Source organism: Ptychodera flava, chromosome 7 (assembly GCF_041260155.1).
Source record: "Ptychodera flava strain L36383 chromosome 7, AS_Pfla_20210202, whole genome shotgun sequence".
Taxonomy (NCBI): domain Eukaryota; kingdom Metazoa; phylum Hemichordata; class Enteropneusta; family Ptychoderidae; genus Ptychodera; species Ptychodera flava.
The window spans coordinates 29,686,246-29,806,771 of NC_091934.1; the positions used below are offsets into that span (position 1 = coordinate 29,686,246).

Consider the following 120,526-nt stretch of genomic DNA (forward strand, 5'->3'; position numbering starts at 1 on the left):
TGTCAAAAATGTTGAACTTTCTAATAATTCTACACTAAAATTATTTAGGCTTTGCTGATTTCCTAATTAATTTAATTATTTAAAATCATATTAATTATTTTTTTCTGGGTGAATTGATAGGGTTTATACAGTACAAGAGTTACATACGATGTAAGTAAATTCAGTTAAATATCAATTACCGTCTAACATTGCATCATTCCTATAATTAACATCTCAGCCTGGAACAGCACAATCATAATCTGCTCATTCACATTGGCAGTACTTGACTTTAAATGAATGACCTACTACATTTCACCTGTGTACCAAATTTGAAAGCATGGCAAAAAGTACCACAAATTTGCTAATTTCGCCTTTAATTCACCGAGTCATCTTCAGGTCACTCCTAGGAACCTGCACACCCAATTAGAAAGTAATGGTATACACAGTTTCAAAGAAGATTTTTTTGACCAAAAATGGCAAAAATTGCCCAAAAATACAAATATGCAAATTTTGCCATAATTTCGATGAGTCTTATTTTGGGTCATCACAAGAAACCTGCAAACCACATTTTAAAGCGAACAGACCATTGGTTTCAGAGGAAACAATTTTCTACTGAAATGGCAAAAAAATAGAGAAAAAAATTCATTAAAAATAGAAAGCAGCCAATATTGACACCAAATCTATATGTTTGAATGAATGGGGCCTAAGGTACCTAAAAACCAAATATGACAATGATCAGACGAGTAGTTCCTGAGTTATTGATTTTTGACCATTTTTGCCCTTTTTTCTACCTCATTTGCATATCCATGAGACTAACAAGTTCATTTTAACAACGGCACATCTAGACCATATATGGCATCACTACACCAAAAATCAGCTTAATACGTGCAGCGGTTTGTGAGTTTTTGCGTTGGACGGACAGACATCCATACATACATACATACATACATACATACATACAGACAGACAGACACCTCACATACAGACTTTTTTCAACCATATAACCTCCCAATTGCCATATATGTGTGGCAAATGGGAGCTAACAAACTGTCTCCCCATAAAAGAGAAATTGTTGTGGAATTGACAAATGCAAGCTGAGCCTGATAATATTATCACTTTCATCGAAGTGGCCTTTCAAAACATTTGTGTTTTCCGCATTGGAATTATGGTGACTTTGGTTGTGTATGTGAGTACATGAACGTATGAAGACTTTCAGTGTCTTGACAGATTCATCAACTTTAAAATTGTGTTGAGGCAAGACTTAAAAAATACCAAACAAGCATTTTCATCAACTATCAGCCAGAGCTCTCACACCTTCCACTTGAAATTTGGAAATACTGAAACCTGGTAGATTCCTGGCTGATTATACTGTCATCTACAAGGCTCAGAACATCTTGATTCTGACCAATGACTTGCTGGAGGTAGAAGTCCCAGAATGGAGCACTGTAATTGGTTGATTGCCTCAGAGTGGATACTGAGTTTGTAATTGCTAGTTATTGTGTAGAAGTCTCTGTTTGAATGGGACTGATGAGATGTAAGAAAGTAAAAATACTACCGGTAGGTCATTATAACACACAATGTAAACAGAATATGGTCAGTTAAGAAAATATTTATTTTAAAGGACAATGGCACAATCGTATATTTACATGATCATGTAGCCCCCGGTCCTTTTCTTTTCTTAGAAAATGAGAAAGCTGTACATCTGCGGTGTTAGAATGTAAATTATTTCAGGCAAATCGGAATCTCAGTATACACCAAAGTTCAAGTATTGCAGCAATTGTACGGCAAGCAGAGAAAATACAGCATCACAATTACTGTAAATTTTGAAGAAAAGGAACAAAAATGAAACATAAAAATGACAAAATAGAAACTGTCCTTCTGTCATAAAATTGCATAAATATTCTGTAAATGACCTCTTTTTAATTTACAGATATTGCAGAGAGTTGTAAAATTACACTTGAAGTTCACTTTCAAAGAAAGCTTTCATTGAACTAATACACCAGTACATGGCTACATGATTCATTATAGCAAATTCTACACTTAAACATTACATTTTCTGAAGATGATACCAGCATGCTACAATGGTGAAAGACATCAAATTTGAACAAAAGTCAATTTATAGGCCACTATTGCACAGACATCATTAAGTCAAAACCAGCTACCAGATTCATGCATCGTCATTTCATTGACTGATGTTTTAGGCAAGATATGAAAATTTCACCAAGCATCCACGGTTTGTTCTCTTGTCATCTTTTAGTTTTTCACATGTGAATGGTCACCTGCATCACAATTACAATGGTGTATTATGGTGCTGGCCTATATGTGAATTAAGGTAGAACGCACCTCGGGGACAGAAATTCGGGCCTTCAAATTTTGTCAATTTTCTTCTGACCTACCACTTGTGGGGGCTCATTTTGAAGCTCTTGGCGAAAGAAAAGTTTTCACCGTCTTAGTTTTTCTAAAATCGGAAATTTTATTTTTTCCCATAGAGTTAACACAGGGGTGGCGGCCATTTTGAATTTCAAATATCGAGAAATCGCAAGTTATTTGTCTCTCTAGTACCAAAGTTTGCACGGTGACCCCTGATTTCATTCTTGCTTTGGTAAGGGAATGGTTGAAAGTTTCGCTGAGGAAAGTTTGAGCAAAAGTTTAAGTCTTTCACTTTCGAGGTGCATATTACCTTAAGAAATGGTGGATGCCACCAATACGCTAATGGACACACCTTCCGAACAACATTCATAATTTTTAGCCTCAAACAATCTATTGGACATATGAAATTCTGCTGTAAAGTAGGTTTTGATTCAGTAATGCCCACAGAAAAATGGTACACTCCCCCTCACTGAGACAGTGGGACGGATGCCCATGATGGGAATTAAAATAGAGTTCCAGCCTACTACTGATAAACAGGAACAGACATTGGAATAACTTACATCTACTATACATCTATCATTCACCAATGGCAGGAATAGAAGTCCAACCTCAAATACATGGGCGAATAAAATTATATGCACAACAGAAACACTACGATATCAAGAAGAATGACAGTTAAACGACAAAACAATCAAATTTTACTGTGAGAATATAAATAAACACGGAAGAGTACAAGCTAGGTATTCACATCCATATATAAGTGTGATATCACTCAGTATATTTTTCTTTGCGTTTGTTTTGTTGGCTTTTTAGACTCTGTAAAGTTAATACTGTATACTGAATGGCACGGAAAATTGTACTCTGTCAATGCAAAGAGTTGTCAAGTGAAAATAGAGTCAGCCTGTGAACATGACTACACTCCTTCCTTATCAGAACTGCAGCATAGAAAATTACAAAAACTTTGTTACATTCTGTAAAAGCAGCATCTAAAACTACTGATACCATACCATGCAAAGGTTACAACAATCCCAGAGAGTCCATTAATGCCAGGGTCAGCATAGCACTTTTGTAAAACTTTAAAATCTTAAAATAATACAAGTCTCTCGTATCAATACCTGAATAAATAGTACCAGTCATTGTACAGTTATATCTTTGTACTGTCTGAGTATACATAATTTGGTAAGGTTCTCAAGTAACATTAACCATTCCTGGACCATTAAAACCCTGTCACTTCTCAAAATGGAAGAGTCAATTCTGTTTTACCCTTGGACTTTCTGATTTTGGTACATGTTACTCTTTTCAATGGCAAGGTAGAACTTCAGTCATGGTAGTGGCCCAAAGGTCGGTCATGAAAACTTGTCAAAATTTGCAAAAAGCTACAGTAATTGAAATCCCGTCCTTTAAATTTATTTCAGTCAGAATACTGATTTTACTTATTCTCTTTGGTTTGGTCTACCCATACAATGATATGTACAGGGAAGATATGGCAAAGGTGAGCCACAAAGTCCATTTGAAAACACAAAGACAGTGAGTTCTGGTCCCTATTTACTGCGTAGGTATAATTATAATGCCACTACACTATGTATGCCACTTGAAGATCAAATTTTCCCTGTGTGAAACAAGAACTTGCATTGTCAGAGTTGTTTACGTTCAAAATACAGACATTGGGATTTTCAATCTATTGGACTGTCACTTTTTGAATGACCTTATCATGGTTATGAAGTCTGTGACTCAAAGCTTGGATCACATGTTACTTTTTAAGTTTCAACAACAACAACTTCATGAAAAAAAGTTTTGCGATTTACATCCTTGCTTCAAAACCAGTCAGAATATTTAGACATCGCCACATGATTAGCCTTCCCTTCTTTCAGTCTCTTGCTGGTCCTTCCGTGTTCTGACTGCTTTGGCTAGATGTAGGCACACACCGTCCAACACCGAGACAAATTTCTGATATGCATCTGGACCTTGGCTTCCCAGAAGGTTTATAAATGTCTTTGAGCACGTTCAGTAGGCGATGACTCAGCGAAGTTCGAAATCTCTTCACCCATGAATATCTACAAACAAATAACATGGAGGGAAGGTATGTCAGAATGTGACTTAGCTGTTTTCAGACATGTAGTGAGGATCTCAGAAGTGTAGATGCATGAATGAACCAACAAAGTTGACAACATCAGAGATACTGACGTTTTGAAAAAAGGCATGTGCTGATGAGACATAAACTTCATTAACTAAAAGGGGATATTTTATTTCACAGCAATTTTATTCATGTGGGTAAATCAACCTATACTTGTATCTGCCAATCTGTATCTTAAAAATATCTCTGATAGAACTATCTTGAGTGTAACCATTTCCTGTTTGGGTTTTCTACTTGTAATGTTGGCAAAGAGTTTTACATAGCAGTTCTTTTCACAATACCATCCCAGTCCTTTCAAACTTTTTTTGCCCATTGCTGAGATCCTAGAAAATGTAGCTATCATATGATCAAACTCTTTTCTAAATTTTTGACATACATCCTCAAAAGCAAATCTCTTTTTTCAACCATTGCCTCAGTCTGTCTACACCATGTGGAATGGTCTGTAAAACTGCAAGGAAAGCATAACATTTTACCTGAAACACTTTACAAGATGTACAGAGCTGCTCCTCTTTAGTTTTGTGATTTCAGCGCTGACGCCAGATGGGGACTGACATCATCCAACACTCCCACAAACTCATCAAATGCATCGGGGCCTTTGGTCATAAGGGTAGATATAAAACAGCCGTCTTGTTCATAATCATCGTGAATTCTGTTGGTGATTTTGGCAACATCTTCATCTGTAAATAACTATGAGAGACATGACACATTAAAGATTATCCAAACTGTGTACATACTGAGATACACTAGATCATTAGATATTGGGAGGAAAGGAGCAGTGTGCAGCATAGCAAGAATGAAGACACAAACATTTTTCCTTCAAACGTTTCATATATTTTTTTTATTTTTGGGATGTATCGGTAGGTAGAGCATTCTCCGTTTCCCACAGTTCTTCATATTTAATTCACTTTCCTGTCACTATTAAATCTGACTTTTAGCACTGAGTATGAACAAAGCCGTTTTTAGGTAAGACTAAAGAATATTCTGCTTACACTTTTCACTGGAACACGCATTCTTTTACCAAGATAAGGACAACCCTCTTGACAATGGTCTACCCATTCATACTATTTGTGCGTTTTGAAAAGTTTGAACACTTCTAATTACATGTCATCTGAGTTGAAAATTCTCCTGCATAAATTAATCATGAAATAAAATTTTATTGATAGTTGATAAAAGTACAACTGTGTAGTAAGACCATCAAAATAAAAGCTAGCTTGTCAGAAAACTACAGACATTTTGTATCCTACAATTCTTTCTGAAGCATCATTCATCATACAGACTTACCGGCATTCTATCCAGTACAGGTGACACTGGAAGATTGTCTACAATATCTCTCTTCAAATTGCGGAGAATGGCTCTATGCCTGTCTGTCATCGAATAACAAGATACAGCACCATCATCCGGGGATGAAGAGTTTAGATCTGGCCTGAAAGTATAAGGAAAACATCTTTTGTTGATTCAACATCCAACAAAGGAGAATGACTGCAAGTTCGATACAACTGAAAACATCATCAGGTTTTGGCATGGCCTCTTGGCAAAAGCAGAGAGCACAAAACTTAATTCGTAATCCTTGTTCTAATTCTACCGGTATATGGTTACAGTAACAGTGAAATGTATATCCAGATAGACAGATATTTGGACTCTAAAACTTTTATAATTGTTTTCTAATCTACCACTTGTGGGGCTCATTTTAAAGCTCTTGGTGTAAGAAAAATTTTCTCTGTCTCTGTTTTTTCAAAAACCGAAAATTCATTTTTTTCTCATGGAGTTAACACAGGGACGGTGGTCATTTTGAGGGGCATACTACCTTAAAATTTTACTCATGAAGTCATTTTTATTCAACAGAACTCTTTCATGGGAGACAATTAATCAGCATGTATATAACCATATACCTTCTATGGAATCTTCTCTGCAGATACCAGACTCAGAGGAGGATCTCTCAGGGTGGCTTTCACCCGACTCTGTGCTGTCAGCTCTTGACACAGTTGATCGAGTAGCGCAGCCTTCATCATCTTCATCTACCGCTGTCTCTGTGGCTTGGTTATTTCTGGAGCTTTCTGGTTGTTCTGTAGTCACCAGGGCGATTTCTTCCCCACCAACATCAGAACCTGGCGGTGCATCTCCTCCACTGGTGGCAATGTTGGTTGCTGTTGTTTGTGGTATGAAATAATACTATACATTAAGCATGTTGCAGTTTTGAATTTTGTTTGGGGAGTAATAACTTTGGCTTTGTTATACAGAAACATCACATGTTCAATGATAGGGATTACATTAAATGCCAACTTACGGGCTGCTGCTGTTCCTAAAGACTGATTATTTCCAGTGCTCCCTAACATTGGAATGTTTTCATCTCCTGCACCATTATTGATTGGCAACGGTCCTTCTCTATTGTTGGCAGTATTGGTTGCTGCTGTTTGTGGTGTAAAACAGAAACATACATTAAACAGGTACACAGATACAGGTTTTCCTTGACAAGTGAAATTTGGGTAAAACCTTCTTGTTTGATTTTCAATCAAAGTGCATGATTGTGTGTATCGACAAATAGAAAATACAAGAACAGGTTACTTAAAAAATTTGAATGTCAGTGGCTTGATAATATAAGATAGCTCATCAAGACATATCATTTCATGATGACATTTCAGGATCAACGCGCCAAGTTAAAGAAACAAATATATGATTTGCTACCTTTCATGATTGGTAGAAGAGTGACAGTATGTACGGTCAGTTTCAAGACCATTTGATATGTTAAAATGTTGATTAATCAAAAAACATGATTACATAATTCAACAGACAAATCTGAGATACTATCTGGAATACCTTTGGTTCTACACTTCTTGAAGCAGTACAGCCCTTTTATACAGCAGACTATAACTATGAGTGCAACCACGACTGCCGTACAGATCACAATAATGATCACTGCAAATAGTATATTGATTTTTTTCTGATTTGATTTTATTTCATCTGTCAAGTCATTATCAGCTGGTTGAAGAGGCAGTACTGTGGAAGTTTCAGCTGAAGGATATGTAGAAGTCTGTCTGTCGGCTGCTGTAGAGTACTCTTGGGTTACTACTGGAGGTAAAACGTGCTGTGAGATCAGAGGCAGTTCTTGAGTTGAGTGCTCCTTTGGAACTGGAGGATAAAAAAAGTTCACCCACGTAAAAAATCAACAACTTACAAATCATTCAACAAACATTTAAGATGAGAGTAATTCTTATCCACACTTCCCTGATTGTAATTTTTCCTCAATGATGGCTGCATCAATTGACAGCTGTCGGAGTGTCATTAGCATTGGTGGCAATTGATGTCATGCAGGCTGAAGGCACCATCTAGGGAAAACTTTTGCATTAAAAGTTACAAGCCATGTCTTCTAAAACTTCGTTCTGTGCTCCAGCAAAACAATGAAAAGATGAAACTGCATAGCCAAATTTCCATTTACTGACAGAACTGTAGAGGTAAAAAAAACCCCATATGTGTGTATAGGTTGATTATCATGTACATACACCTTCAGCGGAAACTTTGTGTGGCTGTTTAAACATACAAGCGTAGTGTCTTAGGGTGTATTAGCGCAACACGCATTGGCAAGCTCTGCCTAGTCCAACTATCACAGCTCAACTTATCATTCTGCTTAAGGGGTAAGATTATCCCTGAAGTCTTGCTCATGGGCCACAACAAGTACTGCAAGTACAAATCGTGAATCATATCACTGTTAAGTGCTGTTAGTGCATTCTTACCTGGATGAGGCATCTGCTGTTCATCTGGTGCTTCAATGCATATCTCCTGTGTGCTAGTATACTTATATCCAACATCGCATGCACACTCATTATTCGTGGTTCTATCAAGTGATGCCAGTTTACTCACATGTTCGAATCTCTTGTCGCATTTGTCAATCACGGTGCAATGTGTATCGCCACTCCAGTGACTTTGAAGTAGCCCTCAGGACACGGCACACAACTACTAGCACTGTTTGACAATGTGCAGTGACTTTCAACTTTATGACCTATGTGGGGAAACAGAGCACGGTACAATGTACCGGGGTATTAACCTCATTGCAATGCAATTGAAGAAATGAAGGCATTACCTATTTGGACACACTACCGGTAGTTTGTTTCCATGACCAAACTATGATACAATTGATGCGTCTAAATGGCAGACATCTCAATTATATTTTTGCCAACATACACACTTCCTCTGGTTTTATATCAAAATGCATCAGCTTCCAAGTACTGTGCACAGTTACTGTGCTTAAATGCATACATACCCATGTTCAAGATCATAATTCAAAGTGATTTTCCCCATCATCTCATGCAGGTTTGTCCTGTCTTTAAAGGAAGTTCTCCAAGCTACCTTTTTCATATATGCCCACTTTGGGGACGCTTATTCCAGAAAAGCCATAAAACGGATAAAAATTGTGGCGGAGGTTGCAGTTTAGGGCTTTATCAACTTAATGTATTTTGAATCATGGGAAAAAGTGCCAAGCTTGTTGCTTTCATCAAGTGATATGGCACGCCTATCTTCCGATGGGTATGACATTGTCATCCACATTCCCACTGAGCTGTGCACATTTGCATAACTATTGTTTATGGTATAATATGCAAATACACAGCCTGTAATGGATGTGACCATATTGTTTTGTTGTGAAAACGTGGTTGGTCATTAACATATGAATAAATTGCTGAAAAAAGGGTTAGCCCACTGCTAAAAATTCCCATTTGGAGAACCTTGATTAAAAGCAGATATGAACTGAAAATGCTCACGTGTTTCATTATATATTGCAGTTGTGTGTAAATTTGAACCTTTGCCACATGTTTGCAACTTCATTGAAAGTGTTATGATCAACATAATGAACAATATTCACCACAGATTAATTCTAAAGGCCATTAAGTATACAAATATGTAATTAGCTGAAACAAAAATTCTTAATTTCTCTGACTGCTGTCATTGTATCACCACTTTATAAAGCAAGTGTAACTGCCTTTGGTCAAGTCCTTCAAGCTATATATGCCAAACTGTAAACACACATTAGATATTCTAATTATAATTTAGCTGACATGAAAATGCGAAATGACTTTCAATATTGTTTCAACCTAGTATCATCAATGTACATAGCATCATGTTTCAGCAGCTTTGGTCGAGTCAATTGAAATTTATATCCCTAATTAGGAAAGTTCATTAAATATGCAAATTAGGAATTGACAGAAGTGAAATGCTATATTATGACTTTCAACACTGTTATATCATGGTATCTTCAATATACATACCATTAAGTTTCGTACACTTTGGTCAAGTCAATCAAGATGTATACCCCTAATTAGGAAAGTTTATTAAATATGCAAATTAGGAATTGGCTGAAGTGAAAATGCTTAATGACTTTCAATAATGTTAAATCATAGTATCTTCAATATACCGGTACATACTAAGTTTCGTAAACTTTGGTCAAGTCAATTCAGATATTTATCCCTTATTAGAAAAAGTTCATTAAACATGCAAATTAGCAATTATCGTTCTTGTCACCCCTTAATATCTTTCATGGCTGATATATCCTGGTGTGATCAATATTTGTAGCAAATCTCATCAAATTGTGTGCATTTGTTCTCAATGCATATGTTTTTTTCTAACATCATTATTTATGCAAATGAGCAAAAAGTATGCAACCCACCCACCAAAACTGATCAGTTCTTGCCATTTGCAAACTGAATCTATGTACCAGATTTGATTCTGATCTGATCAATTGTTTTTGAGATATCGGGCCCACAGACAGACACAGATACACAGATAGACATTGCTGTAACATCAGCTCACGTGTGTGAACACGTGAGCTAATAAAAAATTTAGTCCATCAAAATGAACTGTAATCTCCTTTCGTTAAAAAGGGGTATCAGTTCTAGGACCACAAGATACAAGTAAGACTTTGTAACCTTCCCTCATATCACACATGATGAAGGCTTAAAATCTTGGCAAAAATTCTGGCACAATTGAAAGTGGTCTAAATGTTTCAGCTACAGATATGATGATTTACTCAGTAATGAAAACTTTCACAAATTATCCTGTGGTAACAGCAAAGAGGGCATCCCTTGTAGCCCACATTTAAATATTCTCTCACCTGGTGGACACATCCGGCAGCAGAGGGGGTCAAAGAAATATTTGTGATCTTCTGTACGGCATGAGTTTGTTCCTGTTGGTGCAGTCATTGCAACAGCTATCAGGCTTACAAACTGAAAAGGAATATTCAAAGCGGTCTAAGTAATTAATCCTTGCTCTAAGTTGCATTTTTGTGGTTTGTTTATGGAGCCTGGTCAAAAGAGGATTAATCGCTGCATATTATTTCTCTTTATGTGTGTGTCAGCATATATATATATATATATATATATATATATATATATATATATATATATATATATATATATATATTATATGTGTATATATATGTATATATATACATGTATATATATATGTATATATATATATATATATATATATATATATATATATATATATATATATATATATATTTATATATATATATATATTAAATGCAAAAGAGATGGGCATGGCAAGATAAGGTCAAAGTGGTCAATGAGGAATTTCAATTGCAAAATATATTTGGATTACGATACAGTATGCTGAAGCTTTGCCGTGCAATAATCATAAATGTGAGCAACGTATTGTATAGTTTTTAAAACAATATGAAGAACTCCGATATGAATCAAACTTGTACACAAGGAGACTTGCTGTATCAAAGAGAATTTCCCAAGATTGAAAGAAACTGTGTCATTAATATGAGGGAAAAATACTGAAATCTACCTGTAATGCCTTAATCACCAATATGACTATGGTAGTATTATCCTATGGTTCTCACTCTAGGTTTGACACTTCTGCCTCACGCAAGGTGGTTTACGCCGTTTCATGTCAGGTTGTAAAGACAATCTAAATGCAAAATACAGCTGCACCCATGCAGTGAATGACTATATCCTGAACAACATCATCCACACTCTACAAATGCTTGGTTGTGGTTGGGTTTACAGCCCATGACCCAATTAACATATGCGTGCAACACCAGAAAAGACATAATCTAACCATTAAAACCCACTTTGAAGAGAATGTTTAAACCTCCATCACAACACACATACTTACTTTATCCTTCGTATGGATAGCAAAAAAAAATTTGAGGAAACATGATTAAAATTTAAAATTGCATGTATGGCACTGTAGAGTCAGATCACGATTAATGTTTTAGAAATACATCTACCACAAGGTGTAAGATTGAATTACAATCTGTAATCTATAAAGCTTGACTGAGGAAAAGTGGGGTCACGTTAAGCTTTTCTACACATGCAGGGTATGTTTGCGTTAGTTCACCACAAGGGCACCCAAAAACAAGCAAAGATTTCTACCACAAGGAGAATAGGGCAAAGTATAGGCATGCAATATCTGAAACTGAAAATTTTAACAAATATTTCCACTCAATCAAAGGAAATGTCAGCTAGAGTAAGCATTTTAAATGAAGGAAAACTTGTATCTACTTCAAGTAGAGAACAGAATGGTGCTTTGTTGGAAATATTTCCCAAAGTGGCATGCACTGTACACTGACTCAGCAGTTAGGTCTGGGTCATTGATCTCCAACCGGATATGAATGACGTAACCATCACATGACTGACCAAAATATTATCGTTGTTAAAGACGCACTAATAGATGTTGGGGATGATCAACATGCACTTTTTGTTGATACTGTTTAAGAGATTTTTTCTGCTTTTGCCTCTTTTTTTTTGGGGGGGGGGCTGATTGATATGTCTTTACAGGATTCCCCCGGGGGGGGTGATGACAGTCATGAGAATTTTTTTGTGAAAGCAGTAAGGATAACATTTAGGTAATTGTCCAATTTTCACCATCCCCTCGTAAGGTCTCCTAGTCCTTTACTGTTTACGGGCTGACAAAATAAACAGGCGAAGATGATGACTTGTGGCTAAGTGCAACCGTTATCTGTATGCCATGAAGAAATACAATAACCTAAAAGAGTAATTTGAAAATGATTCTTATTTTCTTAGATGTCAAAATGAGCACACAGAAAAAGATGGCGACAGAGCAAGTAGACTAAAGACAGGAGACAAATACAAACAGCGGGGGCTACATAGCCTAAAAACACTCTAAGATGTTTTAACTTTTGCATACATGCTTTTGTACAGTACTACTATTTTGGAAAGGGGAGAAGCCATTTTTAAAAACCTTGTCCCGGTGGCATTTTTTGGAAATTTTTTTTACCTCCAATGGAAGTTAAGAATTAAATAATTCAGACTTATATACTTAAATTTGTGTCAAGGAAGCCGTCTTTCAGGTTTTTACTCCTTCACTATACCATTAAGTTTGTTGGGTGTGTCTTATTCTTTGTACTCTGACTCAACTCGTCGGCCATCTTGAACTCACTAGTCTGAGATGGTAGGTAACTTATAGTGAGCACAGGCTTCTGGATCGCGAAGCCCTTGTTGTATCATGGGGGACTCGCGAAGCGGCGATCCATGACGGTCCGTGAGTATATCAAGGACCGCGGTATTAACTTTGTCGAAAAATAACATCAAACTTGTCCATACATATCCAACTTATCCACGCACTGCAGCTGCCCTCAAATGAACTTAACGAGGTGCTGTGTTCAAAGCGAGTAAACATGCAGGAGTCGAATAACGGAGCCTGGGGTATTTTTAACCTCCACATTCGAATGTAACACTTACATACTAGTTACTTACCGCTATAATCGTCACAGTTAACAACCGCAGCGGGGTCCCGAGCGGGAAGGTATCCATAAATAAAAAGTTTCGGCACACAGACACGTCAGACACCTTTTTGATGCAGCGGTAGATTCTTACATCGGGAGGTTTTTCTGCTTCTCAAGTTCAAAGTTTGATCGGCTTTCGTACAGCGGTGTGAGAATTTCGATGGTCTTGAATTGTGTCGTACCATGCACAGAAGCTCGAACTAATATGAATGAACAAATTAGTAAGGCAATACTGAGTGAATAAAGTGACAGAAAACCTACATGTCCTGCGAACAATCCAGGCTAGACAAAAATGCCCAACCCTACGAAGACCAGCGCACGAAGGCCAACTAAGTTCGTATTTGATTGGTTCGGTGATTGTGCGCGCGCATCTATTCGGGGGATCCCCGACTTTGGCCCAATCAGGGGGTAGGTCATGACGCAAAGCACGGTCCCGGACCGTGCGCAAAGCAATAAGCTTATGGTGTTTACAGTACATGAATTATTGTCAAGCTTTGGCTTTGAAAAAAATTGGGAAAATCAACAGGTAGACAAAACAGATTTGAAAAAGAACATTTTAGACGCAAAATACATAATGTACCATTTAATGATAATAAACAGGGCAATATGAAAAATAAATTAAGGACATACCGTTTATTCAAAACACACCAACACTGAAACTTATTTAGATATTATGAAAAATCCACGCACAAGGGCTTCTCTAACACAATTTAGATTAAGTGCACATCAACTTAACCACAGAGAAACATATAGACAGAGTGGCAACACTTGCATGCCTTTTGTTCCATGGTCGTCTCGGTAGACTATTGGCTTTTCATATTAAAATGAGCTTCAAAGGTGTTAAACTTTTTGGAGGCTTTGTTTGTGGTTGATAATTACACGAGATTATGCGAAAAATACGACGAGATGGCATCGTACTGCCAGTCGCGTAGCAACCATAGTTACTTTGTGAGCTCTCAGGCCAGAAACACTGCTTCACGCCAATCAAAATATAACACGCCAGCAGTTTCAAAAACATGTCTTTCCTTGACGCACGTGTAAAAGACGGTATGACTGACCGTAAACCATTGAGTAAACCGACAGTATCGATAAAAGACTTTCAAATTTGGTTCAAATACACTCATTATATATTCATAAAATATGAGAGGAATTTTTAAAACGGTAAACTCATTTTCCTGAAGCTCAAAACACTCCCGTTTTCGTCAGCACGTCAATTCCGCTCAGCACCACACGACAACAACAACACAAACTTTGCCGAACATACTTTCGCTTAACAATTGGCGAAAATCCGAAAATTACCGAAGGATTCATGGTCGGCACTCTTCGGAAAAGAGAGGCGAGAGCAACCTGAGGCGAGGCGAACATGGATGGGTTACGTAACCGCTTCACGCCTTAAACAATACCCGTTGCCACTCTATCTATCTTTCTCTAGAAACAGGTAGACATCGTAAAATGGGAGCAGAAAAACATCTCTGCCCATGTTGCAAGAATAACAAAATAGAAGACGAAATACACTTTCTACTCTTATGCCCATTATATAACAAAGAAAGAATACAAAACCCGCGTTTAAAAGACAAGAAACAAAGTTTAACTGAAACATTTATTGAAATAATGACAAACAATAACACAGCGGTTTCTTTGGCAAAATTTATTTATTGTTGTTTTCAAAAGAGAAAGTGTTATATTATTTCTAAATGAATTTTGAGGTTTTTCTTTCTTTCTTTCTGACTTGTGCAACTTGAAGTTTCCTTTTTCAAGGTTCAATATCTTTATTGTATGTGCTAATATGTCAGACTGGCATACGGTTCAATAAAGATCTATCTAATTTTTAGTGCCGTCCACCATTTTCAGTTGTGCAGTCGATGTGTACATCGATGCGGAGCGTAGCTATACGCTCAATTGTATTGTATAGTTTCTTCCTATTTTATTGACTGCAAACAGAGCGAAACTATTGATAAACGTTTAAAATGAAATTACCGTACATGGTGAGTTTCGCAGCTTTGTGCGACAAATGACAGTACATGCCTTTCTGTCAGTAAAATGACGGTGTCCTTTGAGGATTGGCAACTAAAACCGTTTACTTGCAAACCAAACAGATACGACTGCAAGATTTATGTTATCTTTTACTTCACTTTTGTCCGTCAGATATGAAATGGGCATCAAAATTTTATTTAGTGAGCTACATAATGCAACAAGGCCAGTCAGAAATTTACTGGAAAGACCTTTGCAGTTGAGACATCTGTCATATTACACAAAGTTTTAAAGGTTGCTGTAGTTGCAGTAGAGAGTAATATCTATGAACATACCGACAGACAAGTAATGGTGAGGGTGTGCTCAGGGATGTGCTTATGATATGCATAAATTTTATGAATTTGTACTGGATTTATGAATTTCCATAGTTGTTGTAAAGATAGACCGTTTCCTTAAAAATAATATTTTCTTCTTTGAGTTGTTGATGTCAGTACAAAACCTTTCAAACTCGACTCATTACTAAATTCACTACTTTGAACCTCATCATTTTTAACCATTGTCAGTTAACGGGGCAAATATAGCACCAAGCACATTTCTATGGGAGCAAGCAGTAGACTTTGGTATGTAGCCTGTAACTATTATTAGAAACAAAAATTATACTCCTCTCTGTATTATCCACAACCATACAACACACTTGTGTTGTCTGAAACATGTGTAGCAGTTGAGCTGAACTTTTCCTGCAAAGGCTACACGATCAAACTTTGACAGAAATATGTTCTTTGTACGTGTACAGTAATACACTTCACAAAGATGGATTTACAATACATATTCATGCAGGCACTAGCTGTGAAAATACAGAGACCTAACAACTATTAGCCCAAAATCTAGACTTGGTTCAAGTCTGTGATTTGTGAATGTTTGAGTTGGGTGAACCATAGACAGTAGAGTACTGTCTATGGGTGAACGCGATGATCTGCTTTCATGTGAAACGTGTGAGTGGGGTGAACGCGATTAGTGGGGTGAACGCTATACAGGGGAGTTTCTCCCGGAATCCGGCAGAAACTAACTCACTACTGTTCAGACTTTTAATTCGTAAACATCTGCTGCCATAATATACAGTAATGGTGATAAAGAGCACCCTTGTCTCACACCCTTATGAAGCTGTCTACTGCGAGAAAAAAGGCATTGCACTTAATTGTTTTACTGTAGTATTGTTTTAAAAAACTTTTATCCACTGATTAAAAGTTGTCTCACTCTTGTGCCGATCAATGGAAATGGCTCCGTGCGCCCTCACAGTCCAACATCAATTTGCAATGCAGTACTTAGGGACTGGCCAGTTTCTTCAGCCTTGGGCCGGTGGATCCATGGGAGTGGGGGATGGGGTGTCACCCTGTTTTTGACTTTGGTGATAGGGGGATCACCATGTTTTTTAAATGCTCAATAGAGGGGTCAGTGTGTTTTTGAATTAAGACACGGGCTCCTAAATTCCTAAAGTGCATCATACCAGCCAAAAATTGCATCATTTGGATCAGACATATATATCAAATATATCTGGATGTTTACGAATTGAAAGTCTGTTTTGCAAAGCATCATGCCGGCTACGAATTGCATCATTCAGTTACAGTATTTGGCGTTAATATCTCAGAGATATATATGAGATATCTAAATGTTTGCAAACTGAAAGTCTGTTTTGCAAAGTGTACTACTCATAATGAAATATGCAGTTCATATGCAAAGCATTGCAAAATCCTGATCCTTTTCTGTTTTTTCCGTGAGAACTCGGTATGAGAAAGCAACATACACTATTTCACAAAACATTGATATACAGTGACATATTTTAAATACAGAAAATGAAAAATATTTTTCATTCTCATCGCTGCAACGATTTTCCTTTCTGCCAGGGGTTTTCGAATCAAAAGGTGTTTCTTTAATAAGTAAAAATGATAGTTACCAATAGGAATTGTTTTTCATTATTACTGTGCTACCAAAGCCTGGGACCTGAAATTCAGTCAGTACTTGGCATGCCATGTCTGCTGGGTCTGTCACTTTGGGACGAGCTGGCTAAATTCAGTCAAACCCAACTGGACACAGAAATTGTCCATACTATGACTTTGTTATTGAAATTACGAAGACGACCGGCCATTCGATGGAACTTTGCAACAAAGTTTAAATTTCTGAGCCGGAAATGATGGCCAATGAAAATGCATTCTCGTTGCATTTTGATTTAATTGCTGATTACAGAATGAAGTATCTGTTTGAGTGGGACTGATGATGGCCATCACAACAGACAGAGTAAATAGATCTCAAACTGAATATAGTAAAATATAAAAGTTTTTATTTGCAAAAAATAATTGCACAATGGTATGTTTAACATCGCTTTAGCATCCATTTTCTTATGAAATTAGAAATTTTGTACAGAGATGCAATTTTAGAATATAAATTGTTCACAATACATAAAATGTCAGTATAAAATGTACATATTCACATTAGGAAGAGTATGTTAACAAGCAGAGAAAGCTGCAGGGCGTCTCAGCTACTGTAAAATTTTGAAGAAAGAAAAATAAATATGAAAAAGTAGATGTACTTCTGTCATGAAATTGCATTGACGCCCTGTAAATAGACTTATTTTTAAATAACAGAAATTGCAGGCAAGTGCAGGATTACACATGCAGTTCAATTTTAAAGAAAATTTCATTTTTATGCAGCTGCATGATACAATAGTAAAAATGTACAATTCATTCAACAGAGCAGTCGTGAACTTGGTAGTTGCCAATGTGTAAGCATGAGGAAGGCCACAGCGATCTTGGCACTCTCAAAACAACATTTGCACATCAAAAGATCAGTTGGGCATGGGAAATTTATACTGTGTTTGCTTTGCCTCGACAATGCCCATGGAAAGAAAGTGAACTGTAAACCCTCAGAAGGAAAGCGGACTGGAATTAAAGCTGATGTTTCGACTACGACTGATAAATACAAAAAGAAACTTTGACAACTTACATCTAACACATCTTGTGTGCAATAACAAGAATGAAAAGTCAAGATTCAAATATGTGCAGTGATACAATGCTTTGTGCAGAATTTGAGTATTGGGAACAACAAGAGTCAAGCTCCCAAACAATCAGATTTCAGTGTGAGGACAACAACAAAACTTACGAGTACACGAGAAATGATTTCAATGTTAAGATAGCAAGATGAATGTGATTATTCATTATACTTTTGTATGTTTGTCTAGATTGCTGGCTTTTAGAAGTCTAAAAATTAAAACTGAAAACTGACTGGAGTGCAAAATTCCATTCTGTCATTGCAAAGGGAAAATGGAGTTGGCCATATGAAAGTGGGTATTCTTTCCGTTTTTTCATAGCTGCATCTGAGACCTCAACATCAATACATCCCCATTTAACATTCTGTGAGACAAGGTCCCATGACTTAAGTGATGATGGTTAATAATACACGGTAGCTTGACTACTGTTAGGTTCAGCACAGCCTATGACGTGCTCAAAGGGGATGGGAAAGACTATAGCTGTTTAATACAACACTATCATCTACATCCTATAAAATACTAATTATTGAACATAATTATGTCTGAGTACTGAATTTCTAAACTTCATTCGGTACAGATCTCCTGTCACTTTCCAAGGTAGACCTTTGACGACTGCAGTAGCCTGGAGGGTTTCTGTCAAAATTTGTCATGCAGCAATTGCGAACAGGGAAAATGATTGAAATCTCTTCCTTTGACTTTATTTCAGTTGGAACACTGACTTATACCCTTTGTCTATGGGGTTGGTTTGACCATACCTTTATACTGTAATAGTAAGTAATGGCACTATGTACAAGAAAATGTTTGAAAGGATTCAAGACAATAAGTATGTTGAATGTAATGGTGGATTCTACATGAAATCACTCAACAATGAGGGCACACAGATATCTTCACTGGCATCAGATAACATCCATGGATGCATGAGAATGAGCATGAAAGATACATTGGTGTATACCTACCTCCTCCTGACTAGATGAAGGGGTAAATACTTTATCAACTTCATAAGAATTGGTTCGTCCTTTGCTAGTTTACCCCTTCATCTTGTCAGGAGGAGGTAGATATACACCAATGTATCTTTCATGCTCATTCTCATGCATCCATGGATGTTATCTGATGTCAGTGAAGATATCTGTTAGCCCTCATTGTTGAGTGGTTTCATGTAGAGTCCACCATTACATTCAAACTTTGCGACCATTCATACACTGAGGGCTTTAAGATGGTGTACTCCACTTCCAACACTGGTGGCGTTTCAATACTGAGTATACTGGTCTCTTCCTGGTTGAGGCATAACAAACGAAAATTTGACTGACCTTGATATAGTTATGGAGTCTATATATAGACTCACAGTTTGGGTCACATTGCAGTGTTTTTTATTAATTTTCAATAGCATTATTCTGTAAAATTAAAGCGTTCTTTGTTTTACATCTCTGCTACAAAGTGTCAGACACAATTTAGACATCGCCACACGATAATCCTTCAGTTCTCCCTTTCTGTCTCTGTTCCCGGTCCTGCTACGGTAGATGAGGGCACACATCCAACACAGAGACAAATGTTTTGTACGCTTCTGGCCCTTGGGTTATTAGAGTATTAATCAAACATTGTCATTGAGCATGTTCAATAGTTGGTCACACGATGCCCTCAACATCCTAACAATCATGCCTGTAAACAGATAACACAGAGCAAAATGGTATGTAAGCATACAATGTTCGATCTACTGTGCATAGGGGTGTTCTGCCAATCAAGAGATGGCTGCAACTGTTCCTCAAAACAATTATGTATTTTCTCAATTGGCTGCAAAATAATTCCATTGTCCTAGTTCCTATTCATGTAATATATCGTGTGCAGATAAACCTCAATGTTTCCAACAAAACTATTGAAAACCATGAAGTTATCACTCCTTGGCCTTAATAAAATGAATAATAAAAATTAGTTGATTGTGTTTACACTCTTTCAATTATTGAGGTGGTCAATTTATCATTTGGTCATTCGTGATCAGTGGAGCTATCTAATGTGGCAGAATAGAACTATGCCATCCACATCAGATGTAATTGCCACGTTATCTTGGCGTTTCCTAAAATGGTTCAATGGCACTGATTATGATTGCAGATTTGTTATTGAAAAATGTGAACTGTGCTAGAAATCTCCTGTGGCTGACAGAAATTCTGGCAAGAATTCATTTAGCCCCCCCCCCCCCCCCCCCCGAAGTCACTTTAATTGCAGACTTTCCTTGGGAGAAGCACATCAAATACAATGTTTGGAGGGGTTTAGAATAAGGGTTAGGGTGGCTTTAGGGTTGGCATACTTAAAATTGTTGTATATGGTAACAAAGAAAAAATTTTGGGGTGAATTTCTGACAAGTTTTGCCCCTGCGCACCTATCTCGATTATTGCAGCTTAATGATGCGATCAACACACATGTGACTTTTACTGTTCCAATAAAAAATCAAAATTTTTCAATGCAAATTTAAATATTTATCTTCGCATGTTTATGCACAGAAGTCTGATGTCATCGGCAATCGGTAATGTTTCATTAGCTTTGGAGTCATGATGGTGGTACGATGACAATAAAATGAAAGTACATGTATGTGAGTGATGAGAGGAAGTAGGCCAGCAAGAATGAATACCGAGTGTCTGGCTCTGCATAAATCATACCTATCACAAGAAACTCTTATCATATAAGTTTTAATTTATTTTCAAAATAGATATAATTTGAGGTGCCCTATCGATTTGCTGAGTTAAATTCAGCGTCATGTTATGGACACCATCTTTAAACATAGGGCCAAAGTCCCTGAAGCTACTATAGACATGGATACAAAATTAAGTATTTCCTGACTGTATGAAATTATCTCACTAAGGTCATCCTACGGACAAGTAAACTAAATACTAAAGCTGTCTGACCAGCGGTTTTGAAAGAACAAGCAACTCAACAGTTGACAGAGCTCTGTTGTGTTATGTAGAGAATAACCTTTTGTGACACATGTATTGATGAAGAAGGTGGATATCTTTGATTAACATTGAGTTCTGTTTAATAAGTTGAGACTGTACATACTCAGAGAAAGCACACTGAAGAGACAAAGGTTTGAAACTTAAGATTTCAAGGTCATCAAAAGCATTATAAGGAATCATGTTACACTTTCATTGCACTGTTTACACAGATTGCATAATTGCTATAAATAGCACATGAGGAATCTTATACAGCCCAGCTTTACCATAAAAACCCTATCACTTTGACCACTCTTTTAATTGACCACTCTATTTTTTTCCTCAAAAAGTAATTTTATTTTATCCTTACCAAGTCAACCATAAATGGAAATTAGAACTTTTTCTATCTCTATCTCTATCTCTATCTCTATTGACTATTTTGAGCAATTTCTTTTAGATAACATACAGGGCACAATAAATGACGGTTCAGAATATGTCAAAGTTGGGATTCAGGAAAGTTGCCTTTACATGTTTTAATCCTCCAAGATGGTAAGCATTTCACTATGAACTGTCAAAAAAAGTTGAACTTTCTGATAATTCTACACTAAAATTGTTTTGGCTTTGATGATTTCCTAATTAATTCAATTATTTAAAATCATATTAATTATTTTTTTCTGGTGAATTGATAGGGTTTATACAGTACAAGAATTACATACAATGTAAGTCAAATTTGACCAAAAATGACAAAAAAATTCCTTAAAAATACAGATTTGCATATTTCATCACAATTTGAACAAGTCTAAGTCAGGTTACCCCTAGGGACCTGTATACCAAATAACACAGCTGTCTGACCAGCGGTTATGAAGAAGATTTTTTACCAAAAACACCTTTTTTGGCATTAATTTGCCTATTTCAACAATATCAAAAAATTAAAAAAAATAGTTTCTCAAAATCATATTTTTCATCTACACAACTAATATCAAATCAGTAAGTACTGCGGTTCTCAAGATATTTGAGTGGACGGACGCCTCACAAACGGACATACATACATACATACATACATACATACATACAGACTGACGACGGACGCCGGACGGATACCCATCCCAATAGCTTCTATAGACTATAGTCTATAGTAGCTAAAAAACTTACAAATTTATACAAAAATATACATGATTGGCAGCATAAAATGTAAAGGTGGTAAAAATCAAGCAATGCTGCACTAATGGGAAGTTACTGTGGTAGAACTGTACAAGTTTTTTGTGTAAATACTTTTTAAAAAAAATGTAAAATTACAAATTCTAGAGATGTAACAATATAATGTACAAACATGGCCCCTTTTGATCAAGTTAAATTGCACAATTGCTGTTTTACTTTTGAATAGTACGGAAAAGATAAGTTTTACACAGAATCAACAATACAGAAAATCTGCTATGCTAAGCCCATTTTTCTATATGTGACAACAGAAAGCCACACTCACACAGATTTTACTTTGAGAAAGTTGAAAACACCTTCAAAAGGACATGATCACAAAAGAGTAATATCTATTGGGTATAAGTACATGCTTGTTTTACAGACTTACAAAACAATGGTGCACACACTATGTGTATGGTAGAAATTTAATTTTAAAGTTCTGGCCACTACTAGTACCTCTGAAAATGTACAAATGAAGCAAAGCTGCTTACTACTGGGCTGTCATGTATTCACTAAAGGCTGGAATGAACAGTCGACACTTAAAGTCATTCACATGGCAAAACATAAAAAGAGGTGACTTTATAAATATAGCATTTCTTTCCCTTTCAGAGAATTCTTACATTAGAAAAAAAATATACTAGACTTTCAAAAGATTACAACTGTTGACTATAATATGCAACTACCAATGGATTTTGTTGGTCCCACAGAATGTTTTTGATAATTCTCTACAAAGCTAATATTATTGACCAAACAGTATAAGTCTGAACAATATAAGTATTTCAGCTATTGTTCTGCACCTTGCGCAAGGACAAAATTTCATGAGCTCTTGAATGGAAGCACACTGATTGATTTACCAAAGTACTGTACACAGATAACACAGATTTTTACCCAAAAGAATTCAGTGCTTATTAATCCTTGCAATACAAATCTAACTTTAACTTCCATACTTTCAAAGAAACTTCACGAGCCTAACCCTTTTGAGTGCCAAAGTTAGTTTTTTTGTCGCCTTTATAAAATATTTCCAAGTCCGTTTTTTGAGATTTTTGCAAAGATTTTGACAAAAAGCTGTAGCCAAAGAAAGGTGATGTCCATTTGGTACAAAATTATCGACAAAACAAAACAATTCATGACAATTGGTAAAATGTTGCACTAAAATTTTGGTGAATAAATTACAGCACCAATATGGTTGCAGCTGCCCGAGATTTTACTTCAGCAATTTATTTATTTATTTATTTATTTATTTATTTATTCGGAAATCCTGTGGAATCAATTTCCATTTACAGGTTCCTCAAAAAGTCAAAAGAAAACAATGTATGCAATGCAAAATCTGAACAGTGATTGAGTAGTTAGTATACATATCATTTGGTGAAACTCACTTATAGTCAGCATAACCTTACTCATGATAATTGATATAAAGCTGAAGTCTCCCTTAACCCTTTGAACCCGGCTCGGACATAAATGTCCTATGACGTCATAGATTACCACGGGGTCAGGGTGCAAGGGTTAAACAAAATCAGCTAAAAATTTAATATCTCCAGTTGACAATATTTCAGTTGACACACAACTTTTTTTTGCAGGAAACTTAACAAGATTCACTTTTCCTACAGTTTAATAATAATAATAACAATAATGATAATAAGTACACTTGTAATGAGCTGAACCTCTGACTACAGAGCTTGAGGCTCAAAAATGACAAATTACACTATGGAGGAGGAAAAGCTGAAACACAGGCAGTGGAGACTAGGGGAATGAAAAAGCTTGAAACTAAAGTTTAAACAGATATGTCTTTGGAGAACGGTGGAAGGAAAGAGCAGACTTGGAATGACAAAAGTCAGAAGGAACACGATTCAATAATGTAGGGCTGATGTAACAGAAAGACTGCTCACCAAAGAGTCTTTGTGTCATCTCTTGCAATAATGAGAAAACGAGAATCAAGGTATATTTATTAGAATGGGTAGGAACTTGCATAAAATCAATTAAGGATGAACGATTTGAGATTGTACAAGGTAGTAAAAAAGATTCTTGAGAAGTGCTGCTACAGATGCTGTAGAATTCACCTGCATGCAACAATTGAAATGGGATGAAATTTCATTGACGTAACACTGACTTCACCTGCCAGATATTATGAAATTTTTCTGGGTTTTTCTGTGTTGTCATACAGAATTTCATGTACAGAACTCATGTCGCCCAGTATTTATCAGCAAGCAAAGGAATGCCCATTCTCTGAACTATCAAGATTTGACTGCATGGTCTGTAACTTGCAGAAATCATAGACTGAATTCTATCATATTGCAGCTTCTATCATTACATTTGTCATAACTAGATGACTCAATGCTTCATGGTAGATTTACACCTCTGCTGAAAAAAAGACACTGTCAGAATGAATTCACTGTTCCAAAGATGGCAATCCTTCTAAAACTTCATCGAGCTGTTTTCGTTCTTGCGATCTCTCACTGCATCAGCCAAATGAGGGCGCACTTTATCCAGAACGGAGACAAACCTCTGAAAGGCCTCTGGACCTTTCTTGATTAGAGTATATATCAAGCAACGTCTCTGCTGATGCGGCGTTTTGCTTGAAAGTGTGATTTCTTCAACCTCCTCTTCATCAAATACCTACACAAATAAATGAAACACAGCAATGCTAAATTAGCAAATGAAAATTTCACATATGATACATTTATGTGTAAAACTTTGTTATCAAAGAGTTTGTACACCACCAAGTCTGAACTCTTTTCATGACCACGTGTACATGTGTATAAGAATAGTTCAGTTCTGTTCAGTTCAGTTCAGTTCAATAAGGGAATAGATATCCTATCAGATAATGGAACATCCCTCTAAGTTGATGGCAACATTATGAGCTGATGACAATCAAATATTCCATGTAGCAATCATACATGTTCTTGAAGGAATTTACACTACTTGCATTGACCACCCAGTTTGGCAAAACTATTCCACAAGTTGACGATTCGCGGTGCAAATGAGAATTTCCTGATATCCAGTCTTGTAGTTGGATTTATCAGTTTGTAAGCGTGGCCTCTGCTCCTTGACGATGTGTTGAAATTAAGTGATATGTTACAGGAGTCGATGTGGTTCATTATTTTGAAGACCTCAATCATATCGCCTCTCTCTCTGCGACTTTTCAGACTTGGCAATTTCAAAACCTGCAACCGTTGCTCATATAACATGTAATGGAGTTGTGGAATCATTTTTGTTGCTCGGCCAATACTTAGAAGTTCACTGCCCTGGCTGCAGAGACAATGTCTCTTTACTGCCTGTTTTACGATATCAATTTGAATAAACCCTTTGAACCGCCAAAGTCAATTTTTGACACCTTTTGAAATATATCCCCGTCAATTTTTTTCATATTTTTGTCAAAATTTGGATAAACAACTGTAGCAAATGAAATGTGATGTCCATTTGGTCCAAAAAGTATCAAAAAAATTATAGAAATATTCATAAAGATTGGCAACATATTGCATTAAACATTTGGAAGAAAAAAATTACAACGCTCAACGGGTTAACCCACTTGTGTATGTTTGCCTGTTTTAATCAATGTAAAGAAAATAGCAATATTTACATTAAAATATCAGAGACAGTAGATTGAAACTATCATCTTCCTATGCCAAATTTTTCAAGGCACTATATAGCCATTGGCAATATTTTTGTGAGTAATCTTGGTTTATGATTGCTGCAGATCATTGCAAGTGCCAGTATGTGACTATCCATGGACAGGTTCAGACTTTACAGCTAGGTTTATTTAAGCAGGCTTAAAAGGTTCAACGAGGACAGACTGGGATGCAACAAGTTTGTTCTTGGTATGGGAGTGGGTGTCTTTGGCCTAAACATGAGCTACAATCAGGTATGTAGATGCATCACACGATGCCCTTGCCTTCTTTGGCAGTAGACTTGAATGTGGGCTCATTTGAAGTCCAAGGGAAAACAATTTGTTTATTTAGTCTTACATCATACATCCAATCAAGTGTTTGTTGAACTGGTAAATCTGTCCTAAAAGCTGGCATCAAGGAAAGTAGAACTTTCTGATCCTCATGTGTCATCCCATAGCCTTCATTCCCATCAACAACTTCGTTAGCTTCATCAGGATCTACAAAATTACACAATATTTGTTTGTTGAAAATATGAAACAATGAGAAAAAGCAACACACAAACTAAGAGAAATTGCATTTAACCAGCTCCAAACAAACACATTGGCTCACCAAGTACATAAAATGATTGCACAAACATTGAAACTATATAGATGTCTGCAACATGATCAATAAGTTCTGAAAATTGCAAAATAATTGAACCAAGGGTCCTCTGGAAATGGTTTGTTGTGGTATTTACACACCCTATTACTGTAAGATTGGAGGTACCAGTATGTTAGTTATTCATTTGTGCACATTATGTTAATGAGGAGGTATGTAAGAGTGCCTTCAAAAGCATACTCCGAGTTCCAAAACCGAGTCGGACTTACAAGTCCGAGTACACGGACTTGCATACTCTGAGTAAAAACTGCTTTACTTGGACTTCTATACTCCGAGTACATGGCCTACTCGGAGTTGAATACGCCGACTTACACATGCTTATAGAAAAAGCAATGCTGAAAAAAACAAGGAAATATTCGATCTTGTGATAAAAATTTGCAAACAGCATATACACTACAGTTCTTCCAGTCGCTCAGAGAAAGAGTTGTTAACGCGATCTGCCTGACTTCTGATCTGTGCATAGCATGGCTTAGTATCTTGTACAACACGCTCAAGTCATTGTCGTTGTCGAGTGTAGCTACCGTCACGCAAATTATGAGTTTGTGTTGTCTTCCGTTTCACTACCGGATTAGATCCTGATTTGATACATGACTTGAATTGGGCACAACAACATTTCATGATCACCGCGATGCATCACTGCGAGTTATTAACACAGGGACGCCATTATCGAATGACCTGTTGACCTGTGACGTCATGGCCAATTGGTTTGCTAGCGTGGCGAGGCCATGATAGACTTTCCCAAGCATTTTAGGCATATTTATGTCTTGATAAAATAATTGAACTAATAGTTGTTCAAAATAAAATGAGCACAGTGCGCTCGTGTTTGGTATGAACCAAGTGCAAGTGACCACTTGGTTGTAAATAATGACCTGACTTAACCTGTGATGTCATGCATTGATTTCGCTTATGGAGCGATCGGACTGAGTAACTGGCTGGACCTGCTGAAGTTTATTGGTTTTACTGTAAATGTTACGTCTAAGTCATCTTTCAAAAAACTTTGCCACTGGCCGTGGCAGCAGCTTTTTTCTGAGGGTAACCTTGTGGACGGGCCGTGTTTAAATATACATTGCGCAACAGATTACAAGACATCGTGAAAATGAAATTTTTTTTCAAAAGAGCAGATTTTCGATATATCGATTCGCGCTAGCCGTAAACTCTGTGAGTAATAATATACTTTTTTCAACAGATAGTTTCTTGTCCGGCATGGCAAAATATGCATTTCTTGGAACACGTACTACTCGGCGTATTCATGTCCGAGTAGACCATGTACTCGGGTATACAAGTCGAGTAAGCAGTGTTACTCGGAGTATGCAAGTCCGAGTACAGTCCGAGTACTTGGACTTGCAAGTCCGACTTGGTTTTGGAACTCGGAGTGTATGGTTTGAGATACTCCTACATACCTGTAATGAGCATTGTTTCAATATTAGTTATTTTATACTAATGATTCTTTATCGATGTGGAATATTCATGTCCTCACATCTTGCACTCAGTGTATACACACACCTTCTGCATAGGAATAGAGCTGGCAAATTCTGAAAAAACACAGTAGTATCAACAGAAGAATTTGCTTTTCAGCATGTTACCTGTATCTAGCGACAAGAATCTTTAATAGAATTCTGATAATTCTAAAATGGTGGGCTGAGTTCAATTATGACACAGAAAACTATGTAAAAATGGAAAGTTATACGATCAGCAATATCACAGATGATCTGGCCAAATATTTAAGCCCTAACTTTTACCTATACACCTTTTCAACTCTATTTAAACGTTTTCCAAAGTTCTAATGGTAAATCATTTCCATAACATACTGGTATTTGCTATGATCAGCATGGCAGTCATCTGCTGCTGTCATACAGCAAATGCATGTTCTGAACAATCAAAGACAATCAACAGTCAAGGACAAGTAAGAAAAATAAGCCCCTAAGTTTGCATGTACAAATTTCATTACCGTTTCAACAACTACAAGTCTGGTCATCCAGACTGACTTGTAAACCAGTAGGCGCTTTTTCTGAGAAGTGGTTCAAGAGGAGTGCGAAGTTGACAGAGGTCACCGACAGACAATTAACCAATCTACTGAATAATGTCCACATCACTGACAGCAGAGTCAAATAGATGGATAAGCATTGTTCGCTATGATCAATAGTGGTGTTTGCTAGTATTATGTACCCGTCATAAAGTGCAAGTATTACCTGTGTTTTTGCAAAGGTTGGGGAGCACTGATATTTTGGAACATTGGTAAAAAATTTTTTGTTCCAAAATCTGATTGCAGTGATATGCCCAGGAGAACCCTGGTGACATTTATGCACTGCCCTTACCATAAAAACACAGCATGTTTTTCAAGTATGTAAGGTTCTGAACAATCATGGTTCAGAAATTTACTGTATAATACCGAAATAAAATGCTGTTCTGACTTTCCTTTATGAGATTTGACAAATCATAAAGCAGTCTGCACTTCGAATAATCACTAAACCAGTGCAATCACAAACTTATCAGATCTGATACCCGGGTATACATCACCCTGACAACCAGGAGTGGTGAGTGTAATCACTGGAAAATCACAAGAAAAGTTGACCAACTGTACAACATAACTCCACAAAAAGATAATGTTTGTGGCAGGGGTAAATCACATAGGAATCACACTGAAGCTTAATTTGATCATTTTGTCAAGACTTACCATTTAACACCTGGTTGTCAGGTTGTCCTCTTTGGAGATTTTCCTGTGATACTGTCCTTCCAGTTTCTGTAAATAATGTGCCACTTCCCTCAGTATTTTATCAGCATGCTCTTCTGACTCGTGTGTGTGTGGTTGTACACACATTCCTTGTCCGCTGTTTGTAGCTGTGAACAAACGCAGACCAGTTGCTGAATACATATATATATATATATATATATATATATATATATATATATTTGTATGTATATATGTTAGTATATATTTATTAGCATATATAGTGTTCTCACCAGGCCGCGATTCTGCAACATTCTCGCCTACCTTTCTGTTTTGTCATGGAGCTAGCCGTATGGCAGACTGGCTGTATATACAGCCAGCACTTCTCACATATGAAAATTAGATTAGAAGGAAAATACAAGTGAGTACAGACCGTGTCACCATGTTAGCATAGAATAATAGACATGTACTTATTAAATGCACAAGCCAAGAATTCATCATTTTTGCGAAGTAAGAGATTTTTTCCTACACAATTCCGTGTTTAAATTTCTGACTTGTGGAATAATATCAATACGTTTTGGGTAAGTTGTCAATCATTTCTAGTCATCGGTCGCGCTTACAAATTTGTGTATGGAGCAAATGCCTGATTACAACAAGTACGTTCTGCGAAGTTATACACAAATTAAAACATAGCATAGACCTAGAAATTTATCTCAGACAAAGTTACATTAGTTTTCGATGATAAAAATCGACTAAATCTAAATGGCGTGAACACTAACGTCGCACCCTACCATACCCTGGTTGCAATACTTATGGAACCCATGGTATAATGCAACATGCTTTGAGTTGGTACTTTTCTTAAATCATTCACGTAATTCCGTACGGATATACAGTACAAGCGTTACATTCTTGTGTTTTGGTAGTTTGAATTATTATTGTTGTAGTCTATGAAAACATAGATTGCGCCCATGACACCTCCAGCCTCCTTGGACAAGTGCAATGCAAACACGTCCAGTGTGTCAGTACCACAGTCACTTATGGTTCAATTTGCGACAGTCGCTGTGTGATATACAGAATGCATACTACACAGTGTCCATCATATATGGAATCACAAGTGACTGTGGCCAATACGCCTTCTGACGGGTATTGCTTCCAGATTGCCTTGGTTTCTACGACGAAGGGTTACTCGCTTCGATCAATCAGCAAAACTTGTACCTTTGGCTGGTGAAACTGAAATTTCACGTCAAAATCGTGGTCTATTATTTACACACATAAAAGGCATATGTTTCCTAATTTGATTAAGATAGCTGCCATAGTACTGACTGTGAAAGGGGATTAAGTGTGCAAAATGGCATGAAAATTTCATGACAGAAATGGGCTTGGCACTGAATGGCTGGACCACTCTAGCAGCTATTATGGTAGGGGACCCCAAAATGGAAAAGTTCAACTTAATCAGTGCACTTCCACACTGAAAAGAACAAAAGTCCAATAGAATTTCACTAAAAGGCACTAATAAGAAACATCAGCTGATGTGTTTACTGTGTGTGGATGATTTGTTGAGTCCTTTATTTTTCCCATGCATAGAATAAGGTTCGTTTTTGCAGTTTGACTTTTTTACCATATTTATCGTCTCACAAAAATTATTTGTTGTCCTGCTTTTTTGCCCAGCAGGACAATATGTCCCACAATACTTTTTTTCTGGTGAGAACTCTGTACATATGCATATCTGGAAATTCACCGAAGATCAAACAGTATATATATATATATATATATATATATATATATATATATATATATATATATATATATATATATATATATATATATATATATATATATATATATATATATATATATATATATATACATCACACACACACACACACACACACACACACATACACACATATATATATATATATATATATATATATATATATATATATATATATATATATATATATATATATATATATATATATATATATATATATATATATATATACATCACACACACACACACCCACACCACACCCATACACACGTTTTTGAAAATGTCTCCCCAAGAAAACACACCAGCATGATCACCTGTTTAGTTTCTTACTGACACATTGTAGTTATAAGGTTATGATGGAGACAAAATTTGTGCCAACCCGCCACAAAGAAAAGGTCATTTTTGACTGCCAAAAGTTCTGATCTGTGATTGGATTGATTGGAAGAGTTTAAGAGCTAAACATGGCATGACTGCCGCTAAAGAGGCATCACCTATGAATGACATGCATTAACTTCAAATGTCACTGAGCTTTCCAAATATGTGGTGTGAAAAACAGGAGACATATTTTCTAGCATCTAAAAACTTGTGTTTGTCTCAGTGTTTTTCAAAAGGAGTTAATCAAGAGTGCATTATTGTTACAGAACTCTCACCACAACTTTTATGTTGGCAGACTTACCGTTCAACATCTGGTCGTGACTCTCCGACAGATCAGAGTCAGAAGTCTCTCTTTGGAGATTTCCATTGATGCAGCCCTCTCCGTTCCCGGTGTACCTGTAAATGTTCCACTGTCACCGTCTTGCTTGTCCGGCTCATCCCTTCTTTTGGGGGTTCAGTGGCATCATTGTTGCATCTCTTCTCTCTTCCCCTGTTAGAAAACATATACAAAAGTTGCAGATTTAAGGTATAATATGCCTCAGGGACAGACACGAGGTCTCTCGATATTTGGCAATACCATGCTGGTCTAGCACTTGTTTTAAAGCTTTCGATGTGACACAAACTTCCATCATCTTAGTGTTTTAGGCCATAGAGTTAACACACAGGGAGGGCAGCAATTTTAATTTCAAATATCAGTAGTTTAGGTAATTTGTGTCTCTGTTACCAGATTTTGCACATTGACCCGGATTTTTATTGTTGATTTGGTACAAGATGGTTGAAAAATTCATTGGGGAAGTTTCAGCAAAAGTTTACATCACCTGTCGTTTGAATTTGGAGTTTCATTGTTTATGTTCTCCTATCATGCTGATTTTTCTGATTTTTCTGATTTCTGATTTTTTCAAAATACAAAGTTGGTAGCAGAGCTTTTACCTCTCACAAAAGTGAAAGTTTTTTCTGATTCAGGTATATGATTGGCTCACAAATTTGCAGTCTCGGTCAACCCATGGAGGTAGCTCACAGAATGCACTACCTGGGACAGCCTGGATACTTTGTACTCTCAATTTTTTACAATTCTTTTCCAATCTACCACTTGGGGGGGGGGGGGTTATTTTAAAGCTCTTGGAATAAGAAAATGCTCATGTCTTAAGTTTTCAAAAATAGAAAACTTCATTTTCCCCTATTGAGTTAAAGGGGAAGTTCACCAAGGATGATTTTTACATATGTGCTAGCTTTGTGGTCACTTACCCCGGAAAAGCTATTTTCGCCATTTATAACTTGCAAGATTTTTTACAAAAAACGATAAAAATAGTACAGGAAGTTGCCCATGTAATTTGAATCATGGGAAAAGCGCCAAGCTTGGAGCTTGCACACGCCGCCCTGGAAGATATCCCAGAATCCACCACTTCGCCTTCGCTTCAAAAACGACGGCCATCTAGCGATACCGCGGTAAAGACGCTAAATTTTCAAACTAATTTTAAGAGCCACTGTGTATTTTCTAATAAACTCATTTTCACGCCTACGACATTTTAGTGCCTGATGTACAAGGCAGTGGTTTTTTTACAAATTTCATTAGTTCTACGCGTGAATTTTTGATCGAAAAATTGATGCTTTGTAAAGTTTGGTCAAACATCAAATGTATTCACTTTCCCCGGACGTTTTTTGATGAAAGTCATATGGTCAACCCGGTCAATGTAGTATCATTCAACTCTTAATGGTACGAAATGTGTCAAACTGTCATCCGACCCCTATCGACCCTAGCGTTTTCACGTAATGGGTACTTTCTTTCTGCCTACTTTTAGCGATTTTCTAAAAATGTGGACGCCTTATGTAAACATAGCCAGGCCGTCGGCCTGCAGTTGAGGACCAGGGCAGCAGGTCACCTCGACCCCTGTCCGTTTCGACCCAAGTAATTCACACCCTCTTGTCGTTGTTTGTGGTCAAATCAATCCCGGTGCCTTAGTCACTTCGACCTCAGTCAGTTTTCATGTTACATGTACCTGACAACGTTTTACTGAGTACATTATGCAACTTGTTTCTGTGAGAAAACCGCTGGCTTTGCTACAACAATCCACGGGGCTGTGAACACTCTGATACTTGTGGGAGGCCTGGGGTACCCCGGCCCCATTGTCATTTACTGACTGGGGAACGTGTCTCACTGAAGTACCAGGGCTCGAAATTAGCGGTAGTCCCGCGTCCATAGACTACCAACTTTTCCCTGGGGCTACCAAAACCCATGAAATGGTAGCCCACACGGACTACCAAAGTCTGGGGCATGAAATTATTTATGGTCGATATGATGTTGATCGCTGTGAGATGACGGACGCCCATACAGTCAACCCAGGTGGACACAGAAAGGATATCCTATGACTTTGTTGTGCAAATTAAAAGGCGACAGTGCAATCGAATTTGTTGGGAAAAACTTTCAATAAAATATCATTATCTGAACTGATGTACTTGGATGACAGGCTCGGGAAATGATGGCCAATGAAAATTCATTTTATAGTTATTTAATCACAATGTATCAATCACAATTAAACACAAAATTATTCAAACTGCAAAGAAAAAGCTGTTGGGCCATCCACAAATTACTCTTTCCAAAGGGTACCAAATCATCCCATGATAGTGGAGAAATATAGCCAAAATTGCCACGAAAGTGTTAGGAACATGACGGTACCAAGTTGCAATCCTGAAATTCATAGCTAATCCGTATTTAGCCATGTTATGTTTACACGTGCTGAGTAAAAAAAGTCGTTGTCATGGCGAACATAAAACATTGCATATAAGCTCTGCGTATGTGTGAATAGGTCGTCAAACTTTGAGGCGTCACCGTTGTCCACTACACATGCTATACCGTTCTCCTAAGGCTATGATCTGCAGGTATTGATGTTAAATGACTAGAAAATTCACTTCCTGGATAGATACCAATATTGTTAAGGGTAGCACAGTGTCGATCAACAGTTTTACTGCAACATTAGCTTTCGAAGACAGCAGTCTTCCCAGCAAAAACGATCATAGCTTAGAGACAACCTCCGAACCTCAAACAACGCATTGTCACCAGTTGACTACCTACGACCATCCAATCGCATGGAACAACACACTGTAATGAAACCAAATGCAAACTGTACCCTCTCATCAATACTGCCACTACTGTAGTCGGACCCAATCAGAAGACTTTCAACATCAAAGGATCATATGACTGTGACTCCAACAATGTCATCTATGCTATCACCTGTATGTCTAGCCGCTGTATACATTGGCCAAACAGGACAGCCACTGCGGAAACGCATCAACAATCACAAGTTCGACATACAGAGCAACACAATATATAAACCTGTTGCTCAACACTTTTACCTAGCTGGACATTCTATCAATGATTTCCGTGTGGCTGTACTGTGAAAGATCCATAGTAAAAGCACCATCCGAAGAGAGACTGAAGAACTCAAAATCATACAAAATTTCGATTGTGTCAAAGAAGGACTCAATCGAGATTACAGATTTTTAACACATTACAAATAACTATGTTGGCTGTGATTTGCCCCAGTTGTTCCTACCATTGTTCTCACTCAACATACTGTGTTTTCACACCTTTGCTCAAACCCTTTGATTCACTTTGACACTTTCCTTTGGCATTGTCCATTACCCACAATGCATTTGGCCTTGTGCTTCTTTGTCGATTCTGCAAGTATAGTAGTAGTAGTAGTAGTATGTTTATTATAGTGACATGTAATTACCAAAGTATATAACTCAAAGAGAAAAATACAGGATGAATTACCCAGCCCATCGGGCTTATAAGTCACTATGAAATATAATCATTATATAATTCTCTGATGAAGGAGACTGTTGTCTTCCAAAGCCAACACTGTGCTACCCTTGACAATATTGGTATCAGTCAAGATCAACACGGCTCTATTGAAACTTTCCTGGATATAATCATGAAAAATAAATCTTTTATCGTCTAGGTATAAATAAAAATATCCTTTACAAAAAATTCTTCATTCATGCATGGGCTACCAGACCTTGTCACTGGGCTACCAACTTTAGAAAATGGTAGCCCAGTGGACTACCAGTGAAAAAAGTTAATTTCGAGCCCTGAGTACGGATGGATAAGCATGTAATTTACTGATTTTTGGAAATAAGGCATTCGTCATTATCGCAATTGCTTGCTATATGCGGCAAGATTGGATGAGCTAGGCCGTCCGCTCGCCTTGGTGTCTTGACGCCAAATGAGCCTATTTCCGGTTTAGGCGTTGGGCTTGCAGCAATGCATTATAGGATATCTTCCAGGGCGGCGTGGAGCTTGCATAATGTGATATGGAAGGGACCATTTTTCCATGGGTATGGCATTGTCCCCTCACCCATGCTTAAACCAGGCAGTGGGGTATCTACATAATTTTTGTTTATACTATTTATCCTTGCATAAACAATGAATCACTTATAATAAACTTTCCACTGTCAGATTTTGTGTTGCTGTTTACTACTGTGTTACTGTGAGTGGACAATGTGGGGGCCATACCCGTCCGAAGATGGTCCCTTCCATATCACATTATGCAAGCTCCAAGTTTGGATCTTTTTTCCCATGATTCAAATTACATGGGCAACTTCCTGTACTATTTATCGTTTTTTGTAAAAAATCCTGCGAGTTATAAATGGTGAAAATAGTTTTTCCTGGGTAAATGACCACAGAGCTACCACATATGTAAAAATAGTGACAACATCACTGTTCGCTCCCATATAGTTATCAAACAAGTCAACAATTGTACGAAACATGGACATACATATACAGACAGACTGACATACACAGACTGGCACAGAGTGCTGACATTGACCCCAAGTGTACCTTGGCCCATGGAGAGTGATAAAGATATAACAAACAGCTGAATGTAATGATAAAATAGTTAAGTATAGGCCTACACAGGCACTGAGAGTGAATATGTTACAGCAATTTGATTAGTTTCTTTTCCTTTTCTACTTCTGTGATAATATTTAAGACAATCAATCTGCAAGGCAGTTTATGTATTGACAAATATGTTATCTTTTACAAGCACACAGTAAACTGTTCTTGATTTTTCATTTACAATATTTGACATAGACTGAAATACATAACATGCAACCAATGTTTACACTTTCCCCATACACCAGATACATGGAGAAATTTCAACATACAATGATCAACTCAGAAACCCTACGGGGAAAAGTAAACATTGTTTTCTTCCAGAACAGCTGGTACATCCACATCTGGAACAACTTACAAACTTAACCAATTACACAAGGATGATGACACAAGAGATAAAGTTAAACTGTGGTGAACTTGACTATTCCTTTCAAATCCTTACCTAACTTGACATCTTAAACTAAAATACACCGCATGGTTAATTGTGCACAAAAATACATAGGGGTGGACCATTTGATAAGGGATGGTGTCTGGAAGATCGATGAGGTACATTATCTTTTTTATCCGATCCATTGTACATTCTTTTTCCCCATTCTCCCACCTTTTCTTTTTGTCAAACTTTCTCTGGCTGAATTTTATTGGCATTTGTTTGGAATTTTTTCAAAATCTGCCAGGATTTTTTTACCGCATTTCAACACCAAATACAGTTTACCATATCAAATGCTTACTAAATCACCACATTATTACTCTTACTTCCAGTAGGTATAAAATTACAAAAACAAATCTTAAAAATACAAAATGAAAGATATCCCAGTAAAACTGAAAGTTTCGCAAAGTTGCCCCAAAATTCAAAATTCCGGATTTCAACTTAATTTCAATATATCTTATTAACAAAAACCCTAAGGACCGGTTTACTAAATATCAAAGCAATCAGACTGGTAAATTTTGAGAAACAAATTTTTTGACCAAAAAAAGAGAAAAATTGCCCCCAAATACAAAATTGCAGATTTCATCCTAATTTTAAATATATATAATTAACATAAACCCTAGGAATCTGTACACTAGATATCAAAGCTACCAGATCAGAAGTTTTGGGAGAAAAATTTTTGACCAAAAAAGGCAAAAATTGCCCCAAAAATAAAAAAATTGCCAGTTTCAACATACCTTCAATACATTATATTGAGATTAATCTTAGATACCTGTATACCAAATACATGTATCAAAGCTATCAAATCAGCAGTTTTTGGATTGAAAAAATTCTTATCAAAATTGGGAAAATTGCCCCCAAAATTAAAAATATGACAATATCAATACAATTTGTACAAGCATGACTGAGGTCATTCTGAGGAACATGAATATTAAGTTTCATAGCAATCAGACGAGCGATTTCAGAGAACAAGATTTCTTGACTAAAAACGGAAAAAAATACCCTAAAAATCAAACATGCAAATTTCATCCAAATTTTGCACACATAATTTAGAATACCCAAAGAAATCTGCATACCAAGTTTCAACCAAATCTGACCAATGCTTACTGAGTTTTAGCCATTTGCAGGATTTTTCCTTTTTTCCCCCTCATTTGCATATTTTTGGCACTGACATGTTCATTTGAACAAATTCACATCTCCACCCCTAGGTGCACCTGTACCCCTTTTCCTGCCAGACAGTAATAACTGTATCACTTCCCCATCAGCCAAGTCAGTAAGAAGCAGTATTGAGCCAAAACATGACGTATATTCATCCACTTGGCTTGATATGTTATAGCATCTTTTGTCCAAAAGAAATCAACTTTACAGTATTATGTTTCAACAGCCTTCAAATATACAGTATTATGTTAAAATACATCATATGGAATACATTGTGTTTCATTAATTTTAATCATCTTGACCTGTGGTGAAATATGGACTTGGCAGGAAAAGGGGTACACCAAATACTAAGACATAGGTGCTACGGTTTAGGAGTGTTTGATGTGGACGGACTAACAGACATACATACATACTTACATACATACACACAGACGCCATTTTGCCAGCTTATACGAATACCTTCCATTTGCATATATACATATGCATATATGGGAGCGTAAAAATCATCCTTGGTGAACTTCCCCTTTAATAGAGAGTAATTGCCATTTTGAATTGCAAATATCAGTAAATGTTCCGTTATGTGTTTCTCTAGTACCAACGTTTGCACGATGACCCCTGATTTTTATTCTTCATGTGGTGAGAGAAAGGTGGATAGTTTCACTGAGAGCCTGAGTGAAAGTTTTCCCCTTTCACCTTTGAGGTGCATACTACCTAAAACACACTTTAATATATTTACCTTTAAGAGCATTTGCATCCTGAATAAAACACATGTTGCAGTACCTGTAAGCAACTGGAGCAAAGATTTCCTCTTGCAGTTCTAATGCACTTCACCCCTTTGAATTAGAGTACACACTTGGCTGCTTTTCACACAAAGTGTGACCTTTACAAAAAACAGCATCACTTACCATTTTCTGTGGACTGACCAAAGCAGCAGTACTTCCTCCTATAGCAAACACCACTATAACTAGAATGCCAATGATGACTGCAGCTAGAACGATAAGACCAAGGCTAATGCTGAGTGCTGAAATGATGTGATCATGTGATACGTAGGAACCTGAAGCTGTAGGAGACGATGGCACTTTGGTTTGTGTACTTCTGAAGTTAGAGTGGACCCTGAGTTTGCCAGTGTAAATGATGGTGCTAGTGTTGCTTCACTTTCTGAAAAGAAAATAAAACATAAAAGTAGCATCAACGCAATGATACTGGGCTTCCATTTTTTAACACAATCTGCTGATATAAATAATATTAAGGTAGCTTTCCGCCTTTGCGACGACCTATTTTAAACGTAAATTTTGCCATCAAGATGTGTACTTTTACCCAAGTATTATATATCACCTGAAAGCTATTTCTATGAATTTTTTTGTTTTATCGAGAAAATTAGTGTGCGATGAATTTTTTTGAAGATCTTAGTGAAAGTGTAAAGAAAATGGGTGGTCTCACGTAAAAAAGTTTAAGTCTGAGCGGAGAGGGGCTATTGTTTAGGTGTTAACGGGCAATTGGTCTTCAGAATACTGGCTACAAAACCGTGTCTCAGATTTTTGAAAAAGGCCTTAGTTTTTTCACATCGTTGAGTCAAAGTTTATCCACCGATTAGTCTTACAATGCCGCCTAATTAAGCAGCAATAACTCGACTTTAAAAATCTTCATAAAAAACTGAGACACGGTTTTGGAGACAACCTACTTGACAAACGTCTGTGAAAATCTGGTGAACTTCCGTTCACGCGTTCTCGAGTTAAACTCTTTTGAACGTGCTGCAATGTGACAAAATGCCGAACTGAGAAAAAGGCGATTTAGTAAATTGGTTCGGGTTTTTCCTTTTGAATGGCAATAAACAATGTACTCAACCGACAAAACACTAAAACCAGATAGTGAAATCAAAGTGTTCAACTTCAACAGTATATTCACTCATTGAAATCAGTGTCAACGGTCGAAATGAGGCTAAAAAGGGTGAATTTTGGGAGCGTTGTACTCTTTTTAGAGCGCAATCTACACAGTAGCTGATGAGTAAATAAACTTTGGGAGTGCCAGGGAAGGGATTATGCATAATCTGTTGACTGATTAGTTGTAAGGTTTAAATAGAGTATTAACTGTTCGACCTAACTGTCGGAACTGCTACGGCATCTCGATGCCGTCTACACGAGCGCTTGGACTTATTACCTCCATGACAAGCGTACACTACAGTGTAAGTTTATGGCAGCATTCGATTCGACCTCGGAAACGACTCACGGCTGCGGAATGAAAGCGAGCCCGATGAGTGATATAGGGAAAACAGTATTGGCTGACAACAAAAATATCTGCGTTTGTATGTGGATGTACATTTGCGGTGTCTGTGATCATGGAGATAAAAAGAACAGCTCCATGCTGTGATTCATTACGGTTAGAGTAACCGAGGATTCTAGTGAGCAGCCATTTTTTAGATCTTCACGCGCCTTGAAAACCGATTAACACTAATCAAACTACGAACATTTCTGAGACAATAGTTCGTCCTCACTCTGTACAGCATTTCTGTGGGTGAAGACCGTTTCTGGAGTCATTTATGCTAAAATGAGCCAATCGCCTGTCGGCGGCATAAAAGTCAAAGGAGAGAAGTGAGAAAACATGAACATAGAGGAAAGTACGTCATTTCATCAAGCGCAAGTTGCATGCGATAGACCGCTCGTCAAGCGTCATACGTCACAGATAGATAACTCTCTGCTGTCGTTCGTATCCAACATGAGTACCATCGATTCCAGGCGAATATGATATCAGACCCGTCTTCATTACATGTAAATTTCAGGATTAGGATGGTGTTTGCACTGTATTCAAGTAGTTAGCCCGTAAGCGTCTCATTCAATGGTTTACCGACCAATGATGACATGTTGATGAAAACTCAGGGCGATTACGTTATTACGTTGTGACGGTCAAATTCATATTGAAATTTGTCTTCGGTCCTGCAGCATTTTGGCTACTGCCATGATAAGTGATAACAATGTTGTCGTGTCCATTCCCATAAAATCATTTGATTCACATTCGTCGGGTGTACGATGAACATTTGTTAGTCGACGTATGTTTTTACCTTGTCAAGGTCGGTAACGAAATGCGACAAGGAAAAACGGGACCGCGGGATTGAAACGACTTCGACATTATCAGTTCACTGCCATTGTGCCAAAACGTCTGCAAACCAAAGCAGCTATTGTTTTGTGGCGTGTGATTTCTGCATCGCTACGTATTTTGCCTTGGGAAAATTTCCTGTCGATGTCTTGAAGCCCATGCAATTTGTTTCCACCTTGTATTTTCTAATCGCGAGTAGTTCAAGTTCATTTTTATTCATAAATTGTTCAACTCACTCAGTATTCTCATCGAACGGACAATGTCGGGTTTCTAGACCTTTTGGCGCAAAGTCGTTTCGGCCGCACAATTTCCGACCCCAAGACGTTTAGGCAACGCGACCAAAGACGTTTCGGCACTACCTGGTGGGGGAACTCGTGCCAAATGTTACAAATCAAAACACTGAGAAGTATAGTGTCAGCATTCACATGCTTTAAAGTTTGTGAGAACATGGTGAAAAACCGTGAGAAAAAGAGTTTCATATCATTTTCAATAGCAATAGCCGCCGACACTGTCAAAGTTTGAAAAGCGGCACCTAAACGGCACTGTAAAAGTCATACTGGTCAGAACGCAAAGGTCACGCTTATGAATATGACTGGTCTGTCAGTTACTTATAAGTTTGAAGGGAAAAAATAAATCGTAACGGGGGTGTCGAAATGTCTTGGGGCCGAAAGAAGCCGAAACTTCGGCCGAAAGAGGCCGAATGTTGCTTGAATGTTGAAGATGTGAAGGGTGTCTGTTGCGGTATTCAAGTGTTCCCGCTGTCACTGAGGCCGCCAGTGGAACGTACCATTTATGTATACGGGACAGCCTCTTCAAAGATGTTTAACATTACGGATTACGGAACTTATCCACCACTCCTGGTGCTTTTACAAAAGCACAAAAATGTCCCAGATAAAACATTTAGTGTGTGGGCCATTTTTGTAATCTGAAATTGTACCGTCAACAATGTCATAAGTCTGACCTTGTCCGATTGTGTCGATAAATTATGATCTTTTGGGAGCGGCCACCCCTATGAGAAAAACGGTAAGACCCACCTTTCGCCAGGTACACTCTATGGTCTTGACCCACGCAGTGAACGGTAGGTGTTAATGGGATTTTCACAGCGGATGTTGTCCAAGTGCATGCGAATACTGTGACGCTGCTTGCTTAGCGTAATCCCTTGTCAATCAAGACTTAACGGTAGTCTCAAATGCCAAAATGTAAACTGTGCCTCTCATACATTTTTATTCCAGAATTTCACCCAAAAACAGGAACTTCACGACCAAGATATTCTACACACAAGGAAGATCAATATTATAGGAATACTTTTCAGGGATAAAAGAAAAATCGTGTTTTTATCTCAAAATACCAAAACAAAGGCGGAAAGCTACCTTAATCAGCTGGAATGCATCTCGGGGACACAATTTGGACTCTCAAACTTTTACACTCCTCTTCTGATCTACCACGTGTGGGGGGTTCATTTTAAAGGAATACAGTCACCTGTAATCTAAATTATGACCATATATGGTCAAAGGGGCGTTCCTTGGTATTCAAAATGCCCATGTGAGGGCACAGTTTTTAAAAAGCGGCCACCCGCTTAAATCCTGTGATTGGTTAGATTTTATCTTTCCATGGTAACTGTGGCAAGATTGGAACAGGTGACAGTATACCTTTAAAGCTCTTGGTGTAAAAAACTTTTCACCTGCCTAGTTTTTCAAAAAATTAAAAATCTTTATGTTTAACCCATAGAGTTGGAACTGGGATAGTGGCCATTTTGAATTTCAAATATCAGTAAATCATAGACAGTAAATCTTGGGTAATTTATTTCTCTAGTGCCAAAGTTACACAGTGACCCGCCAAATTTATTTTTGATTTTGTAAGCAAATGGTTTTATGTCTTTCATTATCGAGGCACATACTCCCATAATATGAACTATATCTATATCACACACACTCACTATAACTATAACTATGATACTGATCATGTTTTTTTAGGGTTAAGTTAAACTACGTTTGTGGGTAGTTTACCGGTAGTAATAATTTGGAAAAACACACATTAAAACATATTTAGCAACATCAAACTGGTCTTTTCTTAACAGAAAGTTTTTGATCAAGATTCAAAAGATGTTCACAGGAAATATAATGTTGATAATCTTTTTTATATCGAAACACAAGTGACTTTCCTTGTCTCTCACTAGTAAATTTAACAGGCACAACAAAACAATGGCACTTTGAATTGAATTTAAAGCAGTGATGATTGATATGTAGATTCCATACACAGATGGTACGTTCATTTTAGCCAGACACCAAAAAACTGGCACTTCTCAAAAGAACAATTCACAGTTCTCAAAATATTGATATTACTCATTTCATTTATATGTAACAGCACTTGTAAAATTTGCCAAGTATGGAGACTGAATTCCCACAAAAAATGGCCCAATTTATTTCAACAAACCAGCATCGTTGGCTTCTCCTCCATGTCTAGATTCAAATCAGTTGATTAAAGAGGAAAGTCCAGCGCCGTGGGCGCACAATAGGCAACGTCGTAGTGACGTCGGTTGATGGCAAACACTGGGCGGGATGGTTAAACACTTGCTTAGTCGTTGGCTTATCAGAGAAACATAAACTATCTTTTACACCAGGAACTACCGATTATCACCTCTGCCTGAATATTACGGAAGTGTGTAGGGTTCACACAATTCGAGACTACATTATAACTAGGGTGGAGTAGGCCACAGGTTATCGTAAAGTTGCTTGGATAGTCGTTCCGAGGCGGGCGGCCGCAGGTCGCCGTTCTTTTTTTTCCAAGTAAACGGCGACCTGCGGCCGCCCGCCTCGGAACAACTATCCAAGCAACTTTACGATAACCTGTGAGTAGGCCTACTGGTCGAGGGGCTGTGGTCTGGTCGACAGCCTGAGACCTTCCTTTACTGTGATTTCTTCGCTACTAAGGTGACTGTATGCCGTACGTTGTGAGTTCGAATCCAATATAAATTTACTGAATTCAAATCACAGTCGTTTTGCGGTTCGATAGACAGCGATGCGATGACCGCTGTGGTATGCAATAGAAATACATGTATAGGAAGTTATGAAACAGAATGGCCGCTCATGTATCGCCGAGTTCGGAGACGAATTTCCATCATACAATTTACTCAATAAACAGCAACGATGTATGGCTTTCAATACATCTCTGAATTTCTGCTAACTTTTTTGCGTCTATGTAGATGTGTGCACATTCCGTTGCTATTTCAAATGGGACCGGTTTTCAACCCCTGGTTTCAACCCCGGCTTTCATCAACACGGAACGGATACTTTCTCACAACAGCAGCGGGTGATTTGAATGTGAAGGCGCTGTGATTGAAGCCAGTAGTTGAAATGGACAGAGTATTACGAGTTTCGGAAGGAAGATAGAAAACGAAGGTCTTGACTTAGTTCAGGAGAGAATTTCCTCGGGCACTGTATTGAGTTTAAATCTAGCCCTGAACATCTCGTGTTCGGTACAAACGCGCAAACTAGACATATAAAAATAAGGGGAAAGTCTAGCAAATAGATGATAGTCTCTAAGGACGGTAGTAGATTGTGATCGTAAGCAATCGTAAGTTAGAACCTTCTACTGTTTGTAGCTTTATGGCTTTTTTGGTTGGCAGTGATGTAGATAATAGCCGGTCACTGGTACTTCGCACGGCCGGGTTACACGCAGCTTGCAACGGGAAAAAAAAAACTTGTGAATTTGAAAAACAAATCTTCACCCATTCGTAAGCTTATTTTCCGTGTAATTTTGGCATTTCGAACAAATCAGAGGAAAGGGTGAAGAAATTTGAGTAAAACTGATTTAAAACGTTACGACCCCCAGTTTAGAGTTTGGTATGCATGACCCGAAGTATAGTGAGCGCAGATTGCATATCCGGTTACCTCGGATAGGTAACCTCGGAAAACATCGACGACCGTTCGTAATATGCAAATGACATGTGACTGAGACGTTGTGGAAAAGTTGCCGTAGTTTCATAGATGAGCCTGCATATGTGCATACTATACATACGCTGCTTGCTGTTCCGATATGTAAGCCAGAATCTTCAACAAAAGGAAACTACTAGTAATCTGTGACAATGGTCAGCCAAATATTTTGAAATACATTGGTAAAGAAAGTAAATGACGCTGATGAGTCCCCCAGGACAGCTGTGCAGGGCCGTGGTCGTCGTCGATGAGTACTCGAGTATGGATGATCATGGATGATCGATCTACAACGATGTAATCGACACTGAAATTTCAATTCCACTCAGCTCAACTGAATTGAATCAACTGATATAAACATGACCAAGCTTGTCACAATGCTAAAGGTACTTCCTCAAAATGTGAGCCAAAAGATTCAGTTTCGATGCCTGAAGAAAAAAAATGAAATTGTGATTGCCTTCAAAACGACGTGTGAAGACTCTCAATGTTCATAACTTTTTACAGGAACACATACAAAACGTTTTTTTTTCAAGACCACCAATCACTCCAAAAAGAAAATGCCGTTTCTTGCGTGTTCATTACATGTGTCGTATCGTTTACGTTGTATGTGGTTGTGTATGCGTGTGTTTAGGTACGTACATAACGGTGATTTTAGTGATAAGTCAGTACGCTTTGTTTGTTGTGCTCGGCAGGGATCAAGATCGCCTAGGCCGCAATTTGAATTTGAGTAATCATGATTGGCAGCATACATTAACATTTAGAACAGAGGTCAAATGGACATTCTGGACCCACACTTTGTGAAAATATGCGTTCTCTGTATTAAATAACAGTGTTTTTCAACGTTTTTTCGACATAAAGGCAGTCGCTATACATTCACAGGTGTCATGTATGAGATTGGACGGAAATTAACGCCGTTCACCCGTCGAATTTCTGGAAATCTCGGAGCAAATCGAGTGCGTCTTACCCGTAGCGTGGCTTTTTCACATCTGCATAGTCTTACCATAATCCCCCTTTTGTAGGGGACTTTCCTCTTTAAGCCATTGAGTATACAGCATGTGTGGCCTGAAAGTGAGTTGTTTTGTGTTGAAAGCATAGGTCCCCACAGAAATAACACCCAAAATGCACAGGAGATGGATTTTGACGCAAATATACCATGTAATATCAGATATGAATTTAAACATGGCTTTGAAGCCATTGCTGTCGATTTTAATATTGGATAAATTGTGCTTTTTGTGAGGGAAATCAGTCTTCAACCTTGGTAATATGCGCATATGGCAGCCATTTTGTTTTCCAACTTCCAATCTTTCTAATGCTTACATAGGGCCTTTGCCATGTATCGAACAACAACTGCACTCTGATGTAGATGACACATACCAAGTGCTGCTTAGATTATACATTAAATGTTCCATCCACAAGTATACAATTGGCAATGTTATGGTTTGCTACAAAAATTTATCCTGAGTACAACATATTATTACACACCCCCATCTGTAACCTATTGAGTGTCATTGTACAGTAAGTTTCGGTATCAGAGGACGTGGAGTCCAATAACTTTGATGCGGAGGTACAGTAACTTTTGGTGTTATTGGACCCTATTTGACCTTTGACATCAAACACCTTTACGAGAAAGGAAAGGAGAGATGATTTTAAATTTTGAACAAAAATATACTTCTAAACATTCAGTCCTTCACTAAGTTAATAGTGGTCAATCCAAAACCAGTGAATGATAAGTGATATTATGCTGCTGATCTACAATTTCTACCACATGCACTGCGATGCGTGTGTTGAAATTCTATTCTGTACTCTTAGCGGACTCGCCGAACGCATTCCCAATTTGCTCGCGATCGCTCAGTGCAGTGCGCATCGGTCATTCCAAAAATGCTTCAATTTTGACTTTTTCTTGGTAAAGTTGGACTACAAAAAGTGTATAATAATAAGGTAATTCACAAAATACTGGGATTTATGTCCTCGTACATCGTACGCTCTGGTACGCGTCTCTGACAATACCTTTGCTGCACGATGTACTCGGACATAAATTTATGAATAACCTTATATTATCAAATCTTCATTTTCTTGGAGTAGCTCATATAATTGCTGCCATGGCAGTACATAGACCGATGACAGTTCAGTTACAATATTAATTGCATGCTGTATACATATCTGTATATCACACATACTAAAGCTGCAGTTTTATTCCACCGAATAACCTGTTATACTAATTCCTGAAACTTATTCTGTTCCATGGAGTCAAACTTTTTCCAAGTCTCATGTTTGTGAAGGAAAATACTGCATATCAGCAACTTAATTACCCTGAGTAGAGTCTTTCACAGGTGATTCAATACAGAGTTCTCCGGACGCTGTGTATTGAAATCCAGGGTCGCAGGCACATATGTTGTCACTCGTCCCATCGGGTCTTGCATGCACACTGATGTGTTCATGTGATTTGTTGCACAGGTTGATAGGCAAACACTGTGTAGCACCATTCCACTCACTCATGAAGTAGCCCTCTGAACACGGTACGCAAATGCCGTCATCTGGTGTGTGTGTGCAGTGCTTGTGAACTTTATACCCTAAAGGGGCAAGAAAATAAATCAAAAAAGAACACAAATTAAATTAGATGAAAATATTAGAACTGTCCGCATTGTACTGATTTGAAATTCTGGCTAAAGTTGTGCAAATTTTATACATTTATGTAAATTATACCCTTGGGAAAACACTTCAAAAAATCTGGGACATGAGTGATTTTGAACAAAGGTGGTTTTAATTCATCGGGTTGTAATGCAGGATCGCATGAAAATGTCATGCCCCATGACTGTGTGTCATATGAAATATCTCAGATCAGTAATATAGTCTGAACCTAAATGCAGCTCTGTTTCAATTTCTGTTTGAGATTCTTTCAGATTCTTTTCAAATATCACACACAGTACTAGTCATAGATATTCACATGAACTGAGACTGTGCAAAAAAATGGGAACTACATGTGCTGGCAATGAAGCAAGGTACCCTACTGGGTTGCCTGCACTGGGTTAGAATGCAGGCTGACAAGGTACAGCAATAACGGAGACTAGATTTACACAAGCTGGAATGTCAACAGTCCACTAGACTCAAGCAGATCTGCCTCCTTTCCACATTAACTGAGTCAATCTCTGAGAATCGGTTGCAGGTCTCTTTGTAACCAATAGTTTGCACTCTTGTCATACAGCAGGGAAAGGGACCACTATCTTGGACTCACTGGATTGTCACATTTGATCACAGAGTCTTTATTAATAGTTTTCACAGGACCAATAGACTCATGCCAGATTTGTTTTACTGGGTAAATTTGTGCAAATCTTTTACCCGCAAATCGAAGTACAATGTGTGTTGATGTTGCACTGGCTACAAGTATAACACAATGCACAGCTAGTCATACCAGAGAAAAGCCAAGTTTCTGTGTAACTGCAATCATTATAGGATATGTACTAGTATGGCTCACCTGGTTGACACATGTTGCAACACATATCATTAAATGGGTACCTGTGATCTTCTGGGCTACATGTAGTGGTATCTCTCTTCATTGGTGCAGCCTGTATTACAGTGAACAAACAAGTCACCTGAAAAGACGATGTGACAGCTGTCATTGTAATGCATAGGAAGTACTTCAGGAAAAATAAAGAAGAAACTCCTTCATAGGATACTTTTGTCGTTGAGCGATGTCAGTTTGAAATTGTAAATGGGCCAATTGTGTAACCTGTTATGCCCTCTTGCCAACTGGTAAGGATTTCTACTCATCGGCAGTGAGACACTCATAACAATTTGCGGTAGGAAAAATTATATGATTAACCATGGCATGGCATTGGTAGCCATGAAGTCCCATCCCTTGTTGGAGTATGTTGTTGAATATGTTGCATGTGTTGTTCTGTTAATTATTTCAACTCATATTCAATTTAGTGTTTTCCCTTAAATTTGATTTTCATTTATTTATTTGTGTGTTGTGTTTTTTTGTTTGTTTATTTATTCAATTATTACTTGTTTATTGTTGTTTGATTCATTTGTTTAATTTGTTTGTTGATTTGTGTCACTGTTTACTTGTTTACCCTGGCTTCCCTGTCCTTTGAGTACAATTCTTAATTTCCCACAGCATGCAAGTTTTTCTGGTTCAGCAAAAGGTCAACGCCATTGACGTCAAAGCCAAACCGGATGTTGTTGTCATTCACACCACTCACATGTATACTATTTCGTTGCTATAAGTGACGACAGCAGCATAAAGACACACAACAAATTCACCGTTTTTGTACAAGATTCTTAGTAAACCGTTTCAAATTTATGAAGACAATAACTAAATCAATATGTCAACTATTTGAAAAACAGAACTCTAAATCACTTTGAATTCGAAAATTAAGATTTGAATTTAATGTGGGTTTAGTTACTTTCCAGCATCCATTTTTAGCTCTATACTTCAAGTTAACATTCAAATCTGGTTCCCACATATACGGCTGAATTGCCGAAATTAAGCTTGCATATGTGTGAATTCAAAATACAGAGAGAGTGTTGCCTCCCTCGGTTTGACGTTTGGTCATGCCTTGAACGTATAAAGTAACATGTACATTTGACGCCACACCGCCGCACCCACATTACAGTAGTGGTAGTGGCTGACACCGAGAAACTGGTCTGATATGGCAGGTGTGTCTTGCAGTAAAGTTACAGGGTACCCGCACGAAAACAGCTATTAATTTGTTGAATCGTCGTCTTCTTACGATCACATGGCCTATTGACATCCCAAAAAGTATCACATGTAGTCACAATCCACAACCTGTGTCAGGTAATGAGTTAAAAGTTGACCAATAAAGGTTACCGAAAACTCACGTAAGGGATTTGTCCCCTCACAAACACTGAGGGATGAGAAGCCGCTCGTCACTCTCTGCATTGCCTGCCCCTCCTACCTACCGATGGCTTCACCGCCCCTCTTTAATATATCACGGATCTACTTACCGTTATACAGGTGGTCAAGGGCGGAATATTTTCGGATACGACTAAATCGGACATCTTGGACCGGCTTCAGTTACAAAGTATACGATCATGTACGTCATGGATGTACGTCCCGTGACACACAAACCTATCACGTGCCAAAAAGAGCCGGAAGAGAGCGCCGCAAAGCAGTCTGGGTAATGTGTTACCTCCATACTGGCTTTGCTGCGGTAGTTGCTGTGCTGTGCTCATGTTCATAGAGTCATAAGGCGTTAGGGAACGAGCACAATTAACGGCGGGGGGGGGGCTGGAAGAGAAATATGTGGTGCATATATTTTTTACAGGCCCCCCTAACACCACAAAAAATTTACTGCCCCCCCCCCCATCACCAGCAACAAAATTTTTGTGGCCCTCCCCAAAAAAGAAAGATTACATAGGTAAAAAGTTGTACACACATATATAATCCTAATAACTTTTAATATATGCTTTAGTGAAAACAACATTCTTGCATTCTTGAAATAAATAATAAACAAATAAATATATAAATAATAAACAAACAAAATAACATATGTTCAAGCTTTAGGCCTACTACTTGTAACACCTACAGCTACTTTTCAGTATTGTGTTGTGCTATTTTAATCTCATGAAATTACCAAATACCTTATAAACAATCTACAAGTTCATTCAGTGCTGTTATAGTTGTTATAGTTGAAGCACTGATTTAGACATGAATTATTTTAATGATGACAGTGTTCACGGCACATCTCCAAGTTAGTCTAACAAGCTCAATTGTGCATTTCATCATACTCTGAGTAAAATAAGAACTTCAAGTGAAACACACAGAACACAAAATACTAAAAATTAGCCAAATTATGTACAGCTACTGACCCTCAATACCTTTCCAAATTTATTTATTTATTTATTATTTATTTATTCTGACATCCAACAGGCATAGCCCAATAGCTGGATGCAAACAGAGAAAAATTAAAACATGAAAAAGACAAATTACAACATGCAGAGACTGACAAACATCAAAAACTCTCGGTAGTAAAATGACTATCAGCAAGAGATAATAATACAGATGACACTTGGTTTTAAAAGCACTAAGACTGGTAAACAAATCAGTATCAAAACGATAGACACTATTTAAAAGTGACATTGCCCGAGACGAAAAACAATATTTAGACAGGTTAACGCGGTGATTTGGTATCCGGAAAAGGTCAGAAGACCTGAGACGCCTTGGGGGCACAAAGAAAGTGAAGGAGCTATTAATATCTGGACAATCGGTAATGAAATTGACACACTTGTGAATAAAACAAAGATCTAAAACTTGACGACGAATAAAAAGAGGCGAAAGTTTAAAATAAGAACATAATGTAAAATAATTATCAACATTGTACTCCACACCCTCCTTAAAACAAAGAAATTTAATAAATTTCTTCTGAACTCGTTCAATTTTGTCAATGTACGACTTCTGGTGTGGAGACCACACTACCGAACAATACTCAAGGATACTCCTAACAAGTGCAATGTAAATACTTTTGATGGCAGTGGTATTAGTGAAGTCGCAGCAAGTCCGTTTAATAAAACCGACCAATTGATGTGCTCTTTTGATTGTGCAATTGATGTGATGTACAAAGCTTAGATTTTTGGAGAAATAAACACCAAGATCCTTGATGACATCAACACGTGTGATTGATTGCTTATAAAGCTTAAAATTGGAATGAACCGGAATACGCTTGTTGGAGAATGAAATAACAAAACATTTTTTGCACCAATTACTAACAAGAGAGATATCTGATTGCAGTAGCCTGCAATCCGATTCAGTTTTGATGATCCGAGAAAATTTCGAATCATCGGCATACAGAAACATGGTCAAATGATAGATAGACATGGGCAGGTCATTTATATATAAAATAAATAAAAGCGGACCCAGTAGTGAACCTTGAGGAACACCAGAGGGAACACACATCTCCGCAGACTCGTGCCCACCGATAACAACCCTTTGTCTCCTACCCTCCAGGTACGAATAAAACCAAGAGAGTAGGTTACCATGTATGCCGCAATAATTTAATTTGTAAACCAAAAGCTGATGATTAACTGAATCGCTTTTGAAAAATCAGTGTAAATGGTATCTACTTGAAAACCAGTGGAAACAGCCTCAGTAATAATCTTGTTGTATGACAGAAGATTAGTGGCTGTTGATCTGCGCGGAAGAAACCCATGCTGAGAATCGTGAATAGTACTTTTAACGTGATTGTAAATATACTTATGAACTAAACCCTCACAAAATCGTGATAAAAAGTGGCAAAAGAGATATTGGTCTGTCATTTGTGACATTGTTCCTAGCACCAGACTAAAAATCGGAACAACATTCGCGATTTTAAAGGCAGACGGAAAATAGCCAGCACTGAGAGACTTATTAAAAATAATGCAGAGCGGGACACTTAACTCATCTGTGCACTGTAATAAAATTGTGGGCGGATTTTGTCTGGGCCGCATGCCTTACTATAATCGACCGTCTTCAGAACCCTAGAAACCTCGTCAAATGTAAAGTGCAAATTACTAAAAGTATCATTTCTGAAAACCTGACAGGATGGGACATCGATAAGATCAGAATCTGCACAATATGTGCTCAAAAAATAACAACGGAACATATATGTGATATCATCGATGGTCGAACATTGAGAATCGTTGTAGTATAAAGTTGAGGGGAAAGAAGAACATTTACGTTTGCATTTAACGAATGACCAAATGATGCATATTTCAAGGCAGGAGATCAAAATAGAACACACTTCGAACAAAAAGAGCAACAATTGTCACTAAAGCAAATATAAACATGAATGGTCTGGAAGAGGTATAAAGCAGATACCAAGTACAAAGGTCTTTTGTTTTTTCCTGTGTGTCCACTACGTATTCTAGTTCTTCCTATAGCATGATGAAATAATCAGTTTCAACCTAGCCTCTGTATCATTACCAACCATTATTATTGTTGACAAATGAAGTCAATTTTCAATAATAATATTGCTCATTTTACACATAACAACTGCATTGTGAGGTTTAAGACTTGGTATTTCATCATGCTACAAGAAATTTAACAAGGAACTCCAGCTTCAACAAGGAACAAAAATGCTGAAAAATATTCTCTGTCTGTCATGGTGTAAAAAATTTTGGTGGCCCACCCCTTACCTTCCCTGGAATTTTCATGGCCCATCCCAAGAACACTCATTTTTTTTCGTGGCACCCCCCCCCCATTTTCTCTTCACCCCCTGCCGTTAATTGTCCTCGGTCCCTTAGAGTGTAAAAAAAATGAAATTTATGATTATGAAAGTTGCTGATAAAATTCAATATTTCCGTCATTATTGTTTTTGTAAAAAACCTCAATCTCATTATAATCAGATGTAGAGTACGGAGACGTCTATACTTACGTGGTATTCTCTTGCTGTCGCCTCTCACTGGGCAACAACAAGAGAAAATACCGCATACGCGTAAGTAGACGATTTTAATCAGATTGAAGAAAACCTTAATCCCTTATAAGCTTTAAGTGATAATATCACTTCACAAAAATGTAATTCATTACAATAATTCTATCTGATATACCTTTATGGTGAGTATAGCCTATATATGAGTAGTGACGCACAAAATGTAAGCTTATGACGGGTAAGCTTACGTAAACCGATGACCTTATCAGTTTAAAAAACTGATCCTGAATGTCTCAAGAAAAGTGTGATTAAAGGTCTGCTGTCTTTCTAAATATAAAAACCACTGTACCTTTAATCTTCTAATGTTTTGTTAACGGAAACATTCTGAAGATTTTGTGTTCTGACATGTCCTGATAAAACAACGGAACATTAGGCCAAGGCTAATTGAGCTGAAAATAAAAGCCATGATTAACCTATGATTAAATATGTCCGAACAAATACTATATCGTCTCCCATAGAATGGTGGCCTGTTGCTGTTCTCGAGTGTAAAGTGTTCCACTTCAACGCTTTTGTGTGATGTTTGTGATGGAGAACAACTCGCTTAATGTAGGCATATTCCTTTCAATTTTGAAATTAAATTCCACCGAGACTTGGATAGACCTGGACTTGGTTTTCCCTCTACCGCCTACCATACATGCAGCCTTGTATCTGGCAATGTATATTAGGGAGCGTTCAGTTATTATGGCAGGGGGTAGGCCGGCAAATCTTTCCTGTGCATCAGTCAAAATAAGTGAACCCCTGCCCATTGCACCAAAAAATTGATGACCCCCTTTAAAGATGACAAAAATTTCATGACCCCCATCCCCCACATTGCTTGAGTAAAGCTGCACATACAAACACCTCGGGAGGGGGATATAGAATAAAAAAAAATAGATTCTCAGATTTTTTTTCAAATTACCCCCTTGCAAACTCACAAGGTCTTAATGTTCAAATTTCCCCTTCTGACTTGCTATAATTTTGAAATTACCCCTCAAAGAGATTGGACAGAAATTACAGGTGGATTGCAATATTTTTGTGCATGCATGTGTGTACAAAATTCTGGTATTTGGATTTAATTGATAATCAGCTGTTGATAATGTTGATTCACTATACATGGTAGTCTGTGAGAAAACTATGTAATACTTTTCAATACAAAACTATATCTGTGCATTTATAGATATTACAGCTGGTATGTGCACAAAAAATTTGACTTTAGAATTTCACCAAAAATGTTCTCCACTACACATGGGGGTCTATGATAAAATTGTATATATTTTTTTTCCAATGAAAAACTTGCTGTACGAACTTGTGCATATACAGACGTTGAACAATTAACATAATTGTACTTGATTTGAATATAGCATATTATGAGTACAAGAAATCTGATTTTGGAATTTCACTGAAAATGTTTATCCACTATAGGCCTACATGGGAGTCTATGAGGAACTATGAATATTTTTTCCAATACAAAAATGGTAAATCTGTGTATTTATGTACTCCCGAGTATCAATATTAATGTACTTGATTAGACTAGGGTGGTAACAAATGGATGTGTTCCCCGGAAATTTAATTTTGGAATTTTACCGAAATGTAGATTCAGTGTTCATGGGAGTCTATGAGAAAACTGTGAATAATTTTGTTTTGCAGTACAAAACATAGGTAAATCTGTTTATTTATGTACTCTCGATCACTAATATTAAGACTAGGGCGGCTACAAATGGATATGTGTGCATGAAATTGGATTTTAGAATTTCACTGAAATCAGTGTTGATTCACTATACATGGTAGTCTATGAGGAAACTATGAATATTTTTTTCCAATACAAAACTATCTAAATCTGTGTATTTATAGACGTTTGATAATTCATTTTAAAGTACTTAGTTAGACTAGGATGGTTAAAGGTTGATATGTGTGTAAGAAATTGGATTTTGGAATTTCACCGAAATGTTGATTCACTATACATTGGAGTCTATGAGAAAACTATGAATAATTTTTTACAATGCTAAACTAAATTAATTTGTACTTTTATAGGTGTTTGATAATTGATACAAATGTACTTGATTCAAATAGGGTATTTGAAAGTTCAGATGTTGACAACAATTATGATATAGGAATTTCACCTAAAAGTATAATTTCACTTTTCATAGTAGTATTAGTAGTCTACAGGTAACTGATAAATAATTTCCCTGACAAAACTTGCTATATCTCTAATAGGAATTATTCGTTGCCCTCAGTGAGCTCGATTTACAATAAGAAAAGCTACAGAGTTGCTAAGGCAAGATGTTCATGTGACCGTACTTTTGTTCAGATTTACAGTTAAATTACTTCAGAGAATGAAATCAGGCAGCGAATCATTTTCATCTCCCAGAATATTTCTGAACACTGAAACTACTTTTTGACGGGACGGATACTTATGAAAATCAAGGGAACCCCCCGCCCCCGAGATGTTTGAAATATACATGACCCCCTTGCAGTTTTCAAATTTAAGGTGACCCCCGTAGATTTTGCCGGCCGTAATAACTGAACGCTCCCTTACCCTGCCGAGGTCACTCGTCTGACCAGGTCGATATCCCTTCAGTATATGGTCACATGCATGAGCTGCTATTTCGATTCCACTGTAAAAATCAGCAGAAAAAAAATAACCGTGGCTGTTAACAGGTGCATGTCCGAATAGACAGAACATGGTTCCTCCAGGGTCTACAAAGGGACCGTGCCGTGGGCGGACCGTGAACGGAATCCGCCGGCATGTAATGACACAGGAGACTGTCAATACAGTCAATAGACAAAATTGACACGCGGGACGATATTTGTCAAAATTCACCGCGTTTAAGCAAAATAACCCGGCCCATATTCGTTCAAAGGCTTTACAAAGTCTGTTTTTGCACAAAATTTGGACAAAGTCGCCGCAATGCATGCAATGGGGTGTATTGTACTTCATGATCACCGTGTACGAATTTTGTATCAACGCTCGTATGACCATGCCATGATTGCATAACCTGGATCTTGCTACTGACAAGCGCATGTCAATAGGTGAAAGTTGGTAGATATTGACACGCGGAACGTTTTTCACCAAAATTCACCAAATTTTTGCGAAACGAACTGCTTGTGCTTCTCAGAATGCTAGAGCTTTACAAAGCCTTTTTGTGCACAAAATTACGGACGTGTCGTGGACTCTACCTTGTACGACGCCTGCCAACGCCTGTCAAGTAGACAGAATCCGACTATCAACATTTTGCTATTGACATGCTGGGCGTTCTTTCGCTAAACTTTAGGCTATTTTAGCGAAATAAGCTGCCTCCTGCTCAATCTCAGAATATTTCAATCAGCACGAAAAATGGACAACGTCGCCGTAGACTTTACCGTATAAGGATGGGACTGTGGCATCAACCATTAAATGCAGACGTCATTGCTATGCGCTTGCGAAATCGCACTTACGTTCGCCTTAAGGTATTTCGCGCCTCGAAAGTGAAAGACTTAAACTTTTGCTCAAACTTTCCTTGAGGAATGTTTCAACCGTTCTCTTTCAAAATCAAGAATAAAAATAGGGGGGAGGGTTACCGTCCAAATTTTGGTACTAGGGAAAAAATAACTCAAGATTTACCGATATTTAAAATTCAAAATGGCCGCCATCACTGTGTTAACTCTATGGAGAAAATAAAACTAAGCCGGTGAAAAGTTTTCTTACGCCAAGAGCCTTAAAATGAACCCCCACAAGCGGTAGATCAGAAAAGAATTGTAAAAGTTTGAGAGTCCAAATTTGTGTCCCCGAGGCGCGTTTCTACCTTAATTTGTCGCAACTATTTCTCTTTTAGCGATAGAAATAGTATCACTCGAAATATGCAAGATTACCAGGTTGAATTAAGGTTTTATACTGTTCACAACATTAGAGCGCAAACTCTTCAATGTACGAGTAGATAAACTACGTGAACGGCGAACGCGCCGGTGGCACACTGCTATGTTTATTTCGTTTCTTTAAAAGCTTGCAAGGCACATTGCGGAAAGGCATAAACTGGTATTAACCTGGTCACGTGTTCGAAACTTTCTGCCCCGATATAATGAATACAGACTCTTGAGCTAGGGCTTCCTAGCTATAATGGTCTCGTTACGACGGAATAACCTTTGACCGCACCTGATTGTTACAGAGGCAAAGACAGGCAAATGGTGACGTTGTCAATTCATAGGTGAGTTTATCAAGTGAGTTATTATTTTGGTGATAATAAATTCTGAGTGCAAGTACAGCCATCAACTTTCGCTATTTTGCCATTGCTGTTCTATTGCGGGGCCGGGGATAGTATCCAGAAAACAGACGACTGGAAGATTCTGAATGTGAAGATCTACAAATGTTGATATCAGAAATATTGAAAAAATTTGTTTCAGAAAAGACAGGAAAACTGTGACTTCCAAGGACATTTACAATACCACGAACAATCTTGATAACAAAATGTGTAAGCGTAGGTCTGAGGGACAGAAGGTTGTTGACCGATAGACTTCTGAAATTACAACAAGATGCTGCTATTGTTGTTGAAATGTCCTCACAGGGCCTTACAGCCACGACAAGAGTGGGAATTCTGTTAATAAAAACGTAATATTTCTATCATTGTTGTATACTTACAAAAGTTCCCTACTGTACCTGATTCCTGAATAATGATCAGTATTTATGCCAAATTCACGCAGTTGTAGTACAAACTAGCCAATAAGTTATAGCTGTAGCATTACAAAATCGCGGTCTCAGAACTTCCTCGGCAGTCTCTTTGAACAGAACAATGTGTTTCTTATTCAGGTGGGCGACGAGTAGTTCGTTTCGCTAAAATGTGGTGAAGTTTGGCGGAAAACGTTAATAGTCAATTTTTGTCTATGGACAGGCGCCTGTCAATAGCCAGATTCTGTCTATTGACGAACATCTGTCAATTGACATTCCAATAAAAATTATATGCGGTAAATGTTAAAAGCAACTACAATGGATGACTTAAGAAATCCTCTTTTATTATTTGTGTTTCCCAAGTGTGAACAAAAGGGTTTACTACTTTAATAGATCCCCAGTGTACATTTTACTTACAGCTCCAACTAATACATAGATTTTGTCGATTTCAAAATGAATGGTACAGTGTCCATGGGTACAATGTACTTCGGTTCACGAGACGATGAATACACTGCGACGTCTTTCACAGCCAAAGTTCACACCCCCTGCATAGCTTTAATCACAGACAGGGGGAATTTTTCTCCAAGTCTGTGCTTTAATCCATGGGCATACGGTGAAGCATAGCAAGGAAGTGGCCTTCTGCATTTCTTGCCATTGTGTGGTTATCACTCCTATCTCCATGGTGCGTAAATTCAGTTGACCATAGGCGGAAAAATGTTCCATGAGTTATACATAAAAGAATTCTGTATTTTAACACCCAAACACACTGCACAAGCAGTTTTTTGTTTTTTGTTTTGTTTTTCGGTGATTCGAAGGGTTCCGCATATAATTATCGTTGCATGGGGCACCGAGGCGAACTCGACTTTTGCGCGTACTATAGTATACTTGTGTTTTCAACCCTCAAGGCAGTAGGCACCAAGGGGATATTCGGACCCTTTTATCAATTCTTTGCACGAGGTGTAGGGACTCATTTTGAAGCTTATAGAAAAATAATCGCAATCATACCCATCCGTAATCCGATAACACGATAGGTCAAAATCCGTAATACACTAGTTATAAACAAAGACACAAAACAGCACAGAACAGACAGTAAATAAATGATGCTTTCGCAATCTGTTATATTTTGAAAGTCATTACAATTGTTCTTTGCCATAAACAGGGACAAGCTACCATTTTTAATTTCAATTGTCAGTATATTTTCCTGCTTAAGAATTCGTCATTGTGTTCCGTAATTGTCATATTTGTCATATAGAGATGTGCCCCTTTTCAGTAACTTTTCCTATCTTTCACAATGTTGACCAACCCATAAAATCCCTGATACAGTGCATTTCACCTACGTACCGCAGCTCAGCGTATGAGACGGACACATTTCACCTACAACACAAACGATTAGCTTGGTATCACGACACATTTAAAAATCACCGACTCATTGATTAATTACACTTAATCAGCAGGGAACAGCCGCTCTGTCTGGACTGAGAGATATACTCGATCTACAATGTATTAAACTGTTTTTTTGACAATTTCCGCTAAGAGTTGAAGAGCTGAAGGTTTTCTGAACAAAAATGTTTGCTCTCGAAATAAAACTTTAATACGAAACTCTAACTTGAACGGAATGAAATAAACTTGTTTCTTGCGTTGACAACAGACTTTTGAAGTTCATGTGAGATCTCGAAGTCGACATCGTATTCGAGCCCTGTGTATTTCATTTCTTTCAAGGTTAAAGTTTCACCTCTTCAACTCTTAGCTGAAATTGTAAAAACAGTTACATAGTAGATCAAGCGTATCTCTCAGTCCAGACAGAGCGGTTGCCCCATGCTGGTTTACTGTAATTAATCAATGAGTCGGTGATTTTCAAATGTGTCATGATACCCAAGCTAATCGTTTGTGTTGTAGGTGAAATGTGTCCGTCTCATACGCTGAGTCGCGGTACCTAGGTGAAACGCACAGTAAGTCCACGGATTAGCATAATTAGTTGTGTTGACTAATTAATAACCAGATGTGTATTATATGAGAGATAAACGTCCTTGTAATGGGGTGTAAAATGAATAAAGAGTCAAGAGGCTAGGTTAGGTTATATAATCATTTATTTTATTTACTCCGATCAGTCAGAGCATGAAGAAAAGGAGAGCAACTGATAGAAAAAACTGTGAAAAAAAACTCAATACGTCTGGGCCGCCTGTGCTATAAGTTAAGTTTTATCACTTGTTACGTCTTTTATTAGACTGAAAGATACGTCGGATCTTTCAATCTAGTCTATTATCTGATGCGTTTGATTGCCTATAGTGCGTCAAATCATGGAGCTAGAAACGGATTTTCTAGCTCCATGGTCAAATCACGGCCCCCCCTTTTTTGCTCACGTGTTTACACACGTGAGCATATGTCGCAGCGATGTCTGTCTGTCTGTCTGTCTGTCTGTCTGTCCGTCTGTCTGTCTGTCTGTCTGTCTGTCTGTCTGTCTGTCTGTCTGTCTGTCTGTCTGTCTGTTGGTCCGATATCTCAAAAACGGCTTATCAGATCAGAATCAAACCTGGTACATATATTCAGTTAGCAAATGGCAAGAACTGATTAGTTTTTGGTGGGTGTGGCTTGCATACTTTTTGCTCATTTACATAATTAATGATTTTAGAAAAAACGGATATATATTAAAAACGACTGCACACAATTTGATGAGATTTGCTACAAATGTTGATCACACCAAGATATATCATCAGTGGGAACCATTAAGGGGTGACATGAAAGATAAATGCTAATTTGCATATTTAATGAACTTTCCTAACTAGGGATATATGTCTGATTTGACTCGATCAAAATTAACCAAACTTGGTATGTATATTAAAGATACTATGATTTAACATTATTGAAAGTCATTAAGCGTTTTAACTTCAGCCAATTCCTAATTTGCATATTTCATGAACTTTGTTAATTAGGAATATATATTTGAAATGACTGGACCAAAGTTGATGAAACTTGCTACATGTATTGAAGCCACTATGATACAACATTTTTGAAAGTCATTGAGCATTTTTACTTCAGCCAATTCCGAATTTGCATATTTGATGAACTTTCCCAATTAGGGATATATATCTGAATTAACTTGATTGTAGTTGTTGAAACTTGCTATATACATCAAAGATACTGTGATATAACATTATTGAAAGTCAAAAGACATTTTTACTTCAGCCAAAACCTAATTTGAATATTAAATGAATTTTCATAATTAGGGATATTTATCTGAATTGACTTGATCAAAATTGATGAAACTTACTATGTACATTAAAGACACTATAATACAATATTATTGAAAAACATTAAGCATTTTCTCTTCAGCCAATTCCTAATTTGCATATTAGAGATATAATTAGAGATAATTAGAGATAGATGTCTGTATTGACTTGACCAAAGTTGACAAAATTTGCTACACATATTGCAGATACCATGATACAACATTATTGATAATCATTAAGCTTTTCTACTTCAGCCAATTCCTAATTTACATATTTAATGAACTTTGCTTATTAGGGATATACCGGGATTTACTTGATCAAAGTTAGCGAAACATGCTATGTACATTGATGATTATACCAGGTACTAGGTCAAAACAATATCGAAAGTCATTTCACATTTTCATGTCAGCTAATTTATAATTTGCATATCTAATGAGCTTTCACAGCTCGGCATATATGGCTTGAAGGACTTGGCCAACGGTAATTACACTTGCTAGATAAAGTGGTGATACAATAAGAGCAGTCAAATAACTTTAATATTTTTATTTCAGCTAATGACATATTTGTATACTTCATGACCTTTTAGAATTAATCGGCGGTGATTATTGTTCATTATGTTGATCATAATAATTTAACGAAGTTGCAAACATGTGGCAAAGGTTCAAATTTACACATAACTTCAATATATAATGAAACACGTTAGCAGTTTCAGTTCATATCTGGTTTGTGGAGGGAACGCGGTCAAATCAAGCAGGGGTAGGTTACTAATCCGTGGACGCTGTCACCAGAATTATCACCGGATTAACTTTGACAAAGTCAACAACAAACTTACCAGCAAGAATATCTTATCTGTTTGAAAAAATATGCAGTACTTGCTGGTTCGTTCGTTGTTGACTTTGGCAAAACTAGTCCGGTGATAATCAGGTGACTGCGTCTACGGATTATTAACGTACCCTTGCTTGCTTTGGCGCAATGGGCAATCAAACACATCAGATGATAGACGCAGCATAGTGATAAAATCTAGCGTAAGATTATCACAGGATAAATACATGACAAATTGAAGAAAACGAAATATTCAAACTTGACAAAAGAGACAAAAGAAATATTTACAAAACCATTGCCAAGGTTAGAGCATGTAGTAAAAGCCAAGACACCCTAGGTTGGTATAGTACAAATCTCTATCGGGAATATTATAGTCAAAGGTATGAAAATAAATAAACAATAGGGTGCCGAATACAAAACATCCCACACCTGCCCCACCCCATGGGACTGACATTTGGCACCCATGATTTTCAACAGTCGCGCCACACATACATACCACCGGCACGCCCTACAACTTGAACATGCGCATTTTGCAACCCATACACAGTGCTCGTGGAATCTCGATAAAAGGTTTTTGTATTATAAACAGAAGAAATGACACTATTACGTAACACCACCTTTCTCTATTGTCTACGATTGTATGCCTTATTAATGAGTCCTGCGGCTGTCGTCAGACCGCTTTCCCGTGGTGCACTTTTCATGTAAAGTCTATAAGCGGTTTACCTCAAATCATAGATAGTTCTGGGAGTAAAGTCAGAAAATAGTGGTCAAAGCGGAATCCGACGGCCAGAGAAGACACTTTTCAGGCCCAAGGATCGAGTCACCTCGATTCCGTACCAACACTAAAGAGGTAAGAGAACGTACTTACATGTAATTGTACTTTTGGGTTCCAGACGAATCGCTTTGGCCATTGATACGCCATGGAGACATTATAGTACTATTGTGACGTCATTTATGATCTCTCCCTCCCCTCCCGTCTACCTATGCAAGTGTAAAAAAACCGCTCCACATGTTTTATCATGGAGGTAAAAAAACATGGATTTATGGAGTCGATAATCCTCAATGCGGGACTCATGTTCCGAGACGGTAACAGAAAGTCCAATAATTCCATTCCGAACAGATCTTCATACGAAATAGTCAACGGAAAACGTTAAACTGCCCTAGGCCTAGTAGACGACAGATGCCTACCCCATGGTGTAGTATACACAGAAGGCCCCATCTCTCTATGTATACTACACTGGTAACTCCAGGCACCTGTGGTCTTGACACGGTAACATACAGCTCTACCCTACATACAACCTTTCTGCCAACCATCACAAGCAACATTGAAGGTTAATGACCCTGGGCTAATGGGCACAGAAAGTGTTTTGCATAACGATACCTAGCTAGAGACTGATAGAAAAACACAAACCTCAACCATAGGGGATAGCCTATGTGTCTGTCCCCAGGGGTGGGTAGGTGTTTTGTTTTATTGCTAATAAAGGTTCATTCTACCAAATTTTGGTGTTTTGGTCTTGCACTGCCCTTGACAATCTTGCGTAAACGTTTTATCAGCATGCTGCATCTATTATCTGACCAGTTTGATTGCCTAATTCGCCAAAGCAAGCAAGGTGATAATTTAGTCTATTATCTGATGAGTTTGAGTGCCTAAATTTGCCAAAGTAAGCAAGGGTAAATTACTAATCTGTGGACGCTGTCACCAGATTATCACCGGATTAACTTTGACAAAGCCAACAATGAGCGCACCAGCAAGGTATAACCATGGATGTAAAAAATAGGTGCGCTAGTTGTCGACTTTGTCAAAGCATGGAGGTAGTCTCTACTACCTCCATGGTCAAAGTCTTGTAACGACGTGCGCGCAACAACCGCGAATGGTTCATGTCTAGATATTTTTCACATTCTCTATACCCCAGCCAATATTGGTAATTATATCATACCAGTATATTGATGGTGCAAATATATGCGATCTGATTTGTCGAGACGCGAAAAGAACCGTGGTATATTGGCGATATTGACTTTAGGTACCGTTCAGTTTTTACGGCCGGGGGGGGGCGGCAAATCCAGGGGGGGGGTCATCATAATTTTGGAATCCGCAAAGGGGGGGTCATCGCTTTTTCACTGGTAGGAAAGGGGGGGTCACCACATTTTCAAAAACATAATACCAACAATAAAGTTCACTTTATGCCATGGCCATGATCGACCCTCTTTACCGGCGGGCCGCCTTCGGCGGCCCACTACAATAAATATACATTATGTATTACCCATGACCCTCTTAACGGGCAGACGCCTTTGGTGGCCCACTCCAATTAGGTTTACTTCATGCAATGGCCATGATTGACCCTCTTTACTGGCGGGCCGCCTTCGGCGGCCCACTACAATAAATATACATTATGTATTACCCATGACCCTCTTAAGGGCAGACGCCTTTGGCGGCCCACTCCAATTAGGTTTACTTCATGCAATGGCCATGATTGACCCTCTTTACCAGCGGGCCGCCTCCGGCGGCCCACTACAATAAATTGACTTTATGTAATACCCCACGGCAATCTTACCGTAAAATTCCCAATTGAAGCCGCGGCTTGTATTAGAAACATTTTTGAGGGACCCCTGGGATCACGCACTGAATAATGGTAATGGCCGCGCGCCTTCAGCGGCCCTGTCCAGTAAAGTCTACTTATGCAATAGCCATGATCGACCCTCTTTACCGGCGTGCCACCTTTGGTGGCCCACTAGAATAAAGTTGACTTTACGTAATGGCCCATGACCCTCTTAACCGGAGGCTGCCTTTGGCGAACCACTCCGATAAAGTTTACTTTATACAATGTCCATGGACATGAGTTGTCTATGGAAATGAAGTTAAAAATTGCCTTACAGTCGTCCTAATTAACAGACGTCTCAATGGATGTGGCTGAGAAGTTTGTGCACTGGCATCGAATAAAGTGCGCCGCGTACCGGAGTTCAAATTTAAACCATGCGGGTAAATTTGACATATGGGTTTTGGTTATTTTTCAGGGGGGGGGGGTCATCAATTTTTTTCGTCTGACAAAGGGGGGGTCATCATTTTTTCACAAAAAATGCAGGGGGGGTCTATATTTTTTTGAACACCGGCGACAAGATTTTGCCGGCCCCCCCCCAGGCCGTAAAAACTGAACGCTCCCTTATTGACTTCAATGGTGATAACTTGCTCCATGCCTTGACATGTCATCAGTTACGAATTCTACTGGCTTTCAAGACTAAAGACGCAATATTACCAGCGTTGTTCCTGTTCTGAGTGTCTGATATTGAACACGGCAGGAATACCCGTTAAGAAATGGACATCAACATTGAGTTGTCATGACAGCTTTTTGCAATACAAATTTCTGCGAGAGCGTTTGCCAGCTTAATGAGTTAGTGGGTGTGTCTGTCAATGTGTACTGACTGATAACCATGAATTTTAAATTTGACGCCTAAACCAAGCATGGCCAGTGATAGGACAGAAACGCCGTTCCACTTATCACGAACACCCCCACCAAGTGCAACATTTTGTTTATCGGGTCTTAAACGCTATTTTCAGTACAACTTAAGACGTGAGCTGAGCACAATCACCTAAGTTTTCTAGATAAAGCATAAAGAAAATTTCAACTGGCGCTTTACACAGTGTTGCATGACTATGATTTCTCGAAGAAGCAGGTCTTTGATGCTGAACGAATATGACCAGAAAGTCTATTCCATAAGGAAGCAGCGACATTCATCTGTGCAGTCGTAGCTCTCGTTTTTCTCGGACGAATATGGATTGCAAAGGGAAACTCCGAGTCGTGCAACGGAAAGAAAAAGTTTTTCCGTCGCAACGTACGAGAGCTAGCTATGGCTGCTGCTACGGCGACATATGAGAAAGAACGATCATCATAATTTGAGTCTTGTTGGTTGAGTTTTAAGAGAAACTTCGTCACTTGAACGTAGAGATCTGAATTCTGGTTTATGAAATCGAAAACGTTAGTGTATACACAGTTCCTCATATCAAGACTGGTTATTATAGTGTAATACTGTCAGTAAAATTGTCTCGGGTTTATTGGTGGAGAAAGGAAAAAATTGGAGTTAGGTGCGGAATTGTGTCTCTCGCCGTGTTCCTGTTCCAAACTCTGTGTATTGTCAATGGGAGCTAAATAAGCTAAACACGATAAAACACAGCTAAACACAGCTATATTACGATAATTAGCCCCGATCTATAAAGCGTTCTAAACTTTCTAATTTTGCTGGAGTTTAGCTCGGCTCTGAGTAGTACAAACTTTTTTCCTGTGATATATCCGATAATTACGATAATTAGCCCAATCTAAATAGCGTTCTAAACTTTCTAATTTAGCTGGAGTTTAGCTCGGCTCTGAGGAGTCCAAACTTTTTTCCTGTGATATATCCGATAATTACGATATTTAGCCCGATCTAAATAGCGTTCTAAACTTTCTAATTTAGCTGGAGTTTAGCTCGACTCTGAGGAGTCCAAACTTTTTTCCTGTGATATATCCGATATTTACGATATTTAGCCCGATCTAAATAGCGTTCTAAACTTTCTAATTTAGCTGGAGTTTAGCTCGGCTCTGAAGAGTCCAATTTTTTTCCAGCGATATATCCGATAATTACGATATTTAGCCCAATCTAAAAAGCGTTCTAAACATTCTAATTTAGCTGGAGTTTAGCTTAGCCCTGAAGAGTCCAAAATTTTTTTCCAGCGATATATCCGATAATTACGATATTTAGCCCGATCTAGAAAGCGTTCTAAACTTTCTAATTTAGCTGGAGTTTAGCTCGGCCCTGAAGAGGCCAAATTTATTTTCCAGCGATATATCCGATAATTACGATATTTAGCTTGATCTAAATAGCGTTCTAAACTTTCTAGTTTAGCTGGAGTTTAGATTTAGATTTAGACAATTCTAATTTAGCTTTCTAAACTTCTAGCTAAACTTTCTAAAAACGATAAAACACATTTCCGCACCTTACTGGTTCTTTCGGAAATCGCCGTCAGGTTGCGCTATTTACGCCGTACGATCACGAAAATGTACGGATACTTTCCTGAAATTTGACTGACATTAAAACATGTAGAACACAGCAAAAGAGTTAAATTCTTCTGATGTTGGTTTCGCAAGTTGCAACTTTGAATACTCACAGGAAAATGGTCGCCATGGTCTCTCAGATTGGTGAAATATTCTTCATTATCGGGTTTCTTACGATAAGTGATGTCAATTAAAATTATTTGATCGACGTAGATAATGTACCACAAGTTAAGTATTTTTATTTTTTATTTTATTTGATACACAGATCAACGGGCAAACCACTAACAGATCTGCGAAACAAAAAAGTCACACAAACACAAGACAAATATACAAGACAACCATAAAAGTAGCACGATACATTAAATTGAAAAAAAAACATACACGTATCAAAAAGGAGAACTGTTAAAATGACTGGATAAAATAGTTTTAAAACTACACAGCGTAGAAAAAATATCTATATTACATTTAAAAGAGATATCATTAAAAACAGACATGCATCTGGGCACTGTCGAGAATTTTCTGCAATTAACAGAACACAAGTCTGGTTTAAAAAGGGTTTCCTGCGTAAATTTCTACTGGGGGCATAAAAGCAGATTTGATTTAGAATATCTGGAGCATCATAATGTGAATGAATTATTTTGTACAAAAAGCACATGTCAAGGGTTAGTCTTCTATTGTGTAACTTAGGAATGTTCAGTGTCGATCATATTACCTGCCTGCCACAAGTTACTATTTATTTTCTATTTACTATTTATTTTCAAAGGCCGACACAACTTACGCGACGTCCACCGATCGGCCCGTCGCGATGTGTCTTGAAACAGCGGCCACTTTGATTTTGACATGCCCCTGTACCCAATTTGTTTTCGTTTGTGACGTAGAGCATAACACTACTGAATGACGACCATTTGTCGATGTCGGGGCACCAAAAAAAATCACCCATTCTTTGAAGCAATCGCCATATAAAAAAAATGTTTCATGTGAATACTCACAATCGTCTCGTTATTAATTCGACCATTTATTTCGGCGGTGTTAATTTCCTATTAAATTCGATCCGACGATATACACTCAGAATCATTTTTGTGCTCGAAATCATGGGTTTTTACGGTGATATTAAGATCCCGTACACATTGACAACGCTGGGTTTTTACCTACAATTTGACAATTAAGTGAACAACTGAAGTGTGTCCAGCACATGCCCAATTTCAGTCTTGAGACAGGAAGCTGAACAAGCGCACGGTCGGACAAACAAAACTGGTATGAAATGGCTGTGCATGTGGCTTCGAAACCTGCGCCTATACGGATTAGTAACGTACCCTTGCTTGCTTTGGCGCAATAGGCAATCAAACGCATCAGATGATAGACGCAGCATAGTGATAAAATCTAGCGTAAGATTATCAAAGGATAAATACATGACACAATGAAGAAAAAGAAATATTTAAACTTGACAAAAAGAGAAAAAAGAAATATTTACAAAACCATTGCCAAGGTAAGACCATGTAGGTAAAAGCCAAGACACCCTTGGTTGGTATAGTACAAATCTCTATCGGGAATATTGTAGTCAAAGGTATGAAAATAAATAAACAATAGGGTGCCGAATACAAGACATCCCATACCTGCCCCACCCCTTGGGACTGACATTTGGCACCCATGATTTTCAACTAGCGCCACACATACATACCAACGGCACGCCCTACAACTTGAACATGCGCATTTTACAACCCATACACAGTGCTTGTGGAATCTCGTTAAAAGGTTTTTGTATTATAAACAGAAGAAATGACACTATTACGTAACACCACCTTTCTCTATTGTCTACGATTGTATGCCTTATTAATGAGTCCTGCGGCTGTCGTCAGACCGCTTTCACGTGGTGCACTCTTCATGTAAAGTCTATAAGCGTTTTACCTCAAATCATAGATAGTTCTGGGAGTAAAGTCAGAAAGTAGTGGTCAAAGCGGAATCCGACGGCCAGAGAAGACACTTTTCAGGCCCAAGGATCGAGTCACCTCGATTCCAGTACCAACACTAAACAGGTAAGAGAACGTACTTACATGTAATTGTACTTTTTGGTTCCAGACGAATCGCTTTGGCCATTGATAGCCATGGAGACATTATAGTACTATTGTGACGTCATTTATGATCTCTCCCTCCCCTCCCGTCTACCTATGCAAGTGTAAAAAACCGCTCCACATGTTTTATCATGGAGGTAAAAAAACATGGTTTTATGGAGTCGATAATCCTCAATGCGGGACTCATGTTCCGAGACGGTAACAGAAAGTCCAATAATTCCATTCCGAACAGATCTTCATACGAAATAGTCAACGGAAAACGTTAAACTGCCCTAGGCCTAGTAGGACGACAGATGCCTACCCCATGGTGTAGTACTAGTATACATAGAAGGCCCCATCTCTCTATGTATAATACATTGGTAACTCCAGGCACCTGTGGCCTTGACACGGTAACATTCAGCCCTGCCAACCATCACGAGCAACATTGAAGGTTAATGACCCTGGGCTAATGGGCACAGAAAGTGTTTTGCATAACAATACCTAGCTAGAGACTGATAGAAAAACACAAACCTCAACCTGTGACACCTAGTGTCATATCTCGATCATTTTTCTGGTGTCGGTGTGATTCTCATTCCATTCTCACAGATCAAAACAAATGTCTACCACGCAAGAATTTCAGAGTGCTGTTGAAAGCCAGTTGTCTGTTTTATCGTCGGAATTGAAAGAACACGCAGAACACACCAAAGTGAGTCAATACCGCAACCGACACCACTGAGTTTCTCCAACCTTCACATCCAGAACTGTCACAGCCTACTTTTTTTCTGGCGGCCATAACTGCAATGCCAAACAGTGGCTTAATTTCTCACGTACGCCGAATTTTGCGGTTTGGATCAGAAACGAATACATGTATTGGCAGCGTTTCCTTTATACGTCCGCGACAGGGCGCTAGGGTGGTTTTGTTCATTATCAGCCGACGATAAAAACGATGTTTCAAATACCAAGGCGATTTTTATTCTAAGAATGCATACAAACGAACCGAAACTGGATTGTGAAACGCTGTTTGTCAGCCATCAAACAAACACAACATCAATCCGTTGATGACTTCGCTCACAAGCTACTTTCAAAATTCGACGCATGCGGTATTTGAACATTTGCCCTTCTCAATCCCTGGTTCTCGCATTAGCAAATGTGTCAACAGCCCATTAACAGTTTGTCATTCTTTTGTTTTCCATTGAATATGTTATCAAGGAAATATATTTATATTAGATAAATCTGATAATTGAGTGGGGGCTTCTCGGTCGACGTCACAGTCACCTGTGGTCGGTATATTCCGCTTGGCGTCTATGCTCAATAGACGTGTGTACATATGCCTTTTCAGGCATATGTACACACGTCTATGGGAGCATAGACGCCCTGGATAGACGCCAAGCGGAATAGACCGACCACAGGTGACTGCGGTCTACTTCTGGAATTCAGTAGTTTCATGGTAAAATCCCTCTGAGCTAGAACAAGCTATCGCGGCAGCCAAGCGTTTTGAACATACGTTTTACGCCCGGGGGGGGGGGGGTACCTGTTCAGAGAAGTGGTAGGGTGTGCGGCCGCAGGTATAAAACCCAGGGCCCATTTTAGACCTAAAATCCCGTTATTTTAGGACCCCATTTTAGACCTTTATGACCTTTGACCCAGGTCAAAAGTCAAAGCGTCAAAATTTTTAAAACGGAAAAAGCAAGTATTTGCCCCGGCAAAGCCTACCACTGTACCACGTTTAGGACTATGTTGTTGCTGGCCAAACCATGATTTCCAAAAGGAAATACCAAAAAAATTTGATGAAAGAAAATTTTGTCTTTCACCCTCACCGAATTTTGGTCAAGCTTCTACAAATTATCAATTATCTGCAGTTACAGTCTGACCAGTGGGTTTTTTTGAAAATGCAATTCACAACAAACCTCGCTGTTCATCTGTAAAGCAACACTACTTCATGTGGCCATGGTTGACCTGTCTGTCATGATCAATACTAGGAGCCACTTTGTTTGGGTATTTTCTATTGGGCAAAAATCTTCCATATATGGAGTTCCGACCAATCAGTGACAGTGTTTGACAACCAAGTCGATATTTACTTTGGCGTAAGCCAGGGGGTCTCTTTAATGGTTGCCCTGCCACAGAAAAAGATATCGATGCTTATAAGTGCAGCTCAGAACCCTGCGAGCGAGACAGGAACAGACGGTTGAAATTTGTTCTTGTTTGGCACTCAAAAATCAACCCCATTTTAGACCTCGGTTTACAGTGGAATTGATACCCCCATTTTAGACCAAGTTGCTGAAATACCCACCCCATTGGGCGGCACGTATACATATAGGCAAGTAATGGAAGTGACCCCCCCCCCCCCGGGGTTTTACGTTCCACATTGCACACATACATAATCTACACATGCCTACAACATGTGCCATCTCCGCTGACAAGTATACGAACTGGACTCGACTCTCTATACATATCGAGAAAAGACAATTACGCGAGGGCACACTCAACGCGGCAACAGGGGAAGTTATCTCCAAATTACCCCTATCAAAATAGGTTTAGGAATACGAAGTCGGAATTAGATCGTAGCAACTCATATTGTACATATTGTAACATTCATGGACAACCTATCAAAATTCTGTAATAGCAGGGGACATGGTATATCTCAATGAAGAAAAAAACCCAGCGGAGTCAGGGGTCGACACAATGACGGCTCTGTTTCACATGTGGTGATCTAAATTACATCGCAGCTCAGTGTCCTTACGTCAGCAAAAACTACAACCTTCCCGTTCAATGTCAATAAACGCGATTGAACAGCATATATCTTTTAATGATGAAGGGGAAATCTTCATCCATAATGTGATCGAGACCAGTATCTTCAACACCGCCGTGTATTCATTTATAGATACGGGCGCGGAAACTTCGTGTTGTTCATAAATATAGTTACGAAAGATTCATCGCCTGAAATTCACTTAAAAATCACCCTTGTAACGATGTGCGCGCAACAACCGTGGATGGTTCATGTCTAGATATTTTTCATATTATCTATAGCCAATATTGGTAATTATATCATAACAGTATATTGATGGTGCAAATACAGCGATCTGATTTGTCGAGACGCGAAAAGAACCGTGGTATATTGGCGATATACCACGGCTGGCATGCGCGCTAGCTGTCAGCTTGAGGAAATTCCTTCTATGACGTTCCACGCCAGAATTTCAATATACTGTTATGATATAATAGCAATAAATCACACCCAGCGATGGTATACCACTCAATTTTGACCAGTTCACGACATATATGCACTCGCTATCGCTCGTGCATATATGCCGTGAACTGGTCAAAATGTCGTGGTATACCATCGCTGAGTGTGCTTTATTGCTTAAATATCAGGTCAGGATCAAAGTACATGTTATTCCTGGACTCAAGCGTTCTCTCAATTTGGGTCAAGATCTCTTGCGTTGACACAAAGCAATTCTTGATTTCGGTTCAAACACTTTTATAAAATTCACGAGTAATATTCGCGCGTCACGACGCTGGTATGTCGAAATAGGAGAATTATTGAGAATGGAATCGTACCGGTACGAGAGAAATGATCGACATATGACACACCATTGAGCCATTTCCTAATTAAATCACACCATGGAGGTAAATAAAAGATCTCCGTGATCACACGGAAATAAAAACGAGATGGCGAACAGAGGCGCCTGAAACCAGGATAAGTCTCTGATAAAATTTAGCAAAAGAAACTTAGTAATGTGGTCGTTGCTGTCATTGTTATTGTCGTGGTTGCTAACGGAATTGATGAACACCGATTTGGATTTGTTGTTGATTCGACCGAGTGTGCCGGTGTTCCTTTTAATTTATTTCCAACAACAACAACAACTATAAGATTTGAACAATATTGACAACGTATACTATGGTGTACTAGTATGTAAATAAAATAACATCACATCAAGATTACGGCTCTCTCTCTCTCTCTCTCTCTCTCTCTCTCTCTCTCTCTCTCTCTCTCTCTCTCTCTCTCTCTCTCTCTCTCCATTAAAGGAAATATTTCGTATATAAAAATACTTTCAATTTTGTCTCTCATTATTTACATTAGGAGCATATTTTAAATCACTCATCACTGGGCACAGAATTCCAAATCTTCGTAGAACGACATTTTCAAAGTTGCCCTATGTAAAGTCTCTGACCTGACATAGGGCAACTTTCAAAATAGTAAAATCCGTCACGGTCCCTCCACGGATGAACCATTAATCCATATTCTGTATGGAACGTGTTTTGATCTAGTTAATTCTATTCCGGGAAGTTTCCATATCAGACAGGTACCTGAAAGCGTTTCCATCCACACACCTGAAAGAAAAAAAATTGCTAAAAGCGATGAATTCTTTGTCTTATTGACATAACGTTAAATAATGTCAAGTGCCTCTGAGAAGAAACCATACCATGGATGTACAAAAACAGATTAGCAGCTAAAGAGAACCCACGTGAAGCTCTAGTTTGAAGAATAAACGGTTATCAAGATTTTCCACAGATTTCCTGGATTATCCATAAATTTTTGTCGCTTCCCCGATCAGCGAATAGTATATGCCACACGAAATCTTGATTTTGTTATATTTTCAACGTTGAAGCCGTCATTTGGACCGTAAATGCCTCCTTGTGAGTGCTAAAAAATGGTGAACCTCTAAAACCAACGGACACTTGACCTTCACTGTAATTCCTGTTGTTACGTAAATAGCTTCTTTGTGATATGTTGACTGGCCAGAACGTCAGTGTCACGCCTAAGTTTTATGAGTAAACCCGGAGAGATCATCTATTTTGTTGGTGAATTGCAGACAAAAAGAAGTCGAACAATGAGAACAGCAGCCATGCATAATCTGCACCTCTGCACGGCCACTCCACCGTGACCTCTGATGGTGCCCGTTTGTAATTTTACCCCAAGCGTATAAGCATTTTCAGGAGTGGACATGTCTTGAAAGATTTTTGAAGTATTAAATCAAAGCAGGCACCATTGGGAAAATAATAAGTCATTACCCTGTGAGCACCAAAGTCAATACCTGTCGCCGAAATAAAATTTCCCCCAGTCAATTTTTTCAGATTTTTGCCAAAATTTTGATGAAAAACCGTAGCTAATGAAATGTGATGTCTGTTTGGTCCAAAATTATTTAAAAAATTACGTAAAAAGTTCAAAAAAAATTGGTAATTTTGGTGGGAAACATTACATCACTCAAAAGGATATTTCCTCTAAAACAAAACATGGCAAAATTATGCGAAAGAAAAAAGCCACCAGAACCTATTTTATACTTGTAGTTTGGCTTGATAATCGGTAACATATTCTGTTTTTTTAACTACGCAACATCACAAAGGGCAGATTTTCAACATCACAAAGGAAATAGAACAAAAACTCGCAGATGACATACAAAACAAAAAATGGCGAAAAACCATCAAAAGTCACAGCTACCGGCCCCGTCATAATCGGGTAAATTATAAGAACAGATAATGGCGAGAGAGAGCCTTAGTGTTTGTGTCTTTTCCTAACCTCATTATCCCTGATATCGCCAAGAGCTAGACATCTCACAGTAATTGGCACAAGTGTTCAGTCAAATAATTTTGAGAAAATTTGTTGAATGACCTTAAAAAAAATTATTATCGCTGGAAAAGTATATTGAAATTGGAGATCATGTTCAGCGAGAAAATGGAAAGTGAAATGAAGCATACATCAGTACTAGTGTTCCCCACAACGGGATTTTTGAGAGTGGTATACTCCCATGCTTTAAGAGGAATCTATTATTCATATGTTGATAATTGTATAAAAAATTATTTTCAAAACAGAAGACTATATGAATTATGTATTTTTATGTAAATTTATCTGCTTTATTTTCCCCAAAGCTGTAGAGAACACTGTACATACATTTGGCTTTGGTTATGTCAGATTGTGGATGAAATAGTTTAGAAACCAACCAAAGAGGTCATGTATACTTTGACCTTTAGAAGAAGTATTTTCCAGTAACAATGCCATTGCATTCAGCCAAATACGTTAGAGTACTGCGTGGATCCCTTTGAATAGGGGTCTGTCTTTGCACCTCTTAGGTACATGTATTTAAATAATCATGACGAAGGCAGACCCTTTGCTAGTTTGTAGTGAAGGGTAATTCAGAAAATCAAAATGCAATGCATTGTGGTGCTCGTCAATTTTATAACCATATACTTTATAATATTTTCGACAATTTTTTCAATTTTTTCCAGCTCATGGAAGTGTTCTTAGAATTTAGCATGGATATTTATTTGCAACTCAATTTTGTGTTTGGGAAGATATGTTTCCTATCAGATTGGTAGAAGCATAGGCCCTCGTGAAAAACGAGGGTCTACGGCAGAAGTCGCGAAAAAATTCACTTCTTCTGATTTAATGCTTATTTAGTAGTTAAGTCCTTCAAGAGCGTTTCCGTCACCCTTGCTTTAATGTTTGATTTGCAGATGCAAAGCGACATTTTTCAAAGCGCTTTCGAATTTAGGTGATGACTAACTGATATAGTCAATATGCACTATTTTCGCCAATAAGTGTCACTTGAACAGAATCACTGGTCCTATTTTCGATTCTGTATAAAAAGTTGTGAAGCCTAGATGTTGATAGCAACCTTGGTCACTTTTGTTCCTTCGTTGTATGATTGACTGTGTGTTTTTCTCAATTTGCTTAACACAGGAATTTTAGCAGACGTTGAAAGCTGTCAAACGATAAAAATTCAAAATGCAGATGAAATTACAAGGGACTGTAATCTGCAGCATTATCTTTACAAGCTGTCTGATGATGTTTGTCTATAAAATGTCACCATTGGCAACGACCTCCACGACGAGCGAACCTGCAGTGACCATTCAAAGTTTAGATAACCAGGCGGACACGACAACAGGTAATTCTATCCAAATGTGCTCACCGACACATTCATAACACATCGGCTTACTTTCACAAGAATGGGAATAAAAGAATTTCAGTTGCTGTCTTGGCTCGGTTCTGCTATTTTTGTACCACCGCATGCCTCCCAAAGGTTATTTCAAGTTGGCTAGAGAGGTGAACGCTTTTACATCTAGGGTGGGTAATCAAAAAGACACCCTACGCATAATCAAAATATATGCTTGCCTTATATCATCGAAGCTCAGTCTTTAGTATAAAAGAAAAAACACTTCACTTCTGCTGAACAGAAACTATTGCCTGGCAAGATGTATCAACATGGAGTGTGTGGATTGAATATTAATTTGGAGTATTACGATAAGGTTGACCTCGATTACAATTTAACGTCTATCCCTAAAAGTTAGGTCTCGACAGCAACTGTCGTGCATTGATCTATCGGTCCGTAAACTTTCTAAGCTGGCCTGGTTACAGTTATTACGTTAATAAAGAGCTAGAATGATACATCATTACTTGCAGGTGAAATGTTGACGATGCAACCAACCACAAATGAAATTTGCTTAATAAATACCGGAATAAAATTTTACTGTTAGACAAGCTCACAGTTTCTATGTCGACACTGGAATTTCGCCAAAACTTGTCTGGTCTGGGACTTGAATGGAATCATTAGTGGCGGGCGAATGTAAACTCCATGGTCGCCAATAATTAAAGCAAGCTTCGTAACTTAAGATTAATCATACAAGCAAATATTTTCAAAAACAGCCATCACAGTAAAATTAAAAACAAAATGATTTTATGTCTATTGAATCGGCAGGTTAGAGAAGGTTCAATCAAGTACAAATTTTCGTTTGTTTTAGTATGTTTCACAAAGCAGAACGAGATTACGCAACCGATAGCGAACAAATAAGGGCAGAATGATCCAGAATAGGATGCATTTATCTATGTGTTTTACGAGGATGTTTACGGAAGTCTGGATGAAAACTGGAATATATTTGAATTATATTAAGAATCGTGAGGGAACATGAAACTTTCACGTGATGGTTTTGCAACATGTCACAGTGACGTTTGAATATTAATTGTGACACTGATGTTTATGATTGGATGTATCATTTTATCTTTAATTCATGTGTATCGTATGATCAATGCCACGCCTCAAAGATCACGTTTGCACTGTACCTGAGCGTTGTTCATGGCTCGACCTCCATAGGTTCGGGGAGGTGCTCGCCGTTGACCTTCTCTGCGTCGGGCAAATGTCCGCTCACGATCTTCGGCCTTGTTCTTCATATCTTTTATCTCTTTTTCCAGTCCATGCAAATGTCCGATTATCTCTCTCATCCCTCCGCTGATTTCCTCTGGCTCTTTGGGAATGTTAGTAACCACTTCTGCGGTCTTTGCATGTACATAAGCAGCAGCAAAGTCCCTGGTGTTTTCCCTGCTACGAAGGCTTTTATCTCGGGCCGTAACCCGTTGATGAAGAAAGACAAAAGTTCTTCATCCGTCTTTTGGGCCTTCTCAGCCTTTTCATTCAATAATATAGCATACTGTTCAACCGTTTGGTTTGAGAGTTGCTTCAGTTGGAATAGCTTCTGATCATACAACCATAAAGGACCACACTTACCAAATCGATCCATAAAGGCAGTCTCTAAAGCTGTGTAGTCATTCTTTACGGCATCAGACAGGCCCGAGTACCATCGATCAGCTTCACCAGCCAAATACAGACCAGCCCCTTTCGTATTCTCCTCAGCTGGCCAACCTCGGAAGTCGGCGAAGGCGTTGTATCGCTCCCATCATCGTCAAACAAACGGGTAGGCCAAGCAAATTTGTGGTTGATTTATGACAACGAGGAGTGGAAGATCTTACAGAAAAATGGCAGCAGGACAAGCAAATCTCGCAGACGAGGAGTGGTAGAGAGCAGTCGACGCCCAACTTGTTAAGATACAACAAGCCTGCGGACATACGTCGGATGGTTTGGCTCCTGGTATATTCAAAGGCCGGGAAGACGAGAATGTGAGACGATGGTGGCAGCGATAAAACGCCTTCGCTGACTTCCGAGGTCGGCAGCTTAGAAGAATACGAAAGGGGCTGGTCTGTATTTGGCTGGTGAAGCTGATCGATGGTACTAGGGCCTGTCTGATGCCGTAAAGAATGACTACACAGCTTTAGAGACTGCCTTTATGGATCGATTTGGTAAGTGTGATCCTTTATGGTTGTACGATCAGAAGCTATTCCAACTGAAGCAACTCTCAAACCAAACGGTTGAACAGTATGCTATATTATTGAATGAAAAGGCTGAGAAGGCCCAAAAGACGGATAAAGAACTTTTGTCTTTCTTCATCAACGGGTTACGGCCCGAGATAAAAGCCTTCGTAGCAGGGAAAACACCAGGGGACTTTGCTGCTGCTTATGTACACGCAAAGACCGCAGAAGTGGTTACTAACATTCCCAAAGAGCCAGAGGAAATCAGCGGAGGGATGAGAGAGATAATCGGACATTTGCATGGACTGGAAAAAGAGATAAAAGATATGAAGAACAAGGCCGAAGATCGTGAGCGGACATTTTCCCGACGCAGAGAATGTCAACGGCGAGCACCTCACCGAACCTATGGAGGTTGAGCCATGAACAACGCTCATCAGGTACAGTGCAAACGTGATCTTTGAGGCGTGGTTTTGATCATACGATAGACATGAATTAAAGATAAAATGATACATCCAATCATAAACATCAGTGTCACAATTAATATTCAAACGTCACTGTGACACGTTGCAAAACCATCACGTAAAATTCTCATGTTCCCTCACAATTCTTAATATAATTCAAATATATTCCAGTTTTCATCCAGACTTCCGTAAACATCCTCGCAAAACGTTATTAGCGTTATTGAGTGTTTGTCTCAAATAGCATATCGACTTATCATTGTGATCTTGTTGTTTTAATTAACCATTTTACTGGTGTCGATGACCGCTAGGTTCATTAACCTTTGTCCGAGTTAAAATATCTCCGTAACACTCTCCGTCTTTCAAGCAATGCGTGCTGCATTGTGATTCATAAACCATTGAATTTTTTGAAGTGTAAAGAAAGCAAACAGTCGTACATATAAAATAATTTGTAAAGTCCTAAGAAGCGAAAAATTACATATCAAAGATAATTTCTTGTTTACATCGAGTTTTAAATGGCATATACATGGTCATCCTCGCAACTCTGAAGAAAACGTACACTTTTGTTTCATTTTCCTTGAACTTCGTCATCATCACATCGTCTTCCAATTGTTGCAATATCATTGATTCCTTGTATTCAAATCTAAATATTTTCCTACAACCTAATTGCGCATTTTGTCCTTACAAGAGGCAGAGTGGGATAATCGCCGGTTTCTCATATCAGTTTCAGAGATTGACGGCTTAAATATTCCCGTCCTTTTCACCACCTGTGGCTCCCTTCAGGGGGCATAATAATCATGAATTCTCATTTATCCGTTTGTCTTCCTTTTTGTTGACTTCTAAAGAAACAAAGAATAGAACAGTGTCACAAAAGAATTACGTGAGCTTAGTTGTGTAAAAAGAATAGGCAACTTGAATCGCAGCATCGTAATATGCATTCACTTTCTGTATAAATAATGCTCTATTTCAAAATATCTCTGTTTCGTTATACCGATGCTCCAACAAATGCATCGTCACTATAACTTTACATAAAATCACCCCTACCATATGAAGTTTCCCCCATTACTTCATACACAAAGTCACCTTTACTCATTGTGACTGTATAAAATTTCGTAAAACTCTTAAATCTCTTGAAACACTGAAAATGCCTTAAAACTCGTCTTCTTCACATTAAAAATACAACAAGACATTTTCCTCTTCTTCAAGTATTGTTTATATAGGTGCTACGGAGATATTTTATCTCAGACAAAGGTTAATTAACCTAGCGGTCATCCACACCAGTAAAATGGTTAATTAAAACAACAAGATCTCAATGATAAGTCGATATGCATACAAACCAGGCATATTTGCGACAAAATGTACATCTGTCTGAATGATGAAAATAGTCAACACTTCATAAAGGAACTTGATAATTTCATGTGGTGGGTTAGCAACGTGTCATAGTGATGTTTGAATATTGATTGTGACACTGATGTTTATGATTGGATGTATCATTTTATCTTTAATTCATGCAAATCGTATGATCAAAGCCACGCCTTAAAGATAACGTTTAAAATCCCATGCTAAAACAATACAAGGAAGATAGTTAGTTGGAGGACAGTTGCACGAAGATATAGTTGCTCGAGAAGATAGTTGCTTGAGAGAGAGGAACACAGCAGACCCAAGACATTTAGACTATGGAAGAAGCGTATCTTTGGCGATGGCAACCGTCAAACTTGTCTACAGGGAAATAAAGTCTATGTAGTACCAACGAACTCTGAACGTCTCGTGTAGTCAATACACTGAAGATCCCCAGGTACTTCTCAGCAGGCCAAGGCGAGTTCAACAAAACAGATATCCACCTTGAAAAAACGAATAGTAACATGGTGGAGAATCCGGATACAAAGGAAACTGCATGAAGACGGAAAACTGGTAGCCAACAACGGTGACGACAAGAAGCGCTGAATACGACGAACTGATCTTTGGAATTCGACTGACTGAGTAACACTGTAATATGAACCAATGCGATATATTTATGAAGAATCCGACTGCTGATATATCAACTGAACTGAACAACATACACTGAACGACGAAAAACAATGCAACAATCCACATTGCGAAAATCACCGACTTCCGCAGTCAAGCAGCCAGTGAGTATTGCAATGAAGTTCGAAGCATCACGGACTCTGCAAACTCTAGTTACCAATGAACTTTCGATTAACTCAAAATATGATCTAACAATTAACATTCAACTTGGTTCTTATTACGATGTTAAATGTTTTGTTTAATTCTTTTACGATGATATGGTATTTTGACGTCGACGTCAATGTTTTTATTTGGTAAAATATGTTATAGAGATTAATGATATGTAAGATAGGAATTTTTATTTTTGATGTTAAGCTCATTGTAATGGAATAATTATAATTTGATGAAGAATTGTCTTTCTTCTGGTTATATTTTGCAAAATCTTACATCAAATCAAGAAAGAGTCGTTTGGCTATTCACTTCAGACTCCTTATAAACACGCAGCGAGCGAATAGGCAGTGATCATCGACATAACAAATGCGAATTTGTTTGTTAATTTATCATGGCACGGATTCACATGACTGATTCACCGTATTGAAGTCTCCAATGTAGCTGAGTGTTTTTGTGATGTAATCCTACCAGTTGAATTATATTGATACATTTTTATACAAGCCGACTGGTGTCATATGGTATTACACGAAGAAATTAACTTCCGTTTCATGTTAAGTTACCCACTTCTATCATTACCATCGATATTACATATTTATTTGTGAAATTATCTAAGATTTGAATCGCACCTTAGCAATCGATATTTTGCCTGTGTAAACAATACTTGAAAAAATAGAAAAATGTGTTGTTCTAGTTTTATACATGTAAAAGACGAGTTTTCAAGAGATTTAAGAGTTTTACGAGAATTTTATATAGTCACGATGAGTAAAGGTGACTTTTGTGTATGAAGTTATGGAGAAATTTCATATCGTAGAAATATTTATGTAAGTTATAGTAACGATGCATTTGTTGGAGCATCGGTATAACGAAACAGAGATATTTTTGAATTAGAGCATTATTTATACAGAAAGTGAATGCATATTACGATGCTGTGATTCAAATTGCCTATTCTTTTACATAACTAAGCTCACGAAATTATTTTGTGATGTTGTTCTATTCTTTGTTTCTTTAGAAGTTCAACAAAAAAGGAAGAGAAACGGATAAATTCGAATTTTTGATTATTATGCCCCTTAAATAAGTAGCATAAATGGTAAATGATAGAAGTAGTTAACATGAAACGGAGATTAATTTCTGTTCGTAATACCATACGGCATCAGTCGGCTTGTGTAAAAATGTAATCTAAATAATTCAACTGGTAGGATTACATCATACGCTGTGAGTTACACTGCGCCGACTGCAATGCACTCTCAATTAGTCCCGTAAATCCATACAGTGATGAATTAAAATATGAATTTCTCAGTTGTTTTGTCAGTGATCTTTGCTCAGTCGCTAGCTATGTGATCAAAAGGAGTCTGAAATGAACAGTCAACTCTTTCTTGATTGGATGCAAGATTTTGCAAAATATAACCAGAAGAAAGACAATTCTTCTTCGAATTCCAATTATTCCGATACAATTAACTAAATGTCTATAATAATAGTTCTACCTTACATGTCATAAATGATATAGATTTAATCTATACCATATTTCACAAAATGAAAATATTGATGTTGACATCAAAAATACCCTATCACTATAAAATATTTCAACAAAACATTTAGTACGAGCCAAATTGAATGTCCATTGTTAGATCATATTTTGAGTTTATCGAAAGTTCATTGGTAATCAGAGTTCGCAGAGTTCTTGATGCTTCAAACTTCATTACAATACTCACAGGCTGCTTCACTGCGGAAGTCGGTGATTTTCGCTATTCGGATCGCTGCATTGTTTTTCGTTGTTCGGTGTATGTGATCGGTTCAATTGATGTTCAGCAGTCGGATTCTTCATAGATATTTTGCATTGGTTCATATTACAGTGTTACTCAGCCAGTCGAATTCCAAAGATCATTTCGTCGCATTCAGCTCTTCTTGTCGTCACCGTACCGTTGTTGGTAACCAGTTCTCTGTCTTCGTGCAGTTTGCTCTGTACCCGTAGGATTCTTCCATCATGTTACTATTCCTTTTTTCAAAGGGGAGTTCTTTTCTCGCGGACTCGCCTTGGCCTGCTTAGAGGTACCTGGGGATCTTCAGTGTATTGACTACACGAGACGTTCAGAGTTGGTTGGTACCACATAGACTTTATTTCGCTGTAGACAAGCTTGACAGTTGCCATCGCCCAAGATACGCATCTCCCATAGTCTACATGTCTTGGGTCCACTGTGTTACTATCTCTCAAGCAACTATCTTCTCGAGCAACTACATTCGAGTAACTCTATTCGAGCAACTCTATTTCTTGTATTGTATATGAGATTTTACACGTTATCTTTGAGGCATGGCATTGATCATAAGATTCACATGAATTAAAGATAAAATGATACATTCAATCATAAAAATCAGTGTCACAATTAATATTCAAACGTCACTGTTACACGTTGCAGAACCATCACGTGAAATTCTCATATTCCTTCATGATTCTTAATATAATGCAAATATATTCCAGTTTTCATCCAGACGTCCGTAAACATGCTCGTAAAACGTTATTAGGGTATTGTGCGTTTGTCTCAAATATGCATATCGACTTATTATTGTGATCTTGTTGTTTTAATTAATCATTTTACTGGTGTCGATGACCACTAGGTTCATTACCTTTGTCTGAGTAAATATCTCCGTAACACCATCGCGAAGAAAAATTACCATCAGAGACATTTTGTAGTGTCAAAGACACAATTTACAAGTCTCATTCTCCCTCTCATTTAACATTTTCTTTTAGATATCGTTGACGTTCAAGCTGAAGCTTTATACATTGAACCTGAGTCAAACTGCCCCCTTCGCTTGGCCCCGAAAGGAGCATTCCCAATTACAGCACTAGCGTGTCCACCGGTGGTGGGATGTGCATGGCTACGTCATTTGATAGAACAGGCAACAGGCTTCTACACTGGTTCAGAGTATAAAGACCTAACGAAGCCATTAAAGGTATGGCAAGTGCCACATCTATATATCAAAGTGTTATCAAAGTGTTTACATATCACAAACGCCTTGGATCAATCACGCTTTATTTACCGTTCAGCTCACGGACACGAAATATATATATATATATATATATATATATATATATATATATATACATATATATATATATATATATATATATATTATATATATATATATATATATATATATATATATATATATATATATATACAGTGTTCGCGGTGACTTTTTTCTCCTCGCGTACGGCATACGCATTAGTCTGCTAAAATTGCGTAATGGCTGGATTTGAGTGCGTAATTTCACTTCCGCACTCGATTGATGAAAAAACTGACAGCAAAATACAATGTGCCGTTGAATAAACCTACACTACATATTCGGATTGTACGATGTAACATTATTTCAATGAAAACAGTTTAACGAACAACTTGAACAATGTTGAAACGTAACAGCGAAGGGTATACATGCAACCGTCACAACACATCGGGCAACCCAAAAGTTAGAGTTATGGCAGCTTATCCAGACGGTTTCTGGACGTTTCGGCACCAAGTCGTTTCGGCCCAAGACGTTTCGGCCTTCCAATTTCAGGCCCAAGTCCGAGTCGTTCGGCACCGCAACCCAAGACGTTTCGACACCGCTGAAGGCTACCTGTGGGAACTAGTGCTGGAGCGTAATGTTACAAATCAAAGTACTAAAAAGTATAGTGTCAACTAAACATTCACGTACATGCTTAATCTTTGTGAGAACATGGGAAGAGAACGTAAGAAAAAACTTCATATCATTTTCAAATCTGTGACACAAGTTTATCGATATCAATAGCCGCCGACACGGAAAAAGTTTGAAAGCGGTTAGGAAACACCACGGCAAAATTCAAACAAAACACACATAAAGTACTGGTCAGAACACAAAGGTCACGCTTACGAATATGACGGATCAGTCAACTAATTACTAAATAGTTTGAAAAAAAATCGAAACACAGATGCCGAAACGTCTTGGGTCGCGGTGCCGAAGTGACTTGGGACCGGAAATTGAGAGGCCGAAACGACTTGGGCCGAAACGACTTGGTGCCTGAACGACCAGTTACCATCCAGACACTTCTGCAGTGTTCAAAATTTATCGGGATTCCGACGAGCTCTACCAATGAATCATTTTTTTCACGGACTCGTAGAGCAAAGTTGAAAGAAATTAAACAGATTTGTCTGCTTCGACGCCATGCTGCATGTGTGCTTGATCAAAATTTGGGAACTACGCGATGATCGTGCATGGTTGGCATTTATATAATTTGTCGCAACATTTCTGTCAATCACTCACTTTCAGAAACTATCGCTCGCCTGAAAATTAGCAACGTAATTCATTGCACAGCTGACATGATAACGTGCCTAACGTGATAACGTGTGGACTACGATGCCGATTTTTCAGACAACGCCCAGAGAATCCGAAACTTTCCACACAAAATGAGTGTTTGACAGAAATGTGTTGCAACAAATTCGTCTGGCTGTCGCCTAAGCTCAGTCGTGGGGAGTGCTTTCGGTGTTATCCTTTGCGTATAGAAAACGCATAATGATGAAAAAAATGCGTAGAGAGTCAATTTCAATGCGTAAATACGCACGATTTTTGCGTAAACGCGAACTCTGTATATATATATATATATATATATATATATATATATATATATATATATATATATATATATATATATATACCAGAAAGACACTTTATATACTCTGGAACATGTATGTTGTGTATTTTCTGCAGCATTATCGATGTGATCACCCCCTTACACACATTTATAATATAGTAAATATAGCAATTTAATCAAATTACACATTATATATATATATATATATATATATATATATATATATATATATATATATATATATATATATTATTTATATATAATTGATGCTCTGTTTAAATATACATTTATATACACCTACACATACATACATACATACATACATACATACATACATACATACATACATACATACATACATACATACACACATACACACATACACACATACACACATACACACACATACATACATACATACATACATACATACATACATACATACATACATACATACATACATACATACATACATACATACATACATACATACATACATACATACATACATACATACATACATACATACATACATGCATGCATGCATGCATGCACACATACACACATACATACATACATACATACATACATACATACATACATACATACATACATACATACATACATACATACATACATACATACATACATACATACATACATACATACATACATACATACATACATACATACATACATACATACATACATACATACATACATACATACACGCATGCATGCATGCATGCATGCATGCATGCATGCATCCATCCATCCATCCATCCATCCATCCATCCATCCATCCATCCATGCATTATATACTCTGGAACATGTATATTGTGTATTTTCTGCAGCATTATCGATGTGATCACCCCCTTACACACATTTATAATATAGTAAATATAGCAATTTAATCAAATTACACATAATATATATATATATATATATATATATATATATATATATATATATATATAATTGATGCTCTTTAATATACATTTATATACAACTACACATACATACATACATACATACATACATACATACATACATACATACATACATACATACATACATACATACATAAGTACATACATGCATACATACATACATACATACATACATACATACATACATACATACATACATACATACATACATACATACACACACACACACACACACACACACACACACACACACACACACATACATACATACATACATACATACATACATACATACATACATACATACATACATACATACATACATACATACATACATACATACATACATACATACATACATAATGATTTTTATTCATGTTTTTGGATATAACTTAATGTACGTGCGTGTAAGTAAGGTGTGCATTATGTACTTTTTCGCTTCGTTGCATGTTGACAGAGCCTGCTTTAAGGGTCAGTTATGCTAATTTTTTCACTGTTTTTCTTTTATTCTATTTCCAAGGCATGTTTATATACTTAGTATTCAGCTTGTCAACTCAGCTTGTACATGTGTAGACTGTATTGTTATTGTTGACAAGTGAATTCTGATCCTTACCAGAATTCAAATGTAAACAATAACAGTGCATTTTGAACATAGGTTGACAAGCTAAATAGTGGGTGTTGAAACATTCTTTGGGGAGTGAGGTAAGAACGTGCTGTGGACACACAAGATAAAAATAATGCAAAAATCATCAAAAGTTAGCATTACTGGCCCTCTAAATTTTCCAATATTATCATTTTCTCTGTCAGGACATCTTGGAGAACTTGAAATATGGTCCGATGGTACAACCCTGGTGGTGCAGACCCCTCGGGCCGAATTTCGAGCACCAGCCGGGATACGGGAGAAATTCAAAGCTGTGATTTTATTACTTCGCAATCCAAATGACCTGGCAATTGCGGTCCGTAATAAAGCGAAGGTAACACTCTGACGGAATCGGAAGTGTTCAACAGCACTCTGCTATCCAATGACAGTAAGGATGATTCATACGTCTTGCTTACACAATGTACACACGGCAAATTCTAATGAGTCCAGAGATATGTGATCTGTGGTACTCCAATGCAACTGACAATTTCCTTTTGAATGAAAGAATGTCAATTTTAATTGCAAAATATCATAATACATGTTCTAATAGATTTGTAGGGTATCTCGTCGAATGGTGTGGAACATCCACTATAATTCGATCAATATACACTTAAAATTAACAAGTAGAAGGACGAAACATAAAATTGTTTTAAAACTCACAGTATAAAAGCAAAGGAAATAAACAACATGTTATAAAAACTCATCATAAAAAACCACGAAATTTACGAACAAAAAGAGGAAAAGGTGAGTTTTCCGTTTATTTTTAAAACCGTCCAATGTTTGAACCGTTCGAATATAAAAATATGTAATGGCAGAGAATATCATAAGCGAGGTGCAGAAATTGAGAAAGCCCAATAACCGTAATACATTGTGTTTCTAATTGGCTGATACTAAATTTGCAACACTGGAATGACAGCGAAGTGTTCGCCGAGTACATAAAGGTTATTGCATATTTTAGTAAGAGATGGACACCTGATTGACACCCATATTTATTGCTTGTCCCCTTTGTTGATTGACAGCATTTTCAACTGTTGCCACAGTTTTAAAAAACAAAAGTTGCCTCGATTTACCGAAACATGCAATAACCTTTATTCCGAGAACCAGCTCATAGAAATGTACAAGCGAAATAGAAAAAACAGACATCAATGACAAAGACAATAAAAAACTACCTACAAACAAAAACACCTGGATAATACAATACAGTCAAGCCTCTAAACACAAGTAAAACCCTATGAAATAATCAGACAAAGCTGAGCAGACTAAAGTGTTCGTACTTCTGATCAATCTAGAGATAAAAACCAGCCCGAGCTGCACGCTGTTTACTGTCAAAGGTCAAAATGCGATTACGTACAAGTTATGTCGCATGTACATAACTTGTCGTATACAACGTGATGTTTCTTGCTTGCACCGGCAACCCTTGAATCAAATTCTCACTAAGAAGATCATAGAGCTTGATTCGGCATGGCTGATCCATTCTGCCGAGTGCAACAGTGACTACAATGTACGAATTCAATGCATATTGAGTTCGAACACATCGTTGTCTCCGTTTTACAGTTCTCGGGTCACAAGAATTGAAACAATCGGGACGTAGATGTAATGGGAAGACTCCATGTTGTCATATTTAGGTTGTTTTACCGGGACAAACGTGTCATGTCAGTTTTTACTTGTTAGCCGACAAGATTACAAGTCTCTCTGAACATCTCAGAATTATGACAAACGCTAACCTTGACCAAACTTCTGACCGCTGACATTCACTCTACATGTTGAACAGTGGGCATTGCTATTATTCATTATTGATTGACACACACATTTTTTGATAGTCCCCTATGCTGATTGACAGCATTTTCAACTGTAACCACAGTTTTCCAAAGTTGCCTTAATTACTGAAACATGCAATTTTCACCAACCGTCGCAGCAAAGACCCCTGCACAAACACATAATCGATTCTGTTACTCTCAGTGCAAAATGCGATGAGGATTCAAATTTATTTATGATTATTTAAAGGCATAGCGCGTCTCGAAAGCAGACTGAAGCTTTTGCTTCAACTTTCCTCAGTGAAACCTTAATCCTCTCTCACCAAATCAAGAAAAAAAAGGGAGGGATCACAATACAAAGTATGGATCCAGAGAAACAAATTACTAAACACTTCAGTACCGATACTTGAAAAATCAAAATGGCCACCATCCCTCTGTGAACTCTATGGGAGGTAAAATAATACTTTCGGTATTCGAAAAAAATAAAACGGTGAATATGTTTCTTACTCCAAGAGTTTTAGAATGAGCCCTAAAAAGTGATAAATCAGAAGAGAATTGTAAAAATTGAGAATTGGAATATCTGTCCCGAAGGCACTTTCTACCTTAATAATGAACATTGTTGCTTAATCCATTGTTTCGGTATTAGAAATTATGTTTCCACGCATCTTGTATATTGTACATGCTTTTTACGGTCATCACATTTTCGGATATGACGTGTTCCGAGCTTCTTTACTGGCGTAGCTTTACTCTCTTCTGTCTTTTATTTTTTACAGAGTGGATTCAGGAAGTAAGATGGCGGGGGAGCTTGTATGAGAAATTTGTCAACTCATGGTTTGGTTTGAATGTGCCGATACTCGTCATTCATTATGAAAATGTTCGAGAAGATCCCATCAGAGAGGTGACACGTGCAGTCAAGTTCCTTAATCTAACAGTTGACGAAAACAGAATAGCTTGTGCCAAGGAGAGTGTAGAAGGATACTATCATCACGACTACTCGGACAAGACAAAAATATACGAGCAAGTTTTATCGCCAGAGATGAAAACGTGGGCAACGAAGGTTATGCGAAGGGTGTCTGACATCCTGGTCAGCCACGGACAAGACCCTGTTCCCTGGGGAAAGTTGCCACCTCAAACATTACCACCCCCTGAAAGTGGGGGACAACAAGAAGACAAAGCGGATTCACAGGACAAAGCAACGTGATGCCTAGTGTATTTGAGTTACATCCATGGTTGTTTACTTCGAATTGACGTGTTGCAAATTCGCTATCCACATGCCCTTGCCATCAGTAGTCCAACAACATAGATGAAAACTGGCATTAGGATTACGAAACAAAGCTCTTCATATTGTTTTTGAATGAAAAGCTGAAATTTAAACTTGAAGGAATATGAACAGCGCAAATTTAAAATAATTATGATAATTGAAGAGAACTTGTTTTATTCTTCGTTTTTTTTTTAATTTTTATATGTCAGCAAAAATACATTTTCGAGCAATTGTCTCTGAGCGAATGTATGTATTTTTGTAATCAAGGGTCATCGCAATGTTTTCTACCCTTGTCTTTGCTTGTGTTGACACGATATTGGAACTAATTTGGGATAATCGGATGGTGAAATAAGGTCGGTTTAATCTGGAAATGTAAGCTCATCTGTTTTTTCTTTTTAAGTTATATATACTTGTTTCTTCTGAGCAATTTGTAATATTGGAACATTCAGCTATACGGCACCCAGTTTTGATGAATTTGAAAAATATGAAGATCCAATTATCCCAAATTATTCCTATCGTGTTTGTAGTAGCCACGACATATTAATGCCAAGGAACTTTTAGCAGAAAATTGTTCTTCAGAAGAATTAAACTCGTTGATAACAATGATAATAGTCCGGTAACTGTTGTTGTTTATTGTATGGCAATTACCCTTATAACGCACATACTTCTACTATCTTGTCAGGGAATGTTGAAACCACCCCCTCGGCGAAAACTAGCACACCGGTGGTACTATTTAATATTTTATGTTAGTTGCTTGTGTTGGGCATTTTTATAGTGCTTATATGGCTATCAGTGAACAATCGCCAGAAACGTTTCTATTGTTTTAATGAATTATATATATTAAGGCGAACACTTGGCTAATTCGGCGGAGGGGCACCCTGGAGAGATCAAATTACGAAGCACACAGTGCCGTTCATATATATGTACTGTATACATTATGCTAACACTGAACCGTCGGGACTCATTGCACAAAGCGAGGATAAAAAGGCTCGTACGCAAAACAAGCTTTAATATTCATCCTCATATTTCAATTGACAATTCTCGTGTCCCTGTGAGTAAACTAGCCTGATAGCGTTGAGGGATTTAGCCCTGCCGCACATGCTCACTTCGATACGTTGGGCTTGATGGATTGTGTGCGGATGCTGAGTGTTATACTGTATTAAGGTAGTGACTCAGTTTGGTTGACACATATTTTCAATCAAAAGTTTCACATAGAAAACAGGGTCTCACACCCAACATGTGGTAAATTTTCTAATAGGTCTATATTTGAAGAAGGTAAAAATTTTGTTTAGTTGTCAAAACATGCATTGGTATGTTTGTTTAAGTCAAAAACATGTGATTTTGAATTTTTTCACTTAAAAGAGTATAAGTAAGAATTGGCAGCACCCCTAAGTGATCTGTTAACGGCACTAGACAGCTGGATATACAGGGGAAAAACCGTGTTTTGGATTTTTGAAATTCGCTTTTGTTTCTGCACAGTGAGCCTTCGAAGTGTGAACTGTCGGATTTTCGCATAAATTATCGGCTTTGTTCACGTTTGTCAAGTTATCGTCACTTCAGGGGGGTTTATCAAAAATCTAAGACACGGTTTTCAGGTCTATTCATGAAGTGTTAGCATGCGAAGAATCGGGGAAATCCGCCCACGCGTCGCCGACTTACACTCATTTGAAGGTGCGGATACACAGCAAAAATCGGAACTGAGAAAATCGACGATTTGTGTAAACGTCCCATTTTTCACACAAAATCGCCGAAAAAAGTCGGATTTTTGTGCGTTTCAAAAAAAATTGTTCGATCTGGGTCTAGGTTAAATATTGGGCATCAGGTTAGAGAATTTCTGACAAGTCCTAAACATTAGTTCGCCTAAAAATGATGAAAATTGTGCTTAGAAACGTGAGGCTGGTCAGCGTAAGCGGTGGGTACTATTTACACGATAAACACTAGAGAGATAATTCAGGGCATAATCTGTTTGTCAAATACGTATCTAGCTTATAATTATATTAACTGTACACTGTTTGGTAACGGTTAGAGTCTGGTTACAAGACGAGAAAAGTTTTAAAAAATCATACAGCCGGAATGGTTTACGGGTCTGCGTTCTGCCGATGACGCGCGCTCGCTCTCTCCCTAGCGCTCGACTTCCGGTCTCACAGCCCGTAATTTATGCACGTACCAAGTGTGAAATGGTTGCCCAGTTCATTTTAGTGCCGATTTTGTGCCTATAGTACAAGCACGGTCCTCCACAAAAGAGACCGTGGTACAAGACGTCACTTGCTTGCTTGCTTGCTTGCTTTCGGAGATGAGACGACCAACTCTCGATGCTCTAAAAAATTCTGTAGTTGAGAAGTTCAAGGAATGCGGGAAAGTCGCACTTGTTTCTGTGGTTTTCACATGTGATCTGCTAGCTGCAGTCCTTTTGCTCACCATAAAAAATGACCGGGTTTTCGTGCGCTATTTCGCTTTCCACTGTGACATGTACTATTATGGCCTCGGGTATGAAACCAAAATCAACTTCAGTTACACGTAAAAGCATGACTTAAAATAAACGACTGAGGCGATACTCGACAGATTCACTCATTGTAAAATTGAAACGGCGACATATCGCGACACCCAGCGACACTCTCTTGACCACAGATAGAAATTGACAGGCAACGATCGTGAAGCGACGTTTCGCGTACGTTGCTGTGCTCTAGACCTACATAACAGTGTCGGATTGACAAATTGGACAAACCATGCTTCCTACATCCATGGACAAACTAAGTCCAAGACAGTGTCCAGATATGGGCTGCTGTTATAGAACCATATTTTCCAGTGAAGATTAAATAGATTCTCTTTGGACGGCAGTGTAATCTATAGCCCGCGTACGATGCTATGTGTTCCGCTACAGCTAATCGCCTCGCTCACCACAACCCTGCAAAGACCCGTACGTAGGGTCGGTGACTTCAAATCCATTTTGGAACTTGACGTAAAAAGCCAAATTACTGTCGAAATTCAGCGTTCTTGGGCCCAAGTCGTATCCCTGCCGACCTCAGCTACTCGATCGCTTCCAAAAATGCCAGTCTTTTATTCACTTTTCGTAAATAACCGTCGATGTCGGCAACTCTCTCGCTAGCCCTGTGTACTATGCTGTGTGTTAGCTGTAGCGGCCAACACACAACATCGCGTCCATCAGCTTTCCATTTTGCTTCTTCGGCCCCCGTTTGCGTTTTCTACACTGCTTATACTGCCGGCAGTCATCAGCCATGTTGGATAGCGTCTCTTATGAAGACGTGCGCGCATGCGCAACATCGTGCGTAAAAATTTACATAATCTCCTCAAGGTATAACGATAACGCTGACAGTAATCCGGACCGTTAAAACAAAAAGAAAATAATAACTCGCGCAGTGGTTAGAAGGCCGTGTTTTCACTAAAATTTAAGACATTTTCCAGTACAATGTTACCTCACAGTTTTCTCTAATAAAAAGATCATATTTCAGGGGTTCAGAATATGAAATAATCACAAAATCGCTAAAATTTACAAAGGAACCCTAGTCACTACCTTAAGACCACTTTCTATTCCTCGTTAATTCAGGGTTCTGTAAATTACAAACAATTTCACAACTGAAGGTTTCAATTGCAAATATATCATAAATTGCTGCATATCGCTTACGCCGTATACGCGTACGCTTATTGATGAAAGAAAAGATCGTTAGGCCAGAGAAAAAATCTTGTTCATCGGATTTTTGGACCCAGGAGCGGCGAGCGAAATGTTTTAAAAAATTTTCTTAGGCCAAAAGTAACCGCGGTCCATCGGACTCTTTTGCCGAGATGCAGACAAGGCAAAATAATCTTTTCCCCTTTTAAGCTAACCAGAAATATCTCAGACAAGATACACTGATACTAGTTATTGAATTCAACACTGTATTTCTCAACAATAACACAGCGAATTACAGTCGGTGTTTGCACAACACATTCTGAGTATTTCAACATGCTGTCATAATAAAACTGATATGCACAGCTAATCACTGAAATCCAGAAGTATGAATTTGCCGAAATAAAAAAACATTTCAAATCGGGCAAAGTAGAAGAAGCGGCGATTCCGATGAACATTTTTTATTTCGTTCTGGCCTTACGTAATAAGCAGTTCCGTAATCTTTACATAATGTGGGTAAGGTCATTCAATCGCTTCAGCTGTCCATGATTCAATCCATTGGTATAGACTTGGTTTCCGAACAGCATACAGGCAACGGGAACATCCCGGGTTGGCAGGGTGTGCGTGTGCTGCTATGGTCTCGCAAGAACTTTTTTGGCTTTTGTTTTATTTAAATAATTTTGTCTTTGATATTCCTGATAAAAAAAATTTACTAGCAAACTTGGATATCTTGGTCCTAGTACATGTTTTGTAAAGAATTTCTTCTTCATTGTGTCATATATTTGTCCTATGATAACTGTAAACTAAAATTAGTCACATTATTAGGATATTCTGATGTAAGCGGATATTTTTTGTCGTTCCCTTTCTTGGGCAACTTAAAAATAACAGTAAATATATCATAAGCATTAATGAGGTGATAATTATGGTGACATCGAAGTCGCGAACGAAATTTTCGTAGTCATTCAAGGATATGCAGAGGACAAAACTGACTGTGGAAACTTATATTGTTATGCTTCTTAGCCGGGAATACATCAGAAAACAAAAGTGCAGCTATTGTACGTAATCCATGTAGCGTGGCAGTTGCAGAGAGAAATCGTCGATTAACAGAAATCAGACATCAATGACTTATTGGAATAGCTGTATGTTTTAAATTTGATAAAGGTATGGATTTATGAGTGGCAGGAAGACCTAACGTTTGAAACGATTAGAACTAATTTGGGATAAATGGAGTTTCATATTTTTTAAATTTCTCAAAAGTGTTAGGTGCAGATAGTTGAATGTTGCAATAATACAAATAAAAACAAGTGTGTAATGTAAAAAGAAAAGCAGATGAGATAACATTTGTAGATTAAATCTGCACTACCTCACCATCCAATCATCCCAAATTAGGTCAAATCGTGTTCGTTTGTAAACATTTTGCCTAGCGTCCTCTGACCGCCTATTTTCAACCTCAAAAAGTTAGTGACAACGATGGCGACTACATTCACAGTCACAGTCCATTATTCGACAATTAGTACTTTGTAAACGTTGGTGATCATGTCCGTTAACTTTATCGATACCTTCAGAAATCTGATTCAAATCTGTTCAAATCTTAAAGACAATTACATTTTTATGTGACTTTTAGGATGATGTCGTCATGTTGGCCTCAAACGTACGATAGGTTTTTTTTTTTTTTTTTATCTTTTATTGTAAAATATCATCCCAACTGACGGGGGAAATCCCCATATACAACAAATCTGCTCTTTACATTAATCTATTAATTCTCTCAAAAGCATGCAGTATGTCAACTTTTAAGTGCATCTCTTTAAGAAGATTGTATCTTACATTGAATTCGTTTTTGAAAACAGTCTCGATAGGTACATTTACATTTGCAATCCAGTATTTATGGATACTCCATTTTCCAACTAAAATTAAAAATTGTACAGATTTTCTATGTGTGTCAGTAACGGTACTTACATTACACTCTGTGAAAATAATATTTGATGGTGATATTTCAATTTCTTTCCCTACAAATCTTTTAATAACGTTTTTTGCTTTGGTCCAGCATCTTACAGCAATTGAACAATTTAAAAATCTATGTTCCAAGGAATCTATTTCTTGGCAAACTGAACACAGCATTGTATCTTTTATCTTCCAAAAATATAAATATTTGTTACATGGGAGTAGACGGTGCAAAAGCTTCCATGGAACTCTCTCAGTTAAGTTCATTTGTAATATCATACACATTTTTCCAAATAAGGTTGATTTCTGATTCTCTAGGAGTTACATTTAAATTGTGAAACCATTTCAAAAGCTGGTACATAGGGGGTTCTGTACGCTTTCGTATGAGAATGGAATACAGTGTCTTACATGTCAATTTGTTCAGGGGAATTTTAATATAATTTTCATTGCCAACACCTTGTTAAAAGTATAAAAAAAGTTGACATAAGGCCTGCGCTGAAAACTGACCACAAGGCTGTATATTTTGAAATAGTCCCTAAGAAAAACGACAGAGGAGCTGGCACCTGGAAGTTCAATAATTACTTGCTCAATAAGGAAGATTACGTAAGCAGTATGCGAAATATTATTAGATCATGTAAAATCAATTACGCAAATATTAGTGCAAAAGTCAAATGGGATTTGACGAAAAAAGACATAAAGGAGTTTACAACTGTCTATTCTCATAACGCTACAAAAAGCAGTAATCGTACTATACTGGAATTGGAAAAGCAGTTGTGTTCAGCAGAAAAGCGTATGATTTATGAACCATCAGATATCAATATTGAGGTTTACAGTACAATTAAAAAACGTCTGGAAGATTTGTACTCCATGCTGGCCGAAGGTGCACAAATTCGCTCTAAAGCGCGTTGGGTGGAAAAAGGCGAGAGAAGTACAAAGTATTTTTTAAGTTTAGAAAAAAGTAACGCAACGAAGAAAGAGATGAAATCACTTTGCACAAGTGATGGCACGCGCGTGTTTGATACAGAGGAAATTTTACGGGGTCAGAAGAAGTTTTACAGTGACTTATATAAGGCTAAAGATAAAGATGTTTCATTAATGGATTTTCTTGGTGAAACGCCCATTCCCCAACTCTCGGACGACCAGAATAGTATTTGTGAAGGCGAATTATCAGAAAATGAGTGTCTTGCAGCCCTCAATAGCATGGCAGTAAACAAATCTCCAGGCTCAGATGGTTTAACTGTTGAATTTTACCGTTGTTTTTGGCATGAAATTTGTGATTTGTTAGTCGCTTCTTTAAACGAAGCCTACAGAAGTGGTGTCATGTCAGTCTCTCAGAAACGAGGTGTGCTGACTCTCCTTTATAAAAAGGGTTCAGAAGATGATTTGAATAACTGGCGTCCAATTTCCCTTCTCAACACAGACTATAAAATAGCTACCAAGGCCCTGTCCAATCGATTAAAACTTGTTCTTCCATCTTTAATCCACAGAGATCAAACAGGCTATTTAAAGGGACGTTTTATAGGCGAGAATATTAGACTGATTGCTGATATCTTTCACTATTCGAAAAAACACAATAAAAATGGTGCTACAATTTTTGTTGATTATAAAAAGGCTTTTGATAGCGTCAATTGGAATATATTAATGAAGTTTTACTTGCCATGAATTTTGGGCAATCCTTTCGTCAGTGGGTGAAAACACTTTACAATGACATCCAGAGCTGTATTCTGTACAAAGGTTGGTGCTCTGATACTTTAATCTTCAAAGAGGTGTCAGGCAGGGCTGTTCTTTGTCAGCCCTGTTATTTGTATTGGCGATCGAAATATTGGCATGTAAAATTAGGTATGACAAAAGCATCAAAGGTTTTAAATTACCTGGTCAAAACAACACAATTCGTGAAGCAAAGATTTCATTATTAGCAGATGACACAACTATTTTTGTTGAAGATATTGCCTCTGTTGAATCAGTTCTTACAGTTATGGAAAACTTTCACAAATGTAGCGGGTTAAAGCTGAATAAGAAGAAAACGACAGGGGTTCTGTTGGGCAAGTTTAGACACAAGGTTGTGAAAGTTGGTAACATTAAATGGACTACAAACCCTGTGAAAACACTGGGTGTATATTTTGGTTATGATGATATACTGTGCAAGAAATTAAATTGGGAAGAAAAAGTGAAATCACTCGAAAACTTGTTAAATTCTTGGGGAAGGCGCCACCTTACAATTTATGGGCGTATCGTTATTTCAAAATCTCTTGCTGTATCAAAGATAATGTACCTTGCTTCTGTAATTGGTATACCAGAAGATATCTGTCAGAAAGTCCAAAGTCTTATTGACATCTTTGTCAAACGATTATTTCAAACAAAGTGCTTGAAAGAGGTTACAAATGTGGAGGTACCAAACATATCAATGTAAAATGTCAAGTGCAAGCACTGCAGGCTATGTGGGTGAAAAGATTAGTGGAAAGTAAAGACACGACATGGACAGCGTTACCATGGTCGTACTTTTATCTTGATAATAACACAAATTTATTACAGCAACACTCTCTATGGCGTGTTGTCCCAAACTGCATTGTAGCTGCTTTACCAGTTTTCTATATTAATGTTTTGAACGCTTGGTATGATGTGAATCACAGTGTGGACCATGTAGATCGTCACTTCTTAATTGGCTGGTCTAGGAAATATTGTTGTTTTTACTCCATGGTTTCTACAGATGATAATTTTGAGGTTTCTGCCAACGTACGATAAGTTTTGTTAGACATCTCTGGTGCTATTCTGCAATTTCTCAGGGATATAGTCATGAAAGGAGTTTTACATCACTAACATTTTCAATGGTCATTCAGTGATCCTTTCACAGCGATCCTAATAACATTTTATATAAGTTATAGTTTGTTACATTAAAAAGACGTGTCTTTGATTCATATTGATCATTGCCACTGAGGGCAGCATGTATCACTGAAATCTCATTGGTATTATTTGTAGAGAACACCTGATGCATAATATGCCCCGCCGTTTGCCTCCGAGTTTAAATTACAGTGAATTTCAAAATAGCTTGGAATTCCAACGTGCTTGGGTGATAAGAAAAACGCTTCTGCCGATTGAAAATGACGCCACCTGCATTAAACAGTATTATTAACGTTCTCCTTTGATAAATTTTGCAACAACTTAACCCAATATGGAGTTACTCATGTTTTGGTTGGTAGGGTGTTTCATGATTTTGAAAGACACGCGAGATGGATACCCAGCCCATAGACAGTAGAGAAACTCTCTACTGTCTATGCCCAGCCCCACCCTACCAAAAGTAATTGAACGCTTCCTAATCTGACAGCCGGCAATTATCAACCAATTGTTAGAATATAAATAGCGATCTTGACATTAATATAGTAGTATACACTAACTTTATTCGATAACACTTAATAATTCCCGGAGGAATTTAAAATGGTTACATAACGGAAATAAGATTTACTTAGGAATTAAAAAGGGAGGATGAGCTAGCAAAGTAAACAATGGAGAAACGGAGACTTAGCGGAGTTTCTGTCTTGTAAAAAGACCATTTTTTTATAAACCGAGCTACTTTGATAATACTATGTACAATCATTTATGAAATATTTCTCGTCTTCTATTTGATTTAAACAGGTAGGACACCTTTTTTTTTCTACATGACTTCTTGTGTGTCTGCCTGTCTCTATTTTTAAAATGTGTGATCCCAGTCTAAATTTACTCAGTATATTTCTTAATAATAATAATAATTTTGTAGATTTATTAGGTATTCTTCTAAACTAAATTTATGTTTTATAATCTGTATGTCCTTAGTTTATTTTTTGATTTAGAACCTGGTCTGTTATCATTGTAATGATCGCTCTTCCATTGAGTTATAAATGAATCTTTTATTTTGATGTGTATCTTATTCAAACTAGATGTTGATAACTTGGTGGAGAGAACATCTGGGAGTCTACATCAGACGTTTTTATAAGTGACTCAGTTGTTAGATACCATTTCCTTTTCATAAATGAGTTAAATAAAAGTGATTCCCTCAAAACATTATTGTGAGATTCTACCGTGTGATTATAGTATCTAAGTAATTGGTTTTTGACAAAAGCATCTAATGGGTAACGGCCTAGTTCGCCGTAAATATCCAATTCTGGGGATGATTTTGGAACTCCTAAAATATAGCGACAAAAATTCAAGTGTACATCTTCTATAGGCGAATTATCATTACATTCATCTTCCCAAACTTCGCGGCCATAAGTCAAAATAGGTTTTATTAGTTTATTAAATAGAGAAAGCATCAATGGTACACTAAGATTAGAATTAGAGGCTAACTTTCCTTTCAGTGTTAAGATTTTTCATAGCCTCTAGAACTAGTCCAAGATAATTAAATTTCTTAGTGGTTTCGAGTTCACTTCCTCCCATATAAAGTATTTTGTCAAGTAATTTATTGCCTTTATTAAAGATCATTACTTTTGTCTTTTCAGTGTTAGCAGTTAGTTGCCATCTTTTGGGTTATTCATGGAAGATATCACGGCTATTTTGGAGACCAGTCTTGGAAGTAGATAAAATGACAATGTCGTCTCATTAGGGGGATCACATGCATGAGTGTTAAAGATTGTTGGCAAATCATTTATAAATATATTATAGAAATAACGGACGACGCGCTGACCATTAACGTTTATTTGTGGGCAAGGGCGAGAGGAAAGCCAAAAATAAACGTTATTGGTCAGAGCGGAGTCTGTTATTTCCATTATATTATCAGCGAACCCAAGAAAACCGTCAACATTTCCGAAAATTTCAGGAGCGAACGACAACTGGGCCCCAGAAACTGAGCACTACGCGACGCACTGTCACGTGCGCTGTAAAAACTTGGCAAATCCAGAGATGTTTTCAGAAAAAAGTATCTTAACTTGACCTACAAGTACTCCATTTTATTTTGTGATTGATTATGATTTACGTTTGAGCTGTAAAGTTACGATACTTTGAGTTGTTAATCTTATTATTCATATTCACGGGCATGTGAAAAAACCATTACTGTGTATTTGTGGACAGTCGCGTGGTTCAGGTCGCCCAATCAAAATGCGACGGACAGGGCATGGTAATATAATATATAAAGTAGGGTTTAAGTTATGCCGTACGCTTATCAGCGAAAGAAAGAATAGTTACGTAAACAATCTCCACATATACAGCCATTGTGGGAAGTCATTACATGTCTTTGTCTCCAGGATCTCCCTACTTTTACAAATTGCCTGGCGTAGTTGGCAACATACTGTTAATTTATGTGTACTTCATTGCATCCAGTCTATGCCGATCACCAGATTTGAATTAGTTTTTTCATGATAACCTCGAAACCTACTCTATTGTTAAATGCATGACAGGAGCGTTTTCATAAATATATGGGTGTGTCTGTTTAAGGGTCGACCATTTCGTCGGGGTGGGTGGTCAGATTTGGAAAACCTGAAAAGCAAAACTTACTACTTTTTCCCGGCAGTCCTTCTTTTGCAAAGCAATATCACTCAACCGTGAAAAAATGTGTTTGAGGATATATAGGAATGCAACGCAAACCAAAGAAGATAATTTGGAACATTTTGGAAGGCGGAAGTTTCATTAAAATATTCTCACCACCCGGTCTGAACTGTATGCGGGCCATTCCCAAACAAATTGTGCAGCTAAGTTGATCCGCAGGTTATCCATGGGTTAAATATATTTTGCACTCTTCTCACGTTTCATCCATGTACGAATCCATTGGCCATTGTCAGTCAGACCACACCCCCTCCTTGGTTTGACAACCTTGGATATTTTCTCCATTTGCGTTTCGATTTCTTTCATGGAACAGAGTGACACTCTAGCATGGGAATATCAACATAACGTACAGCAGTCGTTTGATTGCTGGGCGTTGCATTTTTTACTCATTTTGTACAGTTTTGCAATAAATTGCGAAGTCACAACACATTTTGAATAATAGTTTGAAAAGAAATATAGAAAAGTAAAGACCTTTTGAATTGTTAGTGCCTTTGTATTTGCTTATGCTCTACATGTTTCTCACTTAACACGATTGGAACTAATTCGGGATAATTGGATGGTGAAGTAATGTCGATTTAATCTACAAATATAATCTCATCTGCTTTTCTTTTTATATTACACACTTGTTTTTATGAGTAATTTGCAATATTGCAACATTCAGCTATATGGCACCTAACACGTTTGAGAAATTTGAAAAACAAGAAAATCCAATTATCCCAAATTAGTTCCAATCGTATTACTTGTGTATTCAAAGACATTAACTTGTACAAATGTTTTGATTCTTTAGTACATTTGCTTTTATTTTTATCGAAGTATGGTATAACACACCATTAATGTGATACGAAAATGTCGCGCCTGCAAAAAAACCCCCGGCATATATAGAATGTATGGGAGGCACCGTGGGGTAGCGGTTAGGGTACCGGACTCATTATTGAAGCGAGTGCGAGTCCCCGTATGTCCGGAGTAACGGACTCACTGTCAAAAGATGGTGGGTTCGAGACTCCAGTACGGTGTTGTGCCCTTGAGCAAGGCACTTTACTCCTCATTGCTCCATTGGGTAGTGGGTTATGGGTATCTCATCCTGTAATTGGGCTCGCGTGTTGGATGAGTAATTAAATAAAAAAATGGATAAAATATCTGAACGGGCATTAGGGGTTGTAATAAATTCTATTATGGAATATTGAGATCAATAATCATACCCATTGCATCAACGTAGGCTCTGTTGGCAAATTTTACCATTTGAATTTCGGTTGCTCTGAGAACCAAAAAGGTCAAAGTCTAATGACTTTTAAAGATGGTTTCTACGATATATAATGATAGTCTACTGTATTGACGAGCTCCGTGTTTTGTTCCTTTACAGTCCTGAAGACTGTACGAGCTTAAACCAGGAAACTATATGAAAATGTCTCAGCTAGATTCGCAACTCGGGCAGCAATCTGTTCTATCCTACTCACCTCTCTCTGGTGGATACTCTTTATCTATATGGTACCTGAAGTGTTTACAAAGCAAGGTTCCGTTGGTAACTTTGGGACGTCCACTAAAAACTCTGTGCATAGAACTGACAGTGAAGATACGGCCTCAGGTAAGCTCTTTAATTTGGTCTCTTATGAAACGTTTACCTTTTCCTATACAAAGCTATTCTTTACTGGATGGCGTGACTTATGTCAAGTTTACAGTAAAATTTTATCAAGCTATAAGTGTCTGCTTGATTCAGATCAGATTTTTTTATTCAAATGTATGGTGAAAGTGTAAAGCGTAGTTGAATAAGAGATGCTTGTGGATGCCGAGCCATGTGAATTAACAAAACGCTTCTTTATTTTTTGCATTGTTCTCAGTGTTACATTTTGAATGGTGTATCAATGAGGTGTTATAGTGAATCGGAGGTGTCTTTAGTTTATTAGCTGTCATGTCCAATATTTGCTTTACCTATAAGGTAATTTAAAGGATAAGTGGAGAGATGTCATATTATCGATCATGACTGCAGTATCTCTAAAATCTTCACATTCTTCGCTGACCTACATCTGGAATAATGTGATTTCGCCATCCGTATCCATTCTATTGGTACGGCGTGTTTACTTATATTACTCTGTATCATTCAGTTTCTTTTATTTTTAAGTATATGAAATGTTTCCTTTTGTTTTAGAAGTCTGCCATATTTTAATAAATCTGCAACAGGTCATTTCTTATAAGTTCGATCCTACACAGATGATTTTCTGCATGATATAAAACAGAAGAAGAAACTGTATTTATAGTGGAATTCAGAAAAAAAATGAAGAGACACAATAAAGTAAAGCTACAGATTGGTGTAACATAAATCGATTAAAATACGAAACAAATGCACGACGAGTGAAAACTGGTTGGAGGTCCCTCGTCCTATCTTACTCGTATAACGAAAACGTAATCCGTGATACGATTCTAGTATTGCAATACTGTTAGTTCATGGTTGACGTGTTGTTTTTTTTTAAAGCGTTATATTAAACCTGTAGCTAAAATGCACATTACTCAATCAAGAAAGCAAGCGCTGTAGTTGTCAGTGAATCCTTTCTTTGATTAACGTTTGCCAGTGAATATATTCCACAAGGGTATGATAATGATTAAATTAACAACATTTAACCAGATCATACACTCATTGATGTTGCGGTGAAAAGCTAAAATGCAGTAAAGTACTCTTAAGTTATAGATATTGATGTCCCTTTTCACGGGTTCTCGATTAACTCAATATTTTCTGTCATTTCAGATTGCTCAGTTCGTTTGGCTGCCCCGGGCACATTTCCCGTCATAGCACTGGCAAGCCCACCTGGTTCAGGGAATACTTGGACCCGTCATTTGATACAGCAAGCGACAGGTTTCTACACCGGGTCAGAGTACAACGTTGAGCATTTAGCGAAAACCGGTAAGCCTGGCAAGATTGAGATGTAGTTTTCTGTATGCTTGAAAAAAACATTTTCATTTGTAGTCTATTGATGACTAGTACTTTGTGTTTCTTGTTGTGAACATGTACTATAGTTGGTACCAATCTACATGCACAAACGCTAACTTTCGACAAATTTTTGACATCCGAAACTTTTTTTCATAATTGTAATTATACCATAAGCAGATAGTCAAGACAAGCCTCACTGAAGAATTATCAAACTGCAGGAAATGCAAGCCATATTTTTTCTTATAAATTGCTGAAATACGAACACAACACGATATCTCATTGAAAAGTAATCGTAACAATAATATATCGAAATTTAATTGATTTTCCGAATTTAATTGTTTGAAAGAAATGTTCCTTTTCAGATTAATCAAGGAACAAGTTATTTAGTAATTTGAAATAACTGTTTCCTCGTGATTTGTGCTCTTACATCGTTTTGTTTAATCAAAGCAGAACTATTTGAATATGCTAAAAAGAGAATTGTTATCACTGTACTTGGACCGGTTTCATAAGTCGTGCAAATATTTCATCACCATTAAGCAGGTGACGGTGATAATGATGTCGCTGATCGCGAAATTATCATTACTCTTTCAAGGATATACAGGTGAACTTGAAGATTGGACAACAGGCACAACACTGACTGTGAAAACTCACTTCGCTAGACTTTCTGAACCGGGAATGCATGAGAAAGCTAAAGCAGCAATTTTACTGCTACGTAATCCATGTAGCGTGGCAGTTGCAGAGAGAAATCGTCGATTGACCAGAAATCAGACATCAATGGCTTATTGGAATAACTCTTTGAAATATGACAAAGGTATGAATGTGTGAGTGGCAGAATGATCATTTCAAAATATCTATTCCAGTGTCCTCAGCTAACTGTCTTTTCTATCGATATCTTGGAACCTCAAAAAGTAAAAGTTACCTTAGTAACAGCGATGGCAACGGCAGTCGGCAAAATGCACTTTCTCAAAATGTAAGTTTATCGATGCCTTCGGAAACTTATTCAAATAGTATGCAACATATTAACATCACAACATATTAACACGAAAGGATATTGTGCTGGGTTTGATGCAACGAGGTAATGATGACATGGAGACGGCATCTATGTTACACCTTCATATTGGTGAAGGATATAGCTATAGCTGTCCAGGTTATTTTTCCTTGGTGGGGGGGGGGGGGCAGCGTGTTTGAAAAGACTCTAACCAAAGTTTACCACGTATGAATTATATGAATTATAGAATAATGATGAATCTTCCGCTGCACAAAATTGTATGTATCCGGACGGAAAGATCTACCGACCAGACGTTGTATACACTCTAAATCAGTCAGAATCGATGCATGGTCCTATTTTAAAATCAGCATTTGTGTGTTGGCTTTGTACCATTGTAAATTTCACAATAAGAGGGACTACCTTTGACATGCAAAGTAGCTACTAAAAGTGACGAAAATCACTATTCCATGTTAATGTACTTTAAATACCCTATGAAATGCTTGAAGTTTAATATTCAATGGATCTATCTATTATCCCCTCTTTCTTAACTCTGAATGTTGCTTTATATTTCACAGAGTGGTTTCGCGCTGTTGAATGGCAAGTGCATCTTTTCGAGAGATTCGCCAACAATTGGTTGGAACTTGGCATACCTGTACATGTAGTCTTCTATGAAAATATCCAAGAAAACGCAGTGCGTGAAATGAAGAGAATTGTAAAGTTTGTTAATTTGACAGTTGATGAAAACAGAATGGCTTGTGTCCGGAAGAACACGGAGGGAAACTATCATCGCCAGTATTCCAGCAAAGCAAAGCTGTATGACGAAGTTCTTTCGCCGGAAATTAAACGCTACTCACAAATGGTGATGGAAAGAGTATCTGTATTCTTGGTGAAACACGGACAAAATCCTGTACCCTGGAGGAATTTGCCTCCTGAAGTGCTGCCGTTTACATAAAGATTAAGGCTCTTTATATTCAAGTAGCTAATCTCAAATTAATAATCGCTATGGGTCTTGCCTTAATCCTCCAAAAGCATTTTTATGTTATACGAGTATGACAAATACGGGGATGTGTCGTTCTGATCGGAACGAGAGCTCACGCCATCTTATAAGTGAAATATTCATGTAATAGTCCTAACCGGGGCCCCTCAACTCGCATAGTAACTGGAAATCAAAAGAAAAGTCGTATAACAGGGACAATGCAGAACTAGACCATACTTAACAATTACAAGCATTTATATTATTTTCAATGGTGTCATCCCTGTCCAAAATCACGCGAGTTTCCATGTTTGAGTTGTTGTATCGTTGAGAAATACATCGATCCCAAACATCCTCAACCTAATGTTAACTAACCTAGCAGTTAGAGGCCCTTGGTGTACCTGCACTGTATCTCGTGAGAGAAGTTGACGACTGAATCATTAGTTTTGAATATATTGGAGTAGGACGAAAGCGACGAATCTAGGGACACGATACTCATTTTTTTCTTAAACGTAGAGAGCATCAGGTTAATATAGGGTGATTCTATATGCTGCGGACCTCTATCAGGCTCAAAACGAGTTTCATTTTGTTAAGCTATCAGATAGACAGTGACACTTTGTCATGAAGATTGCACAGTCAGGCAAGAAAGAAATGTAAAAATTGACTTTTGAATAAAATATTCAACCATGTCTGAAAACGAGGATACATTTTAAAGGGTTACAGAGGTCTATACCGACTACTGATTGTCTAAGCGACAATGCTTCATTAAAGAGTTACAGAGCTTGGATTGTACTTTGCTCTTCCTGCACTCAAAAGTTGTTTTTGTCCAGGCCTGTGTAATTTCCATATGATAGTAGCAAACAAAAGATGTATACTCGGGTGACAATGATGATGCTGGAATCAATGAAGATGGTAGCTGCGCATGCGTTGTAATGGAGAAGTACACTGACCTAGTACACTGTACATACTAGATCTCGAAGAAAAGCAGGGCCTTTCAATAATCCCCTTTTAAAAACTATCTACTGTTGATTGACCAATCAGAGTGCTCAATTCAGGGTGTTTTATTTACTCGTAAAGCCTTGGTCACCAAATTCCAGAAACGAATGACAGCGCCGTAGTAAAGTACTGTCCAATCAAAAGTGAACATGTCATATTCTGTAGACATCTGGTACGTTTTAATATTCAAATTTGGTAACACAGCGGAAACCAGCTGCATCAAAAAATCTGCTGTGCCCTAGGGCATTTATATAATGTGCCCTAGGGCATTTATAGGATGTTCCATTACATTGGAAGGCTATTTCACAAATAAAAGTTTTAATTCATATCCTAAACATGTTACATTGACTAAGGGGACGGTTGACGTAAACACATTGAAAACAAAAATATATCAGTTAGGGGCGATAGTTTTTAAGTCGGATAAAGCCCGAGTACGAGGGCTCTTCTGGTATATAAAGTCCAACCCTACGATAAAATGTCTCGGCCTGCGGCCTCGAGATTTTATCGTTGGGTTGGACTTTATATACCAAAGAGCCCTCGTACTCGGGCTTTATCCTATACTTTAAGGTAAATATATTTCCCCATCCGCTCTGTGTATTGGTTTCGCTCATTAAGTTTTTGCTGAGTTATCAAAGTCAAAGTTGGATTATTAAAGGAAAACAGTAAAAAAAATATCATTACTGCAGCACCGGTACTTCTAGATGTACTAATAAGTCGAGTAAATGTACCGTTTTACCACAGTTTTATATTTTAATCGTACTTTACGTTCAATGCTTCAGCAAAAACTGAATGAGTTAAACCCAAATTACTTGGGCGGCTTTTGTTGTGGATATACCAGCAGTCGGGCAGCTGGCGATGAATTGATTTTAAACATACAGAATACGGGGTTAAGTTTTTTATAGTTGGTAGGGTGTTTCACTGATTTTGAAAGACACGCGAGATGGATGCCCAGCCCCACCCTAGCAAAAATCATTGAACGCTTCCTAATCTGACAGCCGGCAAGTATCAATCAATAGTTTGAATATAAAGAGCGATCTAGACATTAACATAGTAGTATACAATGGCATTCATGTATACAAACTATTCAATACCCGTGTTCTGGTGTGCCATGGTGCCACGTCCATGGAATGAGGTAGCAGCGTTCTGGTGAGTTTCTCTCATTCAAATGTCCATCTGTTCATGTCTGTGGTTTTTTAGTCCATACGCTTATAGTCATGATCGTTTGCTTGATAATTACATGAGATGTGTGAGAGAACACGACAAAAACGAGGCTCGAAATTCAGGAGTCAACTAACTTGATCGCGTTCAGCCCCACTGCACACGTTTCAGGTCAATGCGTTGGTCTTGATCACAGCATGGATGTAAAAAATAGCACAGTCCCTCCACACTGTGTCTTGATGTAAAAGTCGATTTATGGAGGGATTTGTGCAAATGATGAGTGTCATACTGGTCTAAAATTGCTCTTTATCCCTCGTTAATTCCTGCTTTTGGAATATTACAAACCATTTCAACATTCTAGGCCATGTGGCGATTCTTGTAACATAACCTTCTTACTTTTGTACAACTTTGGGTGGTATAAAGATAAAATTAACATCAGCACATTCTTCTAAACCTCGCTACTCCGCCGAATAAAAACCAAACAAAACAAATATGCCGTTCATGGTCGAGCATGTAATTCGTCAATTGACAATATACATGATCGACCATAAACGGTTTGAGAATTAAGTTCCTGCCCGATTTCATACTTTTTATTGACAAAAATCTTGTAGCAGGACGTCTAAATACTTGACAGAAATCCTAAATTACACATAGAGACTTGTCGGGTAGTGTCAAAGCGTTGTCATACCAGTATCTTCCGTATTTTCACAGAATTTCTAGTAAATACTTTGCGTCGATGTGGCTTTAGTTAAAGGTTGTCATTGTTTTTGACCAACAGTATATTAGTAAACTGCTGCGTCAGAGGTACATGTATTCAACATTTCTATAGAGACCCTCTTTCTATTGTCTTTTCTATCGCATAAGCGTTTGCAACTTAGTCAAGTAGTTTTCATTGTTATCTTCGACGGAGAAGTTTTTCCATGCTCTGTCTATATCAGTTTCAGCCCCAATGAATTTGAATTAAAAACCCCTCAGAATTCCGTCGTCCCTGGCGTCTTCAAAGCAAACTATCCCCTCACCACGGTCACTCTAGGGGTAGTCCCCTCCACCTTCCTGACCGAGCGCATTTGTATAGAACAGTGCTTATGCCGTACGCTTATTAGCGAAACAAAGAATAGTTACATAAGCAATGCCATTGGGGAAAAGTCATTACATGTCTTTGTCTCCAGGATCTCCCTAATTTTACAAATTACCGGGCATAGTTGCTAACATATTGTCAATTCATGTGCACTTCTTTCCACCCAGTTTATGCCGATCACCAGATTTTAGTGAGTTTTTCCATAACAACCTCTAAACCAACTCTTGTATGAGAGGAGCGTTTTCAGAAATATATGGGTGTGTCTGTTTAAGGGTCGACCATTTGGTCTGAGCGGGTGGTCAGATTTGGAAAACCTGAAAAGCAAAAGTTACTAATTTTGCCAGGCAGTCCTTCTTTGCAGAACAACATCACTCAACTGTCCATGAAAAATGTCGTTTGACGATATATAGGAATGCAATGGAAAACCAAAGAAAACAATTTAGACATTTTGGAAGGCGGAAGTTTCATTATAATATTCTCGCCAGCCGGTCTCAACTGTATTTGGCGTATTTGACCAAACAAATTGTGTAGCTTTTATGATCCGCAGGTGATCTATATATTTCAAATTCTACGCACGTTTCATCCATGTACGAATCCATTGGCCATTGTCAGTCAGACCCCACCCCTCCTTGGTTTGACAACCTTGGATATTTTCTCCATTTAGCGTTTCGATACCTTTCATGCAATAGAGTAGCACTCTAACTTGGGAATATCGACATAAAGTACAGCAGTCGTTTGATTGCTGGGCGTTGTATTTTTGATCCATTTTGTACAATTTTGCAATAACTTTGAAGTCACAATACAATTGAACAATTTTTTGAAAAAAAAATTCAGAAAGGTATAGATTTTCAAAAAACGTTTAGTGCCTTCGCATTTGCTGGTGGTCTACATGTGTATCTCTCTCTTGGGGTGTATTCAGAGACATTGTAGCATGATTATACCAATATTTTGATTCTTTAAGGCATTTTCTTGTTTTTTATCTGAAGCATGGTATAACAGATTATTGTCACATACAAAACAGCCGCGTCTCCACAAACGGCATATATAGAATCTGAACGGGCATTGGGATTTATGGTGAATTCTATTATGGGATATATTTATTGATATCAATAATCATGCACATTGCATCGACATAGGCTCTGTTGGCAAATTTGACATTTTGCATTTCGGTTGCTATAAGAACTCAAAAGGTCACAGTCTGATAACTTCTAAAAGCCGAATTCTACGATAATAATAGTCTGTATTGACGGCTCCATATTTGATGAACGAATGAATGAATGAATTTTGTTCTTTTGCAGAGCTGAAAGTGGACAAGGTATAAGCAGAAAATAATTTAAACATGCCTAGCTCAGCAACTCGGGTAGCAATCTTTCTACCCTACTCACCTCTCTCTGGTGGATACTCTTTATCTATATGGTACCTGAAGTGTTTACAAAGCAAGGTTCCGCTGGTAACTTTGGGACGTCCACTAAAAACTCTGTGCCTAGAACTGACAGTGAAGATACGGCCTCAGGTAAGCTCTTTAATTTGGTCTCTGTTGAAACTTCTACCTTTTCCTATATTAAGTTCTCTTTTTACTGGATGGCGTGACTTACATCAAGTTTACTGTTAAGTTTTATCGAGCTAGTATAAGTGTCTGCTTGATTGAGATAAGATTGTTTTCATTCAAATGTGTGGTGAAGGTGAAGAGCGTACTTAAATTAGAAATGCTTGTGGATGCATAGCCTTGGGCATTATCAAAACGCTTCTTTATTTGTGCACTGTTCTCGTTAAGTGTATTTTGAACGATGTATCAACGAGGTGTTGGGCGTATCGGAGGTGTCTTTAGTTTGTTTGCTGTCTGGGATTAAGTCATGTCCAATATTTAGTTTACCCTAAGGATAATTTAAAGGATAGAGGAAGATGCCATATTATCGATCGTGAGTGAAGTATCTCTAAGATCTTGACATTCTTCGCTGACTACAACTCGAATAATGTGATGTCGACATTCGTATCCATTCTTTTGGTACGGCGTGTTTAATTATATTACTCTGTATCATTCAGTATCTTTTATTTTTAAGTATATGAAATATTTCCTTTTCTTTTAGAAGTCTGCCATATTTTAATAAATCGTCACTATGTATAATAGGGCAGGACATTTCTTATGAGTTCGATTCTAAACAGATGTTTTTCTTCATGATATAGAAGAAGAAACTGTATTTATGGTGGAATTGAGAAAAAATTGAATAGAGACAACAAAGTAAAGGTAGAGAATAGTGTAACATAATCGATTAAAATACGAAACAAATGCACGACGAGTGAAAACTGGTTGGAGGTCCCATACCCTATCTTACTGGGATTACAAAATCTTAATCCGTGATATGTTTCTAGTATTGCAATACTGTTAGTTCATGGTTGACGTGTTGTTTTTTTAAAGCGTGAAACCTGTAGCTAAAATGCTCTTTGTTAATAATTTCCTACTCAATCAAGAAAGCAAGCGCTGTAGTTGTCAGTGAATCCTTTCTTTGATTAACGTTTGCCAGTGAATATATTCCACAAGGGTATGATAATTATTAAATTAACAACATTTAACCAGATCATACACTCATTGATGTTGCGGTGAAAAGCTAAAATGCCGTAAAGTACTCTTAAGTTATAGATATTGAAGTCCCTTTTCAAGGGTCCTCGATGTACTCAATATTTTCTGTCATTTCAGATTGCTCAGTTCGTTTGGCTGCCCCGGGCACATTTCCTGTCATAGCACTGGCAAGCCCACCTGGTTCAGGGAATACTTGGACCCGTCATTTGATACAGCAAGCGACAGGTTTCTACACAGGGTCAGAGTACAACGTTGAGCATTTAGCGAAAACTGGTAAGCCTGGCAAGATTGAGATGTAGTTTTCTGTATGCTTGAAAAAAACATTTTCATTTGTAGTGTATTGATGACTGCAGGTGTACTTTCTGTTTCTTGTTGTAAACATGTACTATAGTTGGTGCCAGTCTACATGCGCAAATGCTAACTTTCGACAGATTTGTGACATCCGAAACTTTTTTTCATAATTGTAATTATACCATATGCAGATGGCCAAGACAAGCCTCACTGAAGAATTATCAAACTGTGCAGGAAATGCAAGCCATATTTTTTCTTATAAATTGCTGAAATACGAACACAACACGATATCTCATTGAAAAGTAATCGTAACAATAATATATCGAAATTTAATTGATTTCCGAAGTTTATTCTTTGAAAGAAATGTTCCTTTTCAGATTAATCAAGGAACAAGTTAATTCGTAATTTGAAATAACTGTTTCCTCGTGATTTGTGCTCTTACATCGTTTTGTTTAATCAAAGCAGAACTATTTGAATATGCTAAAAAGAGAATTGTTATCACTGTACTTGGACCGGTTTCATAAGTCGTGCAAATATTTCATCACCATTAAGCAGGTGACGGTGATAATGATGTCGCTGATCGCGAAATTATCATTACTCTTTCAAGGATATACAGGTGAACTTGAAGATTGGACACAGGGACAACACTGACTGTGAAAACTCACTCTGCTAGACTTTCTGGACCGGGAATGCATGAGAAAGCCAAAGCAGCAATTTTACTGCTACGTAATCCATGTAGCGTGGCAGTTGCAGAGAGAAATCGTCAATTGACCAAAAATCAGACATCAATGGCTTATTGGAATAACTCTTTGAAATATGACAAAGGTATGAATGTGTGAGTGGCAGAATGATCATTTCAAAATATCTATTCCAGTGTCCTCAGCTAACTGTCTTTTCTATCGATATCTTGGAACCTCAAAAAGTAAAAGTTACCTTAGTAACAGCGATGGCAACAGCAGTCGGCAAAATGCACTTACTCAAAATGTAAGTTTATCGATGCCTTCGGAAATCTTATTCAAATTATGCAACATATTAACATCACAACATATTAACACGAAAGGATATTGTGCTTGGTTTGATGCAACGAGGTAATGATGACATGGAGACGGCATATATGTTACACCTTCATATATTCTGGTGAATGATAGGCCTATAGCTGACAGGTTTTTTCCCTGGTGGGGGGGGGGGGAGGGCAGCGTGTTGGAAAAGACCCTAACCAAAGTTTTACTACGTATGAATTATATGAATTATAGAATAATGATGAATCTTTCGCTGCACAAAATTGTATGTATCCGGACGGAAAGATCTACCGACCAGACGCTGTATACACTCTAAATCAGTCAGAATCGATGCATAGCCCTATTTTGTAATCAGCATTTGTGTGTTGGCTTTGTATCATTATAAATTTCACAAAAACAGGGACTATCTTTAACATGCAAAGTAGTTACTAAAAGTGACGAAAATCACTATAACATGTTAATGTACTTTAAATACCCTATGAAATGCTTGAAGTTTAATGTTCAATGAATCTACCTATTATCCCTCTTTCTTAACTCTGAATGTCACTTTATATTTCACAGAGTGGTTTCGCGCTGTAGAATGGCAAGTGCATCTTTTCGAGAGATTCGCCAACAATTGGTTGGAACTTGGCATACCTGTACATGTAGTCTTCTATGAAAATATCCAAGAAAACGCAGTGCATGAAATGAAGAGAATTGTAAAGTTTGTTAATTTGACAGTTGATGAAAACAGAATGGCTTGTGTCCGGAAGAACACGGAGGGAAACTATCATCGCCAGTATTCCAGCAAAGCAAAGCTATATGAGGAAGTTCTTTCGCCGGAAATTAAACGCTACTCACAAATGGTGATGGAAAGAGTATCTGTATCCTTGGTGAAACACGGACAAAATCCTGTACCCTGGAGGAATTTGCCTCCCGAAGTGCTGCCGTAAACTCGTTATTTTCGCGAAGATCAAGGTTCTTTATATTCAAGTAGCTAATCCCAGATTAAGAATCGCTATGAGTCTTGCCTTAATCCAGCAAAAGCATTTTTATGTTATACCAGTATGACAAATATACTGGTGTGTCGTTCTGATCGGACGAGAACTCATGCCATCTTATCTGTGAAATATTCATAAAATAGTGCTAACCGTGGCCCCTTAGGCAACTTGCACATAGTAACTTAAAGCCTACAGAAAGGTCGTTTGAAGAACGGGCACAATGAAGGCCAGACAATACTTGAGTATTATGTAGATTATTTTCAAAGATATCATGTCAAAACTCACGCCAGATTCCATGTTTTGAGAAATAGTTGTATCGTTGAGAAATAATGGACCCCAAACGTTCTCAAGCTAGTGTAAGCTAATCCAGCATTCATATTATCACTATTCCAGGCGTTAGAGACAACTGATATACCTGCATCGCTATCTCGTGAGCGTGGTCGGGTACTGAACTATTATTATATTACCGTGCCCTGCCCTTCGCATTTTGATTGGTCGAGCTGAACCACGTGACTGACCACAAATACACAGTAATGGTTTGTTTACATGCCCGTGAATATGAATAATAAGATTAACAACTCAAAATATCGTAACTTTACAGCTCAAACGTAAATCATAATCAATCACAAAATAAAATGGAGCACTTGTAGGTCAAGTTGAGATACTTTTTTCTGAAAACATCTCTGGATTTGCCATTTTTTACAGCGCGCGTGACAGTGTGTCGCGTATTGCTCAGTTTCTGGGGCCCAGTTGTCGTTCGCTCCGGAAATTTTCGGAAATTTGGATTGTTTTCTTAGGTTCTCTGATAATATAATGGAAATAACAGACTCCGCTCTGACCATTAACGTTTATTTATGGGCGCGGGCTCGAGGAAAGCCAAATTAACGGGCGAGGCTTGCCGAGCCCTTTAATTTGGCTTTCCTCGAGCCCGCGCCCACAAATAAACGTTAAATGGTCAGAGCGGAGTCTGTTATTTCCATTATCAGCGAACCCGAGAAAACCGTCAAAATTTGCGACAATTTCCGGAGCGAACGACAACTGGGCCCCAGAAACAGCAATACGCGACGCACTGTCACGCGCGCTGTAAAAAATTGGCAAATCCGGAGATGTTTTCAGAAAAAAGTATCTCATCTTGACCTACAAGTGCTCCATTTTATTTTGTGATTGGTTATGATTTACGTTTGAGCTGTAAAGTCACGATACTTTGAGTTGTTAATCTTATTATTCATATTCACGGGCATGTAAACAAACCATTACTGTGCATTTGTGGTCAGTCACGTGGTTCAGCTCGACCAATCAAAATGCGACGGGTAGGGCACGGTAATATAATTAAGCAATAACCCACGCCGCAGGAGGGTATACAGGAGATTTTGGTACAATGCGCGACATAAGCTCATAGCACGAGCCGATAGGCGAGTGCTATATTGAGCGAATTGTACCAAAATCGAGTGTATACCCGACTGCGAAGGGGGTTATTGCTATTATATTATATCAACTTGTGTGTCTTTTGTTGTTTTGTTTGGGTATTTTCGTCACTTTAAGCCCCAAATGCAGAAAATGGACGTCTAAAAGATCGAACGTCGGAAATTCTGCGCCCGAGACCGAGCATTTTTATGTTGGGATTACGTACAGGCACACAGTATCCTACGATAAATACGCATTACGTTAATCAACATTGCATTTTATTCGCATGCAACGCGATCATAATACTTGTTAAAATACCTGCTGCAGACACAGAAAACAGGTCAAGAGTTCAAATCAAAAGAAAAAGTAATAATTTTTTCGTAAATTTACATATCCAATAGTCCTGGTTTTTTGGCATACTAAAAATAGATTTACGCGTCGACCGTTGCGACATTCAGAGATGGTACAGTGAAGTTACAGGATGTATTTTTGATGGATAATTCGGATGTTAATTGTACCAGAAAACATGCAGTTTTGAAATAATCCAGACGTGCGATGACTGCAACTGTGATGAACAGTTGTGCAGAGTGTGTTGCCCGATGCAGCGAGAGCTGGACGCTGACACTACTCGTTGCATTTGATGTCAAATTTTGTCGCAGTCGCCAGGAGTCATTCTATTGTTATTTTGAACTTCTTGGTCTACATCCTTAGGAGACCCTGGTCTGTTGCAGCCAAAACTTTGGTAAAGAATATCTGACATACCGTTACTGTGAGGAAGTGTCAATTTATTAGTGTGTGAACGAATACTAGCTTCATTTTAGAGAGCGGTAGGATATATCGCGTCTCGACTCCTAAAAGTCCATGGTACGCTGTCGCCTCAATATTTTTCGTCTACATCACACTCAAATGTGCTGCTTCAGAGATGTATTTTATCATCGATCGCAGCTTATTTTCACCAAGAGGTGAGTTACAGACCCACACTTTATCTGAGTATCAAAATTCGGTCTTCTTTCTTTGAAACAAAGCGGACCGTTTCGGTTTTTCTCGAGGGTCTATGGTTTAGATCCGATGGGTACGTTCAAATGCAGCGAGTGGGAAATTTTCGAAAATGCTGGTTTAGGGGCCCGTTTTACCACTGCTATCAGTGCTAAAACAGTATTTTAGCATCGGTGAAATGAGCTCTCGTCCAATCAGAATGGCGCATGGTAGTATGATATAATATAATGTTGAATAATCTGACAGTCGGCCATTATCAATCAGAATGTAGAGAGTGACCGTGACATTAATATGGTAGTTAATAGCCGTGGCATTTATGTGTTATTCAAAAACTTCTACCAGTGCCCCTTGAAGTAGCGACGCTCGGATGAGTTTCTCTCGTTCAAATGTCCATCTGTTCATGTTTGTGATTTTTTAGTCCATACGCTTATAGTCATGATCGTTTACTTGATCATAACATGAGATGAGTGGGTGAACAGAACAAATGGAAAGCTCGAAATCCAGGAGTTAACTATCTTGATCTCGTTGAGCCCCACTGCCACATTTCGCGTCAATACGTTGGGCTGGATGTAAAAGTCGATTTATGGACGTAGTGAGTGCAGATATTGGGTGTCACATGGATTTTGGTACGCGCCCTGTCTCGTCCACCGGCGTACCCCTTTACAATATAAAAGTAAAACCCACGAGAAAAAGTGTACTGTAATGTGGTTAAGATGGTATGATTGGTCGTCATGTGCGATAAGCGTTACCATCAACCAACTTAAGGCATGATGAGGGCGGGCAATCGACTTACGGGAATATTTTTGTCTTCGAATTTGTGCATCGGTGCAATCACGGTCCCTCTATCACGGACCGTGGTGCAGTGAAGTAAATACATGGGCTGCAGGTCAACGTTTTGCACGGCTTCAGGAGCTGTTAATTATTCATCATCGATCGATTATATTCTATGAATACTCTGCTCCGAGTCTCACAAGCCCTTGTGCTTTTTATCAGTACACTATGTAAACAAGCACATTATTAATATGGAAGGTTGTCTGCTAGTCGTAAGGGTGTCATGTACTTTACCCATCCAGGCAAAGTCGACAAGCACCACCTTTGTACCGTGATTGTCTTGGTAACATGGGCGAGAAGATGATACTTTGTCTGCTGTGGTTTGCGTTATCGGATAAAGTATTTGACAAATTTGACTATTTCGTACAATAACAATCTGCATGATGTATTCCTACCTCTAGTGTGTGTCAGATCAGACCGCTAGTGCATTGATAGTATGTGGCGGGAAACATCACCAGAAAAGGGACTTTACAGGACCAGGATATGGGATAAAGACAACAAACAGTATAACGACAGCTATCGCTTAGAAGTGATTACAATGACTTTTAACAAAAAAGTAAATTGAAAATGATTTACAATATTTTAGGTGTTTTAAAGTTTTGTAAAGATAATTCGACTTGTGTTTTCAGGGCGGGTTGGGGTGGAGAGCATCACAATCAGAAAATGGACGTTTGAAATAGGACTCCAATAAATGAAGATTTTGCGATTATCTTTATCAATAAATAAGTCTCTATAATGATATCTCCGATACGATGTTTTGTCTCCGTGACTTTTTATGTTTCATGTGAGTCGCAAGGGGGGTGAGAGAGAGAGAGAGAGAGAGAGAGAGAGAGAGAGAGAGAGAGAGAGAGAGAGAGAGAGAGAGAGAGAGAGAGAGAGCGAGCCCAACCGGTAAATTTCCTCAATTTCACAAAATCATCACCAAATATGTTGGTTTAACATATTTCTGACCTAACATTGGGAGGGGAAAGTAGACCTGTAGGTAACTGCCCTTCCTCTTGCCGTATGCGGAAAATATGCCCTCCTACGGAATTATGATGCCCACTGCTCTCCAACATCTAGGCCTATGGTCTGCAACTCACCACTCTGTAGAACAGTTGAAGCTCCCCACTGCCCTCTCCCCATTATTGAAATTTCCGCCCGCTTTTGATTATTATATTACATTATATTTTTTAAACGTTTTTTCCGGTACCCACTGCCAAATATTACATCCTCACCCCTGTAAAAACTGAAATTTCTTCCCCCCTACTGTAAATATTGACTTTCTCCCCACCCAAGGATTAGCTTTTACATTACCCCGCCCGTTGAAAAACAGCGCAGGAACACCTTTTTGCAGGAACAGCTTCGTTGACGGCACCTGTTATAGCACAGCGACTTGTTTTCGTTATGGCAGAACCAAAACCATTTTAGACAGGTTAAGAATACTTATTTACATAAAGTTAATTATTGCACGGGGGGGGGGGGGAGGGTCGGGGTGAACGAACTTCAGAAGTCTTTGTGATGTGACATTTTGATGGAAAATTTTGATGTATTACTAGCTTAAATCGGTGAATTAGTGGTGACCCTTGGTCCTGGGGCAGTCTACATCACAGGTGGCAAAGAAAATCTGACGTGGAGATGGCAACATGTCCACCTTTGCTTCTTTCTTTCCAAATCGGGTCAATTCTGGACTGGACTAGAACTCATAATATACGGCGCCAAGTCATCATATACTAGCGAAGACATCGCAGTCCGAACCACTCGGCTAAAACCCCAGCCTTCAAAAGCGTGGTTCAATAACTGAGCTATAGCCAGGCTGTATAGTTGTGAGAAGAAGCAAAGTTGGACAGGCCAACATCTCTGCATCTGACTTTTATCAGATTTGGCGCAGGGTCAGACAGGGACCGCCTACAAAGCCATATATATATATATATATATATATATATATATATATATATATATATATATATATATATATATATATATATATATATATATATATATATATATATATATATATATATACTCTCTGTGCCCAAGTTCAGAGGTTGCCATAAAGCCATTATGGTGATAACCGGGAGGGCACATTGTATACATTTTGTATATATATATATATATATATATATATATATATATATATATATATATATATATATATATATATATATATATATATATATATATTTCTATATAGACACACATAAATCAAAATAACTTGACATTACTATGCGTGTGAGCGTGTTCAACGGCTACGCCTAGCGCCTCAAACAAATATAGATCAGAACTCGAGCTATTAATCATAGACATACACGTTTGAATGTTTGTATTGCGCAGGAGGTTTGACAGCATACCGGTACAAATATGTCTTAGTGTGTGAACTTATTACGATACAGTCTGCTTCTCGCACTGCTCATATTAAGACCAGCGATAAATGAAGGGTGACGGGGTGATGAGGAGTTTCCTTCATGAGTGGGGTTCTTGGCTTTTTAATAATTCGCATGGCTTAGGGTAGTGGCCAGCCTTTGTCCTGGACAGAAGACAAGAATAGAACAAGTCTGGTTCGGAGCGAAAAATATTTGTTTCCAAGCTGGAGTTCGATTGCGAACAGTGTTCGCTTTCACTTCCAAAATCTATTTCGGCATAAAATGTAAATATTACACTTATATTTAAATAGGCAGGTTCCTTATCAGGTTTATCCCTGAACGAATTCATTTGCTTTACTTCACTTTCAAAACAGAACAAAGAATTAAAATCACATAAACAGTACATGAGATGACGCACCAATGCGAGCACGACGGATCTAAAACTGCTTCTTTAAAAACACTGCTTCTGACGATTTTTCGAAATTGGCTTCTTGCAGGGCGCCTACCAGGTGCAAAATTGTCTCGTGCCTGCTGACAGAGTAGTTGATATGGAGTGGGTGACACGGCCTTTACGTTGACGTCATATCATATGTGTGATTATTAACCTATACTTTAACTCTTGAACACACAAACTGAGCGACTAGATTCAACCTCGAACATTTCGACTTCAACGTGTCGCGGCCCGATCTTCAAGAAGCGACACCTTTCACACTTGCCGTCGGGGCATATTCATCCGTTTGCGATATATGTTCCACCAGAGGGTGTGACTTGTCGGTAACATATCTACGAACTGGCGATCGTGTTCCAAATTGTACGTATTAATATTTGAACATTTTATTCATAACCGGCCGACACGACATGAGTAGTGGTAAGTGTAAACA

General features: G+C 37.9%; 3 protein-coding genes across 14 annotated transcripts; 1 reads left to right on the forward strand and 2 right to left on the reverse strand.

Annotated features, from left to right (window-relative positions):
• Nucleotides 1-1,572: 1,572 nt before the first annotated feature.
• LOC139137220 (uncharacterized) lies at nucleotides 1,573-13,401 on the reverse strand. Its single transcript, XM_070705210.1, has 10 exons — nucleotides 13,216-13,401; nucleotides 10,581-10,692; nucleotides 8,212-8,477; nucleotides 7,298-7,609; nucleotides 6,768-6,890; nucleotides 6,373-6,627; nucleotides 5,765-5,906; nucleotides 4,957-5,170; nucleotides 2,660-4,403; nucleotides 1,573-2,295 (listed from the first exon to the last, which is right to left on the reverse strand). The coding sequence occupies exons 3-7, from the start codon at nucleotides 8,222-8,224 to the stop codon at nucleotides 5,896-5,898; spliced, it is 714 nt and encodes a 237-aa protein (XP_070561311.1). The 5' UTR covers nucleotides 8,225-8,477; nucleotides 10,581-10,692; nucleotides 13,216-13,401; the 3' UTR covers nucleotides 1,573-2,295; nucleotides 2,660-4,403; nucleotides 4,957-5,170; nucleotides 5,765-5,895.
• A 7,515-nt stretch (nucleotides 13,402-20,916) lies between these two features.
• LOC139137221 (tumor necrosis factor receptor superfamily member 5-like) lies at nucleotides 20,917-50,061 on the reverse strand. The gene is made up of 8 exons (XM_070705211.1): nucleotides 49,910-50,061; nucleotides 48,414-48,531; nucleotides 47,251-47,511; nucleotides 38,828-39,080; nucleotides 31,748-31,936; nucleotides 29,304-29,467; nucleotides 26,330-26,469; nucleotides 20,917-24,980 (listed from the first exon to the last, which is right to left on the reverse strand). The coding sequence occupies exons 1-4, from the start codon at nucleotides 49,961-49,963 to the stop codon at nucleotides 38,911-38,913; spliced, it is 603 nt and encodes a 200-aa protein (XP_070561312.1). The 5' UTR covers nucleotides 49,964-50,061; the 3' UTR covers nucleotides 20,917-24,980; nucleotides 26,330-26,469; nucleotides 29,304-29,467; nucleotides 31,748-31,936; nucleotides 38,828-38,910.
• Nucleotides 50,062-62,666: 12,605 nt separating this feature from the next.
• On the forward strand, nucleotides 62,667-114,970 carry LOC139137209 (sialate:O-sulfotransferase 1-like). 12 transcript variants are annotated; one of them, XM_070705197.1, is made up of 6 exons: nucleotides 62,667-62,884; nucleotides 68,976-69,091; nucleotides 102,452-102,673; nucleotides 103,829-103,984; nucleotides 104,604-104,822; nucleotides 105,575-106,625. In XM_070705197.1, the coding sequence occupies exons 3-6, from the start codon at nucleotides 102,574-102,576 to the stop codon at nucleotides 105,949-105,951; spliced, it is 852 nt and encodes a 283-aa protein (XP_070561298.1). In that variant the 5' UTR covers nucleotides 62,667-62,884; nucleotides 68,976-69,091; nucleotides 102,452-102,573; the 3' UTR covers nucleotides 105,952-106,625. The 12 variants fall into 12 exon arrangements, 1 of the variants encoding a protein (XP_070561298.1); XR_011553337.1 differs by lacking the exons at nucleotides 102,452-102,673; nucleotides 103,829-103,984; nucleotides 104,604-104,822; nucleotides 105,575-106,625 and adding exons at nucleotides 75,783-75,987; nucleotides 83,556-83,758; nucleotides 87,170-87,390; nucleotides 89,530-90,626 and having other exon boundaries at nucleotides 62,700-62,884; XR_011553338.1 differs by lacking the exons at nucleotides 62,667-62,884; nucleotides 102,452-102,673; nucleotides 103,829-103,984; nucleotides 104,604-104,822; nucleotides 105,575-106,625 and adding exons at nucleotides 75,783-75,987; nucleotides 83,556-83,758; nucleotides 87,170-87,390; nucleotides 89,530-90,626 and having other exon boundaries at nucleotides 68,896-69,034; nucleotides 69,068-69,091.
• The last annotated feature ends 5,556 nt before the right edge of the window (nucleotides 114,971-120,526 follow it).

Excerpts from the sequence above, each read along its gene's own strand:
- LOC139137220 (XM_070705210.1), bottom strand. Across the intron at positions 6,891-7,297 it reads CAAGAAGTGTAGAACCAAAG|CAGCAACCAATACTGCCAAC; the intron begins GTATTCCAGATA and ends CACCACAAACAG. Across the intron at positions 6,628-6,767 it reads TTTAGGAACAGCAGCAGCCC|CAACCAACATTGCCACCAGT; the intron begins GTAAGTTGGCAT and ends CACAAACAACAG.
- LOC139137221 (XM_070705211.1), bottom strand. The coding sequence starts at position 49,963 with ATGTCCGATTTAGTCGTATCCGAAAATATTCCGCCCTTGACCACCTGT. Across the intron at positions 48,532-49,909 it reads CCTTGACCACCTGTATAACG|GTGACTTGTTTGTTCACTGT; the intron begins GTAAGTAGATCC and ends TCGTCTTTTCAG. Across the intron at positions 39,081-47,250 it reads TGTGAAAGACTCTACTCAGG|AAAGTGAAGCAACACTAGCA; the intron begins GTAATTAAGTTG and ends TTTTCTTTTCAG.
- LOC139137209 (XM_070705197.1), top strand. The coding sequence starts at position 102,574 with ATGGTACCTGAAGTGTTTACAAAGCAAGGTTCCGTTGGTAACTTTGGG. Across the intron at positions 102,674-103,828 it reads CAGTGAAGATACGGCCTCAG|ATTGCTCAGTTCGTTTGGCT; the intron begins GTAAGCTCTTTA and ends CTGTCATTTCAG. Across the intron at positions 103,985-104,603 it reads TGAGCATTTAGCGAAAACCG|GATATACAGGTGAACTTGAA; the intron begins GTAAGCCTGGCA and ends TACTCTTTCAAG.